General features: G+C 38.6%; 8 protein-coding genes and 1 non-coding gene across 14 annotated transcripts; 5 read left to right on the top strand and 4 right to left on the bottom strand.

Annotated features, from left to right (window-relative positions):
- The first annotated feature begins 7,358 nt into the window (after positions 1-7,358).
- Positions 7,359-15,125, top strand: kdm8 (lysine (K)-specific demethylase 8). The gene is given in 9 exon segments (XM_072443040.1): positions 7,359-7,436; positions 7,899-8,026; positions 8,029-8,375; positions 9,797-9,978; positions 11,774-11,906; positions 12,001-12,051; positions 13,570-13,719; positions 14,704-14,796; positions 14,907-15,125. Coding segments are annotated over 8 exon segments (1,227 nt in total). The 5' UTR covers positions 7,359-7,436; positions 7,899-7,920; the 3' UTR covers positions 15,072-15,125.
- An 8,258-nt stretch (positions 15,126-23,383) lies between these two features.
- Positions 23,384-40,322, bottom strand: LOC140358290 (UNC93-like protein MFSD11). Its single transcript, XM_072443039.1, has 13 exons — positions 40,159-40,322; positions 39,894-39,949; positions 38,863-38,970; positions 38,702-38,781; positions 37,445-37,541; positions 34,582-34,640; positions 34,102-34,246; positions 31,646-31,695; positions 27,663-27,728; positions 27,451-27,576; positions 27,205-27,379; positions 26,182-26,317; positions 23,384-23,693 (listed from the first exon to the last, which is right to left on the bottom strand). The coding sequence occupies exons 1-13, from the start codon at positions 40,246-40,248 to the stop codon at positions 23,541-23,543; spliced, it is 1,341 nt and encodes a 446-aa protein (XP_072299140.1). The 5' UTR covers positions 40,249-40,322; the 3' UTR covers positions 23,384-23,540.
- Positions 40,323-41,474: 1,152 nt separating this feature from the next.
- On the top strand, positions 41,475-47,468 carry ubfd1 (ubiquitin family domain containing 1). Its single transcript, XM_072443038.1, has 7 exons — positions 41,475-41,628; positions 43,032-43,289; positions 43,374-43,582; positions 43,644-43,709; positions 44,701-44,806; positions 44,907-44,989; positions 47,054-47,468. The coding sequence occupies exons 1-7, from the start codon at positions 41,613-41,615 to the stop codon at positions 47,162-47,164; spliced, it is 849 nt and encodes a 282-aa protein (XP_072299139.1). The 5' UTR covers positions 41,475-41,612; the 3' UTR covers positions 47,165-47,468.
- Positions 47,469-48,763: 1,295 nt separating this feature from the next.
- Positions 48,764-51,453, top strand: rmi2 (RecQ mediated genome instability 2). Its single transcript, XM_072443043.1, has 2 exons — positions 48,764-49,092; positions 50,275-51,453. Exons 1-2 carry the CDS (start codon positions 48,804-48,806, stop codon positions 50,424-50,426), a joined length of 441 nt encoding a protein of 146 aa, XP_072299144.1. The 5' UTR covers positions 48,764-48,803; the 3' UTR covers positions 50,427-51,453.
- Positions 51,454-51,675: 222 nt separating this feature from the next.
- zc3h7a (zinc finger CCCH-type containing 7A) lies at positions 51,676-64,921 on the bottom strand. Its single transcript, XM_072443045.1, has 23 exons — positions 64,763-64,921; positions 62,667-62,769; positions 59,017-59,056; positions 58,189-58,389; positions 57,094-57,252; positions 56,720-56,800; positions 56,485-56,538; positions 56,372-56,411; positions 55,933-56,270; positions 55,607-55,862; positions 55,496-55,524; positions 55,017-55,161; positions 54,330-54,488; positions 53,983-54,188; positions 53,610-53,710; positions 53,352-53,533; positions 53,198-53,271; positions 52,987-53,120; positions 52,810-52,915; positions 52,632-52,740; positions 52,430-52,563; positions 52,184-52,347; positions 51,676-51,878 (listed from the first exon to the last, which is right to left on the bottom strand). The coding sequence occupies exons 2-23, from the start codon at positions 62,732-62,734 to the stop codon at positions 51,689-51,691; spliced, it is 2,970 nt and encodes a 989-aa protein (XP_072299146.1). The 5' UTR covers positions 62,735-62,769; positions 64,763-64,921; the 3' UTR covers positions 51,676-51,688.
- Positions 64,922-66,388: 1,467 nt separating this feature from the next.
- Positions 66,389-74,917, top strand: pla2g10 (phospholipase A2 group X). 2 transcript variants are annotated; one of them, XM_072442168.1, is made up of 4 exons: positions 66,389-66,498; positions 67,547-67,715; positions 70,769-70,875; positions 74,693-74,917. In XM_072442168.1, exons 1-4 carry the CDS (start codon positions 66,462-66,464, stop codon positions 74,839-74,841), a joined length of 462 nt encoding a protein of 153 aa, XP_072298269.1. In that variant the 5' UTR covers positions 66,389-66,461; the 3' UTR covers positions 74,842-74,917. The 2 variants fall into 2 exon arrangements, with proteins under 2 accessions (XP_072298269.1, XP_072298268.1); XM_072442167.1 differs by having other exon boundaries at positions 66,390-66,501.
- Positions 74,918-78,134: 3,217 nt separating this feature from the next.
- trnat-cgu (transfer RNA threonine (anticodon CGU)) lies at positions 78,135-78,206 on the bottom strand. The gene has a single exon. It is a non-coding gene; the product is annotated as a tRNA-Thr (tRNA).
- A 4,651-nt stretch (positions 78,207-82,857) lies between these two features.
- axin1 (axin 1) lies at positions 82,858-114,962 on the top strand. Of its 4 annotated transcripts, none has more exons than XM_072443034.1 (12): positions 82,858-82,981; positions 91,879-92,709; positions 96,325-96,459; positions 98,726-98,822; positions 100,390-100,527; positions 105,738-106,019; positions 106,714-106,910; positions 107,335-107,496; positions 107,998-108,231; positions 108,997-109,104; positions 110,995-111,147; positions 112,097-114,962. In XM_072443034.1, exons 2-12 carry the CDS (start codon positions 91,970-91,972, stop codon positions 112,233-112,235), a joined length of 2,385 nt encoding a protein of 794 aa, XP_072299135.1. In that variant the 5' UTR covers positions 82,858-82,981; positions 91,879-91,969; the 3' UTR covers positions 112,236-114,962. The 4 variants fall into 4 exon arrangements, with proteins under 4 accessions (XP_072299135.1, XP_072299136.1, XP_072299137.1 ...); XM_072443035.1 differs by lacking the exon at positions 82,858-82,981 and adding an exon at positions 87,678-87,838 and having other exon boundaries at positions 105,741-106,019; XM_072443036.1 differs by lacking the exon at positions 82,858-82,981 and adding an exon at positions 87,678-87,838 and having other exon boundaries at positions 107,338-107,496.
- A 10,861-nt stretch (positions 114,963-125,823) lies between these two features.
- Positions 125,824-139,755, bottom strand: galr2b (galanin receptor 2b). 2 transcript variants are annotated; one of them, XM_072443032.1, is made up of 3 exons: positions 139,562-139,755; positions 132,239-132,619; positions 125,824-126,703 (listed from the first exon to the last, which is right to left on the bottom strand). In XM_072443032.1, exons 2-3 carry the CDS (start codon positions 132,610-132,612, stop codon positions 125,947-125,949), a joined length of 1,131 nt encoding a protein of 376 aa, XP_072299133.1. In that variant the 5' UTR covers positions 132,613-132,619; positions 139,562-139,755; the 3' UTR covers positions 125,824-125,946. The 2 variants fall into 2 exon arrangements, with proteins under 2 accessions (XP_072299133.1, XP_072299132.1); XM_072443031.1 differs by lacking the exon at positions 139,562-139,755 and having other exon boundaries at positions 132,239-132,624.
- Between the last annotated feature and the right edge of the window lie 4,424 nt (positions 139,756-144,179).

Raw genomic sequence — 144,179 nt, 5'->3', positions numbered from 1 at the left:
ACACTACCCTCTGCTGGTGACACAACGTGGGAATGACCCTTGTCGCAGAGATAATGCTTTTGATGCAAGCAAACATGAAAATGAAATATTTTGTAGTTGTATAAATACCTCCAACAAGGACATATTTACCAAGTCAATAATGCTTTAGCTGATTATTTAGAGAACATAATATACGTTGCATAAAATAATGAAATTGTCGGTTCATTATTTGAAGTGGATTTTGGAATAAGGGCAAGATTAATGATAATAACTACAAGTAGTCTGACCAATAAGGATTTGGGTCAAGAAAAATAAGTAAGTAAGAGGTGCTGATAGCCGATAAAAGTAAAAATTGTTTTTAAGTTTGAATTATTTAGGTTAGATTTTGCCTCTTAACAATCCATTTCAATTCAAACCAAAACAGTAATTTTAGACTATTCTTCTTTAGCAGTGAACAACACAATAAAAGTGAATAATTAATATGCATAAATGCCCACCATTAAGGACCAGTATGCACAAATTCGCCCTCCACCACCTGGCAAGGACGAAAAGCGACTGTTGCCTTCCTGCTGGAACCGGCTTCCAAACAAGCCTGAGCGCGATCACCTGCACGGCCAAGAGTAACATCAGAGGAAACGTCTGTGAGAGAAATGAATTCATCTGCTCTACGCTAAGCTAAACCCTCCACACCTCTGAATGATAGAGCAAATATTAAAGCCTAAATTGTGGAGATGTGAACAGAATGTCACTTTAGTAGGTTAATAGTAATACACTCTTTACTGCAGTGACATGAGTTTACTGGCTCAAAGCAGAGGTTTGAATAATTACTTCTCCAGGAGCTTGGGGCCCACTTTGAACATTTTTAGAGCAATAACAATAATGCCCTTCTTCTTCACTTACACTTTGTCACAAGTATTTCCCACAGCACCTCCCGGAGCTGACCACCCACTCAATTTTTTAACCTTGTTAATGAACCAAAGGGAAATCATATCTCAGGATGGATATTCTCTTCTCCTCAAGTGCAGTATATATACTTATAACTGCATCACAGACAGATCAAAGCTGGCTAACACGAGCCTGGGAGCTCACAGCCCCCTAAAGATTCTTCACAGGACTAGAATAACGAGGTGGAGACTGCCTTCACTTTTATCTTCACCTTGCTTTGTGACTGACTCATATTTGTCAGGAGTCTTTTGGGGAGAGCTGTACTTTTCACAAAAATGAAGCTGAAGATGAGGGATTATAGAGTTGGACAAAAAAAAAGGGGGGAAACTACATTTTTCTTTTGCGTGCAGTTTACTTTTCTAGTTTTTCTGTATTTGAACACACAAAAAGAGGCAATACATTTTCATGAACCGTCAAAATATTGAAATTTGACTATCCTATAAATGTGTAAAAATTGAAACCTGAGGTGTAACAATAGGACTTTTTAGAATCCTTGACACAAATCCATACTGCATCTCACACAGTAGGAGCAAATACAATGAGCATTTATATGCTGTAACACACTTCTCAGCATCCAACGCAAGCAACACTACTCCTCCATGTGTGAGATGGATTTGATTAAGTAATGTTTCGCCCAAACTGCAGAGAAACCCCTTGTGACCAGAACCTAGCGGGCGAACCGAGGAGCGTTCGGAAACAGCTGTTTGAGCCCTAATTAAAGGCAGGAGCAGGTGTCACCTGAACCCGGCTGTGGAGCACACCTGGCTGCATTCATTTGATCCAAAGTATTTTTGACGGACTGCCGTGTGCCTCTGTCTCACATTAAACCACTGCACTGGCACCTGCTGTGAGCGAGCCTGGCTTTGCACTAACACCATTTATGTGCAACAGGGCTCAAACTCAATACTGAATCCTCCCCGGCAGCACCCAAGGGACTGCTCTAGTATCCCCACCTCAACATGTGTAAAGTGCACCTCTCAGCACTGACCTCTGAGCTTTAAGGCTGCCCAGGATAATTGTCTGCAGAAGCTCCCACAGGCACTAACAGAAGCTTGTTCTGATCTCCTGATGATTTCACAGGACATTTAACTTTACACTCTCATTTGTTACCTCTTCAGGGTGTTTCCAAATATCCATTACCAAGGGTAGTAAGGAACAAAGCAACCCTTAACCTCCACTGGCTTTTATGTATGTGTAAATTACACAAGGATAATGTGACAGTGCATTTTGGGTGACAACACACCACAGGGGAAGGGAAAACTGCTAAAACTGAGATGACCTTCAAGTCCAAAATAAGCATAAATACGTTGGCGCTATAAAATCATGTTGCCAGTAATGAAGCTGCATTTGTAAGAGTCTTGCCCGGGTCATGTGCCACTCTCCACTGCCGCCAGTTCTGTAAGTTGGTGACGAAACCTTAATTAAATGAGTCAACAGGTGACGACTTCCACTTTGTCTTGAGCTAAACAGTGTTTAATTAGATTGTGATCCATGGCAACACCACTGGGGCACCACTGTTTCCAGCCTTTATTTCAGCTGCACCTGGACCTGAATGGCGGCTATTACAACCCTCCTGCAGTGTCTCATGCGGCGGTGCGTTTAAGCCCGCCTGCACTGCTCACTTGATTGTCGACCTGGAGCTGCTCTGTGACTGCTGCTGTGACGTGTTGTTACTGTCACAAAGACGAGTTCAGGTTCAAACTTAAACTGAGCAAATACACAACTTGCATTCAGGTCCAAGTAAGACAGAAAAAAATCTGATAATTGTGCGTTTAAATTATGTTTGCAACCTCTTTCAATTAAAAAATAGGTTTTCTTTTTCCTTCCAATAATTGCCAAAATATTATTAGTCGCTAATCATATTAAATCATATCATTTTGAGTCATCAATTTAATTGTTTTAGTTCCTTTTCAATAAAATGATTTTCCTCCAAAAGCTTGTTTTTCACACCACAGTAAAAACTAGAGTGACAGGAATAACATGTTGCAGATTGCCATCTTTCAAGGACAGTTTAAAAATATTCAGTAAAATTATGCTTTTGTTTTTGTTTTAATAGAACACATTTAAAATATAATAGAAACATAAGATAGATAAAAGTGAAATTGCATGTTACACAGAGAAGATGATCCATTCATAATTTATCAAAGTAAAACTTAAATAATTCCTGAATTACACAAACTAACAAGATCTTTAGAGATTCTCGACCCGGCGCCACAGAAGAGGCAGAGGTCTTGACCCCGGCCGATACACAGTGTTATGAGCCTCTGACCCTCAGTGTGGGCCAGTGCTGTCTTACAACCTCACAGTCAGAAACACAATACATAATACATCAGGCCTGTACAGCTGGGACCACGTCTCCATCACCAGCCTCACATACAAACAAAGCCCCTTCTCCCATCGATAATGAACACACCTCGCTTCACCATTCTGTTCTCCAGTACAGAGGTCAGAGGAGAAGCCCATATCCATATCAAATACAATATATCCCTGAACCAATGAACAGGGGAAGGGATATAATGTACATGGATACAACTGGAAGTACTATGGGCCACTGCAAGGCTCATTGTTCAATAAATGAACGCTGGGTTTATTTATGATAAGTGTTTCAGTTTGCCCTTTTTATTTATTGCATTTTATGTTTTTAATTATATTGTTCATTTAAAAAAGCTTTAATGGAATCATCCTGCTTTTGGATTATTGTGACAGTGGTATATTATTGTTTATCATGACATTTCCAGTAACAATATATCGCACACACGTATATATACTGTCAATAACAAAATATACCCGTCTCCTTGGAGTAATATGTAACCTTGTCACCTTGTAGTACTGTATATATGGACCTTAAAAAAACATGTACAGTGCATATGGATGTCAAGATTACCAGGTTAATTGATAATTGTTATTATTCAGGACACAATATAATCATGAGAACCAACATATAATAATTTTAGAAACAGAATTAAGTCTTTTTATGCCAATATACAGCCCAAAAAATAGACCTAACTGTAAATAACGTTATGTCGCTGTTTCTGTCACATTTAACTTTATTTTGTCTGTCAGAATGTTATATTTTGTAAGGCTGATCACAAAGTTGAGGAAAAGTAACATGTTTTTTTTCACAGTTGTTTTGTCACATCATTAAATTGTGATGTTTTTCCCACAATATTTGATATCGTGACATCCCCTAACAATGCATAATCCAGATTCATTCTTGCAAACGTTACCAGGAAATCGGTGTGTTTAAAATGCACCCAATGAATTGAATAATGATGTTAAACATAAATCACAACACAATCCCGGCTCAAATTAGTTTCTTCCTGTTTACAATAGGTGTATTATTCATTTAAGTTTGTTTATACAACACATAAGAGCTCATAACATTGAAGTATTACAATTCTAAGCCTTCTTTACATACTGTATGCTTTATGAGTTGATACAAATGATAATGACAAAGACTTACCATCACCAGGATTGTTTATTGGAGCTGATTGGACCAAAGCCCAGCCACAGGGAGAACCAGAAGGATGGCGATGAAAACACAAGGACAGGATCTCCAGAAGTCTGCAAATGGGTCGAAGTGAAAGATTTTTGCAGATTTTTAAGTCCGAGCCTTACAAATAATAATCAAGTTTCACTGAATTGCAGAATATATGAAAGAAAACCATAACTTAAAAATATTCCATAGCAAAAAATACCTATAAAACACATACTTTCCACAGTACACTATAGGTGAGTGAAAGAAGAGAATAGTCTGTCAAAACATCTTTCTTATAAGACTGGACTTTGCACACCGGGACCTAAATATCCACTCCAAACCCTAGCTTTTCCTTTCAGGTACTTTTGTTGTGTTCTGATCAATAAAGGTTTGTTTTATTAAGATCCTTACTGAATTGGGCTCTCTACGCTGGGAGATACTACACTTGTATTCTTCTCATTTCTTCCTTACTCCGCGTTCAGAAATGTAACAGTAGAAATACACAGAAATACCCATGAAACAAAAAAAGACTCCCTTGTGGTCTCTGGTTTACATATGGGAATGAGCTATTGAGGTTTTTGCTGACATTATTTGACTTTCATACCGTGTTTGCCATTTAATAATAGATTCTCTGCAGGTTTCCAATCATGTTTGTTCAGAATTGTAGTGTTAAAATAAAATCTATTTAATTAAAATGACTAAATAGAAAAATGCAATTATTGGTTTAGCTTTGCATGAGTTGGTTACATGTCAGTTTGTTTTTGGAATCAGATCTCCCATATTTGCATAAAATATTCAGATTGGAGAGCGATGACAAATCTCACTAGAAAGAGGCTTAACAGTAGGCATAATTACTGAAAATGCATCTCGTCTAGAATGAAAAACAGATGCTAAATGGCGACTAAACCTCTAAGTCGAAGATAATCATATGCAAGATGTTTTAAATTCTATATTCATTCTAAAATACTCTTAGCATTTGTGCATTAAGTACTTGCCTTTGAATAATGTTATACACGTTAAATCATCCAACGTGAGCCACTTGCCGACAACGTTTTCATCCATTGACGTTTAACCCAATGAGTTAAACGTTGGGAGAAGTTTAACTCATTTGTAGGAGACAAGGAACCCATTTCTTTTGTAGACGATGTTCCCACCCGGACTCTTATGGCGGGGACACGCGGCTAATATTTTTACCAACCATGCTAGCAATTTACAGCAAAACACTGGAGATATTTCATGTGTTGTCACTGTAAATGTTTGGTAAGTACTGCGATTTACATATTGCCTGTGTATCTCTGTATCACTGTGTTTTGTGCGTGTATACTTAGTAAAGCTGTAGGTGTTAGTTTGCTAAAGTAATTGTAAGAAATAAAAAAGTTTGAATGTACAGCAGTCAGCCTGTATCAGGCTGAATACTGTACATTCAAACTTTTGATCTAACTTTTACTTAGGTCGACCCCTGCAAACATAAGATGGATGGTTATGTTTGTATGGGTCGACCTTGTCATTTCTTTATATTAAAGATTACAGCTATTTCTACAATTTCTTAACCCTCAGCCTAAGCTAGTGAAACGTTTCATAGATATAATGTCAATGCCTGTGTTATTGTTCCTCACATGCATGAATGTGCCAACAGGAAAGTCTACAAGATGAGATTCCTTTGGTTCAATAGGTTACACACTATAGTTACCCAAAATGGAAATGCTAAATGACTACTGTCAAGGCTATTACAAGTTTCTTACAATGTTAAACTAATATTTTACTTTTACAAATACATATACTATAACTATAGTTATATTTGATATATAATATCAATATATATCATTACTTGAACTGATTTTCATAAATATTGCATTTAATCCTAAACATTCTCTATAGAGAAGCGTTCAGTCATCATATTTTAACCTTTATCTGGTTTATAATGTGTTTTTAAAAAGTCAGAATATACATTACAAATAATTGTTTGACGAGTACAAAAATAATTGTAATAAATTATTATGACGGATGTTTATGGTATGGTATATTTAATTTGAACAGAGACCTTGCACAATGAAGATTGACCCAGAGGAAAGATGCATTGCACCGGGTTATAGAAAAAAATGCTGATTTCCACCTGTATTCCCTGGGGAGTTTGAAGTTACACTCCAAAAAACTGAACCTAATAGTAGATGGATATCTGACCTTGTTGTTGCACAATGACATATATCAATTTCACATCCAATTCTACCACAAACAACCACACCCTAAACCAGTCCTTAGTAGAACTGCTAGACAGTCTCATCCTACTGTATATACACACTCTCCTTTTCTCAGACACGCACTTACATAAAGTACATGCATTCCTTAGTTTCTTATGGGCACAAACCTGTCTTACCAGAAGCCATTTTTTGTCAGACGTACAAAAGTTTTAAATACAGTACTTCTGATCATCTCTGTTGGCATTGTGTTCCTTTCCTTTGAAAAGGTAAATCGAGAAAGAGAGGTCCTGCAGTTTGGGACATAGCTATTTACCTTAATTGGCATGCTATAAAACAGTAGTCTAGCATGTAATTGTAATGCGCTACAGTCCCAATCCACCAATCGCACCTTTGTCTCCTTTCTTCACTTTCAAACACAAAGCGCTGCATCATGAATACCTCAAATCGGCCGGAGTTCAGAGAAAATGCAGATTGCAGTTTAGAATTACCTAATGCAGCTTTACACTGTTTAATTAGTTTTGTACAAAAGATTTATCTAAAATTATACTTTAACTAGTAACAATGTATGTATTTTTAATGCTTACTTTTTATTTTTACTTAAGTACACTTTTGGAAGAAGTATTTGTAATTTAGTACATTTCTTTCAACGTAACTATACTTTTACTCAAGTGCAATATTACTCGTTCCACCACTGATAATGTGATGTATGCAGTAGTTAAAATGTTCCCTCTGAGTCTAATTGCACTGCCTTGTTACAGATTCCGGCCCGAGCCTCTCACGTGTGCGCTGAATACTTCACAGCTCATAAGGTGTGTTTATGCGCCCAAATGTATCAGGTGGGTAAAGTTGGCCCGCTGCTCTGGCTGGCAGGCGCTGGTGGCAGATAGCTTCCAGAGCACGGATGGACTGAGTTACATTCAGAAACACTTTTGGCGCCTCCACCAACTCTGTGACAAAGTGCCGTCATTGTGCATGTGTCACGCTCGCTGCTTTGGCTCTCGTCGTCCTCACCTGCCTTCCGCTGCTGCCAATTTGGAAATTAGGTGCGTACATCTGTTTCACTCTGCTACGGTGAGCTTGTCTCTAGTGTGTAAAAAAAAAAAAGAAAAGACATGTCCTGTTTATGTCTTGCAAACGAGTGGCAGTTTTAGCAAATTATGACATTGGTGTCCTCGTAATCTATTTACCAGTGAGCTCCTAAACCATCTCGAAGTAAATTTAGCAGAAAATTGAAGCGCTTTATCATCGTGCCAGTGTGCTGAAGTGGTGTCCTCCTTCACCTTCACTCTGTCTTGCAGATTAATAGAGACCTTCTCGTCAATGACGGTGCTGTGGTCAAAACTCTCTGCCGTCCTGCCTCCTAATGAGGATGAGTTTTCCCTACAATTCTCTGACAAAGTGAACTCAAGTGTGATGGAATGCTCACGCGGTCCAGGCAGCAGCTGTACAATGACCCCACGAGTGACCGGCTCTTGCTCACAGCGCAGATTGTTTTGGACTTTTCCTGGGAGAAACTCAACACCGGGACCTGGAGAGATGTTGACAAAGAGTGGAGACGTGTCTATTCCTATGGCTGTCTGTTTAAAGTGGCCGCACTTTGCCGTAAGGATCCGACAGAGGACGAGCTGCAGCAGGCGATCAAGACTTGTGACATGGGTTTACTAATGGGAGCAGCCATAATTAATGATGTCCTTCAAAGTATTGTCAAAATACTGCAAAGTGAAGTGAGGAGAAACAACACAGATGAGAGTGAAGACAAACAGGCTACGGCCAAGGTTTGTGGTTCATTAAGAATTCTCGCCATTGTAGACAAATGTTTAATAGCTCATACGACGCACACACATACAGAAACCATTTATCACACCATAAAATATGTTAACTACAACTAAAATAACTAGACTACTTTCACAAGTACATTAGGGCACCGTACTTGCAGCACTAGGGACTAATTTTCAAATATTTCATTTATTTTCCCTTAATTATATTGGGTGCCGGATGGCCTATTTAGAACATTTTACAGAATGTTAAAATACAGACACAAAAGACATCACTGCCCTAGTGGGAATATGTGTTTCTTAGTCTCAAAATATCAAAAATAATTAGCATAACCTTGGATGTCACAGACTTGCAATTGTATCTACAGTACAGTATATCAATATAAGTTTGAAAGCATTATTTTAGCTTACCTGACATTATTGATTTATCTGGTAATGTTTGTATTTCTTAGAAGTAGGGCTGTAGCTAATGATTAATCTAGCAACTATTCTTTGGCCTAATCTGCTCTTTTTTTCCCTTTTTTTTTTAATGAAAAGCCCGAAAATATGTAAAATATTCTGCTTTCACAAACTTTCACCACCCTGAAGCTAAACTAAGGCGCTTGAAAACATCACTATAGAGTAGACTTACAGGCAAAAAGGGTTAATCGTCAAAAACATAAAGATTACATGTCTCTTGTGTCTTTTTAATGCAACTCTATAGAACATCTTCTCTGAGCACATGGCATGTTTTGGAGCCTGTGTAAAGACCAGATCATTATTATTTGATTACTTGTTTATTAGCTAACTTATTACTTAAGTTATTTCCATTAGTTTCAATTCATAAATTACCCTGTTTCAACCTTATTCAGATGATACATGAACTAATATTGTGAGTGTCAACACGCAAAGATAATGATAATGTACACAAATAAGACGTTAACTTTTTAGAGTAGGACCTTGCGTCTTGTAATTATCTACACATTAAATTGATATAAAAGGTAAAAAGTAGCAAATGAAACCAAATCTGTTCAATAGCCAACATAATAGTGACAATTTTGTCTATTCTTTACAAAAGCTTTTAGTGCGCAGTGCATGTCATGACCCATCAACCTGTTTTTTTTTCTCTCTTTTTTTGGCTCTAGTTTATCAGAGCGGCACTGTTGGCCACGGGCATTAGCGGCTATTTCAGTGATGGAGAGGCATGTCCTCTTCTGTCCCTTTATCTTGTCAGATTTAATCAAATATCCGGCCAAATGAAAACCACTCAAATGCCATTTGTGCCTTTTTTCCCATTGTCGCCAAAATTAAGGGCCTGGCTTTAGGAGTATCAAAAACAAACCTAGATATGAATCCCTTGTTGTGGTCCTCGCTTCAGCTTTAAAATGTGCCCAAGCTTTTACCAGTTCGAATAGCCTTCATTGTTTTGGCATCATTAACAGAGACTGAAGATCGAGTTGCCACAGCGCCCACTCGTTCCCGTGATCAAAGACGGCTTGGCGATTCCCCGGGTAAAGTGTCCCTCGCTGGAGAGCTTTAAGTCCGGCTACCTCCTCCCGCTAAAACCTGTTATTCTGGAGGGCACTGTTGACCACTGGCCCGCGCTTAATGATCATCCCTGGAGGTCTGTATCTTCTGTATGTTCTACTTTATGCTTTGCCAAATCCAAGCTGCATCTTCGCACCGTCTATTTCCAATCTTTTGTTCTACATCCTCTGCGTAATTATTCATACAAAAGTTATTTACTTTCTGTGGCCTAGCGGTATTGAAGGAGTGCCCTATTATGCCCAATTCAAGATTCATATTTTCATTCTGGCCCTCTTCCCGACTAGCAATGCGTGATTTACATTTCAAAAAGCTTGTTTATTTCATACTAGCCTGTTAAGCAGAGGCTCATTTTAGCTTTCCATTTGAAGCAGGCAGTTTGTGTGGCTGCCTTTCCCTCTATCTCGACCCGCTCCGGTCTGATTGTGCCACATTCAACCACACACTTTATGTCTTTAATGCAGGATACTGTATATTAGCCCATGGCATTGTTATAGCCTTTTTAGAAACTCCTGCATGCACAAGTTAATGTTGTGGTATAGTAGCCTTTTTTATTTAACTTTCTATTTAGGGATGTCAAAGTTTAGTGTCACGATTATTGTGAATAAAAACACATTCGAACGATTATTCACAATGACTGAGAGTGTGACCAAACAACAGTGAAATCTTTCTTTTTCTTCCATTTTTGTGACCAGATTTACGAAATAAAACTTTTCAGAAGTTAAAGAAGTTAATGTGACAAAAACAGCCAGATAAAAAAGTCCTTTATAGTTAGATGTATTTTTGGAGTATATAGATTAATTGAAAAGATGATTAAACTAATATTCTTGACATCCATATTTCTAATTAAAGGTGCACTAAGTAATTCTTCTAATAAGATATCCCCCACATGAGTGATTATAGCTTTGCCTGGAAATTGTCATTTATTTACTGGGTGTATTTAATTAAACATTACGATACGCCTCTCCACAGATCTGACCTGTTATCTCTTTGTAAACAGATACGTTTTACTTGGGAAAGCATTAACAACTCCATGGAGACGGGTGTCTATTGGGTTTGACACCTGACATAAGCTCCAGTGTCAGCTCAGCATCCCAAATGTACCTCGTTTATTCCACTGTATTTTTATGTAAATAGATTCAGTCGTCGTGGGATTCTTTGAGATTGAGTTTTTTTTTTTTTTAATATTACGCAATTACAAGAAACTGATTAAAATTTTTGGATCAATGCAAATGAGAAAGTTGCCAGTGGTGAATGTAATCTCCCATTTTAATTTCACTTCTGCTAACTGTTTTATTTGTTGAAATTGTGTGGCTGGTTTAATCATTTTGCATCAGAAATGTGTTCATCCTCTATTCTCATGATGCTAAATTTCTTTTGCACTGTTTTTTCATTTACCATTTTATGTTCCTGGTTTTGCCATCAAATCAATGATTGCACATGATTGCAGTCCGCCATGGTTTCCACACAGATATTTTTTTATAGTAATATTCATTATCTTGAGTAAACATCAAAATATCCTGTGTTATTATGTAAAAGAATTAAACCCTATACTTTAGACCTCGACAAACATGTTCTGAAATATGTTTCTTGTAATGTTTACAATCTTCTCTCTAATGTCAATGCCCCTGGATGTGTTTAAAATGTGAACTTTGAACAGAATCCTAATACTATAATACAAATACAATACAACTCTAATCGCAATTCTTATAAAAAAAAATCGCAATTAGATTGAAGGTCAAACCTGGAAAAGAGGATTATGTCAGAAACCATTATTCATATCTCACAATGTGGTTAACCTTGAAGCCCAAAGTACTTCAACAATACATCCCATGAAATATGGCTTTTGTTTTGTTTACTTCTTGTTTGTAAAGCATAGAGTACCTACGCAGTGTCGCTGGCTGCCGCACCGTTCCCGTCGAGGTCGGATCCCGTTACACGGACGAGGCGTGGTCCCAAACCCTCACCACAATCAACGACTTCATCGATAAGTTCATTTTAAGCAAAGTAAGTTCTCGTTTTTTTTGACTGATGTTTATTTTCACTTTAAAAGTCCTTAACTTGGGAGCATGTTTTAGACTGTTTACGGTTTCTCCTCCAGGATCAAGGGAAGGGCGTGGGTTATCTCGCTCAGCACCAGCTTTTTGATCAGGTAAAGTTCCCGTTCGTTTGATCCTGCTCCCTGTAAATAAATCTACGGAGCCCTCACATCCCCCCTTGTGCGACATATCCCATGCTTTTTAATCATTTTACTTTTGAAAAATCACCAAATAATCTGCATATTACTCGATTTTCCCAGTTGATATTTTCAGCCGCATGAAGAATGAGTTTCTCCCTCTGCAGCTGTCATCCTTACAATGCATTGCTCTCAACAACATTGACTTTTTGTCCTAATTTTACCCTCCCAGTCGATACATTGTCTGCGCTGAACTTTATGAGAAAGGGCACCTTGTCAAAGTAGAAAAGTTAGAGCAGCGTATTATAGACTACAGACTGCTTTATGTTTTCCACTACAAAAGATATATCAAGCAGAAAACCTAGAAGGGCTTTTCGAAGACAGGGGAGTCATATTTTACCCCTGATTTTGTAGAGAAACCTTCATGAAAGCATCAGGCCATGTTCAGGTTACATTGTGGAGTTTCATCTGCAGTTTAACAGATTTGTATATTTACAACAAGCCTCACTGTGCCCCCTATTGTATTAAAGAGACGTTAGCATATTTCATTAACATTTGTACTCATTAAAGTAACCGCTGGTGTCCTCATTCCCTTGTCTCATGTTTCACACAGTCAAATTGTATGACTGAATAGTTGTAAAAGGCCAATTTGAATGAAAGTATGTGAATAGATTGAGTAGAAACAGGTCACCAACCAGGCTACAAACCATAACGGATTATCGTGTTAAGGAAAACATTAAATTATAGCGCTGTGTACCCAATAGCTTTTCAATGTAGGGGTCATTTTGCAAAACCTGTGTCTTTTGTGTCCCAGTGTTTGATTCAGAACAAACTTTACCACAACCTGAGCAAAGGAAAGAGCTCTGTTTTGCCTCAATAGTTTACCTTTTAAATGCGTTGTCAACTTTATAAATCAAAATGCTTTGTCCTTTACTTATTGAATTGATTTAAATGAAGTACCTTAACTCTGTACAGGCCAGTATGAGCTTTAGGCAGATATGTCCCAAACTGCAGATGATTACATACAAAAAATTGATGGGCCTTAAACATTTTTGGTATATTTTGCTTATTTCGCATATGAAAAGAAAAATCAAATCCCAACAACTTTTTTGTCTACTCTTAACATTTGTTTTTTGTTTTTGAAAGACACCGATTGCCTAGCTTTTTACACCCATATTTTCCTTTTCCCAAGTAAATACATGTAAATTAAAAAAGGGAACCTCAACAACAACAACTTGTGAATGCATTTTAAAGAAGTTAATATGGTAAAAAAGAGAAGAAGCAGAAACAAAGCAGAAAAAGATATCAGTTGCATGCGGATGGATTTCAATTTCTTTTAACATCTTGCATATGTTCTACCTGTGCGCGTGATTATCCCAATTTACTGCTGTCAGTTACTCGCACGCCCCTGTGAAGCGGCGATTAATATAATGCCGTTATTGAAATGAGCGCTGTCTAAAATGGCCCCGTGACAGAGCCTTTATGTCTCCTCAGATACCGGAGCTGAAAGACGATATCCGCATCCCAGATTACTGTTGCCTAGGAAACACGGAGGAGGAGCACATCACGGTGAACGCCTGGTTCGGACCTGGAGGCACCGTGTCGCCCCTGCACCAGGACCCCCAGCAGAACTTCCTGACCCAGGTGACGTCGCGGTCTCCAGTCACCGACATCGCAAGATCTGAGGAAATACAGACAAATACACTCTCGCCATGAGTTTCTCCTGTCATCCATGCCATTTGTAGGCCCATTCAAGCTAATATTTTGTTTTGATTTGTTAATTACTATGGCAACGGTTATTTTTTATCACTCGGAACCCCACATATTAGTGACGTATCGAGCAAATTTAAAGGAGACAGATTATTGTTCAGGTGCTTGTATTGCACTATAACATAAGTAGCTCATTATTTTTAAACTGCAATATCAGTCTAAAACTGCTTAAAATTTACAGAACTGTTCATCATTGTGACATTTCATTGTAACAAGCAATAGATTTTCATTGAAAAGTGGCTGTGACATTTTAGAACCGAACATGCATCTCTGAATTTTTTATCTTTCCGTAAAGGAAGGTTAAGAGCTCATGGCTTGTTTATGCACAAAAATACACACATTTACTAAACCTCCCGCAAAATCCTAGATAAAGAATAAATGTACTTGCAATTGAGCTGAAAAAATGTCCACAATTTATCTCACAGTGATAAAGAACGGCTAACAAATATGACTGTTCAAAATGGAGCAGAATTCTCAGTAAATTGTGGCTTTCCTATTCATATTTGGGTGAAAATATGCAATTGTTTTCTATTAGTTATCACCAAACATCCATCTTTGGACATGCGATGCATTTAGTGTCAACATGGTATTGTTTTTTCATTGAAAATAGCTTGAAAATTAATGGTAGAAATGCTTATCTGTAACAATCAAACCAATATCAGTAAACAGCTGCTGTGTTAATACTCCAGCATCTGTGTGTGTGACTAATCAAAGGGAATTTGTCTTTGGAAAATGTGTTTAATCAAATTGTGTTTTTTGCTTTCTCTTGTAAAGCTGTCTGCACGCGACTGTATTCTCAAATCATGCTTCTCGTTCACGTCAGAGAGTCGTCATTTCATTGCATCTGTGCATCTGCAGGTTGTGGGGAGCAAATACATTCGCCTGTACTCCCCGGAGCACACAGACAAGCTCTACCCTCATCAATCATCGCTGCTCTACAACACCAGTCAGGTGGGATTGACACTGTTTAGAGATAATATGTGTCGAGCCACAGAAATAAATGCTGTATTTCCAATTTTGTGCCTGCTCTTTTTTCCTTTTCTTTTTTCCCCTCGCTGCAGGTGGATGTGGAAAAGCCTGATACGGAGCGGTTCCCAGAGTTTGCAGAGGCGCCGTATCTGGAATGTGTGCTCCGACCGGGAGACGTGCTGTACATCCCCGTTCGACACTGGCACTACGTCCGCTCGCTCGAACTCAGCTTCTCCGTCAGCTTCTGGTGGACATGAATGTGAAAGATGGAGTGGAAAATATGACGAAAATAATAAATATTTTCGCCCGGTGTACGCCAACAGCAATTTTATTTATTTAAATTGTTTTTTCTTAATAAAAATGTCATAAACAAACATACTTGTCATTTCTTCCTCCACAGTATGAACGCTGCGCCAAACCACATTCCTTTACAGACGGAGCACTGGCTGGCAAAAAAATCCCTGCTGAAGATTAGAAATTACTAAAAAAAACACCAAAATCAAAAGCAATCTGCATTCCTCGATATCCTTACATACTTACTTATATGAATCAGAATCAGAAAATGTTTGTTGTCATTGTCAATTAACAGAATTCACAAACATAGGAATATGCTTTGGTGATTTGGTGCAACATAAAACAATGATCAATGATAAAACAACCTAAATAAAGTCCACCTATATAAGTCAAGAATAAAAACAAACTATTAAAATTTGCTATAAGATAAAAAATAAGAATCAAAATAGACTGATATGAATAGATATAATCAGTATCCATATAGTACTTCTTAATCTTTGAAGATATACCGGTAATAATGTTGTAATTCACTGTACTAAGCAAGCAATAGCTGCTTCCGAAGAGTGCACACGCTTTTTGCCCGCTCCGCTTGCTATCGCTGCTTTCCTTATTTATTTTGCTATTTTGCTTTTTAATCAGTTTTTGTCCTCCAAACATTTTTGCTTTAGACTTTTTCAAGTAAACCAAGGATTTTAAGAACATTTTTCCAGTTTTAACAACATATCTGACGCCAGCGACATGTCCGGGAGAAGAAGGGAGAAAGACTGTGAACGCTGTCGGAAATATCAACAAGAAATTAATGAGCTGAAAACACGGATATTTGTTTTGGAATCTGAAAAAGTTCTTCACGATACCATTCCTGTGTCAACCGACGGTAAGAAGAGCACACTTTTTACAAGAAAAACTGCTACTTTCAACCTAAACCGCAGTGACTCTGTGTCGTTTCCAAAACTGTCTAAAAACCAGAAAGACCAGGCTGTTTCTTGGAACAAACTTGGAGCAAAGCCTAAACGATACAAAGATAACGTGAAGTCACCTAAAATACAGCTCACCAACAGATTTTTACCACTTTCAGAGATGGAATTAAATGAAAAAAGGAAAGATGACGTGGCCAAAATACAGCGAGGAGGATCTGTGCCAGAAGCCAAGGTCAAGATTGTTTTAGTTGGGGACGGCGCGATAAGTCACGTGACGCATGAAAAGATAAACGCACATTCTTTTCCAAGCGCCACTGTTTCTGAGATAACGTCACTCCTTCCAAATATTATGGCTAAGCATGGAGGAGCTAAACAGCTGATTGTGCACGTGGGTGCAGTGGACATGCGGCGGGAACAGACTGAAGTTTTGAAAAAAGACTTCTTGAAGTTATTCGACGTGCTTGATAAAATGGAAATCAAAACTTTCATAAGTGGACCTCTTCCAAACATCGACAGGAGGATAAACAAGTTTAGCCGGCTTCTTCAGCTGAACACATGGCTGTCCAAAGAGTGTTACCCGAGAGGACTACACTATATTGAGAACTTCTATCTATTCTGGAAACAAGAGAACCTGTTTAAGAGAAATGGCCCCCACCTATGCAGAGGTGGAGTGAGGGTGCTGACAGAGAACCTGCTCCACGCTCTGAGGCATTGGACTGGGCCTGGACAGGGTCCTGAGCAGATAGTTAGAGAAGAGAGGAATGAGAGAAGAATTCCTGCTCCATCAGCCAGAGACCGAGCCAATGTTTCAACATCAAAAGCACCACAACCTCAGCCTCCACCAAAGGATTCATCAGCAGCTGCTCCACCACCACCAGCAAAGGATTCAGCTCCAGCTGCTCCACATTCACCTCCACCGCCTCCAGCAAAGGAACAATCTTCAAAGGCCTTGGACCCATCTGTGACAAGCCCAACAACATCCCTGTCATCGCCCCTGCCTTCACACCAGCCCTGGGTTCCCCCTGCAACATCTACTCCCACTAAAGATTCATCATTCTCCTTCTCATCTCCACTCTCACCCATGGGCCTTCCCAGCCATTTTGAAAGTCTGATCAAATCAGGCATTAAAATGGCTCCACTCACGCCCAATATAGCAAGGGCTATGCCGACTACACCAACAAAAGCCCCACCACCCATCCCCCCTCGCCTCTCACCTGGTCCCAAACTCTCCTTGGCTACAAAAGCCCCACCACCCATCCAACCTGGCCTTTCACCTGGTATCTCCCATAGCTAGGATGCACTGGGTCTCAGCGTTGCCGGGACTTATTGTCACATTAAAAATCAAACCAACACGGGGCCCTATGTAAAAAGAGCCCCCCCCTAGTACTATTTCTGTAGTCACATCATCACACAGATGGAAAAACAAAATGCGAGTCAGGCCCAATCTGAGAAATGTGATTCATATTCCCTGTGAAAAGATAAAGCCCAGTCCCACTAAAACTAGTCTGAAACTTGCTGTGCTAAATGTCAGATCCTTATGTAACAAATCTCTCTTAATTAATAATTTTATTTCTTCTTATAATCTTGATTTTATGTTTTTAACTGAAACATGGCTTGACAAAAACACAGGAAATGTAGTTCTGATAGAATCTGCTCCACCCAACTTTAAATTTGAATCTGAAACACGAGAAAACAAAAAAAGGGGGTGGAGTCTGTGCTGTCTTTAGAGATGAAATAATTACCCGCAGGTTGTCTTTTGGGGTGTTTTCATCATTTGAGTATGTATCCTTTAAAATGGAGCTAAAACGGTCTCCATCCATTCTCTTCATTGTTTTATACAAGCCTCCCCAGCACTGCCAAAGTTTTATTGATGATTTTACTGAGATGCTTTCAGTCATATGCACAGACTTTGATGGTTTGGCCATTACAGGTGATTTCAACGTGCATGTTGATAATATTTGTGACAGAAACGCTAAAGAGCTTGATGCTGTCCTTGAAACCTTCAGTCTTACTCAGCATGTGAGAGGCCCCACCCACAGCAAAGGACACACTCTAGATCTCATAATTACAAAGGGGGTAAATATTTCAAATGTTAATGTGATCGATGTTGCTCTGTCTAATCATTTCTGTGTCTTCTTTGACCTGTCTGTTTCTCCCCAACCTCCGGTTGGTCCTGCAGTTGTTCAGAGGAGCCACATAAGTGATGGCACAGGTGCACTGTTTATGGAAATGATAAACTTTGAAAATGTCTCATGTTCTAATGTAAATGATTTGTTGAACTCTGTTACATCTAGTGTTTTGAATGTTCTGGACACCATCGCCCCTATATAGGCTAAAATGGTTAAAAATAAGCAGAAGGCGCCGTGGAGAAATGATGATTCAGTCAGGGCACAGAAAAGGGAGTGCCGCAGGGCCGAACGGAAATGGCGCAAGTCAAAGCTCCAGGTTCAAAAAGAGATTAACAAAGAAAAGCTGAACATGTACAACCTAATCTTATGTAGAACTAGGGAAAGATATTTTTCTGAAATTATTGGAAGCTGCAGTAACAACTCGCGTGTCCTGTTTGCCACAGTAAACAGATTAACAAACCCTCCAGCTCAGCTGCCGTTAGAACTCATTTCCACATCCAAGTGTAATGAGTTTGCATTATTCTTTAAGGACAAAGTTCAGGGCATTAAAAATGCTATAAATCCCACAATGCAAAAAATTACCCTAAAACCACCAAGACACTTAGAGCTAACTCACTTTGCACCAGTAACTGACAAAACTGTCCATGAGATCATCACCAGTCTGAGTTCATCTACATGCTGCCTTGATGTGTTACCCACCAGATTTCTAAAGTCTGTGCTGAACAGTTTGTTAGCACCATTCACTCACATAGTTAACATGTCGCTTCAATCTGGAACATTCCCAATGTCTTTGAAAACTGCGGTCATAAAGCCTCTCCTAAAGAAGAGCAGTCTTGATGCCGCAGTACTGAGTCATTACCGGCCCATCTCTAATCTGCCATTTTGGGGCAAAGTCCTTGAAAAGGTTGTTTACCAACAGCTCACAAACAACTCATTTGATGTTTTTCAGTCAGGTTTTAGACCTCATCACAGCACTGAGACTGCTCTTGTCAAGGTGACAAATGACATCCGCCTGAACACTGACACGGGCAAAGCCTCAGTCTTAATTCTGTTAGATCTGAGTGCTGCTTTTGACACTGTCGATCATGGGATCCTCTTACAGAGACTAGGGGACTGGGTGGGCATCACTGGCACTGCCCTAAACTGGTTAAGGTCTTATCTGGAAGACAGGAAGTACTTTGTTGAAATTGGTAGCTGTGTCTCAGACCACATGACCCTGACCTGTGGAGTGCCCCAAGGGTCAGTCCTGGGTCCCCTTCTGTTCAACCTCTACATGCTGCCGTTAGGTCAGTTGATACGCAGTGAAAATGTGTCCTATCACAATTATGCAGACGACACTCAGATCTATGTTTCACTATCGGCAGGTGACTATGGACCAGTAGATTCACTCTGTCACTGCATCCAACAGATCAGTTTGTGGATGCAAAACAACTTTCTCCAGCTGAACTCAGACAAGACTGAAATAATCGTTTTTGGCCCACAGAAACAAAGAGAAAGTGTTAGCGGTCACCTCCAGAGTCTCGCTCTAAAACCTACAAACCAAATTAGAAATCTGGGGGTAATAATGGACTCAGACTTGAACTTTAATAGCCACGTCAAATCAATAACATCAGCAGCTTTTTACCATCTAAAAAAACATTGCCAAAATCAAAAATATGGTGTCAAAACCAGATTTAGAGAGACTTATCCATGCGTTTGTCTCCAGTAGATTAGACTACTGTAACGGCCTGCTCACTGGTCTCTCCAAACGAGTTGTAAAACAGCTGCAGTACATCCAGAACGCTGCTGCTCGGGTCCTGACTAGAACCAGGAAGTATGATCACATTAGTCCTGTTCTCAGGTCTCTGCACTGGCTCCCTGTGGCTCAGAGAATAGACTTTAAAGCAGCTCTGCTTGTGTACAAGTCTCTCCATGGCCTAGCACCAAAGTACATCTTGGATATGTTAGTGCCATATGAACCATCTCGGACTCTGAGGACCTCAGGGACCGGCCTCCTGCTGGTGCCCAGAGTCAGGACAAAACATGGGGAATCTGCGTTTCAGTTTTATGCAGCTAAAATCTGGAACAGTCTTCCTGAAGATGTGAGACAGGCTTCTACTCTGACAATGTTCAAATCTAAGCTAAAAACAGTTTTGTTTAGCTGCGCATATGACTGAAAGGATTTTTTCTTTGCACTCTTCTCTTTTGTTTGTGATTTTATTAGTTTAGAAAATCAGTTGGATTGATAATTTTTAATTTAGTTAATTTTATTGTATTTCTGTTTCTGTCATTTCTTTGTGATTTGAATGCATTTTTCCTGCTGTGAAGCACTTTGAATTGCCTTGTGTATGAAATGTGCTCTACAAATAAACTTGCCTTGCCTTGCCTTGCCTATTTCTATGTTGTATTATGTTTTGATGACCACACAAACTTACCTCATAGGATCTGCAATGTATTTTTAGATGGAGCCCATCATTGTACTTTTTATTTATTTATTTTGTGCTTTCCGAGTCAAAAACTGAATAAATTTGTTCATTTTCTGTTCAAGTCTCCACAGACAATGAGCTCGGTAATTAGTTTAGTTGGTCTTTTCTTCTCTTCATCCGCGTTATTTAAAGAAAGTGAGCTCAAAAGTACTTAAAGTAAAAACTAGTCTGCATAAAATTGATTAAAAATAGTGCGACAAAACAAAAGCTTCTCTACTTTCTTGGGCATTTACGTACTTTATTGCCATAACTCCTTCGAAAGTGTCTTCATCTATGACAAATTAGCTAACAAACCAGCCTCAGTAACCATCAAAATATTAATTACAACGATTAATCTCTTGGTGATGGCAGATTTTTAAGCTCTTTGGCAGTTTCCACAATGCATCCTCCCGACTGACACTATTCAAACCCCCCTCCTTTTCCCCCTAGGTGTTTTTCAATCAAGTGCATCAATTAGCGACAGGTATTTTGGCGATGTGACACCATTAAGTAGACCGTTTACGCACGCCGTCGTATATTTGATCTGCTTTTCACTGCAAGTTTAAGTGGTGTTAAGGGAAATAAACGTGGCAAAAGGAGGTCTGGTGTTATTGTGTTAAACATCTAACAAGAACATAGAATTTCTCAGCTTCTCGGGCCCAAAAGAGAACTGTGAACATGATGCAGTTACTGTGGAAAAGGTTTTGCACGAAGAATCAGTCCTGGGAAATGTATTATTAGAAGAGGTACTACAAAAAAAAAAACTCAATTACCGTCACTTAAAAAAGGGCTGTCACTGAATATGTAAATGTAATCAAAAAATAATGTTTCAGCAATGTTCACTTGCAAGATGCTTTCGAAGTTGTTCTTTTGAAGCAATTTTAAATCTGACTGGTTGAATAAAACCAAAGATTAAGGAAAAAAATGATTTATTTCTATAATAACGATGTCAAAAAGCTGCAAAATAAGATGATAAAAAATAAAAACAAACAAAAAAGAAGGGTATTAGGTAATATTTCTGCACTTGTGTTTCCTTTTACAGTCTATTCCCTATTACAGTGATATTAAACCTCAACCAAGATATTTCCAGGCATACTTTTAACACATTTATTCTCATTTTCAAACAGATAAGAACATATTTATATAGCATTTTTTGTCAATGTTGTTATTTCCTACATTGTTACAATGACTAGCCCTACTTCTTTGACGACTACTACTGTTAAAGTTTAAGTCCTCAATACACAAGACTTAAAATGCAAAAAGTACAAGTACATATTGTCCTGGTAGATGAGAACAACGCGACCTTTTGCTTGCGTTTCCAAAAGTCTGATCCTTATGAAAGCTGCTGGACTATAATGCTGAGTTAACGCTGCGCTCTCCAATTTGCCGATCAGTGCCGTGTTTGTCATTTAAGTGGCACAATTGACTTAAGATCAGGCAAAAGTGCTTACTCTCATTATAATGTGATCAATATTCAATTACCAGCGAAGTAATGTGGTACCCCCAGGGCCTATAACCTTTTCTCTCCCAACTAGAGCTCCACTTTTGATTAATGGCAGACTGGCTTTTTTGCATAAATCTGGTGACGGCGCAGCAAGTACAGTCGCGGCACGCTGTTTTCAAAAAAAAAAATCAAGACTTGACATTTCTCTTGACTAGCATACAAAAGAAACAATCCAGGATATGCACACTGTAGTGATTGACACGTTTTTCATTTTACATAAGAAGTACTTTTTGACAATTCAAAAGAAACACAATACATTTTTTGCAGATTAAATGTTTTCTCCTTCAGCAACAGAACAATACATCGATTCAAAGCTAATTTTTAATAAAGAAGAGAAGATTGCGTCAAATTGTGCCTAAAAAAGTTGCAAGATTGTCAAGCTTACTTTAGTTTGAAGGTTAAAGACAGCAAAAACGTGCAATTATCTTGTATTAGTATTAGTAGCATCGTTATTATTATGTTCATTAAACCTTGAATGAGCAGATCTACAGTTATAGTGACAAAAGAACGAGTGTTATTTTGATAAGATTACACTTGGCAGTCTGTAGTAGTGCAATGCCTAGTGTCAGGGATAATTAACACAAAGAGAAATCACTACAATCAAAGTGTAAACTAGGCATGAGAACAAATCTTTACAGCAATCCAGCAAAATATATTGAGCAGACGCCTAATGAAGCTCAAAAATGGGTGGAATGTTTTGGCTCTGGAACTAAATTTCCATTTGTTTTACCCACAGACGTTTCAAAAATTGGAAAATAACCAGCAAAAGTAACCATAAAGCAATTATATCTGATCAAAATATACAGAACAGTTTAATATGGTGCCAGCTTTACATATTTAGGACAGACGACAGATTCCTATTTGCATTTCTTGTTCTATAAAAATACAATATATATTTTTTGTTAAAGAAAGAAGAGGCTGCTAGTTAATAGTTTCAGAAATGTATTTAAATATAAAAAAACACTATTAATTCATGGTCAGTAGTTACTTCAAGCCTCAATCAAAATTTTTTTTTTAATTGTTTCAAAAATGCTACGGGAAATGATAATTTTACTAATCAAAGCTATGAGTCTTTGTCCATTATTAAGCTCAGTCAGTCCCATAAGGCAGTGGTTCCCAAAATGACACTGTATTTTAAAAGAAAACAGCATATGTCAGTGATATTGGGCCAAATAACATAATAAGGCACTTACATAAACACAATAAAACCAGATTTTATATGTTTTGCAACTTGACATGATCAAAGACCTGAAATGTTTAGGAACCCCTGCCATTTATACACAGCACTACTTTTATTCTGCTACCTTTTCCCCACAATATTAAGCCATGATTGATATAAAACAACGCTCAAAGAAAATACACAAGTTTAAGTTACAAAAGGTACAGCATCAGTAGGTTTGAGATGTCGTATGGCGCTCTGACAAGTCCACGTTTGGTGTCAATACTCCTGTAAATCTGCGGTGAAGTTCTGCATCCTCTCCACCACAAAGAAACACAGAGTCCCAGAGAAGCCCATGGCCACCATGACGAGGAGCTGCCACATCAACAGGACGTGGCCGCTGTAGAAGAACGCCACGGCCGCGAAAACTGACTGAGGACACAAGAGTTGAGGCATAAAAATGATTATTTAAAGCGTTATCTTCAGTTCACAGTGTTACAAATCTAGTAGGAACATAGCTGTACATAACATTTACTTGTGATTTTCAAACTGCCTACTTTTACTCCTATTTGAATAATACATTGTTTGAAGTAACAGTTTTGTTCTAAGTGACAAAAGCTTTATGTTGACAATTTGAACATTTGTGTTTCTTGCACTTTTGATTTACTTTTTCTAATTCTTGTGCTCTGTCTTATGAAAATATCAAATGATTAATTATCAAACATTGTGTCTTTCCAGTTACATTAACTTCAAATTATGAATTAATTGTTCAACCAGACAGTCACGATAAGAATTACCATCCAAATACCGTATTTTCCGGACTAAAAGTCGCACCTTTTTTCATAGTTTTGGCCGGGGTGCGACTTATACTTATATTTATACTTATATACTTATACTCCGGAGCGACTTATATGTGATACTATTTGTTATTTTCACACTTGCAACCGCATTTCATACTCCAGTGCAATTTATATGTTTTTTTCTTCTCTATTATGCATTTTTTGGCTGGTGCAACTTATGCTCCGGTGCGACTTATAATCCGGAAAATACGGTACATTTTACGTAATTTCTTAGACCACTATCTTGTACTTTTGCTTGAGTAGTATTATTTTGCAGTAACAATCGCTTGTGCTTGAGGCTCTACACCAGCTTGTGTTTTTTTTGGCAAGATTATTAGGATTGCATTATATATTCTCGCTGTATACTATTGGTGGGTTTGAACTTCCTGTTTATGTGCGCTATTTTGACGACATTTGACCATTTAAAAGAAAAAAAAATATTTAGTTTTGAATTGCACCATTTCCACCACTCGGAAACGCAATAATAAAACAATAAACGAGACACAAAAAACGAGAAACAATACATCCTACAACTTTGAAAATGGGCTCTCTGCAAACCGCAAGAACGCACTTTAATCTCTTTTAACACCATCAAATGCCACTGCTAAAACAGGACAAATACACAAAGTAAAGTATATTTCATAGCCCCTGGGAAATATGTCGTTTGCATGTGAACCATCCATTAATCGGTCTGGTCAGGTGTACTTAGCGAGGAAATGTTGCCTTTTTCACATCCAAACGAAGTAATTACCCGCTGATTTGTGTGGATACATTTACAGTTCTTGACGCACAAGCTGTTCTCACAGTTGACAGGTTACTGAGCTGATTCACCGATAAAGAGAACCATTATGTATCTATTGATATTATCTGAGCGGGAGCCATAGTAACCATTATGCCTTTTCCAGGCTCTATCCTTGACCTCGAGTGCAGTCTCAAAGATGGCTGAGGTCAGGATGTGTTTTTTTCACGACTTTGTTGAATAGTTCTGCGTGTAGGTGCAGATTGAAGACATTTTGAAGACAACAATAAAAGCAATTGAATAGAATGTTGGGGTGAGTTGTGAAATTTAATATATGATCATTTTATAGCATTTTATAGCTTTTATTGGGTTGAATTTGCTCTATATTAAAGAACACATATTATGATGTTTTTTTCTTTTTTTAGTATAAAACTATAACAAATGTACATTATTATCTTACATTTTGTTCATTGTAAATATTTTTTTTTAATATATGATTACAAGTAGATAGCAGTGGGCAGACAAACACATTTAAAGGGCCTGTACCCGATTTTGTGAATGTAATTAAGATAAATGTTTTGCCCGGAGTAAAGATACAGTATATTGTAAAAGCAGCTCTTTGTTTGCATTTAATTATAGAGCATTTTATTCTCAGCAAAGCAGGAAGTAAGCTGTTATGTTTGTTGTGCAAATGTCTGTTAGCATGCTAATGTCTGTTAGCTTTACTGTGACGGGACAACAAGCTCTGGCCTCTGCAATGGTGGAGAGAACAAAAGTAAAACTGTACTGTACATGTTTAGCTGTTTACTTCTCTACATTTGAGGTTAAGCGTTTAATGTTATAACCCTTTGAATACTGTATGTGTTATAACTCATGACACACAAGGAGTACGCAAACAAATTATAATTATTTCACTTGTTTTATCTATTTATTTGAGATGAAAATCTGGGACGACAGTGAGAAAACGACTAAATATAGCATTTGTGGTGCTGATCCAAAGCCTACTGTGATTGTGTCCTTGGGCAAAACACTTCTACAATGTGAACTCTTTGAAATTGATTGTAGAAGGAAATATTATCAAAACTATATCCATAAAAGCTTAAGCTAAATGAGTGATTATGTATGAATTTAGCTGACAGTCTGGTTTTACTCTTTTGCATTTCAGTTTGTGGTATGTTAATAAGTTCAGCCTCGGAACATAGTCTGGAATCTGTAGCAGACGATGACCTTGTTTTGGTTTTAAACAGGGATTTCAATATTTATTTTTCACTGGACAAAACAAAGCTTTATCGCTGTGCCCGACGCCGCTAACAGCATCTTATATTGCCCTTTTGTGATTTACCTGAATGAATTTGAAGATGGCGAAGGCAGGCGTGCTCTGCTCGGCATAAACGCGTCCTAATATACTGTAGAGCTGCGTATTAAAGCAACTGTCGCCGAGTCCGAGGAGGAAACTACACAGCAGAGCAATGGATACGCTGGAAAACAAAAGTGTGAGCGCATTAATACCAAGCAAAGGCAGATGATTCAGACAGAACTTACATGACATTTTGACCATCAATTTATACATATCCACTTTTAAAATGTGGTTCCAAATGTGTTACTTCATCTAGAACAGGGGTGGGCCATTATTTTCCTCCGAGGGCCATATTCGAATCCAGGCAAGTAGCGGAGGGCCGGCCCGCGATCATTGGTGTGAAAAAAAAAAATCTAAAAAATTAAATATCAAATAAAATATCACTTTCTGTCAAATATAGACTATTGAATCTAATATTTAATTCATTTCACGTCATATTTATTAAGGATACAAGTGCAGTTTATTTTTTTTTTAAATATTACTTGGACAAGCTTGGCGGGCCGGATTGAAAGGCCCAGCGGGCCGGATGTGGCCCGCGGGCCGTAGTTTTCCCACCCCTGATCTAGAATAATATCCTGTTTTTTTTTTTAGAAACAAGACTCTTACAAAACCCCAATTTCTATTACCTATCCATGAATATGCATAGCCAATTGGATGTTTTCAGTCAAAAATGTGTATTTTTTCATCCGTTCGTAAAAAAATATTTATACATTTTCTGGAGAATATGGACAAATAATTCTTTTGGAAATGGATTAAAAAATATTGAAATAAATGGATAAATCTGACCGATATTGGACTAAATGGGACTTTGGTTGAACTTCTTTTAGTACACATTTAAGCGACTCTGCTTAACTCTGCCTGAATACGACTGGAAATAACATAAAGTAAAAGTTGCATTATATAAACTCTTTAAATATTCATTACGCTGACATCCCCGTATATGAACAGCGTCACAAACACCGTGAAGATAAAATGTATTCGGTACAAAACATGAAATCACCACTGCACCTGGGAGACAGATAGGGGCTCATTTGAGTGCTGGTTTTAAAGACAACAGGAGCGTCAGCCGGGATGTTCAGGAAGATCAAATAAAACGCAACAAAATGCACCACCATTCCCAGGAAGACCACCGAGGTGCGTCTGAAGCGATTGTTCTTGCACAGCAGCCCGAAAAATCCTCCTCCTAGAGCGTCAACGCACCACGTTACAAATTCACGACGGTAAATCAACTGCACGGAATCAAACAGGACTTACCCACGATTTCTCCAACGCCTATTACAATCCCCGAAATCCCAATCAAGCCCTTGGCAGCGTCTCCGAAGTGTGTAGTGGCGCCGATGCACGTCCCGTACACACCACTGTAAAAGGATAACTCCAGGCCTGAGGAGACGACGGGAGAATAAGAGTGTTCAGCGCTGACAAAACACTCATTATATTCAAATATACGGTACGGGCGCTGTACTTACCGCTGTACGCCATGCAGGGGATCAGGAGAACTATGGTTTTGGTCCTCAGAAGTTGGAAGATGGTTTCTGAGGGGCACATTTGACTTGCTAATGATCAAAAAATGTGTTCAAAATACAGCGGTTATGTATGTGGATGGAATAATGACTATGATAACCGGTAAAGGATGGGAAATTGGGGGAAATGTTCTGTTTCGAAACGCCCAAATAGAACATCTCAACGTTGAAATCTTTTATGAAACAGTGAGGTGATGTGATAAAATGTGAATATATGATTATATTTCTGTGATGTATTTTATCTACATAATAGTGATATATTATCTGCATCATTAGTCTGAGAGAAAAACGGGGGTGTGACAGCATTTGTTTGTGAAGGTGTCGTAAAGAATGTTACCCTGGGGGGGTGTGACAGCCCAAAGGAGTTTGGGTAATGTTTACCCAAGGCTTGATCTCTAGGAAAAATACCAGCTGTAAAACAAGTGCCTTGATGTGAAGCTGACCAATGAGAAATGTGACCCGCCTTTTCCAGAATATCTAATAAAACCAACCAGCATGGGAAAAAACGTGTGAGACGCAGGAGGGTCACGCCAGGCTGCTTACAACGGCCTGGCTGACGCAGTCCTGGCGTTTTCTCCCAAGCTTGCCATACACCGACACTGCCTCACCCTCCCCGCTGCTGAATCCCTCATCCATGCCTTCATCTCCTCCCGCCTCGACTACTGCAACTCCCTCCTCACTGGCATCTCCTCCCATTCCCTCCACAGACTCCAAATGGTCCAAAACTCCGCAGCCCGCCTCCTCACCCACACCCGGTCCCGTGATCACATCACTCCCGTTCTCCGCTCTCTCCACTGGCTCCCCATCAAGCAGCGCATAAACTTTAAAATACTTCTCCTCACCTTCAAAGCTCTTCACCACCTTGCCCCCCCCTACCTGTCTGACCTCCTCATCCCCCACCGCCCCACCCGAGCTCTCCGATCCTCCTCCTCTCTCACCCTGACTGCACCAACATCCCGACTCAAAACTTTTGGCGACAGAGCATTCTCCCGAACAGCACCCCGACTCTGGAACTCCCTCCCCCAACCTGTCCGCCACTCTCCCTCACTCACAACATTCAAATCCCGCCTAAAAACATACCTCTTCACCCAAGCTTATGACCTCCCCTACCCCTAGCCTCCTCTACCCCATTGCCTACTCTTCTACCCCCTGTTACATCCCCATCTTTTTCTCTCTACTTCTTCTGTCTTGTTCATTTTATCTGTATATTAATGTGTATTGTACGTGTTGTCCCCCCCTGTCTGTAAATACCCCCCCCTTTTTTATTATGTTCAGCGTCTTTGGGTCACTGAAAAGCGCTATATAAATAAAAGTTATTATTATTATTATTATTACAAATGTCTGATATTTCTGTGTCGTTTCATATTCTAAGTTGAATTGTGTTCTCTGTGTGTTAAGGAATAGCATCGGTGTAAGTCTAATTCCATGACAGGTGAAGACGCAGAGGAGAAACGGTTGTGGTAATTTGTCCTCATCGGTTTGTAAATGCCTTGTTGTTCTGTGTTTAAAAATGCGGTTTAAGCACAACATTATGTCAGACTTTCTGTCGTTGTTATGTTTTACTGTACATAGGCCTGTCAAGTGTGATATACTGTAGTCTACTCTTACAGGAGAAATAAAATGATAATATTGAAAGTGCTTTACGCCACTGACACAATAAACCAAAACGCAGGCGAATACCAATACTTTCTTTTTTTAAACATTTAGCTGCATAAAGAAACAGCGCAATGAAACATTTAAGGAGTTTGTCTCATTAATGAGTTGTAGAGGTCCATTATTTGACCCTCTACTGCGAATATTTTAATGAGCAACAAAAAAGTTTCACGCAAAGAGAAAGTACACGCGATAAATACTCTCAAAATATTCCTAAAAAATGTGTTCCAGCTTCCAATTATTGAATACTTCCTCCATGCCTATTCGGTGCATGTGATAATACAGCACCTCTTACTTCAAATATTTATTTTATTAACTTTTATTTTACCAGGTAAAGAACTCATTGAAATCGAAACCTCTTTTTCAGTGGTGACCTGGGCCAAACAAGAGATGAAATCCGGTCCATACTGTATATTTTGTATTTTTATTCAGTCAAAGTCTATTTTTATTTCATGTATGCTTTAGTCTATATTTCAGTAGTATTATTATTATTATTTTTATGTTGCACAATATCACCAAAACAAATTCCTAGTTTTTTGAACATCTTTTCTGATTCAAATTGTTTTTATTTTAATTTCAATCAGCTCTTTTTGCATATTTTTACTATAAGCAGTATACTTGAAATTTCGCACATCTTCAAAACAACATTCACAATATTATCTAAATTTGGATATATTGCCCTCCTCAAATTTACAAAGCTAAAAATATGTATTATCTTGGTAAAATCCTATCACAAAACCTAGTGTCTATTTCACCCAAATAACTCGTTAACCATTACAATCCCTAATACAACTTGCACATTACAGAATAAGGGATTTGACAAATAAACCGCAGGCTGGAAGCAGGTGCAGGAGCAGGAGCCTTTCTGCTTGACAAACACTGATGAAATCTCAAATAAACTCCGCGCAGACAGTTTCTGTGTGCTCTCTTGTAACGCCTGCAGATTTCATCCACATAAAAGCAATTTTGGAAAAACCAAAGAGTCTGGGAGTGCTCGGCAGTTTTAGAAATCTGGCAATGAAATGAGAGAGACCACAGGCTACAACTGAAGAGATGTATGCGATTTTTGAAAGGATTTAGTGAGAAATCCTGGGTGTATTTTAATTTAGAGCCAGCTGATTTAGCTTAGTAGTGTATTGAGCGACTGTAGATGATTTTGGACCACGGATTTGTCTTTGCTTAGACTAAAACAACACATTCACTCTGTTATTTTGGAACATGTTTGGACCTGGTTATAATCTGGTTCAACCTTAATTTCAGGTGCAATGACACGGGACTATATCTGGAACTAAATCAAGACTTGACAGGCTAAACCAGGACTAGAACATGACCAAAACCAAGTCTAAACTGGACTAAATTGCCTGACCCGCCAGCCCCGCCCACATTCTGTTCGAATGCGTAAGGGTCTGGAATCGGAGTCAGAGCCAATGAAATCGTCAGTAATCCATTTACCTATCCAATCCCAGTCGGAGGTTGTAACGCGTCACACTGAGATACGGAAGTAGCTCGTGACCCGGCTCGTGACCGAGTGTTTACTTCTGCTCTCGCTTCGGTTTGAACAATCAGGAAAGTCCGCTCTACTCGCCGTGATGAACGTGCGTTAGATACGGTTATACGAAGGGCGTCATCGAAATTCAGGAGACATTTTCTGCGTTCGGGGAGGGATAACGCAGAACACGCCTTGTTGACATGGGCTACGTAATATCCGGTTAAGCGTGTCGCGTTTTTTGCGTCACTTCTGGGTTTATGTAATTGGTTCTGTCTCTGCTCTAAACTCCGCCCTAGAAATTGAAACGCAGCGGTCGAGCCCCAGACCCACACACAGTTTTGATAAGTAGTTTGCCAAAACGTGTTGGGAATGGCTGGTCAGGCAACCCTTGAACTGTAAATATCTGCCTTGATTCGTGTTTAATTATTTATTGCGATCGGGGTGTGTCCTGGTGTAGCTGCATCCTGGTTTGAACCTTGGTTAACATCATTATCCGAGTTGCATTCTTGGGTTAGTCCTAATTTCGGCCGAGTTTAGTTCATTATAAAGTTATTTTCTGAGTGGGTTGGTGTGAAGTTTGCTGTACTGTGGCTCTGGGGGAGAGAAGGTCCCAGTCGGACTTAAGCTGCATACACTTCTGAGCACATCAAGAGTAATTACATGTGGATGCATAATTAATGTACTCAATGCATACTGATGTAGAGTTTAAATGAGACGGCCCCACGCAGACTAAACAACACAGAGATTAAACCTCGATGTGTAATATTCAGAGACAGGAGGGACTTACTGAACTCAGCCTTGGCGTCTTGCATTGCACTGTTGGCTCTGTGTTTGTACCTGAGAACAACAAATACGTTTAGTAGGTTTTGATAAATAGATTTGAAAGATTGATAAAACATACAGCTTTTGAAATGGTCTGATAAAAGTGGAGAAAATGTAGTTAGTTTATTGTATTTTCTCCCCAGAATGTGGCTTTGCGAGGGCGGTCCACCCTTTTTCACTTCTCAGGCTGTCAACAGTGCAAATACTAATCAATATGAAACTAAATAATAGAATGGTACTAAAAAGCAGATTCACAGGGAAAATTTAGCCTCTCATGAACAGTCTGAGAATTATTTTTGAATGTTTTGAATAAGAGAACATCTGTTAAATAAAGAAAGTACTATTACTTGTGTTGAGAATGTCAGTCTGTTTTCTGAAACCTTGAACTAAGAAAGAAATACGTTTTTTATTCTTAGTGTGATATCAAAATCTGTGTTGAGAATTGAGTATCCCTTAGATTCAGAATTAAATGTGAAATGTTAGTCTCGGGACAACACTTCTTCGTCTGAAAAAGCTGCTCTAAAGCTCTGCCAGTGGCCAAAAATGGACGTGCGATGTGCCAAGGGGCTTTTGTTTTTGAGAGCTTACAGATAGTTAGACAGATTGAAATACTTACTTCTTCCTTTCATGGTTTGAAGATGGTTTATGACACAAAAATGCAAGATGCTATAGTTTCAGGTGAATGTTTGAATTGTTGGTACTAGTGTACAAATGTTGTTTTTATTGTAAAATGCGCTTGTTATTTTTACCTTTTGTACAGAGTGACCACGGTATTACCAGTAGTAAGCGAACTATCTCCATGGAAACGCCTTCGAGCCAAGTTACAGGTCAGATCCAGGGATAGGGGACAATGCTCACAGTAAGAATGCACGTTTTCAAGTGTTTTTTGCAATAAAAACACCCGTAAATCAATGGCTAATAAAGTTTAATGCAATATTGTGGAAAATTCCAGGCAACGCAACTACATCTCCATGGAGACATAGAGTGCAAACACTCCCACAAGAAAAGTTTGCACCTTACAAATAACATCAAATATGAACAGGCCTATAAATTGAACAGCAGACGGGAGTTGGTTATGTTACAAGTTGCAAAAAGCTTAAATAAATCTAAAAAATGCAGCTTTGCCTTCTAAACCTATGGCCACATAATGATGAAAATTGCATGTGATTTTGACGTGATCTTTCCCTGTAAGCTGTCGTTATCGCGTACGTTCTGCCTCTGACATTGAGTGTTCTTTGATGACGGCGCTCTTCAGCCTCTCGCGAGTCAAAGTCATAAAAATGTAAATATTCCAGACGTAATGTGGAACGAGAATTTGAGGCTGAGGAGGTCCCAACAGCCTCGGTGGCTCTGATTGCAGACCACTTGCATGAAGTGCTATGATTAGACCTGACTCGCTTCAAATTGCAATGATCTGGAGAAAAACGCTCGTGTCATTTTCACAGAAGGACAAGAGTGATTTAAAACTCCTGCCTCTTTTGTGGTTGTCACCCCTCGTTCACCCCAAAATGTTTGACTTGTACCATAATAATGTTGAGGGCAGGACAAAGCGCAAGGTCAATAGTGTGTAACTTTTCTGGAGGCGGGTACATCGTGCCTGGAATGTTCCACAGTATTGCATTAAACACATCTATACATTGATTTAATTATGAATGTTGCTCCAGAACACCTTGAAAAACTTGCATTATTACTATGATCTGACCTGAACCATAATTTGACCTGGTGGTACTATCTGTCTCCATGGAGATTGATGTATTAATGCCATACCATGGAACAAGACAAAGCAATAACATATGCTAAGAGACAAGCAAATACTGTAAATAACCTTCCTCCAGTTTGCAGTGCACCTTTAACTATTTTAAGGATATATTTAGCAACGTTGGAAATTCATTTACAACTTAACACTATACTTATTTAAATGTGTTAAAAGCCACACATCTGACTCCTGTGACTCATTATTTTTGCTACCATGATTTCAATGTCAATGTGTTGTACTTTTAGTAAAAATATATTGGTTTGTCTCTGGAAGCAACATCATCACACATCAATATATGTGTTGTACTAATCCAAAATAAAACAGATATAAAACAATATGTCGGCATTTTAAAAGAAAGAATACACCAATATTTAAACAAAGATCTCATTTTCAAAAGTTTAAACAGGGATCCAAAAGTTTGATTTTTTAACTGTAAAATTGGGAAAATTATACTATCATAACCTAAATAAGAGACAATTTGATGTTATACGAATCTAAAATGAATATTCCAAAAGGTTAGTGGTTAGTGGCTCATTAAAACGACGTCAAATTTAATTGTAGAATAATTACTTTGTCTGTGGCGCTGGGTGAAAAAGGGCTAATTACTTGTGGTGTGCTACTACATAGACCCATAACAACACCATGAGATTTGACCATATTTGTACCTCATTCTTGTTGATAATAGTGACTGTCCTTCCTCCTCTGAAAGCAGCTCCTCGTCTGAGTGGCTTTGTCTCAGAATCAGGAAACTCAAGGTCCCCAAAACCGATGCCACCAGCAAACACAGGAACACGTTCTTTCTGCTGCTGCCTGTGAACATGGCGCTGCATTTATGTCATCTGGAGATTTATGTGCTACGAGTTCCAGCTTCCTGTTTGTTATCTGTACATTTTGTGTGTGTCTGAAAAGTGTGTATTAGAAAAGTTACAATATTTAGCTTTGAATTGTCATTTTCTATTGTAACGGTTCATCTCTGGAACAAATCGATTTCCTGTTCGTAAATAGGTTTGCTTCGCATTTTTTTTGAAATTCCAAACCAGTTTTTCTGCCTTTAATTAAGCTGCGTTTGAGATCATATTTTTGACATTTGCAACTACAATATTTAGAAGAAAATAGTCAAATTGCTTTAATGATTAATCCTGTACCTGTAATTTCCGTTGCTCCATTCCATTCAAAGTAAATGTAGAGGTTTCCGAAAATCATGCTGTAAATTAAACATAATAGCAACGGAATGAGACAAATGAACACAACATTTATGAATAAAAAAAACATGTAATGCAATACGTGTAAACAATGACAATGTATCAGTCATTTTATTCCTTGAAAGGGATGTTAAGATATGTAATTGTTTGATTAATCGTGATCATTCAGTTTATTCACATCATAATATTAGTGTAACAACTAAAAATAATAATTGTTAGAATGTTAGAAGCAAAAATAAGTAATTTTAATTCCATTTATGATACAAACAATGTAAATGTAAGTTGCATTTATATGGCGGTTTATGTCAAATTAACTTAACTTTATAATTCAGAAAGTTTGATTTCATAAAACTGATCACATACTTATTATTATTATTAGTATTATCTTGTCTTACGCTAGCTGTTTTTTATTTTATTTTATATACTATTTTTTATTTTTCATCTTGTATTTATTTATTTATTTATTTATTTTATCTTTATTTATTTTTCCTCTCCATCCCTTGTTGGGAAATGGGAGGTTTTGTCTATAGGAGTTTTTGTTTATAAGAGTTCTTCTATTGAGAGTGTTTTTCAAACTTCCTATAAGTGATCTGTTCTTTTCCTCTGTATCTAACTGCGTTGCAACAATGAAATTTCCCCATGTGTGGACAATAAAGGAATATCTTATCTTATCTTATACTTGAGGAATATGGTAATCTATGTGACTGAAAGTGACAGATTTTTGATTGGCCGTGTGTCAATAATAACGAATAATTGTAATATCGTGATGTTTCTTCTCACAATAATCATGTTACAACATCATTACGGGCTATTTAAGTATATTTATAAGGTGAGGAAATCGCACTCAATCGTTTACTCAACGCGCATTTCACCCCGAAACATGCGCAACCTTAAATTAAAACCGACAGAGCATAAATCACCGCCGCTACCCTCGCAATCCGTGACCATTCTCGCTGTCATGTTTCAACGTTTTCATCAGAGACGTACTGTTTGACATTTTAAACGTCGGCAAGAGACAATGAATTAAGATCTGCACATTGCAAGCTGCGACTAATGTGCTCTTTGTTGTAATAAATCTTGACCTTTTCCCCTTTATTAGAACTAACATTGTAGACTTTTTAGGATCACAGAGGGACATATGGACTATAGTGACTCCTTTCTCTGTTTGCCCGCTTCTATAACGTGATATAATCTAGCCCAGTTTTAATTAGAAACCTCTTCAACAAGAAAATGCTCTCTCCCCTAGAAATCAATACCAAATAGTGGAGCTTATTCATAAAGATAACTGGATTTAGAGCGCAAGAAAGCCTCATAAGTTTACCGTGGCAGGGCTCGCCGCTGCACACAGAGATTAGCGCTGGCCTTTTGTGAGGCTTGGCACAGGTGACAGAGAATGTAATTATTAAACTAATTCAATTTGCATTTTTTAACAAATACAAATAGTTGCCGGAGACAGGGCGGAAAACAGAGAGGCGAGATTGAAAAGGGACTAAAGCCAAAGACGCTTACCTGTGAAATTGTGCTTTTGGGACAAGTAAAGTTTGGCATGTTTTACTGCTGTTTATACCACTCCTACTCGCACATAACTGTGACTCGGAATATTGCAGAAACGTTGGCGGTAAGGTAAAGTAGAAGTTTCAATAATGTCATGAATGAGGTAATTGCAGTTTTTACAGCATTTGTCATAAAACGGTGGTTAATATAAAGCCATTTTCTGATATCATGACATTCTTTATTGGCTATTACATAAAATAATAAATGTCAGAGCTGAAATAAATTAAAATTATGGAAGAGGTGGTGAGTCCTCTATCTGCCAGGCACAGCATATCAATAATTATTATGCATTTACTTAATTTGCCAATAGGCTGTAATGAATTATATTAATGTATTGGGTTAGTATCTTTGTAATAAACTTGCACTTCTGTCTATAAAGCTCCTGCAGGTGTTGTCACGCTATCCCAGCATGCAACACCAAACACCACGCTGGCACCGATGGCGGCGGAGAATTCACATCGACACTTAACGGCGTCGGCAGCAATTATCAAACTTTATCGCAGTTTCAGAGATTGTGGATTATCTTTGCGCAGCGGGATTTACAAACGATCACGCAGAGAAGAAAGTCAAAGCGTTTTACCAGATTTACAAAGCTCCAGATCGACGAGAGAAGTGGATTTCTGCAACTAAACGGACTGTAGTGAGTCGAAACCTCACATTAGTTGAGCTGCAAATGTATTTCTGTCTTAATATTAGCATTATATGGCTTGAGTCGCTGGTTTACCTGTCCTTTTTTTAGTTTTATACTGTTAAAATGTTTTGTATTTTGGCTTTGTGGAGTGTCACCATAACACATCTTAAAGTGTAATGTATTTCAAAAGAAAATATCACAAATAAACAAAGGCTTTTATAACTATAACAGTCAGAAATCATACTGTAATTGTTGTGCCAGGTCTACTTTGTGGAGCTCTAACACATTGCCAGTTAGAGCAGTGCAATTTCTTGAATTTTAATCAAGCTCAAGAGTCAGTAAGTTCATAATTGTTAATGATATGCCAAGTTCAAACTATGGAGGAATGTTTTTTTTTTTAATTAAATGTCAATGATTAAAAGTCTGTATTGTTTAATGTTCAGAAAATGTAACTTGAAGGCCATTTTATTAGACAAAAATAAAACTGAATCAAAAATAGTGATGGATCAATATAGGAAAAACAAAAACATTCTTTTTCTTTTATTTTTCGTGTCATTTTATCGCCCGGTCACGCCTCGTATCCTTGGCACCTGTTGTTATTAATAATAAAGTGTTGGATACCTGCACTGCAGCAGAGCCCAGAACATCCCTGTGTTTCTGTTGATGGTCGAGGCCTCCGAGTTCTCCACCAGGAACTGTCCTTGAGCCGTCCACAGCACTGCGGGGAAGAGCGGACGCGCGGGTCACTCATGGGGAAAAAATAGCCGCGCTCATCCTTAATTGCCCGCACCAAGTGAAAAATTATCTTCCCGTGTTGGTAAATAATGCATCTAAACCGGAGCAGCCCCGGGACGTAATCAAAATTCATCACAGACAATGATTTTTCCAGCGCGTGCACAGCAGTGTGTCTTGTGCCAGGGTTTTCTGCAGGGAAAATGTGCACCAGCTTCTAATCCACTCAAGGTCTAATTTGAGATATGCGGATTTTACCCATCACATGTAAAACCACAGAGGAAATACTGCGTTTGCGCGATCAGAGCGTGGAATGAGTCTATATGGACAGACTAAGCGTGGGTATCTATTTGTATTAAGTATGTACAGCTTCAAGGGTATGATTAAGTATGTAAGAGAAGGTCAGGGTAATATGTTTTGTTTTATAATGTGAATACAACATTTTAATCCATTTGAAACATTAAAGTGAAACTGGCAACACTCCCATAATTAGTTTAAGTTGAAATTTGGCGTTAAACACTGGGAAATTACAATAAAGCTGCAATGCATTTCCAGTCACCTACTTGGATTTGTTCATGTGCATATAGCTGATGTAAATAAGAGTGTTTTCTTTACCATTATTTTTAGTATTATTTGTCTTATGCCAGCTATTTTTATTATCATTATTATTTTATCTTTATTTTTATTTTCTTCCCTCCCTCGTTTTGTTAATATAGTTTTTGTTCATAAGAGTTCTTCTATTAAGAGTGCTTTTTAAACTTCCTATAAGTTATCTGTCCTTTCCCCCTGTATCTACCTGCGTTGTAACACCAAAATTTCCCCATGTGTGGACAATAAAGGAATATCTTATCTTATCTTAAACGCTTTACCCGGAATGTTCCACAGCACGGCATTAAACACTCTCCAACATCTCTCTTGCGTTTATCAATTACAGGTGTTTTTATCGCAGGAAAATGTATTGAAATCATGCATTCTTACAGTCAGATGAACACGTTTAATGACACTACGGAACATTCGTGGATAAGCCATAACTAATCATGGAGAAAAGCAAAGTGACGCGCCCGTTACCTGGAAATGCACGCACCGCCCCTTTAAAATGAAATGACATCTAATAAACGTAACCCAGACAACGGTGTGGAGACTTACTGGCCGCTCCCATGCCAATCAGCACTGAGGTCAAGTAAAAGGACCACGTGAACGGGAGGATGAATACGGCAACATAACCGCTGCGCACAAAGAATGAACAATTACCGTCACTCATGCAGATACCATGATGTGTAATAACAGACGTGTAATAACAAACAAACCTGTAAAGAAGGCCACTCAAAAACATACTGTGTTTGGCGCCGATAACAGCCACGACAGTTGGTGCAAGCAGATTCGAGAAGGAGAAAATCCCGTAAATGATGCCAAGGCTGAAAAACAACGGCATATTAAACACTATAGGGACGTGGCTATATTTTGTGACTGCATATATTTATGAGGTATGGGGTGATATTAGCTTATTACTCTACGCTAGTGTATTTAAAGAAGACAGTATGCTATTTAGAGTGAAACGTTTCATTTCTTTTTATGTATTTCATTGTATTTATTATAATATTGAGCTGGAATTATTTAACAATAGAAACAAATGCATTGACTTCCAGTTCAAAACAGCAAAACTGAAAATCCATGTCCTAATAATAGCAGCTCATCATAGCAAGCAGCATATTTTAATTTATTTTAGTATATTATTAGTATTAGTATAATATTTTAGCTCCTGCTTTTGAAAAAATGTCTATGTGGCATTTTTTCCACATGTATGACTAAGAAATGTGTTTTTTTGGGATGTCACAATATCACATTTTAGTGTTATGATTATTGTGAGAAAAAACATCAAGATTTAACGATTATTCATGATTATTGAGACTGTGACCAAACAACAGTACAATCTTTCATTTTCTCACTTGTCTAACACGTTGCTCTTTACAAATTTGTGCCCGGCTTTACGAAATTTGTATTTGAATTTGACAAAATAGCCAGATAAGTTATTTAAATGTATTTTTTGGACTATAGCTTGAACTTAAAAGACTTAATTTTGCTTCTAAAATTGACACGATTATTATTATTTTTGCTCTTTTGATTATATTGTGACCTGAATAATCAATAATAAGTAAATACATAGTGGGCAGGGATAAGGGGTAAGTGAAATTCCAAAGATTTCAAATGCAAAACAATCCTCAAACATGCATCCATACAACATAAAGTATGATTATGATGAATAAATACAGTTGTAACGTGGTTAATGGCTCATAAAAGCTTATTTTCACACTATGAAGCATGTTTGGATCATTTGTACCTGTAGTATCCACTCCCTGAGAAAGATTCATTTCCCAGACTTTTCACCACCGTTTGCTGAAAAAGAGGAAGACAAAGAACGAAAGTGATAATAGGTCAGGAGTCATCCATCCGGTCAGGACAGTCTGGACCCACTGACCAACAATCTAAACGAGAAACACGAGACTGAGACCACTGACTGACCATCAGAGCGCGCCAACTTAACTTTGATATCACTTTTCACAACAGACTCAAAGCATGGGAAGAGTTGTTTGGCTGCTACTTACTTCTACGTTCCCACATGTCGTGAAAGCTGTGAAAATGAACAAAAAGCCAACACCTAAAATAGCCACATTAAACGTCCTTCTGTCCGCCATGGTCTGCACTACAGGCGCATGTTCTAATTCATTTGCCACTGACTTTTCTGCACTGAAGAAGCGCCAAAAAAAAGTGTGTCACAAAATACTCTATATACTATAAAAAGTTGCGTCTACTACTATTTAGTTACGGCCTAATGCGCAAATGGCAAGGCTAAGGCGCAGAGTGGAGCTGCAGCAGGCGCAAACAGTGCGCCTCTGTTATGGGCACTGTCTCTCTGTCATGCCCAGTACGCATGACGACTTGTGACTTTGATTAAAAGCAATTTCCCACTTCCTTTAGTATCTTTCTCTGCTTCTCATGTCTGTTCTGTCCTCGTCCTTCTTCTCGCTCTGGAACAGTTTGGGTCACTGACTTGGATTTGCTGCCTTCCAGAGGTGACCAAGAGCATTTCCCCCTTATTAGGACAACGATGATTAATATTGCTCTATAATAAGTCATGTGTTTTTTGTGCGATGTAGTGTTTATTTGCCATCATTGTGCTTAATTGAACACATTCGTCCAGGTTTTAAGTCCCACCACTGAAAAAGTGTGTGATGGGGACAACATCCTACAAAATAAATCATTTGGATAGCTCATGTGTTTACTGTATATTGTGGTAATCGTCTTCAAACAGAAAAAAATATGTGCGGTGAAGGCCATTCTGTGATCAAACTGAATGTTTATTTGGCCTATATGAATAACACTAAATAAATTGTATGGATAATATGAATGTATGGGGCTATTATTGTATATCCTACACTGTTGTATTGTTTGATTGTAAAAGATGATGTTTGTTTACATTACACAAACACGTGATGAATAAAAATGCACCATAAATCCTTTATATTTCCAGTAGTTTTATTGAGAAAGGCCGTCTCTTGGTGGACTGCTGATCTCAGCTTCCACCCCAAAGAGTTTTAAGAGCAAGAGCAACGTATTCCAACTTCCGTGTTTGTTCGGTTCCAGAAAGTACTGCTCATGTAACGTTTTATTTTCAAAAAAATATATAGCGTCTTTATTTATTTATCTTATGCATTTTTAGATTAAGTAGCCAAGTGCTACATGATTGAAAGATTCAGATCCGAGCCGTCCAAAACTAAATAGTAATTAGTAGAGCACAAGTAGCGTTAACTTTAGCTGTGATTGTTTCAGTTTCGTGTTTATGTTCAGTTAGTGAACGTTTGATTCAACGTCAGCTTCGGTACGCCTCATTTCAGTACAAAGGAAGAATAACTGTATGTCTTTTTTTTTACTGACATTTAATTGTACCCAGAGAAACGTCTTCAGGTAAGTTGTGGTAAAGTTTTGCTCCTAAATGTTGTGACTCATCCTGCGGCGGTTCATCTCTTTGGCTCAACCTAACAGATTGTACACAATCATCATGGCGACCCAGGATGGTGGGTACTGACAAAATACTGCTGTCTTTTTTCTTTATTCTTAAATGTAACACAACTCTTATAGTCAATTGTCTTGTGGACGTTTCTAATGTATTAACGCGGGATTTAATACACCAGATCGACTCTAAATGTACGCATCGTGTATCTATGTTTTGTTTCTCACAAATGTTGCTGCTAGCTCACGAGTGCTAACAGAGAATACCGACACTACTGAAAATTATTTAACGCGTATTTCTCTGCGTTTGTCAGTTTCAGTTTGTCGTTTGATCTGGTGGGAATTAATTCGCAAACAAATGCCATTTCAAAGCAGCCAGATGAAAGACCACTCAGTTTTGTACCAGACCATTGTATTTAAAATGAAACTAGGTTCTCCAAAACGCATTGTCAGTGTTTCCCAGTGGTTTGAACAGAGACTTTGCTCCATAAACGACACACATTTAATCAATTCTATACCGCTGGTGAAGTATAGATGTAAGTTATTGCCTCTACAGATAAAAAAGCACCCATTGCAGATTAAATATAGTTAATTCTCTATACATATGGCAATACTACAACCATAAAGTATCATCCATTTTTAGACTAAGCATTTGAACTATAAAATGCCACCCTTGGTCTCCTCTATCAATGGGAAACACTGCGAAATATGATTGAAATTCAATATTAGGACTTATAAATGTCTTTAATACAATAACTAAAACATCAAAGGGAAAATGTGGCTGTGTAAAGAGCTGGAAGCTAAATTAGATTGGGCAGAGATACTATAATGTAATATAATACATTCATTTTCATATTTTCAATACATTCAATTTTACTGTCTTGTCCTAACCTAACCTTAAGCTACAGCCGGGCTGTGCCAATAAAGAAGCAGGCGTTATGTTTGGATTTTAGTTACAACTGATGTTACTATTCTAACCAATAATTTGTCCTGTTAGTCGTATTATGACGATAAACACAATTTTAGTTGTTACCCAGAATTGATTTGATAGACTCCCTTCGTGGAATTGTTGGACTGACTTGCTAGTGATTAGTAATACTTAATTTCATTTAATAGCACCTTTCTTAACACTCAAGGACACTTTACAAAGGCAACAAATAACAGCAGAAGGAAATAGCAATTCTGAACACATGCGTTTCGAGCCTGGTTTTGAATATATATTTTCTAACAATACATTATGTTAGCCAAAGCCTTCAACAATACAGTCATTGCTCATAAAATGTAGATTAATATCATACTTAAGCTATGCAAGTGTCAAAGAGAGGGTTCAGAATAATGTCTGATGAGTTCTAAATCTTAGCGTACTCCTTATTTTGTCCTTGAGTAACACAGGTTTGTAACACAGGTTTTACATTAGTCGTTTACCGTGATTTCTTTCCCGTGCTCAAATATCTTCTTCTGTCTCCAGGAAGTGCAGAAGTCATAATGGAATCTGACACGAGGCCAAATGATGGTGAACCGCTTGAGGGCGACTCAGAAAGTTCGTCTCAAACGGATTCGGGAAACGCCACAACTCAGGACTCTAGTATTAGCAACGGGGACGACGCCGACGAGCAGCAGGAGATGGTCGACTTGAAGATTATCTGGAATAAGAATAAGTATGACCTGAAAATCGGTATTGACGCCACCGGAGCGATGCTAAAAGATAAAATACACTCACTCACTGGTAAAGATGTGTTTTTAATGATTCTAAATATGAAACGATGAACACATAATTTACCTCCGCTGTAATTTACTTGATGCCTTCCAGGTCTTCCACCTTCGATGCAGAAAGTGATGTACAAAGGTTTACTCCCTGAAGAAAAGACGCTCCGAGAGATAAAAGTTACAAACGGTGCAAAAATAATGGTAGTAGGATCTACGATGAATGATGTTTTAGCTGTGAACACGCCCAAAGAGGTCATTCAGCAGGAAGTCAAAGCCGAGGAAAACAAGAAAGAACCTTTATGTAGACAAAAGGTGAGTTAAAATGCACACATTTAAATAGCCGTGTGTGGTATTAATTGTTGTTATGTTTCAGCTACACAGAAAGGTCCTGGACAAAGGTAAACCAGAAGACATAATGCCAGCTGTCAAAGGAACCAAGGTACAATGTTACATTCATTTTTTATATGTTTGTTATCGAATAAGATTTTAGTAATATTCTGGCTTTAGTTAATTGCCATTAACCACTTTTTTATATTACTGAAGAAATATGTAACAGCATTTTTGAATAATCAATAAAACAAAAATATAATATGTTTACATGGATGTTTATTCTTGTAGTCGACTAGTTGGCGGTTATTTTTTCAATTAGTCGACTAGTCAAACGACTTATAATGTTTTAAATACATTACCAAATAAAGGTAAACAATGCTGACAGGGGGCTTCATTCATCTTTACGATTGAAGTGTTTTATTAATAAAAATCTGATCTTTTCACATTTTTTATTTGATAATGCAACTGTCTTTGTGTTGAAATTGTGATTGTCATTTTCTTTTACTCTATGTTTTAAGATGAGCGTAGTTTAAAGGTTTTAAAGTATGTAACTTTTCTGCCATCTGATCGTCTCCATGGAGATGTTGATGTTTTGCCTGGAATGTTCTACAGTATGGCATCAAACCTTTCTATAGAAATGGAGACAAGCAGGCGACGCCACCAGGCTAAGTTACAGGTCGGATCTGTGGAGAGGTGACCCCGATCCTTGCGATATTGAATGTTTTTCGTATAAAGTTATATTTGAGCAATAAAAATGCCAGTAATAGAATAAATGCAAGATGGATGAGTTTAATTCCATACTGTGGAACATTCTAGAAGGAGCCCTTCAGACATGCCCCTCAGAAAAGTTACACACCTTTTTAAAAATATTTTCTGTTGACGTCCCTGAAAGTTACCATTTCTAAAAGTGCTTTTTCTAATTAATCATTTTGAAAACATGTCCCTCAATAGACATTCCTCTCTCGCTCAAAACGTCAATATGTTGCTTATTAAAACTAGACAATCAGTGTGATTAATGCTTTATTAAGTTTGCTCTGAGTGACTGCTTTCTTTGAAAATCATGTGAGGGAAATTGATTGCTTGCCTTGTGCCCGTCACAGGAGCGATTACCCACAGTGCCTTTATCCGGGATGTTCAACAAATCCGGAGGAAAAGTTAGACTCACTTTCAAACTGGAGCAGGATCAGTTGTGGATTGGAACGAAGGGTGAGAACACAGTCAGGCTCATTATTCTCCTTTCAAAGCACGTTTACTGTGCCATTGTTAAATAAATGCTTTTCTGTTTTGTCTGTGTGTATTTCTGCAGAGAGAACGGAGAAAGTCCCAATGGGCTCCATTAAAAACGTAGTGACTGAGCCCATCGAAGGCCACGAGGACTATCACATGATGGTAACTGTTCATTTACAGTACTAATTCCTGTCTTTTGGAGATCATTTAAGTGCAATAGAGATTTCTGAAAACAGTGTTGCAGTTGTAGTAGTAAGGGTTGTACTACTGTGATGTCAGAGTGAATATGTAGCAAACGCGTGCAAGAAATTGACAACAAAGATTTGATCTCTGCCAGTGCTACTCCGACTTCTTCTGCCTGAATGTTACTTCTGTTATCTACTTTACTGCTAAGCTACAACAACAGGCATTTGACTATTGCTACTGTCGCTACTATTAAAATCACTCCACTAAATATTTGTTCATTTAGTAAAAAGGCACAGTTATCGGTAATTGCTTTATGATCAAATATCCTCAAACTCATCACTACAAGCAAAACATTTGATAAAGTGTTTTCAAGTTAAATACTGCGCAACTGAAGAAATCTGATCACTAGAATACAGTAATCAGAAAACACAATCATTTGATCTGATCTGAAGTCCAAGAGAAATCTGAATCAAAAACACCTGGTAACACACACCTGTTCATTAGTGGATTTTTAGAATAAGTGTCTATAATTACATGTGCACTCAGTGTCTGAATATGATCAGATTATCATTATTATAATTATTATGCTGTTAAAATATTATCAAAATGTTAATGCAAAATCTTCTGATTTTCTTCTGCTCATGATCATTCCGATTTCTCACACCAGATGCCAATAATCTTTTTACTCCAGAAATTAGAGAACAATCACAGTTTTGTTGTGCATGTCACATCTTTTTTAGGAATCGAAAGATGCCTATTAGTACCTTCAATCTGAAGGTACTTGAGAAGGTACTCTGAGAAGGAAGTTCGAACCCTATTGTCCACTACCTGCCACTCAAGAGCGAACAATAGGGTTCAAATGACCCCTAACAAGACTAACAGGAAAACAAAGGCTGAGCTATTTCAGGTTATAACTCCTACCTTCTATCAGTACCTTCAGATTGAAAATGACTTGGTGATGACAGTTGAAACATCTGGATTTAAAAAACAGTGCCCAGATGAATATCACTGAAACCTTTTCTACCATGGACCATTCCTGGACAAATGAGGGATTACATTGACTCTTGTCCACTATCTGGTTTCCATGGAGATGTAAATCCACAATATGGCATTAAATGACACCACCAGGCCGAGCTATGGGTCAGATCTGTGGAGAGATGAGCTTGTTCCCAGTACAAATACTTTTAGCAAACATTCTAGGCACCTACAGACTCTCCATTAGAAAAGTTACATAGTGCACCTTTAAGTGTCTGCCTGTCTATGAAGCTGGTTTCTGAAACTGAGTGGAGATTATTTTTGTTTAGTCTTCAGTAGAGCGGGAAATGTCAGTGACTTCTTTATATTTAACCTTTTAAAAGCTCTTGTGTTCTGCACTGTGAAATTGAAGGCTGTTTCAAATGGAGTACAGGAAACATTCAATAAGAAATATGGCTTTATGTTATGTATTTTATACACAAACTTTAAATTCAATAGCTCCGAGCTGCAAGTGGAAAGTTACCAGATTTAAAGTTTTGTTGTAAAATGCATTGAAATTCCTCGACTATAAAGCGTTTTTACCCTGGCTTTATCATCGTCTTTGCTTCACCCCAAATTTAACTAGAAATATTAACAGTGTATTTCAAAAAGGTATTCAAATTTGATAAACAAAGCGGGCTTCTTTGAGAAAGTTCAAGTATCACTTTGCATAAGAATCAGTATTTGATGCCCTAGTCAGTATTGATACATCCATCATTATGCAGTAGTAGTGGCAGTAGTCTTAACAAGGAATAACTTTAATTGTGTACTTTTTATTTACGTAATAGGATTTGAATGGGTATTGCTGAATGAAAGTATTGTCCGTTGTTTCTTCATTTTCTTTCTGCACCATTACAAAGGTAGAGAACTGGATGTTTGGCACTTGCTGTTTGTTCCTTGGTCCACAGTAAATATTGATGCCAGTTGATTTTTCAGATTCAATTGTGTTTTGGATGTTTATGAAATGATTTGTGAAATTGTTGGTGTTTGCTTTTTACTATGACCAGTTCTCTGTCGTCTCCACAGGCTTTTCAGCTCGGTCCAACAGAAGCCTCTCAATACTGGGTCTACTGGGTGCCTGCACAGTTTGTTGATGCAATCAAAGACACGGTCCTTGGAAAATGGCAGTATTTCTAATGTGCCTCTTTAATGACAGTTCTGAACTGGGAATAAATAAAACCCATAAAAATAAAACTGGAAACAGCAGTGAGGCTTCAAGAAAGACCATCGTGGATTTTAAAGAGGAAGTGACCTGATGCCGTGGACTAATCTTATCGTTTTTAGGGTCAAAGTGCGCTATGTGGCAGCAGAACATTTCTCAGCCCAAATGTTTATCAAGATTTTCATCAAATTCAAGGGAAAACAGTGAAACAAATGTACAGAAATTGCTAACACTTTTCTTCATTTATTCTTAAAGAAATAAAACTTATTTAATGAAATTGTTTCCTTTTGGTCATGTTTTTGTACTTGTACTACAGAAATATTAATTTATTCAATCATTATATAACCTGGGAAGTTTTGAGGATTGAGTTATGACAATAAAGAACCGGTATATTATGTTATCTGTAGGAAATAGACAAGCGAACTCAATAACTGCAAAAACTGTAAGATTTTCATTTTTATCAATCATAACAGACATTGGACATTGGAATAGCAACATGTAACCTCATATTACAACTTTTAAAGCCTGTACAGTGCACACACAAAAGTATAGATTATTTGTGAGATGAAAAAGAACATTTCTCTCTCTCTCACCTTCTTAATTCACGCGGCCTCAATGGAACCCTTTAAATAAGTGGGATGAGTATATAATTCTAGTTAAATAATTATGCATTTATTTAACTTCATTCGACTTGTTTTATTATGAAAAGTTTGAAACGGAAGTGTTGTTTCGAGGGGCGGAGCGTACTTTAATCGCAAATTCCGGTTTATGACTTGTTGGCGGGAGCTCGCGTTAGAGTTTTGCCGAAAACTAAGGTATTGTGTTTACAGATCAACACTCTAAACATAAAGACCATTCAAAAGTATATAAGCAGTTATATTCTATATTCCGGATTGGATAAAGCTGGAGGCAAATAGTGAAGTGTGATTTCGAAGTGTAATTTTGTAGTATTTCATAAAATGTGATAAATCAAATTGGTTTTGGCTAATTACTCTGCAACATATGAGTAACATCACAGCAAATCAAACGAATTTCACCATATATATTTATTTAATAGGCATTTATTGCTCACACTATGCAGTCTATAGTCCCTTGTAATGAAGAATAGGGCTGTGACTAATATTATTTTAGTAGTCGACTATATATAATTCTACTGATTGTATTTAAATACATTTTCAGCCGAATAAGGGTGTAAATATGCTGAATGAATGCTTCTAGATATTTATTATTTATAAATAAAGTGTATTCGAATTATCGAATTAATATATCGAATATATTAAGTATATTATGAAAATCAGAAATAGTTTATTTATTTATACATTTTGTAAGATAATATATTTTATCTTTTGTATTTAATAATGCCAATGTCCTTGTTATAAAAGGTCTTTTGGTATGTGTTTTAGAGTCTGCATAGTCAAGATTGTTATTGTTGATAAGTCACTAGTTGATTAATTGTTGCAGCCCTAATGAAGAAGCAAGCTAACTGACATTTCTACACTTGAAATTCAAAAATGTGCTTATAGTAGAAATACTTAATATGGCATTTAACTAGCTCTGTGTGGCACAGGATGTTCTTTATTCTTTCAGCTCTGTGTTCATGTGGTTGAGCTGGTGATGTACAAAGCGGAGAGGACCACAGTGGACAAGAAGCGCCCTCCTCCGGTGAAGGTGTTGTCGGGGCAGCTGAGGACGGCGGGCGCCAGAGGGCACATGGACCCCGCTGAAGGGGTCCAGATCAGGGTGGGCCCGGACCGATACCTCCTGGTGTCCCTGGTCTGGATGCAGGGGACGGTCCTGGAGGTGCAGCTGGACCGAAACATGGTGCTACTGATGGACGAGACTGGGACGTTCACTGTGCAGGGGGTCAACAGCATCCCCAAAGGAAAGCCCTGCTTGTTACAAGGTAATTATGATGTACGCACAACGTGTTTAAGGTGGACTGTGTCACTTTTGTGGTGGACCGTCCGCAACCTCTTTGTCTCCACGTATGTCATTGCTCTGCCTGGAATGTTCCCCAGTGTGGCATTTATCTCATGTATCCTTCATTTTGTTTCATCATTGAATAACAGGTGTTTTTGCTGCTAAAAATACCTGAAAACATCATGCATTCTTACTATGAGTGGGGTCGCCTCTACACAGATCTAACCTGTAACCAAGTTCAGTGTGATACTACAGCTCTATGGAGACAGAAAATGTACACGTTGCGCCTTTAAAACCAGGGCATGATTTATTTTAGTTTATCATTGAGTATTATTATCCCCATTAGCTGAGTTTAGCAGTTGGCTTCTCTTCCTCTGGATTATTATATATTATATTATATATTTTTGTTAATATACACAATGTTTATGGTTATTTGTGTGACGAACTCATATCAAACATTGCAATCAATATTTACCTATACCAACGTGTCCAAAGTGGAGGGCCCCATGTAGGTACACGAGGCAACATCATCTCAAAATATACTTATTCTGCTTTTTAATTTGGAAACCTGAAAATTAGGTCAAATAAACAACCTGAAATCTGATTTCACTATTTTTATTCATGCATAGTTATACTTGTGGTCCCAGCTTCAACAGTTTGGGAACCCCCCTGGCCTACAAATTCATCATAGGAATGTCATATAAAAGTATATTATTTACACACATACATACATTTCAGTTAGATGTATTTTGTTTTTATCACGATGGCAACATATTCCACTCTTTCATTGCTCTGTAAATAATAAGTATGTTTGTTCTGGGAATTAAAAACGCCATAGTCATAGTTTCAACCTGACAATGACTTGTATGTGGGGTTTTAAGTTTTTATTACCTATTAATTGGACGCTAGTACTTATTTATATCTAATTTATTGTAATATCAATACATAAAGGCCGTGAAGTATCTTCCAATACAATTTACAAAACCATTTCCAAGCCTGAAGTTAATTGCCGTGACAAAGTGTATTGACAAAATGCCCCATCAAATCCCCATTTCCTTACATCAAATCTCCATCTAATAAACCTTGAATCGCCTATAGGCCTGTAACTGCTGTGCCTCCGCTGCCACCAAACACTCCACCGGCCTCATGCTCGCTGTTTTCACAGGCAAATATGTCATGGTGATGGGTGTCATCCAGGCGGCCGCCCCGGAGCCAGTCATCCGCGCCGTGAAAGTGGCAGACCTCTCGGAGCAGGCGGCGCTTCACCGGCGGATGTGGAAGCTGGAGGTGGAGGACTTGCAGCGGGTGATGGCCTGAATGCAGAGCCGCTCGCAGGCGCCGATGATGGGGTCCCGTTACTTCTAGGGGGGGGGAGCTGTGTGATTGATGCAAAAGCCCACCTCAATGGACCGAACGGCAGAGTGGAGATGTTCCTGTTGAAAGTACTTGGGTCTAGTGCAAGTCATTACGCTTGAAAAATGAAGACAACCGCAGCAGATGCGACACAAGCACTTGACACAGGCCATCAGTCAAACGTGATGGTGGTTAACTTTTCTATATCAAACTGTAAATTTGGTGGCGCACAAACTTTGAGAAAGTTGTCTAAATACGTGTGACAAAACGACGAGATGCGTCCAATCGAGACCGGCGCGGGTGAAGACAGGAAAGCGGGTACACATAACGCAAAAGTTAATATTCCCAAGGACCCAATACAACCGCAAATTCACAGCAATATCAGGGTTCAAACCGTATAAATCACGAGAAAATATAAAACATTATCAGTGTTTTGATTAAAAGGTCAGTCTTGCATAGCTTCTTTCTACAATTTCATGCATTCTTTTTCCCCCCCTGGCATAGATTGATGGCATGTTTCTCATTGTGCATCTTGCCACTATTGGCCCTCTGATTCCAGCCCATTTATAAGTACCGTATTTTCCAGACTATAAGTAGCACCTTTTTTCATAGTTTTAGCCGGGGTGTGATTTATACTTATCTGTTATTTTCACACTTGCATTTTTAGGCTGGTGCGACAAACAGTATCCAAGGAGATAAGGGTCTCGCTCAAGGGCACAAACTCCATAGTAAAATTCCAGCAACTCACGACCCCCAAAGAAACTGGAATGAAATTACAAAAATAAAATATGGATCCAAACCAACTTTTTTTTTTTTCAAAAGTTTTATTTTTGTGCCCATTACAATGGTAACACTATTAGATAAAATTTGAAGTGAAAATGATGTATACTTACGGAATAAAATAATGTCAAATTACCTGTCAATTTTAATTACCCCGTACACATTTCTTTTCCAGGATAAGGTTAAAAAGCTAACAAACTTCAGAAATAAAAGGTACTTGAACACAACTCTGGTGTTTACATGCTTTTTTCACCACCGTTTCGAGTGTTTGTTGTTTTAATATGAACACACTTCAAACACCATTCGCCGGACCGCTCCCTGATGGTGCTTTAAAATCAGATCAGACTTTCCCCATGTGCCTCGGGGGCCCCTCAAGAATAGCCCGATGTATTAACTTGAATCCAAACATTTCTATTACCTTTGGACTTGAACATGAATCTTGTTAATTATTTAATGTCTTTTAGGAGAAAACTGTATTTTCCAAAATCGTTGTCATTCGGTGCTATAAGATGATCTTTTGTAGCTTTGGCAAGTTTCATCAAAAGGAATTCCCTGCGTTCCCTCCATTCCCTCAGCTCCTGCTCGCCGTGAGCCAGTTTACACAACTCGTCCTCTGTGCACGTGCCTTTGAGGAACCTGCGGACAGACGCCGTTCAAACAAAGAATAACGGTTAATACTGCATCAGCTGGGGGGGCTAAATATACACTTTAGCAATTCTATTACAATAGGCAAGGCAAGTTTATTTGTAGAGCACATTTCATACACAAGGCAACTCAATACTGCCATCCAAATTAAGTTTCCATTTCAGCTGTACAATCATGGCACAATCATTTTTGATAGTAAAGTATTTGTCTAAGAACATCCAAAGGTCATAGTTCAGATGTTGCTGCACATTGTTATATTGTTTGTTTTATTGACCAGCCATATTCCATGTGCTCACCTTTCACAAACTTTAAAAGTGCCTGTGGGAAATCGATACTGCCAGCAGTTCTGATCGTCCTCAGAGTTAAAGACACGATCTTTGTGTTTTTCTGAAGTGATGTGCTGCTGCCACTGCTTTTCACTGTTGCAGTTTTTACCACAAAGCCAGCAATGATTTCCAGCCTGAATTGAAACACAAGCATCAGTTATACAATGTCAAAAAGGTCAAAATAATGTTCTTTCTACTGTAAAGTCTCAAACTCACCACTTCTTCTGCATAGTCTGTTGGCATATGGATCTGTTTGCCATTTTCCCGGACAGAGTTGTTGGAGGAGTCGTCGCCCCAGCCGGGCTTCTGAGACAGCAGCCACTGCTCATAAAGCTGTTCCATGTCTCCAACTAGAGCGACACATTTGTTACCATGTGTCAGACTGAACCAGAAGTACAACTCTGGCCCCAAAACTTACTGTTATTTTCCTTCATGTAGGTCCATAGATCTCTCTCTTCTACACTATGAGCAAATGTGCAATTGCCAATGTACTGGCATTTCTTTCCAGCTGTTACGTGCATGCAAATCTGAGAACAAAAACAGGTTTAATTGGAGTTGTCTGAATAATGACATAGGAAAAGGTTATTCAGACACACCTCAAACTGGGCAGGTATTGGCTTTTTGGTTGGAAGTGAACGAACAGTTGTCCACTTTTTCCTTTCATTAGAGCTGACTAGTACCACCCTTCTGTCTTTGGCCCACCTGACACGTTACAGGACAAGATTAGACTTTTATTTACTGATTCTACTGTAACAAAGTGACCGAGTACTCACGTATGTCTGGCTTTAGCAGCACAATACTTTTTGTTTTTGTCAGCTTCACTTAACTGACCATTTCTCCAACATTGGCCACAAACAAACATCATCTTTAGATTTGGAGGCCCAAATCTGGGCTGTGTGCTGGGAAGCTGCAAAGACATTCTTTTTAGAACATAAATATCAAACAATAAGATGTGAGATACATTTGTTTGGAAGTTCCCGTTACCTGTACTCCCTGCAACGAAGCTGTCAAAGCCCAAAACTTTTTTGCTTCTTGGACAATACTTTCATGACTAAGACCTGTCACAGAGAAAAGCTTAAGTCACAGCCACAGGTCATCGAAACGGAGAAGAAGTTTGACCCGTTCTGAACATTCTTACCCAGGTCCCGCTGCATCATCCACACCTTGAGCTCGATGAGGCTGTGAGCGTAGAAGCACTCGTCCTCTCGGCTGCAGCCGTACCTCACTTCATGTCGACACAAATCCAACTGACACAGGGACGTTAAGGGCCGGATTTTGGAATAACGAACCATGTTCTCCTTCAAAATGTGAACCAGGCACCTGCAAGACAGGCATCCATGAACCTTCACCTGTTCATCTGCTGTTCATTTAACGAAAGGTCTGGAACTGAACTCACTTGTGAGACTCAAAATCATGTTTTGTCACCGGGTGAGAGCAAAGAAAAGGATCATCTTTATTGGTTTTACTTATTATTCGTGGTTTGTGGTCAAAACATACCTGTAAATAAAATAAAGTTGATTACAATAGGGCCACAAAATGTATCGTGAAATTACAACAATATTCAGTCTCTAATGTACCATATATTGCAAAAAATGTTTTAATTTGGATCCACACTACTCTAGGCTGTTTTTAATCTACTCTAGGCTCAGAGATTGAAAACAGTCCATGAAAATGTCAATACTGTTCAGTAAATGTTCAGGACTGAATGTGTTGCATGCGTCTCAGCTCAACCCTCTACCAAATCAAACTACAGTTTTAAAAATACTTACCCCACAAAGGAACATAAAAATACCGTGATGCTCCTGTAAGATTTTTGGGACAGTCAACCTGACATTGGAGTGAGGCCCGAAAGGATCAAAGAGCAGCTCCCTGGAGATAAACCCTTTTCGCTCCAGAGTCCAAACATCAATTTCTTCCTGACAGTATGCAAATGTGCAATGGCCCGGGTACAAGCAATCCTGTCCAACTGCTACCTCTGAAACAACACGGATGACATTTAAAACGCCGGCTCCTCAGTCACAAAATGGCAAAGCATGAAATGTGGCTGGTGGATAAAACAAAACGGGGATAAACAAAAACGGGCGCTTCACTGATAAGGCGACTAAGTGGAGCGAACCTTTGCAAATGTAATAGGGCCCCACGTATTGGGTTTTTGTGGGCCTCGGCCGTATTAACTTCCACGTTTTGTCTGTTGAATGCTTGAGTCGGCCGAGTAGTGCATCTTTTTTGCATTTATGTTCTTCCGTGTGAAGTGTGTAGTCCAATACACCGGCACCTGCAGACACAAAAGGTCAAACTGTGAAATACCACTGCGCACGCAAATTAACCATCAAGGCTGCAGCTGATCAGATTCAAGCGGTTTTAAATCATCGTCATCTGCAGAGACGACGACAACATCATCGCATAAGAGTAATGTACGTTTTGTGATTCATTTTGATCAATTATTGCGGTATATTGATTGAGCATTACATCTTTTGATACAAGGTTTGATTTGGAACAGCAACCGATTGTGGCAAAAGCAAAGACGCTACATTTATATCTGTGACGTTTAAAGTTGAATTTGTACGCTTGAAAACACAGACGGATTATAATACTTAACTATATAGCGTAAAACACATACTTTGAAGACGTACAACTACAGTAGGTGGCGGTAATGTGACACTTGGATACCCACTACCATAAAACACCAAAGAAGAAAAAGTAGAACCACCACATTGGCCTGCGGTTTATACAGGAAAAAAACATCTTAAAAAGGCAGAATAGACTTTTTCTTCCCCGACAAACGCTCATCATCAATACTTGCCTGTCTTAACGTAACAGACTGAACACGCTTGTCTGAATTCATGAGTTTCCGCTAAAGGGTTCTTGGCCAGGTCTACAGCTGCAGGGATCCCCTTGACCTCCGGCATCCCCACAGGCATTCCCATGGGAGCCTCGTGATTATTCATCTGAGAACACAAAACAGCCAGTCGGAAAGGTCAGTGATCCAGAGTGTTAATAAGCACTCCCACAATCATCGGTCCAGCTCTAAAATGTGCGTTTAAATGTTGGAGCGACTAAAACGAGTGGCGTTAGCGACGGAAACGAGGACTAAAACGGCGCAGTCGTTTTTTAAATTTGGTGCAGAACATCTTTTTTGCAAGCTTGATTATTTTCAAAATAAGACTAAAACCATAAACCACCACAGGCACTCCTAAGACTACTTAAAACTACTTAAGAAAACCCCAATAAATACACAGGAAAATATTGACTAAATAACACAAAAATGAAATGGAAAATTACCTGTGGAATAAATGGCCGAGGGGCAAATTCTGCAATCGTGAAAAAGTAACATGTGAATAAAAGTACGACAAGACACTAAAGCATCATCAGACAGAGTAACAATTGCCTCACCTGATTTATAATCTGATATAGAAAGGTTATCCAGCGCATCTAGTGGCTGAGGTAAAGTATCAAAAGTCGACAAACTGGACAAACCAAATAATGATCCAGACTGATGATACAAGGGGGGCAGAGTGACGGTGCAAGTTTGAGTACTAGTGGGCAGAAAGGGGTTAATATTTGACGGCATTAGGAAGGGACAAGACAACGAACTACTGGAGGAAATACTAGTTGGCAAAGGAAGAGCCCCCTTTACTATCGGTATACCCTGGAAAATAGAATAGAGAACGTGAGAAAATACATTCGCAGCAACAAAGAAAGCGTTTTGTTCCACTCACCATGTCGGACTCGGGGCCGGCTTGGTCTAAAAGATCGTCCAAATCATCACCGATAATGTCGGTGTCGAAATCGGAGCTAGAGTCCGGTAAGCCGGGTTTATTAGACCTGCAGCCGTTCACAAACGTGGGCACGGGGAGCGGGGAGGAGGAGGGCGTGGATGCGGGCAGGTGGACGGACTCGAAGCCCGGGGGTTTGGAGTCCGAGGGCGTCCCGCAGGAGAGGCTGGTGCTGGGGGGCCGCTCCTCCGACACCGCGTCTATCAGGGGCGAGTGCAGCGACACGGGGATTTGGATCTGAGCTGGAGCCGAAACACTATCTGGATTTAACTGAGGCACTTCTGTGAAAGGGGAAAGACGCATGAATCTACAGCGCAGCATCGTTCACAGTTTCGGATGCGACGGGCCGAAGCTTTTAAAGGATAATCTTATCTTATCTTACCCATTTCTATATCTTCAACTGAAGACGAACCATTACAAAACTGTATGTGAAAAAACAAAACTGTCAGTTCTAAGAAACACAAGCAGCGGTTTGTTACTTATTCCCATACACACCTTTTCAGACGATGAATCTTGACAAGATGATCCATGTAAAACATTCAAGGCGGGCTGTACAAACAGATATTACGTATTAAAAAAACAAACACCGACTTGGCATTTAGTTTTGCTGCAATGTTTAGAGTACCATTACACGGACACCCGTTCAACTGGTTAACGAAATAAAATGAAAGCAGGAAGTACTTTCCTTCGAATTATGACTAGTTGCTTGATAATAAAAAAAGGAGCTGACCTTCATCCTTACGTAAGCTTTTCGAATTTTCAATCCTAAACTTTTGGCAAGGTCCTGAGTCAACTGCATGACACTGGCGTCCTGTAGGGGGAAAAAACAGACTTATTGCAATGCAGAGGGCGGGAAACAAACAAACAAATATTAAAGAGCCAAATGCATCAGGAACAAAGACCATTCCAAATCTGAAGCTGTAGTTCTCATACAGTTTTCATTCATGTCTGGCATTATGTAGGAGAAAATACCAGAGCAAACCCAGCGCCTGCAGGCCAGCTCTGATGCTTTCATTTACTTCTATGTTTGTCACGTTTATAAAAACAAAAGGAGAAGAGATTTCCCGCGCGCGTGAATCAATTATGAAAAGATCTGCGTCTCACCTGAGGCACCACGAGGGAACATTTGGCAACCGCCTCGTAGGCCTCCTGATGTCTCCCCAGCTCCTTTAAGGACTTGGCTTTCCTGAACAGTGCTTTGTAGTTGCCGTCATTCAGCTGCAGAGCTTTTTCACAGTCGACAAGAGCAGCGTCATACAGTCCCTGGTTGGAATAGACAGAGTTAACGACGACACACACACGAATCGCACGGTTAAAGAGCCCTTTGATCAGACCTGTTTTATGGCTCTGTATTTTGTTTACTTGGGAATGCCCGGGATTTTCTGTTTAAATTCACTACTTTTAAAACAAACAAAAACATACATCAGCACTTGAGAATGAATAAAATGCAAAAAAAAAAATCCTCTACATCCTCTCCACACATCAGTTGGAATATGAAATCATTTGCAACAATTATTACAACTTCAAATGCACTGTGATGATATGAATGGCTTGAGAATCATTGGCTGGACTCACATTTATAGTCATTTCATTTCCAAGTGCAAGAAAACAAAAGCTTACCATTACTGAGAGCGGAGAGTGAATGAATGAAGCGTCTTTGAGCATTATCATCAACAACAATAGACTAAGACGGAGCTTTTTAAAAGGAGCTAAATGGCCGTGTGGGGGTCACGGATTGTGGCTTATGCAAACTCTTGATTCAAATGAGAGGTTTGAGAACAGAGGCACGGCACACCTCATGACACAGATCTGCTCGTCTGACTTTATTTACAAGCCTTTTTATGGCTCACTTGGAGTTCAGGACATGAAACAATGTAGACTATTGCGTAAAATGGGTTTTGTCTGAGTATCTTATCAAGCGATACTGCTCTTAAAAGATACAAAGAGTGGATAAAATGTACTAAAATGTATCTATTCTATTTCAAACTATATTTTATGCACCAGAACTGTGCTAAAACATGTCTGTAAATATCTTGTAAACATCACTGAATACCTTTGTTTTGTTTTACTTCTTTTGACTTTTAATCACCTTTTAAGTAGTTTTCTTCTTATTCATTTATTCTAATTTTGCATGAACATAGCCTTAGCACTAATCGTTTCATGCTCGTAAGTAAAATATCCAGTGGATTTATTACTCACTGTAATATTAAGGTAAGCAGCGGCCCGGTTTGCGTAGAGCTTCTCGATGAGCCCGGTGCAGACGCATACATCTTCAGAGTCGGCGTAGTCTGCTACACTCAGAGCTTCTGTGTACATCTCTATGGATTTGGCCCATTCTCCTTCTTTGTACACGTCATTTCCTTCACCAAAGAGGTTCCACACTAGCTCCTTGATAAAAACCTAGAAAGAAAGACTTGTTATTTATTTGATGTGTGATTTTTCTTATAAATGAATTAGTACATCAAAAACAAAACATAGAAACAATAAAGACAAAAAATCATTTGTTTTGCCTTTAGGATTTTAGTAACCTTGCTCACACCAGATTGATATGTGTATCACTCTGAGTTCTAAATATTATCGATCTGGCCAGGCTCTCGCTGAAAGCAGCCGGGAAAAGGCGTCTGATCAGTCGAAGCATCACAACAGGAAGAAGCCAAAAAAATCTGTTGTTGTTAAATCCAGTACAGAAAAGCACAGACTTCTATATCATCCTCGAATACACAAAGCGCTTCTATGTGACACCTTTTTTAAAACAAAAAAGTCCGTATGTTTCTTTAGGTTCGTCCTTTTGACTTCCGCCTAAACTACAATGCTGCTCTGTGATTGGTGCGCCACACAACGGCCGGGCTCAAACCGAACACTGAGAGCCCGGCCAGATTCTCAAGTGAAACAAATATTGAAAAATGCATCTGGCACGTTAGCAAAAAAGCCCATCCACGACAAGGATTAACTTTGTATTTTCTGTTTTTAAAGATTCATGCAAACGAGTGACAAATGGAGACCACATTCAAATGGTCTCTGAATTACCTCATACTGGTCTGGGCTTCCAGGAAACGGCAAAGTAGATCTAAAAGATAAAGAAGCAAATGATTACCAATTATTAGTACGTCAAAATACACACTGGCATCGTTTGGTTTCGAAGAATGGCATCTTATTTTTTTCCACAGTTTGGCTACACAGTGCTATTACTATTTTCAACAGCTGACAAACTAAAAACTGGTTTGTGTATATATGTCAGCTAAAGCGCCGCTCTGCAAATAACCTCGGTAAATGCTGCACTACACTGCTACATATTTATAAAGCAAGTCTCAAGGTCACTGTATTAGTGTTAATATGGGGAAACACAATTACGATGCGCCCTGGCCATTTTCTATTGCCCAATGTTATACTCTTAATACAAATATCACAGAGCAGGGCGATATGAGAAAGAAATGTAACAATAATTTTCTTTTACATTGATCGATCTTGATTTTGGATTTGATTTGAACAAATAAAAATGGCTTTCAATATGAATTTCCTGAGCGTAAGAACAACACACTGACATTGAAACTGTTAAGGGTATTGTTTTCGTTAATTTTATATTGTATAATCTTACAATATAAAATTGTCTGTACAAATAGCCATTTAATAGCCTCTAAAGTCTGAGCTCCAAACAACTTTTACTGGACATAAAATTTAAAAAATAAATGAACCGAGCAAACCTTTGACGATTAGAAATTACTGAATCGTGATCTCTATTCAAATGTGATTCATTGCACAGCCCTACAATAGTAGAAAAAGCTTCAGTTGTAGTCATCTGGACTCAGTTTGAAAAAATAGACGTTTCGACTCTCATCCAAGAGTCATTGTCAATAACAGAATTTAGGTCGAGAACTCCGATATTAATACTGTTCTGTGGTAAGACCCGCCCATTGGGAGGAGCCTTCCTGAAGTAGAAAGAGTTGTTTGTTTCAACAGAAACTCCCCCTTGTTTCTACCGAGCTAGCCTATTCAGAATCTTAATGGGCTATTAGAAACCTCTTTGTCTTTGTGAGACCCTGGCACAACCACCCTGAGTAGCATCTGAATGTCCTTTACCTTTCCAGGGGTTCAGAATCCCATTATAAATAACAGGAAGATGAAACCTAAGCCCTCCATTTCTGTTTAAAGAAGGTCTTTCTTTTTTAACAAAAATAGCTTCCTTGACTCCTCTTTCAAACCATCTTTTCTCCTGCTTAAAACCTTCACCTCACCGTCTTCAAACGAGTGATTAGAGGCTTCAAGATGGAGATGCACGGCGCTCTGAGGTCCTGAACTAGTATTTCTTCTGTGCTGATAAAGCCTCTTGTGTAGAGGCTGTTTCGTCTCACCTATGTAACGTTCTTTACAACTTTCTTCACTGCATTGGATCGAATAAACTACATTGCTCTGTTTTTGAGTCGGCAACTTGTCCTTTGGGTGAACCAGTTTTTGTCTTAAAGTGTTTCCTGGTTTAAAATAAACAGGGACTTCGTGTTGTCTAAAAATTCTCTGCAGTTTTTCCGACAGGCCAGACACATAAGGGATAGAAACACCCTTCCTTCTCTGTTCAGTTTCCCTTTTGTCCTGCTTCTTGGTTCTCTTCACTCTGTTGAGAGCCCAAGCGGGGTAACCACAGGCTGAGAGGGCATTTCGGACATGTTTTTCCTCTTTCTTCTTGCCCTCTGAGCTGGTGGGCACACCTTGAGCTCTGTGTTGTAAGGTTCTGATCACCCCCAGCTTGTGCTGTAGTGGGTGGTTGGAACCAAAGAGCAGATACTGGTCCGTGTGTGTAGGTTTCCTATATACTTCTATTTGGAGTTTCCCGTCCTCTCCTCTGATCGTGGAACAATCAAGAAAGGCCAAGCGATTCTCCTTAGCGTCTTCTCTTGTAAACCTAATATGTGGGTCCACCGCATTGATGTGATCAGAGAAGGTTTCCAGCTCTTGTTTCTTGATTGTTACAAAAGTATCATCGACATAGCGGAGCCACAGTTTTGGAGCTAAATTCTGTTATTGACAATGACTCTTGGATGAGAGTCGAAACGTCTATTTTTTCAAACTGAGTCCAGATGACTACAACTGAAGCTTTTTCTACTATGGAACACGCCTGGACGAATGAGGGATTACACCGACACAGCCCTACAATATTTAAAGCAACTTGACAGCACAGTTTTGCACAGAACAAGCAATCGTAATAAGATTAGATTAGATTGGAAAATTCAACTTGTGCTGCCAAATTTACCGTCTGCCGCCCTTTGCGTTTATAAATAGTTGCTGCCGAGTTCCAGTGCAAACCACAATCCAGGCATTATTTTATGAAAATGAGACGTGATGAATGATGGGCCAATTATGTACAACCGTCACCATTACAATGCTTTACGTAGCCGGCCGCCTTTGTCACAAACGGCTCTGGAAGAATGCGGGATAAAGGCATAACACTGAATCAGCTGTGGTATCCTGGTAACTGCGCTGTTACACACAAAAACATGATGCAAGTCAATCACATCATTGTTGCGTCATGCTTTTTGGCTAGCTTCTTTCCAAAAAAAAAAAAAAAAAAAAAAAAAAAAAAAAAAAAAAGAGAGTCCCTGCCCAAACAGACTCATCCACACTCGTCTCAAAAACCCCTGACAACTGTTCAAATGACTCGTTCTTGTTTAATTTTTGTCCGTCCTGATCCTTCAACCGTCTTTGGGTGTCATGGAAAGCGCTAAGCAAGTGTTATGAATATTTATGAAGTCTAAAATCTGCAGTTTTCACCTGCTGTTCCAAAAATTGGTAACTCAATCCCAAGAAAAGCAGTTGCCAGATTAGCCTACAGCGCCTTGAGTGCACCGATTAATCACTGTGTATTAGGGAGGCCAGAAGTATCAAAACTCGGATACAAATCGATACTAAAACTAGTAAACAAAACTACATACTCCTTTGAACATTTATCGATACAAAAAAAAAACAAAAAAAAAACCAGGACATTTGACCTTTTCCTGAACAGCTTTAGATGATCTTGAGATTTATAAGGACTATTATAACCACATGGTAGCATAAAGGAAGTCTTTTGATTTTATGTTGAGAACTAGTCTATCGTCAATAAAAATGACGCATTTTTGTCATTATCGTGGTATAGAAATTGGTTTATTATCAAAATCAAAATGATAGTATCGTGACAACAATAATGTGACAAGGCTGTCAAAACGATATATATATATATATATATATATATATATATATATATATATATATATATATATATATATATATATATATATATATATATATATATATATATATATATATATATATATATATATATATATATATATATATATATATATATATATATATATATATATATATATATATATATATATATATATATATATATATATATTCACTTAATACATTTTCAAAAATACAATTAAATCTCTAAAAATGGTAACGGTAAAGACACTAGAAATATTTGGTATAAAAAAATAATATAGAAATTATATACCATCAATACAGAATTGAAATTGTATCAAAATCAAGCTTGACCTTTTGGTATTGTGAGTACACCAATACAAGACGCACACTAAACAGTCCATAAAATACAATCTGGTGTCTGGTTAGTACGTGCGGTTCTCTTGCACCGTCGGGCCATAATAAACAAATCGCGCCCCATTGACATTTGTGTGACTTACTCTATAAACTGCAGGCCTTTTTGAATCTCCTGCCAGCGGCTCCTTCTGTCCTGACATGCTCCGGACATGCTTGCGTGCTTCAATGATCAACTCCAGTCAATACCTGCAATTATAACAAATATTGACACGATGCATTTAAATAGAACGTAAAGACGGGCTTACGACACAATACCACTGCCTTCTTATGCTTGTGAAGAAAATGAAGAACAATACAACAGACTTACAGACTAGAGTGCGAGTACTGCATTTGCATTAGCCCATTACATTTTCCATCCGTGTACAAGAGATGCAGTGACCATCCTCTTTTTCGTTGTCCTGCAGAGTCATTTATGCCTCTGCATCTCATCACGCTTTTTCATAGATGCCACTGAATTGTGAAAAAGTGAGACTTTCATTGGGAGAAAAAAAAAAAGAAAATATATTGTTTCCTTGCAAATAAATCAGGACACTTTGTGGTTTTTTTTTGTGTTTCAGGGTTGTAAATGTCGCAGTTATTGCTATTCCAATCTCTCCTTAAATGTCATGATGAATAAAAACTGAAACTCATGCGTTATTATAGTTATTTTGTCCCATCACATTCAACAACGTCCCCATTTCTCTACAATTTGATGTGGTCCCCTTAAGTTATCTGTTGGATATTGAAATGTGTCAGTAATAGCCACATTAGGTACACATTTATTAATTGATTTCAGCTTCCAGTTTATCCGTAAGTTTCAGAGTGATAAACAGATTAGAACTGCTGCCATAGCAATTCATAATTTACAACAAAATATTACATCTTTGAAGGGGGAAAAAATACCTCAAAATGTTGCACAGAACAACAAAAGGTGAAACTAGTTTAGTGTAATCTTTAATGTAAGGGACAATGAAGAGAGACATTAAACTCGTAAAAGACAAATATGTTCTGCACCAGATTGTAGCTCGTGTCCATTTGCAGACCTTGATGGACAGGAATAAATTATACAAAGCAAACAAAACACATTCACATTAAAGATCATTTAACAGAGTCCACTTTCAAACCCAAATACTCTCACACACAGCCACACATGTAGTTTAGTTTCATGTATATTTTGCCCATTAAAAAGAAAATACATTTAATTTAGAACTGTTAATTGCTATGACAACGGCGCTGCCGGATATTCATCACTCAGAAACCCATTCTTCTTCTTCTATGGTCCTAACTATTCTAGTTACAAAGACATATCATGACCTCATGGGCTTTGTAACGCCAAAGCAATGGAAGGAGTACTTTTACGGACTACGACAGTCTGAGGACTACGAAAAGTCTGAGGAATAAAGTCTGGCGGTAATGCAACAATTGGATGCCAACCGCCATAAAACAACAACAACAACAAAAACAACAATGTCCTCTTTATTACCGGCATCTGCGCTTTATAGTTCCCACAGTACGTATCGTAGCACGTCCATTCCCGGAAACGAAGTATTCCTTTAGAATTAACCCTTGGAGTTAAACATAAACATTGTCTAAACACGGACAAATAAGACATATCTGTTCGTCTCAAATTGTCAGAAACCATATACATCTCCTACAGCTCAAATGGAAAGCTTATTATATACGTGTGGCACTGATGTCATCACTAAAAAAGGTTGTCTTACGTGTGTATTGACAGTTACGTACATGGCCGTGCTTTCCGTGCTTGGTAAACGTGTAATTGTACGCTATAAATCACAAACAAAGCTGGTTTTACTAATTTTAATACGAGCGAATGAGCGCCTAAAGCGTGTCCGATAATGGCAGCAGGACAGTTAGCACACGTGTGTTCACCGCGGACCACCGACAGAGCTAGCCAACGGTGCTACATCTCACATAGCACAAAATAGCGGCGGCAAACGCGCACAAATTTATGAAATTGAACGGCAAATGCACGTAATGGTCCGGCGACAGCACGCGGACACATCCTTGGTCATGTCGTGACGCAAAGAAGTTCGTAGGAAGTGGAATGAGCCCGACAAAGCAGAGGTATGTACAAGTTGAAGTAGTTCCCCAACGCAAACAAAAGCGCACAGATGTATGGATCATTATGGCCCCGCGCGCTGCTCACAGCCCGGCTAACTGCGCGCCTGGTCGTACTTACATGAATGGATCTTTCCCCCAAACAAACCTCGTCTCGGTTTTTTATAAAAGGGGGGGAAATCTTTGTTTCTTTTAAGCTAAAATAACTTGCTAAATGCTGAAGGCCGCCCTTTGTGTCTTCTTCTGGTTCTGTTTCCCGGGAGATGCCGTGTAACTGACAGCAACGCAGTGCCCTCTGCTGACTGTGGGAAGACACTGCAACTCTTTTGTATAATATACTACACAATGACAACACCATAATATAAATATCCACTCTAATTATGTATTTTCATTTACAGGTTATTTTACGGTGTGCAAAATATGCTTGAAGTGATAAGCAAGTAACGACTTTACTTTACTCCTTTAAAGTACACTAACGCATAAATATTTTGCAATACATTTTGACCAATTTTACCCCTGGATCTGTACTTCTATGATTTCACACCAGTTGTGTCTTTTTTTTAATATATAAATTACTTCCTAATCCCTCTGTAATTCTATAACTGTTAACCTAGCAACAGTATTATACACTGGGGCAAAGCTGGTTTACTTTACAAAATAGCTATAATTAGTATTACTCGACAACTACAAATGTATGGCAACACCTTCATTTTGTTAAATAAAAGAGTCAGAAGAAATGTGTTCCTGGCATAAATGCTCTGAATTATATTGATGGGTCTCCCTGATAGATCCATGAGTGTGATTTTATCAACAAGTTTTGTATTTCCTGTAATTATTAACTTTTTATTTGACTTCCAGAATCAGAATCAGAAAGGGTTTATTGCCAAGGGTTTATTGTCAATGAACAGGATTCACAAACATAGGAACTTGTCTCTGTGATTCAGTGCAACATTAAACAACGAACAATGAATAAGTCAAAAGAGAAACTATTTAAATCTGCTATGGTAATAAATGGCCACTTGACTGGTGTAAAACTATGACAAATACTTAACACATGTTCTATACCACCAAATGAAGGCATAAATACGGTCATATGCACATATAATATTCTTACATGCATGTTTTGCATGTAAAAAGACATTTCTGAATGCTTTGGTAAGGTATAATTTTAGTGTAATGCAGTAACATTGCCACTAGGAGGCACCAACCAGTTACATTGTAATGCCAATCACCAATGCCTAGACTCAAGACATCTTTTATGCTTCAGTTGTTGTCATGACCGCCAAAATTAAGCAAGAGGGTTGGGATTGTCCATTACGAAACAAACAAAGAAAACAAAGTCATAGCACAAATAGTAGAAGATCTGGTCTACACTGCAGTCACTCAATCAACATGTCAGACACATGTGTATGAGCGTCATCTCTGTCTGTTTCCTCGAATTTTATAGGGCGAAAGTGGCCAGTTTGGTAAAAAATCATTAGGTTATTTTTATTGTTTGTCCATTTGTAATTTCGTTTGTTTCGTTTAAAGTTTGTCTAAAATTATGCTTCTCACACTTATCTAGGCTTGAACAAAACAGCTGTGTAATAGTCCTAATCATACTTACAATTGCGCATGTGCAACAAAAATTGCATTTGTATCTAGAAGTATTTGTGGCCATCGCCGCCAGGGGGCGCTTCCGTTTACAAACACTGGATTAGGCATCAGCCAGTAGTGGTGCAACAGTTTGTTGAGACAGCTCTCCTGTCTTTACGTCCCTCACTTTGTGTGTCCCTTTCTTTGGATGTGGTTCATTTCAGGTGGACTTCCCGTTGTATGTCATGACTTCATTTTATGGGATATTGTTGTTTTTGTTATGTGGTAAGTTACTTTATGTGACTTTGTTTATACTTTTATTATACTTTTCTTCTGTCTAAACTTTCCCAAGGACTACAGATGGATAAAAGCTTGATGCTAAATCTGGTGCTGAGCATCTTTTCCCTTTTGAGATGAATGTTATCTGTGCACTGCCCTTATTTTAAATTAATAAATAAAATCAATTATCACATAGTATTTTGTCTTGTAGCTGAATACTTTACCTTGAAGTACTTTTAAAGTGTGCATGAATAAAAATGCTACATTTTCTTGGTCCCATTTTGTTCTTGTGCTTTTGTATCAATAAAAACAGAGTATGTCACTGCTGGTGCTATAGTGTGTGAATGGTAAGCCTATGTTATTTTATCAGCCATCTACTAAGACAGGGATGTCCAAACGTTTTTCACTGAGAGCTGCATTTTGAAACTTATACGGAGCAGAGGGCCACAAACAACCAGACAATGTCCAATTACAAAGTGAATCATTCGAAATGTTGTATTTAAATTTTTTTCACTGGGCCTCCAAACCTTTTAATAAGACGTGAAACATAATATTAGGCTGGTATAATATCCAAAAGTTTGATTTGTTTTCGATTTTACAATAAAAAGTACTACTTTTTGTTATTTGGACCAACTTAGCAGGAAGCCGGAGGGCCAACAAAAATTGGTCGGAGGGCCACATTTGGCCCCCGGCCGTAGTTTGGACATGCCTGGACATGCTTGTACTAAGAGAACTATGCCACAACCAGAACCTGTGTGGGTGCACAGATGTACAGAACGTTTATCATTAGCTTTGACATTATTTAACTAACTTTGTACAACATGTATCTATGAAGATACTGGAAACATGACACTAACAGCACATATCACATTTGAACAAAATCTACAAACATTAAATCAGTTGTAAATGTTATTACAAGAGGGTCTAAATCTGCGAATTGATAAGACTTTTCAAGACCCAGTCTGTTTGGCTCTTGAAAAGCTCTTGAAACACAATCAGGAGTGAAAACTACACCAGGTCATGTGGTCTATATCTTGTTGTTGCTTTGCAGTTTCAGCCGGTTCTATGGCGACGCTCGAGTCCCACAGGGGTAAACGTGGGCTGATGGAGCTGGCGGGGGCCATCAAGTGCAGCACTGGGGGATCGGCCTTGTCCTACGTGGCCTACGGCTGCTACTGTGGCCTCGGGGGACAGGGCTGGCCCAGGGACAGAGCCGACTGGTAAAGCACTCATCACTTATGAATTTATCACAAAACAGTGGTTTTACAGGGAAAATTCCTCCTTCAATGCTTGTAAACACGGCTGGTATTTGCCACTGATCTAGGGCCGCAAATACTTATCTGTAAATCTCTGTCTCTTGACTAGCTGACTATGAAAAACTATGAAGAATAGTAGTACCGTATTTTCCGGAGTATAAGTCGCACCTGCCAAAAAATGCATAATAGAGACGAAAAAAACATATATAAGTTGCACTGGAGGATGAAATGTGGTTGCAAGTGTGAAAGTAACAAATTATATCACATATAAGTTGCTCCGGAGTATAAGTATATGTATAAGTGTAAATATAAGTATAAGTCGCACCCCGGCCAAAACTATGAAAAAAGGTGCGACTTATAGTCCGGAAAATACGGTAGTTGTATTTTGATATACATACAGACTCTAAAAAACATAGGAAAATACATTTTTATAACAACATAGCGACACCGACTTTATGATTTTCAGTAATGATACTCCTCTTTTCTAGGAGCTTTCAGCCTTCACAATGTTTAATCCAAAAGGCTTAATGTAATGTAGAAACAATATTTAGAATCATTTGACTAACTAATCTAAACTCGAACAAACTAGGGATGGGTGATATGTTTAAAAAAATAATAATAATCAAAACATTTCAGAATCTAGAACTTCACTGTGTTTGGTCAGATCCCCCTGTCAATCACTCAGAGCATGACGACTGACACAGCAATAAGAGAAGTGAGTGGGGGAAAGTTTGAGCATAGAACTGACTCACAATTAGGGATGTCACGATATCAAATGATTATTAACGATTATTGTGTGAAATCTTTAATTTTCTTTCATTACCCTCGGTGGCGGAACATGTTACTATTCTTTAAGTTTGTGAGCGGCTTTACAAAACAGAACTTTCTGAAAGGCAAAATAAAGTTAAATGAGACAAAAACAGACAAATAAAATAAAGTTCTTTACATTTAGGTCTAATTTTTGGACTTAATTTTGCTTCTAAAATTGTCCCGATTATTATTTTGTGGTTCTTGCGATTACATTGTGCCCTGAATAATCACGATCTTTGATAAACCAAATAATCTAATCACAATAGGATATCACCAACATGGCAAATTGTCAATGTTACGTTTTATTAGATGTTTTTGAACTGCACTTTGTACATTAGCATTGCAGTGTTCGTCTTGATCGCATAAGATAAGATAATCCTTTATTGTCCACACATGGGGAAATTTCATTGTTGCAACGCAGGTAGATACAGAGGAAAAGATAACTTATAGGAAGATTATAATGAGATTATAACTCATTATAAACAAAAACTCTTATAAACAAAAACTCCTATAAATAAAGATAAAATAAAAATAAAAAATGAAAATATAATACAAAATAAAATTAAAAAAAACAGCTGACGTAAGACAAGATAATACTAATAATAATAATAACGGAAAAATAAACACTCTATTCTCATCAGTTATATGCACATAAACTCTATATATTACTCTAACAGTAATCCATCCCAGATTCCTAGGCAACAAACAAACAAACAAGCTAAAACACCCTGATCATCACTGAGTGCGCTGAAACGATAGCTGCAATCTTCAGACCTTAAATACAGCCTGTGCGTGTATAATTCTACCGCTCAAATGATCAGAACGTTTCCAGAGACGGCGAATTTTATTTCAACACAGACCAGGACTTTCTGGATTACAGTCTGATGATGATGAGCGGATGAATGACTTTTGAGTTGCACACAGGACGACTTTAGACTTGAGAGTTTGAGCACCTCGTTCCGCTCTCCAGCCACAAATAACATGCCAGAATCATTAAAGCATAGGTAAGGGGGAGCCACACGTCTTAAATCTAGTTAAATAAACACTGCGCTGGCGTTTAAAGACCACTTTTACGGTCTAGTAAAGCATGTACGTTCACTATTTTGCAAACTCTTTTATGGGACCTGAGGATAAATCATAACATTTGACTCAAATTCATGTTTCAAATGGAGTAATGAGCATGTTTGACTTTGTGGGTGTTTGCAGTGGTTGTAGTATATGAGTTCAGTTCTTTATAGTAATCAAAATCATGATTAAAACGCAAACGTAGATTCATTCTTGAGAAGATTTTAACTTAAAATTACCATTAAAACACATGTAGATAACTTTCTGAGAATATTTTAACTTCAAATTATGATTAAAACACATGTAGATAACTTTCTGAGAATATTTGAATTCAAATTATGATTAAAACACATGTAGATAACTTTCTGAGAATATTTGAATTCAAATTATGATTAAAACACATGTAGATAACTTTCTGAGAATATTTAAATTCAAATTATGATTAAAACACATGTAGATAACTTTCTGAGAAGATTTTAGCTTCAAACCACAATTAAAACGCAAAGGTAGATTCATTTTTGCGAAGATTTTAACTTCAAACCACGATTAAAACACATGTAGATAACTTTCTGAGAATATCTGAGCTCCAATGCCGGTGTGAATGTTTCCTTCGCGCGTTGTTTGGGCGGGAATCACACCTCGTCACTGTAAACACGCCGTCGGCACGTCCAGGACCCACCTATCCATTATGAAGTAAAGCATGTCATTTCACGCGCTCGTAGTAAGAGCCTTTAGATACACACCATTTTCCTCCCCCCTTGTTTACTTACTTTCCATCGGGCCGTAAATGTCGAGCGGAAGTCTAAAATCGACGGGATATTTTTGAAACACTCCACGCCCCCAAACCTAATTCACATCTCTTTATTTCCCCACAAAACTGACACCAAACCCTTCCCAAAGCAACTGCTAAGTATGTGTTGCGTAAACCGCCGCTCGGAGACTCCCGCCCGGCCTTTAAAATAGCTGCGGTGTGATTTTGAGCGAGCCCATGTGACTATCCTCCTCCTTGACCCCGTCTGGAAAAGGGTTGCACTTCCAATCAATGTGAACTAATACGATGCATGTGTTGTGGTTGTTGTTGTTGTTGTTGTTGTTGTTGTTGTTGTTGTGGTGTTGCGTGTCCGCCTGGCGCTGGAACTCAGGTGTTGCCACAAACACGACTGCTGCTACGGCGAGGCTGACGCTCTCGGCTGCGGCACCAAAACGGGGGGCTACGGCTGGATCTGTGAGGACAAGGAACCTGAATGTGGTGAATAAATGACTTTGTTGCAATGTCTGCATCTGTGACATGTATTTCTCTGTAATTTAGGATGTTTTTATTTGTTTTACTCTTTACTTTGGTCAAATGCTGTGGTGGTAAAGCTAGAGGGGGAGGTACACTGGGGAAATTACCATCTAAAATAAGATAATATGTGTTTGAAATGAGAGGTATTTAGCATAAAATGAGAAATTAATTAAAAGTTTCTAACCTGAACAAGACAAAAAGAGAAAGATGGTCAATGGAACAAGCGTAAAATAAGAACATAATGAAAGTTTCTAACATGAACTAGAAAAAAATATAAATATTGTCAATGGAACAAAAAATAAGAACGTTTCTAACATGAAATGAGGAAATAAATTCTACTACACTACATATAACACAAATCTCATTCTAAAAAAAGTCAAAATATACTCAAATCAAGATAAATACTACTTGTATCAGTCACTTTTTCTTATTCAAACTTGTACATTTTTCCAGTTTAGTACAATTTGTGACAGCAGTAGGAGTTGATAAGGTTTATGATGAACATAATATATTAAAAAAGTTTGATAAGATTACATTTGTGACTAAATCAGACCGCTGTGCGCTTCCTGCATCTAATAATACTTTAGCAATCACAGACCTGGAAATAAGTGTCCAATTCTGATAGCACAATGACCGAAAGCTGTTCTCAAGCCGTTCTCAAGCGTGTGAATATTATCTGCCAGTGAATTTGAAACGGCCACACACCAAGCTGGATGGATTTAAGTACTTTCTTCATCTTTTCGTAGTTTGAAAATCGTGCGAGGCAGATTTACAATTCATTTGCAACTGGACACATTTGAGAGACTTTGAGAGACAAACTTGGACCGACACCCTTCATATCTAGGACAACGACAGGAGGTTTTGTTTGTGTTCTCTCGGTGTCGTCTTTCTTGTTTTGTTCCTGTTTGTCAAGAAAAAAACGACAGTGACAAAAACACACTCTAAATTATGAAAAACAGAAAATTGCGTGATGCAGCTTCGAAATATAAGTGTTCTCATCTCTATATTATGGTCATTTTTTATACAATATAATGTCATTTTCAACACAGAATCACATGTGTTTCTCTAAATATAGTTATGATTATGATCTGCCCATATGTTTTGGGCCCATATGCCAAGCCGATGCGAAAATTATGTTAAAGTGTTCAAATAAAGTCTTACGTGTGTTTTTTAGTAAACAGTTCACCAAATATCGGCCTTTGCTGGAGAATTAAAGCGCTACTACTTGTGCTTCAGCTTTTATTTTTGTGACTCTCTTACTTTACTCTGACATAAGTGTTGTGGACGTGTCGTTTAGTTTCAGGAATGAACGTCCTGTAGTTGTCGGTACACATTGCTGCATAAACCTGAAGGGCCATGGATGTAATGTGCACTTAAAGTATGTACACTGAAAACTGTTTGCTCAGACAAGGCGTGACGCATGTTCCCAGCTAATTTCTCCTGTGCATTCATCCAACGCCAAAGGTGTGTCACTGAGGATTAGGTGCTGAGAAGAACACTTAGAAAATGTATTTAGTTACAGAATAATTAAAATTAAAATGTATTTTGTAATGTGTTTTGTTACTTTGTTTAATCAGTACTCTATTCTGAACACTTAATACCTCATTGGTGATAATCGAGTTGCCTTTTATTATAAGAGTAAAACAGCTTTTGGTTTTCATTTCATTGTTTGATGAAACGAAAACGAAGATGAGACAACCTTTATCACAAATCAAACAAGGGGAAATCACACATGCACTCACTGTAAGAGCTGTGTGTTCTATTTTTATCACTCATTCACTGCAGTTCGAAGCCTTAATTCCATGATCAAATACTGCAATGACATTAGTATAGAGTTACTAGACAACACTGATGATGAGTGGTATATCCGCGTGAATAATCTAATCAATAATAGTCTAGTCGCGACACCTTCAGAGTCTTAACCATGGATTATTGTGAGAAGAAACAATTTGGCATGATTTCTGACACTGTGAACAAATAACATCATTCACATTTTCCAATACATTACAATTCCTCAAGCATGTGACCAGCTTCCAATGTGAGCCCTCTCTGTATGAATAAAGATAATAACAAAATATAGCCGCAAGCGGCAATGATCGGCCCTCGCCACGCCGCCGCCACGCCGCAAGAGGAGCCCCAATTGTCCTTTTATTACGCCTACTGCTGAATCTGTGACGCTGTCACATCTTCTCCCCTTTGTTTTACCATCAAAAAGCTATTTTATTTTGAATTCTTGGCAAAATGTGCGGCTTTGCCGCACAGACACCGTGACTCTTTGAATGAAAATGTGGATAACTTTTGATGGTCTTGAAGATGAGTCTCACCAAATTTCAGGTTAATAGGGCTGACGCCCTGGGAGGAGTTTGTGAAAGTCTAAAGTGTAAACATGAAAGGTTTCGGTCATCGTTACGGCAACGCCATAACAATTATGACATGAGTCATTGACTTTTTTGATGGGGATGCTAAAATTGAGTTGTGTGTCAAATTTCATATAATTTCGCAAAACTAAACATTTAACCTCCATATAAAATCTGTAGGGGGCGCTGTGGCGCCAAATGAATTTATTTCACTTCAAGTAGGTTTAGGGCAAAGAGTTTAACAACTGATTCTAATTTGACGCAATTCGGACTTTATCTGCGCAAACGGCAGAAATTTTAAATATGGGAGATTTCTGAAATTCTAGCTACAGTTTGCGGCTTCGCCGCTCAGAGACCGTGAGAGGTATCAATGTAATTTGGATAACTTTTGATGTCCCACTCCTCAGTAGCATTTTCACCAAATTTCAGCTTTTTAGGGCCAACGCCCTGGGAGGAGTTCGTAAAAGTACGACGTTTGGAAAAACTCCGAAGTCATGTTTAGCCATTTTTGAAGCAATATGGCCGACATTTGGTTGGGCGGACGGCATTGCCGTAATAATATTTTTTACTTCTCTTGTCACCATCTACCTCTGCGCCAAATTTCATGATTCTACGATCAGATTTTTTTTGGGTCATTTCCCATCTCTCAATGCATTTTTGGTACATTTTTGTGACTTTTCGTCAATGTTCACTGGGTGAAAAATAGGGGGGTTGGTCCCGAGAAGAAGAAAGAAAGAAAGAAAGAAAGAAAGAAAGAATAATATTCCGATGCGAAAACAATGTTTCCCATTTTTCAAATATCATAAACTATACATTTTCGGAAAGCGCTCGCGCTTTCCTACCTCATGGTGTGGGTCCCTGGTCACTGACGGGTACTTTCGATAATTTTGAGTGGGCTCCGCCCACTTTGTGTTTTTGGCCCTCTATACAGTAATAATGTTCAATTTTTGCATTACATGCTTATATGCACGGAACATGCAAGAGATGGGGAACGTATTCGTGAGCTACTTAGCGCAAATGAGTGCTTTATATGGGGATGACGACCGCTTCGCGGTCGTCATCCCAATGTAAAGTGCTCGTTTAGTGCGAACTTTTGCACGGGCTTCGCCCGTTTACAACGGTAATGTTCCATTTTCCTACAACTAATTAGTATGCACGGGGCGTGCATGAGTGGAGGAGTGCGTTAGTGAGTGTTTGGAAGTGGGCGAGCGCTTCGCGCTCGATTTCGTGCGCACTACGTGCGCACTTTCGCAGCCGTGCTTCGCACGGCCTTACGAGATTAATAGGCCTCTCGCCAGCTTGTGGCGCTCGGGCCTAATAATAGTCTTGACAATTTAGTATAGAATAGCAAAATGCTGTTTCTATTTTCTGCTCTTGCCTTTCATAAAAACATTATGCTAATTTGGTCTTTGTCTTTTTTGCAGTGGATCCAAAGGACAAATGTGAAAAACTGCTATGCAAGTGCGACAGAGAGTTGGCCAAATGTTTAGGAAAAGCTGATTACAGCAAAAAATATGTTCTTTGGCCGGACTTCATGTGTGGAGACAAACAACCCACGTGTAACATTTACTGATCCAACAAACCCGGACACTCGACCAACACCTGTGCCTTTGTAAATTAAACGGCAATAAATTCATACCTGCCATTGTTATGTGTTGCAATGTCATTATATAATTCTAATTCCCTTTGTCTCATGTGATTGTCTTGGATCATTGTTGTATTATTTTCTTATATAGAATAAAAGGAATAGAAATTTAACACGGAAACTGCAGAAGTAATAATGATTCACTTATGGCTGCAAAAATGAAAACACATGTAATCCTTCATCTAACCACAAGGTGTCGCACTCTAGACTCAGACTTTGGAGGACCAGCATCAATGTACTTTAGCTGCACAAGAAAGTAGGCAGAAAAACATATTAACCTGGTAATGTGTTGTATAAATGAAAATAAATTGTATATTGTGATTCATTCTTTGTAAATAGTTGCTTATTGTTCATTAAAAAGGCTTAAAATCTTTAGATATGACCTCGTTGAAAGTGTATTATTGTCCACTTCGCCTTCAGTCGCCTCCTTTCTGTGATTTAGAACATTTTGATGACATAACATAATGATAAACACTTCTATTTGGGACATTGCGTTTTGAGGCTACTAATCTTTACTTTCACGCACAGAGAGTTCTCACTGCTGTGATTCAACATATCTGCTTTTTATGAGTCACAACAACAATCCCAAGGACATGATTCTGCAGAGAACTGAAATAAGATTAATATTTAATTCCACTCTTCGCTGGAAAAGGACAAAGCTTGAATCTGCTGCTTCGTTCATACTCTTTAGGGGCCGTGGTTTAATCGTCTTACCGTCTCTGACAGAGGGGACCGTAATGGGAGACCAGTGCCCCGATGCAAAGTCCGTCAGCGGGAGTGAGAATCTGGGTCATGGCCCAAAGACACTCGTTCGATTGTGTTCAAATCTGAGGAGAGGTCATCGACTCTGCTCCGGGCTAAATGGACACTTGTACTGCGGCCACTGGTGTTTCATTACCTGTGGTGAAAGTAACAAAAACGCACATCACTCCATTCAATCGCTCTCAGATGCTTTGAGAAGGAGATCGAGACAAAAGCAGAGTCTGATTCACGGGAGAAATATGTCATGATGATGATTATATTCAGTGAACAAAAGGTTTAGGTGCGGAAGTTACTGGAAGTTGCCTTTAAAGTAAACGTACCGTATTTTCCAGAATATAAGTCGCACCTTTTTCATAGTTTTGGCTGGGGTGCATTTATACTCATATACTTATACTACTGGAGCGACTTATATGTGATATTATTTGTTATTTTCACACTTCACACATCGCATTTCATACTCCAGTGCAACTTATATATGTTTTTTCTTCTCTATTATGCATTTTTTGGCTGGTGCAACTTATAGTCCGGAAAATACTGTATATCAGAATCAGAAAAGGTTTGTTGCCATTGTCAATAAACAGAAATCACAAACACAGGAACTCGCTTTGGTGATTCTGTGCAACATAAAACGATGAACAATGATAAAACAACTTATATATAAGTCAAAAAAACAACAACAATTAAACACAATATTAAAGGGCCTATGACAGTTTGGACGACTCACTGAACTAAAATGCAGCTAAGCTTTATATTTATATATGTTGCTAAAAATTGTACCCATGATATTCCAGAGTAGCTAATTTTTTAGGTTTATAATTTCACTTCCTGTTTGTAATTGATGACATCACACTAGGAAATTATGGAAAAACTCATCTAATGGCTTTCTTCTTTTTCTTTTTTGATAAATGAAACATACGAGAACACGTTTATTTTGTTGAATTAATATTTGGAGGGTAAAAAAATTGAGTTGTGCATTTTGTGTAAATTATGTATAAACTTTGTCTGGAATAAGTGTGCCTAGCGTGATGTCACTTCCTGTCATTTTCTACAGATTTTTTGACTTTTCTCCACAAATACTTACTTGATTGGTGTAAAAAATATAATTTACATTTTGAACAGGTATATAAATACACCAAATAAAGTAAACATTTGAAAATTGTAAACACACAAATAAGGTATCATTTTAGGAAAGGATTTACTTTCAGCACCTGCTCTGCCATGTGTTCTGCAGTCTATAGATTTGCGGCACGTACAATAAATCTGGACGAAATGTTCAGTAAATGTTGTTTATTTCAGACGACCATTGAGTTAAGAGTATCCCACCTAACTCGTGCTTTAGATTGGTTGCGGTGTCCAGATAATTATTGTAATAAGCTCCTTTGAATTCAGAGCTGCTCTACCCACGCGAAAATCAATGTTCGCAGAGCCTGCAGCGCACGCCGCCCCTCTGCCGGTAAACAGTGTTACTCAGTGCACGTCACAATGTGGTGCTTCAACAGATGAATGAATATAGATATTTATATAGCTATATATATACGCCGAAGTAGTGTGTTTGAATACATTTGAAAGAGGCAAATTCAAGAAACCAATTTGCGGACATGTCAAATCAGGTGAGGCCTGTTCACAGCATCTGCCTCATTAGCCCTGAAGTCGGAGGCAAACCAAGAAAAATGCAGTTTAAGCAAAAAAAAGAAGTGAGAACTGCGGAAAGTGAGCAGAAGCTGTGAAAGTCTGAACTATGTTGAGGGAACCAGTTAGTTACTTTTGTTGAAAACTAGTAAATTGTGACTAATGGCCACATATGTGAGACTTGTGCTGTAAGTGAGGGAAATGTACAATTCTCACTAAAGTGCAACATCCCTCACGGTTTGATTATATACGCACAACTTCCCACTTTTAATCTATTTTAACAGCAGTATTTATTTGTTAAGCCTGCGAAAACTGAATATGAAAAATACACCCATGTCATTTAACCTGTCTGTTTTGCTTGATAAGCGACAAAATTGCAGCGCTGTCCCAAAATAATTGAGTAAAATATTTAATTTTTAAACAATTTATCGATACAGCTGCCCACAATATTGATGCGGATTCATCCAATTTTCTATCACAGTATATTGATTTGTCAGTATTTTAGCACATTCTTATTCCCACTGATTAAGAAAGATGATAAGGTAAGATAAGCCTTTATTTTTATTTATATGAAGTCGTTATAATAAAAATTAGCCTGGTAATTCATCATCTCATAGGATCTGAGCCTGACACTACGTCTCAGTCTCCTATGACACTACGTCTCAGTCATCACACATTTATAAAGGTGACACACTGAAAAGAGCAAAATTCTCCCTTTTATTACGTTTCTCTCATAATACTTCCCTCTGTCCTGAACACAGTGTTGCGTGTGACCTCTGACCTCAGTCCTCTACGCGGTGTACGTCTGACCTCTGACCCCGAGTCTCAAAAGGCACGGACGGGGTTCGAACCCGCGATCTTCGGTTTACGAGACCGACGCCTTACCACTTGGCCACCGCGCCTGCGCTGTACGACGAGTAAACAGCCTTTTTAAAGATCGTTTATGAACAGAAACAATGCTCTTAGACGATAGATATGTTGATACCATGTACATTAGAATCACGTGTTCTTGTTTCTGACACATTTATTACTGCAGCTTTAGAACAAAACTGACGTGACGCATGAACACGTGCAGCCACAATCCCGCCACAAGAGGATGCTCAAACGCTAACTATTCCACTACTTATTGCTTATGAGCCATCACTGCGCACAAACTATAATTTTTAAAGTACAAACCTTATTATACGTGCGCGGGATGGTAAGTGTCTTCTTTTTGCAGTCTAAAAGTTGCTTCCGTATTTAAGTTAAAATCACGTGGAAATCGCTGCATCGTTAAAGCCAGTCTGTTTTTTTTTTTTTACCATAAGGCCTATATATATTTGAGCATATATGTCTTTTATGAGAAAACTCGTAGTCTAACTCGCGCCTCCAGCAGAGCAGACAGATCACGTATAATATGCACGATGTTATCCAGACGTTCACTGTTTCACTGCAGAAAACATCAAAGGTGGAAAGTCGCCTGTGGGAGCTGTTTATGCCTTGTCTTTCTGAGAGATCATCCTGGAGGTTGTTTGAAAAATGAATAAGACCCATATCCAGAGGGAGCAAGTTAGCACAGAAAATCAAAGAAGTGGAGAATTCACCTTGACCTGCTTGTAACAACTCTACATTAGGCACTGGTGGATCATATGGAGTTTTTTCACTAAACACTGTGCTGTACTCAGATCAACGTGATCCTGCCTACTCTACACAGAAGAGCTTTGTAAAGTATTGAAGAAGTAGTATGTATTCTGGAAGTGTGCATTTTGCTCATTCATCTGATGTGATTTAATTATCAAGAGAATATAGTTACAAGAGCTATTTGAGTGGTATTTATATGTTTGAAACTTTGAGTACTCAGACTTGTATCACCTCGAATACACAGTAGTAAAAGCAGAAGTGCAAGTAAAAAGATGCAGCCATAGCAAATATTTTAGCATTATTAGTGATGTTTTAATTACAATTTGTTAAAAAAAAAACACATATACTTCCATATTTTTTGTTTTGTTTTGTACTAACATTTGCAGATTGAACATACTTTAAATGAACCACAAAAAGCAGAAATATCACTTTAAAAAAAAAAAAAAAAAAAAAATTGATTACACTGGCTGATTCTGTAATTTTACATTTTTTTGTTTTATTAGAACATATAAAGAACACAATACATAGAACATGACCTGTAGAGCAGTAAACAATACAAAAAAAAGAAACACAAGTAGCACAAAACAATCACAGAAAACTAAATCGCGAAACACTGAACTTAAGAAAAAGGTCCCATCTTGTTCAAAGTCTGGTAAATTTGTCAATTTCCAAATTAAGCCTGAATGTGATTTTTTGACAGTGGATGCAGATTGTGTCATCCACGTTTTTGTCAGGGCTTTTTTTTCCTGCCGCCAGGAGTATGCTCCAAATACATCCATTTATTGTGTCCATGGCAGGTGTTTTAAGGCCCGAGTACATAGTTCTGAAATCAAACTAAAGTAACTTGTTATAATTTTAATTACTGACAATACAGTACACCCGATATTACACTTTTGCATATCTCTAAAGTTATATAAAGTAAATTGTACATCTTTCGATACATCTCCCACCTCTATAAGACGCTTAAATGTTAAATGTACTTTTTCTAAATATGAATTTGTTGGTAGAGTGACTTCAGCAGATGTCTGTGCCAGCCGGTGGTTCTGTGTGAAGAGAACAGTGTTCATTGTGAGAGAGGTGCAGGATGTGACCCGAGCAGCACCAGGACATGAGAGTGTGAAATCTGTTTGAAAGGCAGGCGGCTGATAAAAACTCCTCCACAAAAGCAATATTCTGTCTCACACTTGGTCTGTCTGTCCATCTCGTCCTTTGCTTTCATTCATCTGTTCATCATGTTTGAATGTAGCTAGCCGAGTTTAAAATATGACACGAAACAGGTTATAAATGTATCTGACAATCTGAACTGCATCTTATCTTTCGATTTTCTGTGTATATTGAGTATATTTACCTCCCGCATGTCTTTAGGCTCGTTACCATAGCTACCCTGTGACAGCGCACAGTCATCTGGTCTCTTGTCTCGTCCAATAGGGTCGCACTTCTCGGGCTCTATGGCAAAGTAAAGATATTTGGGCAATCACTGAAAGCCCCCAGAACAGCTCTGTGGGGACCAGGGGAGGCTGATCCGGCGACACACAGCAGGAGCCGGAGGTGAGGGCGTGGACCATTTTGAAATACAGCTCCGGCTATTGTCCCAGTTCAGTTTGTACAGACATGTGACTGTAAACAAAGTATGTCTAGGGTGACTTTGTATTTCAATCAAAGAGTCAGAAGAACAAAAAGTGTGTCACTTTAAATGTAACACATTTGTTGTATTGTTACTATTCTGAAGATGTTTGGAAGCTGCTCAGGTCAAGTCTGGTTTAAAGTTTTTTTTGGAGTTCTGGATGATTTGTTTTGACTTAATGGTTATTAACTTTAATTGAATTGATGATTCATTTGAAGCAGCTTTAATTTTCAGGGCATATGATTTTAGCTTCAATGTTTCATGGTGTTGTTTTGAGCACAGGCTTCGAGACACGCAGGGCCTGAAGGAGAATGCTTGCAGACATCCCGTACCATTCTGGGATAAATAACAGTGGTCAGTTTGTGTGTGGTTGGATGAAGACGAGAGCCGTGCATCATGTCAAAGCTGCTCCCTACTGGGCGGCCCGTGAGCTGTCGATGTGCTGGTTTGATGTGGGATGGAATATAAGAACCCCCCACAATAAACAGAGGGCTGGAACAGAGACAGAGGCTCGAAAGGAAGAACCATCGACAGATGGACTCTGTAGTGATTAAAGATGGCGTCAGTCTTTACTGCAGACTACGAAGGACTACACTCAATCCACAGGAAAGACCTGGGAGTAGTCTGCTTTCAGCACAACCAAACCGACAAACAGAGAGTAAGGTAAATCATCAGTTACGATGCGATTGATGAGACTCTGGTGATGAAAAACGCTGTTTCCAGTAACTTTCTATTGTACTCGCGGTAGCGCTCCTTTATGTCTGTTATCGTTTTGTATCAGTGCCATTCGGGTTTGTTACGTCCTCCTTTCATCAAATCCAAACCACATCATTTGATTTGACCACTGGGTAAGCATCCCCAGACAAAACCTAAAAAACATTCCAGGAGAAATTATAAAATTAATTTAAAAAACTGCTAGTACCAGTCTATGCACTTCAACCCTCGGAACGTCGGTTGGGTCTTTTTTAGACTTGTATTGTTGTAGCTTCAAAAAACACTCATATTTCATTCTTTTGGAAATAATTAGCCATGAAATCTCAAGAAAATGAACTTTAATGTGCAAATTGTTAAATCCACTGTGCATAATCCTCCGAGGCTTGTTAGTCATGATATTATTGTGGACAAAGGACATCAGCAGGAGTCCAGAATACATTTACTAGCAATTCTTTTGTGAAATATCAAAAACACTCATTTTACACTGGCACCATGTTTTCATAAATAGTTTAATGTCTGTAAATCTTCCCCCCAACAAGATTTGTACTTTTAATTGTAAGCGGTGATTTATATTGCCAAAAGTGTACAATAGTATTTGTTACAAAAGCAAGTTTATATTGAGCTGTGAATCAGTGCTTTTATTCAAACAGCCTAATGGGCCATTGTTCATCAGAGGCTCTTTAGTGGAGATAAGCCTGCTTCAACAGAGGCCTACAAGAAACGTTAAATCCATCCTGACAGGTGGAACAAAGGACAGCTGAAGGCACCACTCCACAGCCATAAAGATGTGCTCTGAAAACACTTACTTCACTGAAATCAATATACACACATTTCATTGAAGAAATAAAAAACACATTTATTGTTATTTCTTGCGTTGCTTTTAGGGGTTTGCAGTCAATTGTATGGGGAATAAGTATAATAAGTATGTGTGAGTTTGTAAACTAGTCATTCTAATCTTCTTTATATTGTGCGTGTAGCTTCCTGTGTCACAGATTTAAGGGTATTGGACCTTGCTGTGAATATGTATTTTGAAAAATGCCATCTCGACTGCTAATTGTACGTTGTGGTTTTGTAAACACATGTTGTCATGTTCACAGTCGAAGCAACGTATAGATAAGTCCTCATTTTATTTTTAGTACATGTACCGGTACTAAAAACACTGTCTGGTGGTTTAAAGACTGTGGTTTTACCCTTTAATGTAGGGCTTGGACAGGAAAAGAAACATTACACAATATGTATGTCACATGTTGTGCTTCAACAATGTACATTTCCCAGTGAGCTTTACCAACCTAGTGTTTTTGACCACCAACAACCATAGTTCTGTCCTGAAGTCTGGATAGGCCGGTATATTTGCCCTGTTTTATATAAAGTTAAACCTCTTTTGGGATCAGCATGGCCGATGAGCTTAGGACTAGCAGTGACGTATGTGTACTTATTGTCCCATTGCTGTATAATAAAAATTGCATAATAATATATTGTACAAATAAAGCCATCACACTTTGGTCATTTTGCTAAATAGCCATTTATCTATTTCAGGATTGGGCGAGTCAACCTTTCCGCCCGGCTTTGGCCAAAATGAGCCTGGCAATGGGACTGAGAGCACCATTAGCATCATTAGCATCATTAGCAGCACAGCGGCCTGACATGCTGGGCAGACGGGTGGTCGTCCCGGTGAAGGGGGGCACAGCTGGAGGAGGCATGGGGACACAGCCAGACAAGGTAAGACGAGGAGATTTACATTTACATCAATTCACATAAACAATAATGCTAAGAGAAAAGGGGGGATAAAAGAAAGAAAGATAATCCTACTTCTAGTTTTAGGAATGATGCTGTAGTCTAGTGCAATACAGTGCTACATCCAATCATTGAAAAAAAAAATATAATAATAATAATAATATGGAGAATATACACAAATCCCAAACTGTGTGTAAAATGTTATACAAAAATAACCCCTTAATTATACTTATCTGTACTCTGTTCTATTACAAAAGAGTTAATAATGACATCACTCAAAATCTAGAGCAAAGCCACTTTTCTAAAATGTCACAAAACAATTAAATATATAAATTCTCTACCTGGTTTTATTTTGACAGCTTAGATGAAGATATATTTTGAAATAACCATGATTTTCGATTATAAACCAAATAACTGTGTAACTGCCACAAATGTGCAGCCCTTACAGGATGTTTCATGTTTTACCATTTAGTTTCTTGCATGCTAAACTGAAGTGCCAAAAATCCAAACTGAAAACAACTGCATGGAGTCAAAAGTCACAAACCCTTCTAAAGTTAAATTAAAAATGAGCAACTCCGGAATGTTAAGTTCATTTCATTTCGCTACCCAGATCCAATCAAACGTCTTGTCTGTAGCTGGAGGTGTTGTGGCTCTCGCTGACCCTGTCATTTCTCTGCTTTGGAATATCATAAAACACATGATATACCGGCGTTCACACATTCCCAGTTCTCTAGGTCCGTGTGCTGCGATTAAGATGACGTGATGTGACAGCGTGTGAAGTATACAGCCCCGGTAAATCTGGCAAATGTAATCGCCTCGTTACATAATTGAATTAGAGACTGCGCTGGGTATGAAGCTGGCACATGCTTTCTCGTGTTTGAACTGAGAGTGTTTGTTCATCTAAAATAGAGCATTACATTACAAGGCATCGTCTGATCAAATCTACTCTGTGCCCTTTATTACCCTTTATGTGGGTTTCCTGTTGATTTGCTGTAATCTCAGTGAATAAACTTACAAGGGTGACTTCAAACTTCCCCTTGATTTAGTTTGATGAAATACAACGATGGGCCGATATTAGCACATTTTGGTTCAAACACCTGACTAAACAAACTATATTCAGCTTTATTTGAACTCTTTAGTGTGAAGAGGGCTCTGCTGATGTGGCTGCGCTGCTCTTCCAATGTTTGCAGTGAAACAGGCTTGTCGATGTCTTAAGAAATGATGTTTTGCAAGAAAGCGATTCACCAATGTTGACTCATTGTCATTATTTGTTTGGCTCCACAAACTTTGCATATTAATCTTATCTCAACTGGCAACTCTCGAGTCTCTAGGGTTGATTAATGGCAGAAGACGTTGATATTTTGCCAGTTTTTGTTCAGTGGGGATAGGTCCAGTAATTACAAAGATATTAACCATGAATCAGGTCAATAAATCTACAATCTGACAGTAAAACACAGTCTTTAGCTCAGTTTTTAATTTGATTTGATGAAAAGTACAGAAATCAGCCTTGAATATTGACCTGACCTCTGACCAATATCAGGGAAAGTCATATACTGTATTTTCTGGACTATAAGTTGTTTTTTCATAGTTTTGACCGACTTATACTGCAGAGCGACTTATATGTGATATTATTTGTTATTTTCACACTGGCAACCGCATGTCACATGTTTTCACACTGACAGTCGTAAGAGGGCGCTCTAGGCTCTAAGCGATGCAGAAGAAGAATCTGCTCTTCCTCTACCTCTGGAGTTTGTGGAGTTGTTTATAAGTGACACAGAGGAAGAAGAATTCAATGGATTTAGTGATTTGGGGAAATACTGATGCTTTGGTAAACTTGTTAGCATGTTCTTTATGCTATAGATATCTGAATAACTGTTAATATGTTACGTTAACATACCAGACACTTACCACAGTTCGTTACAGTTCATTGTCTGTGCGTCATGTAGCTGAAGGTGTTACGTCAGCATACGTACACCTATTCATCGTGTTTTCTAATCTGTTATTATTATTTTGCATTTCAAGATTAAATATCTGATTTGGTCTTGGATTTTATTGAATAAATTTCCCCCAAAATGCGACTTTTACTCCAGTGCGACTCATTATGCATTTATTGGCTGGTGCGATTTATTCTCCGGTGCAACTTATAGTCAGAAAAATACGGTATATTTAAAAAAGGTCTCACAAACTTCTTAGTTTCACATTTTCTTTCAAATCATCTCACTTTTATGACCTTGTTATTCCTCAAGCGCCAGAAGATTCTGCCTTGAATTCGAAACCATTTAATTTGAATGAAAGTCAGATTGACACAATATTAATTCTTATCCTACATTTAGAAAAATAATTATCCTGAAAGAGACATTTTCATGTTACTCAACACAATCTTGCTAACGATATTAAAGGTCATGAAATTACCAGTTTCCTTCTGCCACCACGACTTTGTTGTTGAGGTTTTATCAGTGGCATAAAAACACAAGTGCGTGGGCCGAAATCGTGTTTCTAAAGATCAAACTCAGAGATTATCAGTGAAGCAATCGGTATTGTGCAGCTGGTATGAAACTGTTCTCAGTGAACCCGTAAACGACATCTTTAACATGTTTTACTTTTTAAATACAAACGGAATATGGACAATTCTTCTGCTGTAGATGATGTAAGAGAACAATTATTTCTTCCACAATTGGGAAATTCCAGTGTTGCAAGGTAGAATACAAGAAAAGATAGGAGAATTACAAAAACAATAATAAAGATAATTCAATAAAGTGTAAAAATGGACTTAAAGCTAACATTTTAAGTAGAATATTAGAACGCACTTTGAATAGAGTTTGATACAAAATGTGTAAAAGACCATCAAATCCAGCACTGTTCAAGTAGTAGAGTAAAACTATAAGGCTACGTTAGTGTCTAAAGTGTGCGCCTCCAGTGAGTCTGAGGAGCAGCACCACTTGGTTAAACCCAGTTCATTATTTAATAAAGAAATCAATAAAAATCGACACACACCGGTAGTGATGGACTGTCAGAGGATGTAAGACTGGAAGTAATTCAAAATGCATTGGTATTGATGTTTGGCCTCACCTAATATTATTTATAATATTTTTCTTATTAAACCAAATGGGAAGCAGCAGATAAAATATTGTTCTCTATTCTTATTTATATTTTCTAATAGAATGTTTGGGACCACTTTATAATAACAACGCCTAAATTAACCACTTAAAACAATGGCTTAATTCATAATGAAAAAAAATAGTTTATTAAGAATGATTCAGGCTTATAACTACTTAATTAAGAGGTATGGTAATGGTATGGTGTGTTAAGGTAATTGAGGAGTTACTAAGCATTGACCATGGACAAAAACTTTATTTATTATATTATTCATGATAAAGTGGGCCATTTCTTCCACATCCTGCTGCATCTATAGGTGCAAAAATACTTTCTGCCAATAAGATAGCTTTATGATGACTGAAAAGAGTTTCTTATCTTTACAAATTCTTGAAAAATGACTTAAGCAATTGTTATGAGGCTAGTAAAGTGTTGCCTGAAAAAAGTTGAGTCTGCATACTTGAGTTATTGTAGTTAAGCACAGAAGGATTCTCTTTAGCCAGGATGTACAAGAAACCCAAGAGACGTTATATTATTCAAAAATGTCAACATTTTGCGATTGTTGCTTTGGAGATATGCAAAATTAGAATTGAATAGCTAAAACTCTTACAAAATGACCTCAGAAAGAGACAAAACAAGCTATAAAGTTATATTCCTGCACATTTGTGGTTCATTTACGATGAGGTGGACCCATCTGTGTCTTCATTTATTCCTTTTTGTCCACATAGCTGTAACCTACTTATTTTCAGTCAAATCAGACATTTTGGGAGGGATCAGGCTCAGTCTGTACTCCAAAACAATAGCAAAATTAGACAAATAAATTGAAATACAGATCCCTAAAACATTTCATATTAAGTGTGATCAAGCAGAGCTTGATCACACTTAATATAAAAATAATCAGAGTAAATCAGACGTCAGAGACCAAAACTACAGAGTCTCGGCGTCACAAAGAGTCCAGCCATTTGCTTGTTCTCCAAACGGTTCAAGAACATCTTCAGTTTGAAATTGGGCTCATTTTACTCTGGCTTTTTGGGGAAAATGAGGGTTAATTTTAGTTCATTCTTCACTTTTTGAGCAATACTTAAACCTCAACCAAGACAGGGCCTTTTTATTTTCATTTGCACATTTCTGATGCATTGTTAAAATATTGTTAAATATTCCCAAAAATATTGAGATATACATTTTTGTCCATATCACTTTAGTTATAAACAGGGAGAACATGCAATCTATTCTAATCTATTCAGAGTATGTAGTCATTTGTCTCAAGAATGTTGTGGACTTTAAAATGCTCAGAATTTAACATTTTGAAGAAAACGTGTGCAAAAAATGCTGCAAAACAATGACGCCCTGTACAACATAATACCTTGAGTTAATTGTGTATTCCGTGCTGGCTTCTAGTATGAAAGAGGACGCAATCTTGCATTCATCTTTCAACATCACAAAGATGCTTTTTGATGGGTTGTGCAGAGGATCATTCCCTTTTAAAACGATAAGAGAGATAGCGCGTCACCGGTCAAACGCTCGGCAGCGCGCGTAGTGACCGGAGGGGGCGCTGTTCAGCCGCTCCTCCGGCTCTCGGCTCCACAGACAGTGAGAGACAGCAGACACAGCCATAGAGAGAGCTGGAGAGCGGTCTGATTTCTTTGTTATTTCTAAAGTGTCGCCGCACGGAACCATGTCGCCATTCGCCGCGACTCGTGCGCCTTCACGCGTGTGGCGCAGCGCGACGCATCCAGGACATTCCCACGGGTGAAGTATTTTGCACTTTTTCCCCCCGTGTCACACACAGATCGGGGGATTGCGGTAGTCGGGGGATACAGTAGCCTATGTGTGTGTGTGTGTGTGTGTGTGTGTGTGTGTGTGTGTGACTGTTTGTAATATGTGTTTCCACGGGATTCCCCAGCTCTTGTCATTGGATGGACGCGGGGCTGAAATGTGCGCTCTTTCTGTGTTGGGTGCGCGGATTGCCCGGTGCGCCGGTGAAGGACGCGCGGCGGCGGGCGGCGGGCGGCGGGTGTCGGGGGGTCGGAATAGAGTATGACAAAGTTGTGCACTTGCCGGTGGGCTGCTGAAGAGGCCCTGGTGCGCGGTGTAGTGTGTGAGTTTCTTTCCAGATCCCCTCCCCCATCCAGCGCCGCTGTTCTGTTCGGCTCGTTCTGCAAAAGAAAAAAGAAGGGCCAAAACATGAGCGTGATGATGAGAGGAATGGACACACCATGATCTGGCTGTGTGGTTGATTTAAATGTGTTTTCTTTTTTTTTTTTTATATAATTTTTGTGTGCGTGTGTGTGTGTGTGTGTGTGTGTGTGAGGCTCGTTACTACAATCACGACCCTCGCACCGCTGTAGCTGTCAGGGCGCACACCTGTGACCGTTCATTTTGGGCACATAAAGGCGGGACGAGCGTCTTTGGTGCAGACCGGGGGCCCCTGGACCTGCTGGAGCCGGTGTTGCACGCACTCTTCTGAGCCCCACTCACACACCGCAGGATGCGCCCGTGAGGATTGATTTTGTATTAGCCATGCTGTGCGTAAAGGAATAGGAGGGGGGGGGGGGACGTGTACCAGGATATCAGCTCTGCCAGAATCCAGAATGTATATTAAAGCTGGTAGAATTTAGACATGTAAGATGTAATATGTATTATGTGGATGCTATAGTTACGGCTGCACGATAGTGGAAATGATTGCGATATAGCTATACTGCAATGTCAATTTTATTATGGTGTATTTGAATAGCCTGTATAAACATTTGACATAACACAAATCTGTTTAGATTAAAGAAAATATGTTCATGCTTTAATGTAGATTATTAGTTAAACTGCACCAAAATAAAAACTCAACAGAGACACAACCAAGACTAAATCAAGGCCAAATTAGACCGAATACGGACAATTTTAAACACAATGAGCTCTTTTCAACATTTTCCCTTTAGAAACAGTACATTTCTGTCTACTGCAGAACCATGGTGTTATTCTGATACATTGTGCAGCTCTAGCTACAGTTATTGCCTTATTCGATCATCTAAATCACTATGACATGGGGGTTATAGTTTATTATTTTTCATTGTCTGTTTCAAAGGCTTATTTATCCCGGTAATGTATTTTTGTGTGTCATGGGGGTGTACATTCTTTCCAGAGATAGCCCCAGGTCATTCTCTGCATGGAGAGTTGATACCCGGAGCTGACAGCAAACAAAGCATATACAGCACACCACTGTCCAGAGAATGGGATGTGCGGATGTAATTGTTTGGCTTATCTGTTCAAATGTGATGTACAGCGCCATGTAATTATTTCACGGGAACAGATAACAGATCTTCAGGCACCAATACACCATAATACAATATGTTCATGCAGATACTGAGCAATTATATCCATATTAGTGTCTTGTAATTGTCTCCCAGGGCACAATCGTACACACATTGTCTTTGGCATGACTTGATTTTGAGAGGTCGTCGTTGTAATGATCACGTACGGCCCACATATTAACTAACTAACCACCTTTGCCACCGACTGCGTGCTGCTTATGCCCCGTGAATGTGCTTAAATTATGCCCAACACTAACAGTATTCCAATCACCTCATTAGTTTACCACCATATTGTTGATTAACTGCATTGGGTGATATGTGTGGGTGTACAGTCGTGCATCCTTAAACCTCCCCAGATTGACAGTTGCGCCGATAACGCTATTTACGAAAGACCGGAAATTACATTTAAAAATAGATAAATATGGAAATTAACCCAGGTATAATTTGCTCAGGTCAGAAATATACATTAAGGCAATAAATTATGTCGTGACCATGGTGCCCAGTAACCTTCCAGCTGTAATGAGACTTGCAGCTGCATAATGTTGGGTTTTTTCAATGAGTTAACGCTCTGTTATAATGGTAGATATAGAAACCCGCAGGTCTCAATATTCAGAATCAGAATCAGAAAAGGTAGGATAACATAGGAACTTAAGGTGCAACATTAATAATAAAATAATAATAATAGCAACGTCTATAGAGTCAAATATTGCATGTATAAACTAAGAATCTACTAATAAAATAAGGTAAAGAATAAAAAATAATTGTCTTGGTCTGTATATTGATATTTACAGATGGTCGGAAATGTTGAATGTTGAATGAATCTCAAGTGGAGCACGTTTGTCCTTGAACAAGACATCTAACCCGGAAAATGGAGGTTCAGGCTTAGTGTAATAGGAGGAGAGAAGTGGAGATCAATGCAATACATGCTTCATTATTTAAAAAAAAAAAAAAAACACAAAAACACAATAGACTTCTTTTGTGTGAACTCAAAGTAGGATAAAATATAGAGCAGCAAATATGGTTCAGATATATTGGTACCAAATCTAATCCTATTTTTCATGGGCGTTATTTGCAAACGCTTCAATGACTGTATTTAGGGAATTGTCCTCTGCAAATGACAAAATATCCTGTCTCCGTAGTGTCTTAATATGTCTAAAACCTGTAGTTTAGACCTATACAAGCACATTAAGTCCATGCCCGAATGTTACTGCTGATTGACTTGTTTAACATGTGACTGTGAACTGAATTTTGAGTTTAAAACGTATATTTCTAATCACAATCGGAACACTCAGTTCTTAGTCATGTAAGCTGGCCACATTTCATGAAGCATTAACATTGACAGCTTTGCAGCTCTGACTCTTGACCTGGATTACTCTAAAAGAAATCTGGGACATTGATGCAGAAATCAGGAGTGACGGCCTTATTACTAACTCAAACTGAATTATACATGAACAACCATTACATTATGGCCTTCCATGCAGCCTTTCTGCATAATGTGGTGTTGCCATTGAGATGGAAAGATTTGACAAATGCTAATAGAGTGAGTCAGTATGGTCAGGCCATTTGGATTATTAAAGCCCAGGCATGTCACTGCTTTTTCTATTCAAATGTCATGTTATTGAAAACTTGGGGAAGCAATAGCTCAGATGCTAGATATGTTTCAAATGTTGATACTTCAATAACTGGTATTGGCTCTGCATACGGTTCTGGATATTTTAGGGGATTATAGAAAGAAGGAATTTGTGATGTGATTTATGGTGTAATAAATATTGAACCTGATTTTTAGTATCAAAATCAAGAATCATATTTTCAACACGTTCATGTAGCGATAACGACAGTATGAACTCGTAATACATCACATGCATTGCAGAACATTATTCTGGTCAGGTTCTCATTACACCTTATGGAGGACAAAGGGACGTCCGCTGCAGAAGATCATGTTACATTATATCAGATTCACTGCCTTTGGGTTTGAAAAATGACCATGTGACTGAAAGGATCTTATCTCCACTCTTCTCTTTTGAATTCATTTATTTTGATCTGTTTGGACTATGATTTTAATGCATCCTCTTCTGTTTATGTGAAGCACTTTGAATTACTTTGTGTACTAATCCTGCTCTACAAATGCAAACTTGCCTTGCCTTGAACAGCAATTTGTATTACATTTATCTTGTAACTTGTAATAGTTTTCTTGTGTTTTTAAAGATACTTGTATTTTGGTTGGGCTGGGCGATATCGTTCTATTTTCAGTGCAATTTTTTAATATTAATCTCCTGAACATAAATAATACTAGCTGATAAAAATTGCTTTTACCACACAAAAAAGTCTGATTTCTTCCTCCAAAGTCTAAAATAAGCTCCAAACCACGTGCTTGACTGAATCCTGATTAAAATTCAATCCATAGCACAGCCCTATATGTGTGTGAACAGAGGGCTATATAAGATTTTAAATATAATTGCTAACATCATTGTCTTTTCTGTTTTGCAGGTGTGTTTTTGCTGTGGCCTAAGCGGCAGCGAGCATCAGATCTTAGTGCTGGGGCGGCGCAGTGGGGACGTGGCTTTTGGATGCTGTGACTATGAGCATCAGCGAATCGCGGGACTTCTCAGTGGACCTCGGAGGCAGCTTCACTGAGGACGCCCCCAGACCCCCCGTCCCAGGAGAGGAGGGGCAGCTGGTGTGGAGCGATGGCCGACAGCAGATCAGCCCCGCTTTCTCCTCCAAGAACGAGAGCCTTAAATGCGACGCCTCTGTGGCCACGCCCCGCCGCCCGGACCTGGACTTGGGCTACGAACCGGAGGGCAGTGCCTCGCCGACGCCGCCTTACCTGAAATGGGCGGAGTCTTTGCACTCCCTCCTGGACGACGAAGATGGGATCAATCTGTTCCGGACGTTTCTGCGGCAGGAGGAGTGCGCCGACATGTTGGATTTTTGGTTCGCGTGCAGCGGCTTCCGTAAACTCGAAACCAGCGAGGACTATGAGGAAAAGAAGGTGAAAACGGCAAAAGTAATTTATAAGAAGTACATATTAGACAACAATGGGATTGTTTCGAGGCAGATTAAACCAGCCACAAAGTCCTTCATCAAAGACTGCGTGCTGAAGCATCACATTGACCCTGCCATGTTTGACCAGGCCCAAACGGAGATCCAGGCAATGATCGAGGAGAACACATACCCCTTATTCCTTAAATCGGACTTATACTTAGAGTACACACAAACCGGCGGAGAGAGTCCAAAGCCAACCAGTGACCAAAACCCACTAATAGAGGTGAAAGAGACGCCGCATGCTTCCAGACTGCAGGGTGGAACGGAGTGCAGGTACATTTTTCTTTCAGTCGTATCTCCTCGCAGCGTATTCCTGTGAACTGCTGAATTAGAAATGACCCGGAGAGCCCCTGACCAGCGTGAGTGAAAAGTTTGAAATGAAACGGGAGTGAATGCATGACTCCGGAGACCGCGCTGATAAAAGGGATGGGCTTGTGTGAAGTGCTTCTCTGTTTACTCCTGTGTTGTCGAGAGCAGCTTTACTTGCCGTTTGAAGGGTGAGTTAAAGGGCTTTTGTGCTGCGGGTTCTGTGCTAAACGACTTTTGTCTGGCAGAGTGTTGCAGAATAGGAGTGTAACATGGGAGACCTTAGATGCAAGTTGAAATGTATTTTATCTTTTATTTGTAATCAACCTCATTTGAAATCGAGTGTAATGAATTGCTTGTGCTGTGTTTGTGCTCGTAGGCAATAGCGGGAATGTATTGGATGTGGATAGAGAGGCTGATTTAAGCAGTTACTTTGCTGCAGGTATCACTGTTTTTGTGTTCGTCTTGTTGCCTTCCTTCGCTTTGATTTTATTGGGTTAAGAAAGGTTGGAATGAAGTGTATTGATCCCACGCAGCAGGAGATTCTTTTGTAAAGGATTCTCACAAGCAACGCACAATGAACTGTAGATGCAAAAGCAAAAAGCTCATAAATTGAACGGCCAACAATGTAATCGCAGCAAAGATAGAACGATGATTAAGTACAATACAACTATATATCAACTAGTGAGGGTTGTCAAACGTATCAAAGATCAGACTAATCAGTACTAAAACTATTGTCAAAACTAGTAGACATTCATTTGAGCAAATATCAATACTAAAAATCACATTAACAGGGCTTTTTTTCGACTGACCTTGAGCGTTTATCAGAACTAGTATAAAATAACAGGGTTTATTAAAGAAAGTAACATTATTTTGTGTTGAAATTGTCAGTCGTTGTTTAAAATCTGGACCTTGACCTTAAAAAACAAAACACTTTTAAATGATTATTGTGGTATAGCTAATCAAGTATATTCATCTAGTAAATCTCGTTTGAAATGTTAGTTTTCAGTTCTCTTTTTCTTAGAATGTGCATCGCTTTAAAAGTCAAGGCAACAGCAGTGGATTTAACGCTGGCTATTGATTGAAACAAAGCCTCCTCATACACGAAATGTATCAAGGGTGCAGATCCAGATATGGCTGAGTAGTGGTCCTTCATCTGAGAGATTTAATGAATCACAAACGCTTTGAGCTTGCATCATAATTTCAGTAATCAAGTCTTTGTTTTTTAAAGAGAGATTTCCCCCTTTGGGTTTGTTAGACTGAAGCTACATGTTTCAACTGTATAGAGACATCTTTAGAGACATGCAAGAAAGCGCTGTAATTATTCTTTAGATCAGTGCTTCTCAAACATTTCACAGTGCCCTTTTATTCTATTTAGTAATTTATTTAAAAAATCATCAGAAGTAGACAAGACTAAAACAGATTGAACCAGATCTAAAAGTGATCTTGGCTTATCTGGCCTAAATTGGATCTTAAACAAAGTCCTTGTCCCTGAAAGATAAAAGTAATCTACTTTAAAGCAGCACTGGGCTAAGAAAGGGCATCTGCATTTCTCCATGGAGCAAACCAAACTATAGAACAGTCTCCATATTACAAGTCAGGTCTGTGGAGAGACAAGCCGCTTCAGAGCAAGAATAAATGTTTAAAGTGCAATAAAACACCAGTAGTGAAGTAAATACTTTAATTTCAGTCAGTTTTTTTGGCTGTAATCTTCTACAATGACGGTGATTAGAGGTGAGCAGTATGTCACAATTTCGATAATATTGTGGCTGTTGTTTTAAAGAAGCACCATTTGGATATAGAGTTTATAGTTTCTAGAATGAGAAAACAGCTGATTGAAAAGAAAATCTAAACTTTAAGAAAATAAACGGGATATTTCTGCATTTTTGTGATTCACTTTACAGATTTGTCTTACAAGTAAGCCAAAAATAATACATTTAAGACATGTTTTACACATTTCTTTAGTATTGCAGTGATATTAATATCGATACTCCCAAAAAATATCTAGACTTTTGTAAAACTCGCCCAGCCCCACCGGTGAAACCTTAATATTCACAAGGACCAAGATAGAAGTGTCAGCATTATTGTAAGTTAAATAAAACAAATATTTTTTTCCCTTTTGCTTTTCATTTGGTAAATAAGCTCAGAAATACTGTATTTTTTAAACATAACCAGTCTCCATCCCGTTCCTGGCATGTTTCCTTCTTCATTATCCGACAGGAGGGCAGAGCAGCAGTGACACTAAAGACCCCCATAGTGAAGGCTTAAACTGTAGACGATGCAGTTATTGTGGCATTTTGTCTCCTTCAGCTCGCAGAGCGCTGTCACTTTCCTCTCGCTGCAGATTATGCACCGCTGTTGAATTTAGATGCTAATGAAAATGTGTCAGCCACAAAGGTTGTAGGCTGAACTTAACTGCTTTCCGCTCCTTCTTTAAAAGTGAAGAATGCCTCAGGGAATTCTAATTTGGATTAAAAAGTTGATGCCTTTGCTTACATCTATAATTCATGTGGACAATGGCTTGTAATTTGTTCAGCTAAGTCTTTGAATGAGAATGTAAATGGTGTCAAATGAAGCCTGTTGCCAGTCGGACGCCGCTCTCTGAAGGATGTGTAATGTAAGGACACGCATTTCACTGCAGCAAAGTCTTATTTTGGATCACAACAGTATATGTAGATACATATTTGGTCATTAACTAATGTCAATCAATCAATAGGGATGTCACAATATCAAATGTTAGTGTCAGGATTATTGTGAGACATGAAATAGGGACAAAATGGGACAAAAACAGCCAATTAAAAAGTCCTTTCCATGTAGATTGAATTAAAAATATCTAATTTTACCTAATTTTCCTTACTATCCTTTCCTAAAATAGTCAAATTCAGTATTCTCTAACTCTATATTGTAACCTGAATCGTGATTATCATTATTATAACTAAACGAATAATTTTGACATCCTTATTCATCATTTATACCCACCATTCAAAAGCAAAAATTCAAATCTGAGTATGAAAGTCTGTGTCATTAATTATTCGTCAAGATCATAGCCTACTAGTAAATTAAATGTTGAATAGAGGCTAAAGGTGTTTGAGAACAGTTAAAGCTTTCAACCACTTTGTAACGGAGTTCCCTCATCATTATCTTACTGAAAGTTCTATTTTGCTTGATTCTGTTATGTTTGAGGGATCACATGTTGTCCTGCGTTTGAGGCTTGAGTGCTCAGAGCTTTGCTGTTTTCACCTACCCCCCATGTACGGTTCAAAAATGTCATGTAGCAAAATTAAAAACACGAAAATGAAAACGAGAATACGCTTGCTTGTTATGGTGAAATGCCCCAATGATGGGGGCAGGGCAACTTTGAACAGGAAGTCAATGGAGCCATTTGTATTATTGAGCCGTTTTAGATCAATATCATGTTGTTTTTTTCTGTTAACAAGATGTAAAATAATGATCTATATTTGTTACAGTGAATTGCCAAGTACCAGAAATGCATAATATGTCTTCACTGTAACAATAATGACAGTGCTGCAGCGTCCAACTGATATTTGGGTTAGTCTCAGGGCTGTTGGTCTTCTGTCACAGGCCTCCCTCGTGCCAAGAGCCAGTGAACCTGTGCTACGTGAACCCTGGTCACGCTCCTGCCACCAGCGCCAACGACAGCGAGCAGCAGAGCGTGTCCAGCGACGCAGACACTCTCTCGCTCACCGACAGCAGCCTGTGAGTGTGCACGTCATTCCATGTGTAACAGAAAGAAAATGTACTTTATTTCAATGGTGCGTAATGTATTGTGTGTATGACTGAAGCTAGTCGCTATGGAAGTGAATGCTTTGTTAGGGCTGTGCGATGTGGCAAAGCAAGAATCATATATTGCAGACAAATCAGACCAACGATCAACATTGTAGCATACGTCAGACTTAATTGTTCTGTGTTTGTTTATATTTCAAAAATCATTAAAAAAAAATTAAAATAAAATACAAATAATTAAAAAAAGAAAGAAAAAGGCCTCGATCTTAATTGGTTCTTGCCAGGTCAAATAAATATTGATAGAATATGTCAGAACACAGTGTTTGATTTGATCAGTAGTGTTAAGAGCCATGAACACAAATAGACAAACATTTCAGGGCCATTTCACACAGAAATACCAAATTCAAAATAGAACTCTGATGCTAACCACATGGATTTATTTTCATCTGTTCATTAAAAAGCCCCAAACTTATAATTTTCATTTGCACATCATTAGATCCTGATTTAATTAAAATGTGCTTAGCTGCACAGTTATGGATGAATAGTCGTTCAGTCAGATTTAAATGACATTAAGGACATCAGGACTGGTCTGTTTTTGTCTGTGTACTCAAAACAGGCTTGAATATTGTTTAGATTTGACTAAAGGTCAGTTGAATGTCAAGGAACAGATTATTAGATTTTCAATTTCAACCTGGTAATTGGCTTATTAATGGTGATATTCCTTTAACCGCAAAAATGGATGGTGAGAAAACGAGTAAAAGACAGCATTGTCCATGTGCTTCTAATACATCTAAGTAAATCTGTTTATTAAGTTATTTCTATAAACAATGTCTAGTGCCCTGGATTGTTTTCTAGATCTATAGAAAACACTGGGAATTGAGCCAGTGCAGTTCCCAAAGTTCCACAACTGGACTGAAATGTGTTTTAGCGGGGAGTGGATTAGAAGCGGTTATTAGCTAATTAGTCCAGAGCTGCTTGCATAGACGACTGTGAAACTCTGCATGACCAGCGCCACATTGGAATGAAAGCCTCGGCGATGCAGTAGCATGTAATGGTAATCGTACAGACGCCTTTGAGAGACGCAGTGAGACTTTGTCAATATCCGTCTTACTCTTGAATATTCCCCGGAGGCAGCGGGCAAGTCTATCCCAGTTAGAGGATAACCAACAAAACCATGGACTACATTCACTCACAAGAGGCAATTAATACTCATCAGTTCACTTCAATGAATTATGCATGTGTCTAAAAAGAAGTGTACGCAGAGAAAAGTCAGGACTAAACCAGGATTGAACTGGGGATAAACCGTGCGCAGGACAAAAGAAGGTTTAAACCCGGAATGAAACATCAGGACTGAATTAAAGTTAAACCATCTCGATCCGATTTCTATCCGAACCAGGACTAAACCAGGATCCAAACTAATATCAGGTTTCAACCAGGTAATAATTATTGCTGAACTATACATGTTATCATCTTATTCTAAAGCAAGGACTAAACCAGGTCTAAAACAGGACTAAACATGGCTGAAAACAGGTCTTAACATGAGCTAAGTCGGGTCTAAACCAGCAGTAAACAAGGGCTAAACCAATCGTAAACCAGATTTTCTTGACAAAGACAAGTCTAAACCAGGATGAAAAAAAGGACACAAACCTGTCTAATCCAGGACTAAAAAAAAGACAAAAACATGTCAAACCAGAACTGAAATAGGTAATAAACCACTGAACCCACCATCCCCTTTTTGAAAAGCAGAAAACTAGGAGTTATCTAAGGTTCTGGGTGTTAATTATTGCTGAAACTAATCTTAGTCTTAAATTAGATTCAAACAAAGTCTAAGGCAGCTCTAAACCAGAACTCAGCAAGGACTAAACCAAATCTAAATCAGGACTAAACATGGCTGAAAACAGGTCTTAACATGAGATAAGTCGGGTCTAAACCGGCAGTAAACAAGGGCTAAGCCGGGACTGAACAGGACTAAACAAGGTCTAAACCAGCAGTAAACCAGATCTAAAAAAGAGACAAAAACAAGTCTAAACCAGGATGAAAAAAGGACAAAAACGTGTCTAAACCAGAACTGAAATAGGTAATAAACCACTGAACCCACCACCCCCTTTCTGAAAAGCAGAGGGCTCCATTTGAATAATCACATGGAATGGCTAAATATCGCGGAGAGGCTCACAAATTCACCGCAATGTTTATTTATGAGGATTTCTTGGTTAAAAGGCTCTTTCGTATTTGCTTTCAGAGATGGAGTCCCGCCCTACAGACAGAGGAAGCAGCATCGGCGAGAGATGCAGGACAGCGTCAAAGCCAATGGTCGCGTGCCACTACCTCATATCCCAGTAAGCCATTCCTGACCACGTTTATTCCTTTCCCTCCCCGTTTTCCCTTCCTGCCCCGCACATCCTGGCGCTGTTCAAGATGTGCATATTTAATCCGTGTTGTGTCATTGGCTCTATGATGGAGTATAAGAATAGGCTTGTCTAAATGCAGCCCGATGTTCTGCTATACGCTGCGTACAGCCCTCTCCTGTGACAGCCTCCCTCTGCAGCTCAGCCCTGTCTCGCGGTGAGAAAAAGCCCAGTCCTAATTAGGCCTCGCAGTTTAAAAAAGAGGGGGAAAAAATCAATTTAAAAAATCCACACGTAGCGTTTTATTAGAATAGAATGCATTGGACTGTGTGGTGAAGATGTATGTGCGTGCGGTCCAGCAACACATTAATCATGACGTGTTGACAGGGCTGCAAGGTCGCTATTTTTAGACAGGGGCATTAGAATTGTTACCGATGTTCTGCCGATCCTTTGCCGCTTCGCATATGTTCTATTTTTGATTTCAGATGCCCCTAATGATGTGAGGTTTTGGCCTAAAACATGCGCTCAAGACGTGAGTCAAATGCAGAGGCCACATTTCCCTTCAGGGACAATGACGTTTACCTTAACTACGCAAAGAGGATAAGGCTGCAACAGATCATTATTTTTCAAAATGATAAAACTAGCGATTCGTCTTTCAATTAATGGATTGGTTGTTTGGATTGTGAAAGGCCATGAAGAAGAGATTAAACTAAAGTTTGAAGTCATCTTGTCCAGACAGCACTGCTTTTTTTCAACGGAATTCGACAAAACTTGACTGTTTCCTGTGTAATTTTGACGTAAATACTGCTTTGTCTGACAGTTTGCGTCATAAAACCTCTTCTCTCAGCACATGGCATATTTAGAGTCTGTCTATAGTTCACATAGCAATTATTTGATTAGTAAATTAGCTGCGGTGAATCAATGAAAGAGGAACAACACATTTCTGGTTGTTGTAGAATTGTTGTAATTTGGCATAAGTTTACACGTATTGACACGTTTAAAACATCTCTAGGTAAAGCGTTATTTGGATTATCAGGTTTCGTGTCATGGTTTTCACATTTTCATACCATTCGAACTCGGCAGAACTCGACCGAGACATAATCTGGACCCGATCAGATCTAAAACAGGATTCAAATGTGTATAAATCATGACTAAACTATACTATAACTGAACTGAAGCACAAATCAAATTGTATAAACCGCTAAATTGAGACTAAACTGAGACCAAACCTGAACACGACCAGGACTGAACCTTGACTAAACCAGGATCAAACCTCGTCTGCACCAGGACTAAACTGAGCTCAAGCGAGGACCAGATGAGGACAAGTGTGAACGTACGCTAATGGTATAATAATTTCCGGTGCATTACTTTGTCGCCATGACTCATTTGTATTCAGGAGACAAAACCTACCGTAGTAGCCGGGCTCATTTAAATTCATTAAATTCACTCATGTTTAATTCCCTTCATATCATCACCGAAGGGGCCCGGGTCAAAAGGTGTCAGAGCACAAAAACAACAGACATTTACCGCCGCGACTCTTTTCTCTATTCTCCTTCAGCGCCCGAATCGTGTTCTGAAGGATATCCACGTGGAGCCGGAGCGCTTCGCGGCCGAGCTCATCAGCAAACTGGAGGGAGTCGTGAAGGAGCGCGAGGCGGAGGAGAAGCTGGACGAGTGGCTCCAGAGAGTTGGATTGGTATGTGCAGTACAGTATGTGCGCGCGTGCGGGGCGGGGCCGGGCCGGGGGGGGCGCTTGGATGTGCATTTAAATGAGCTTCACTCTGCGGGGTTAACGCGCGAGCGCCGGAACATAACAATTAGATGGTTAAAAAGGTTAGAAAGTTGGTATTGCTGGAGTTGTTGCCCTTCATAAGATATTTAAAAAGGCTTTACCAGCAAATAGAAATAGTGCTGTGTGTGTGAAGTACTGTTTCTGAGTATTCGCGTGAGGGAAAATGCCTTGATATGATATGTGAATATATTAATACAAAAATACACACATATGCACTTGATTCTATAGCTATCTCTGTGTCGAAATGAACTGGAAAAAATATGTTTTAATGACCAGTTAATGAAGCAGGGTGTATAATTGGTATAATTACTATTTTGACTTGGACTTTATCGAGAGCAACAACAATCGTTTTTTGGGATCAGTGTTTATCGTGTGTCTTGTTTTTTGTCACAGTTGTGGGGATATTTTTTTTCAAGATTTGTTGAATTATAAACAGCATGACTCGTTTGCCTACTTCAGTCGGCTAAGTATTTGTTTTTGATGATATTGTACATTAATAAACCTTTTTTGGAGAGTTTATCGTACTTCAGAGCTAGTGTGTCAATGGCATGAAGTAGTTTCAATATGATCGTGATATTTTCAGGAGTATTTCATCCATATATCGTGACAGACCTAGTGTACAAGATATTATAACTATAGTATTGACCAATAAGGACTTGCACAATATATAACATATGACAACATTATATGACGGGGGCAATCAATCAACGCCTATTTGATTTAATTGACGATTCTCTAGTTTAATTGTGTTACTTTTGTCATTAATGATTGAATCTTGAACGTTGAGCAATGAGCCATGAGGTTGTGGTTTCTTTTTAGACCTTTCCTAGTAGACTGCACATGTTCTCATACTGTTGTTCGGAATATTACGCAAATTAAGTGTCAATATTAGAAAAAAATCACATAAATGCGACAAATTTTGACCTTTCTTGAATGTTCTTTATCTACATTAAAACTAGTATAAGACAACATGGGGTAACGTTAAAGAATCTACTATTATATCGTGTTAAAAATGACATTCTACTGTAAAAAGAGCATGTTTTATTATGATTGTGATATTGAGATTGGTGTCGAGTGTTGAGCCTTTTCTTTAGTATCTTTTATTTATTCATTTTTATTCACATTAGGTATTACTACAGCAATAACTGTTCTTCTAAATCAACATATAGTCAATTACATATGAAAAAAGGAGTGTTGAAATCGAGTTTGAATGTTTTTCAGGGCATAAGCAGGTTTTTGTTTGTGGTTTTTTTAAAGTCATCTGTGCCACTATTATGAAAACGGCGGCTGAGGAAGTAACGTGGCTCTTATCACTCGTATCATGAAAGTAAGCCCTGTTTTAAGTGGTAAGTAGTACAAATTCCCCAAAACGAGGAACATTCCACAGTAACAAGCGCCGAACACAGAGCGGTTTTTGTGGAGCAGCATTTGAACCGAAATAGGGCTGTGTTTTTGGCCGTCGGGCTGAAAGTTTCCTCTGACAAAAGGTACTTGAATCCATTTGGCCCGTGTGAAAATAATGAGGCCAGCCTTTAAGTGTGTGATTAAAACCAGGAGTGACTTGGCCTGTGCGCGATCTGGCTTCGCCCATGAATGGGATGGCGCACCTGCTCACTCTCCACTCTGAGGCTGGATCAGTGGGCCGCCCGGCTTGATGTCCCTTTAGCGGTGATTAAAAGCTTTCTGAAATATCCCTCTGCTCCGCGGCCCGAGTCTGTGGTCCCCGAGCAGACGAGCCGTGTGTTCGGCCACATGAAGGGGGCTGCGGGCCCCTTTAAACCTGCAGGAGAAGAGCTCATTCAAATGTGAGATGTTTGGTGTTTATTTAAGATAAGATAAGATAATCGTTTATTGTCCACACATGGGAAAATGTTGGTGTTACAACGCAGTAGATACAGAGGGAAAGGAAGTTTGAAAAAAACACTCTTAATAGAAGAACTCTTATAAACAAAACAAAAAACTCTTATTAACAAAACTCCTCTCATATCTTAATAGGGAATGGAGGAAAACAAATAAATAAAAATAAAATAATAATAAAATAAAATAAAATAATAATAATAAAATAAAGTAAAGTAAAAACAGCTAGCATAAGACTAAATAATACTAATACTAATTGTAAGTAAACAAAACATTCTTATTTACATTAGTTGTATGCACATGAATATTGTTGTGTGTAAAAATGTATCTAAATTTGCATTCTGACTTTGACTGCAGCTAACATTTACTGTAGAAGGCATTGATATATATGTTTCTTTAATTGGGCGATTAGTCAAACAAATATTGAGTTTGAACATAGAGATTTGTTAAATAAAGGTTGGAATGCGGGGATTGAAGGCTTCTACATCAATAATAGTTATGAGTAAAGTGTGTCATTAATTAATTTTTGGAAATTTTCATTTAATATCATTGCTGTCTTTGTCATGAATCATCTTTTGTGTGTGTTTTAGAGGCTCCGTGGTCCAGTTAGTGATTAGAATGATGAAAAGATGGTTAGGATTATTTTAATAGTCGACTAGTCGTGATTATTCTGATTGTTGCAGCCGTAGACACAAGACTATGAACAAAGAGGTTAATACAATGGGGTAAAAGTACACAGAAATATACTGAAATACATGATTAAGTGGATGAACTTCTGATATTGTATTGATCCTATTTGACACTAACAAAGACATGGTTCCCTGACTGAACTCTGATCTTGATTTCTTAGTCTACAAATTAAAATTGAAGCTGTTGTGTCACTTGAGAATTGTTTATGTTTTTAGAGAGTTGATTTTATAGTGACATATTTAGTGATTTGCTGTACTGTTGTACTGTGTAGCTTTGGTTGCCTTCTACCTTGACCAGGTCTCACTTCCTGCTTAAATAATGGTATAAATGAATGTTCTAGTTCAGGGGTAAATGTTCTGTCTCCACATTACCCTGTATTGGATAATGGCATTGAATATGGGTTAAACTGGGGCTGTAGTCCTTTAGTCATTTAGTCACGTTATTGGTTAATCTGCATCTTAATAGTCGACTGATTATTTATTTGATTATTGGCATTGTACAGGATTTATATGCACCACAGTAAAAAGGAGAAGTCAGGGAGTGAGTTAGCTGGAGATTTGTGAATGAATTGTGCATTTTTTTCTGCATTTTTACATACAGATATGCAATGTACTACTTTTTGGGTCAAATATGGTTGGAAAGATGGTCATAGAGATAGTTTTGCAACATTTTGCTTATTCCATGCTCCTTTTTAGTCAACTATTCATATCTTCCTTAATCAACCAACATTTCTATCGTTGATTTCAGCTCTAGTTTAAACCGTGTGCGATTTTAGTGGGTGTAGAAATACCATCATGTCAAAATGGTAGAAAATATTGATGACTTAACTAACAATAATCCTTTCCTTATAAAACACACAATGCAGAGCTTATATTCAGCATCGTATATTTGCAACAGCCCAGTTTCTGCCTCTTAAACAAAATGCGCTCGTAATTCCCTGTTGAAATGCCTGTCTCATTAAGGTGCGCATTGTTTCCCTGAATTGAATCTAAGTGCATAATGGAGTCTTGTGACAATACAAACACGTGCACCATTGTGACTGGAAGATGCTGGCTGTTGTGTCAATGAGACCCTTAACCATTTAGATAAAACCTCCATTGACGCAGCAGCCATCTTGTGGAGCAAAATATGTGTGTATGTTCGTAAAAGAAGGGAAATACGTCTGCAAAATAGTGTTCCCAAATCATATCAATTATTAATGTCTTGTATTTCAAATGCAGTGTGTGAATGTACCGGCAGAATTGTCAGATTGTAAAGGCAGGAGTTATTGTCATGTTATCTACAGACAACATAACAACCAGTAGGACCAGTTTACGGCTGCAACAAATTAATTGATTAATCCCAACTAATCGATTACTGGAATAATCGTCAACTAATTTAGTAATAGAATAATCCTTAGCTGGTCTAAACATGGCATGAGCTGAGAAAAGACATTTTACGACTCAAAAATGAGCTGCAATGGCATGAAAACGGCGCAAAAAATGTGTAAAAGCCGTGTATTTGATGAAAACACTCTTTTATCCATAAATGTGCTGCGCCGGAAATCTCAGATAGCTTCACTTCAGCTTCATCTGGGTCAACTTTAGTAAAAATGTGACTTTTGCGTGCTATATAACTAATTGATTAATTGAAAGACTAATCGCGAGACTTATCGATTAGCAAAATGATCATTAGCTTGTGTTGTGTGAAGAAACTGCCATGTCACATAAACACTTGTCTTCAACACCTCGCTCAACCATTCCCCCTGAAGATTCTCCTGTCAGAAAATGATTGATTTTCCACTCTTTTTGAGGTTCAACTCGTCAATATTAGAAACAACATACATTTATGGATGCGCCCAATCCCCATCAGAATTTATCTGCAAAACCTCTGCAGTGAGATTAAAGACAGGACCAGCACATACAAAGCAGGATCAGGGGTAATGCAAGGGCTGTAATGCGCCCTCTGCTGGTCAAAAGAGAACAAGCATCTTCTAAACAGCGTGGAAATTAAACAAAAGAAGTGAATCTAGTTTAATGAAATCTTATGTTTTGATGATGTTATTTATTTAAAAAAAAAATCGTTCAGATATTCAGATCAGAAGTGTCAAGTTTATATTAGTCACCAATAAGAATAACAAACGTTCCAATGTTTTTAATAATAACAGAACTTGATAAAATAAATGCATGATTGATTACTATTAAGGACAGGGAATATTGACTAAATTGATATATTGATATTTTTGTGAAGTAGCCCGATAACGATATTATGTCACTCCAACAGAAATATATAAGTTGAGGTTTAATCATGTGAAATGTCTGTACAATTATGCAGACATATCATTCTATACCTTTATTTGATCTGTTACAATATACATTTTCAATTTTTTATTTTAAAATTAGCTCTTTAAGTAACACTTTTTATTAACAATTTACTCAATTTTCAAATTTTGCATATCTTCAAAACAGGCTTTTAAATATAAAATCACATACCACGTTATATAAAGGAAACTATTGAACAAAGAATATGTCATTTCAGTAGAAGTTTTTAACCATTTCTTGTTTTGTTTGTTTGTTTCACTGTTGCAGGAGGAAGATGGACACGATGCAAACACATCCATGCCTGGTTATAGGCCTCCCCCTGGTGGTCACCTCCCTAGCTACAACCCCCGCTACACAGACGTCTACAGCCCTTTCATGAGAGATGCCCATGAGGAGAACCCAGAGTCGATCCTGGATGACCATGTGCAGCGCGTCATGAAGAGCCCCGGCGGACAGTCTCCAGGGACCAGGCACTCGCCCAAATCCCGCTCCCCAGACGGCCTCCCCTCATCGGGCCGACACACGGGCTTGCCTGGGTGCACTGTGCAGGTAGGATCGGTCAGTTAATCACTACTCATCACTCTCTGGTCACAACATATCACTGGCTGGTCACAACACCCGTCACAAGAAGTAGAACATAATAATCGTGAGGATTGTAGAAATAAAAACAAGACATTTAAATGAAGGTTGTCAAAGATATCGGAAATCATATACTAATAAAACAATAATTGAGACTAGTTACTCATTTGAACAAGTATCAATGCTAAAAAAGAAATAAAACAAAATCACATAAACAGGATAACAGGATTGTTTTTTTTTATCCGGGTGTTTATTATTATTTTGTTTTACATTTTAATAAAAATCTGTAGCAATTACAGCGTAAATGTGCCAAATGCTAGTTTCCACCTGCAACACAGAAAAACAAATACAACAGGATAGAAAAAGGTGCTATTTAAAAGTTATCTTTCTGTCAGAGGAAGACTTTTCCAATAATTAGTTCCCTTGACAGCGCGCACAGTCTGTCTAGCTGTGGTGCGTCTGTGTGGAACCTCACCCTCCCCTCGAGCCGTGACCCTAGTTATGTCACATCAACTTTACTTTATTCACTTTGAAAGAAGCTGGAAGGAACTGATCTAATTAGCAATTGAATATAGTGGATGGGCTACTGGTAAAATGATGATGTTTCTCCTCACAATAGTCGCAATACTAACGTTTTACATCGTGTTGACATCTCCTCGGGCAGAGTAAACATCCGCAGAGACACACGGGCAAACATCACATCCATCACTGCTCAAGTGGGAAGCCTCGGGAGCAGCTGGAGGCGGAGGCAGCCATGCGGGTGAACCTCCACTGGGGCGCGGACGGCCATTATGGATCCAAACCTCGCACCTATGCAGACAGCACGGGATACGGCGCTAACCAGGAGAATGCCACCTACAGGTATGAGGCAAACAGCTCAAAGTGATTATGTAATACAGCAATAATAACAAATGTGAGATAGTGATTTTTATACACTGGTGTATTGATGTTTTTCGTTTGAGATTAGGGTTCATACACAGATTGGTTTAAGGAAAAAAAGCAGCACTTGAGATTGATTGTTCAGTAAATCTACAAATAAGAGGTCATAAGTAGTGCTGCAATGATTAATTGATTTGTCATGAAATCAAAGTGTACAATGATTTGTTGTAGCGACACTAGATCCAATCCAAAACAAAAGGAAATAAAAAGATAATTTACGATTACAGCCATAATAGAATAAAGCACTTTTCTCACGCTAAACTGATGTAAAAGTAGTGGTTACTTGAGAAAGGGATCAACTAGTTCTAAGCTGTTTAGTGCTAGTAAGACAATATTTTTTTCACAGTAGCAGAGGAGGCCCTTGTAAAAGAGGATGCAGGAAGAGTGAGGAAGTGCGTCCGTACGACACTCCAGGCCTTGGCGAGGACGTGGAGAAGAACCAGAAGATCCTGTTGTGGTTGATGGACGGACAGAAGGAGGTGGTGCGACACAAGAGGAGTCCGTACGGGTGAGTCCAGGAGCCCCGGGGACACAAGTTTCAGGAGATAGATTGGTCTTATTTGATTTTATAACACTGTAAAACCATGGTAATGTTATGGTTTTGCCAAGAAATGAATAGACATGTTTTCTTGTCATTTTGTACTGTATAAAGTATCTGCATTTGACTCTTCCTTCACCCAGACACGAGGGAGACATACAGTACTACCATCAAAGTAGAATCAGAGATGTGTCCTGAGTTATAATTTTATATTTATAATGGCGACATTTTAATTATCATGCTATTTCATCCTATTTCTATGCTATTACTCTGTTGTGAATTGTTCTGCTTAGATTGATGTCCTTTTAAATTGCATTTCTTGTCATCTTGATTTTTGCTTTGGCATTTTCTAATCTAATCAAGCTTGTGTCTTATACATTGCAGTTGAAATTCGATTGCTGATGCTCTTACAATACAGACTGTTCAATTGTATGATATGATTAAATGTTCATTGTTCTTTGTTTTTGGCAGGAGCATGACAGGTTGCAAAAAAGCCACGGGACATGAAGGACTGCATATGTGCTCCAAGGATCGCTCCGGCTCAGGACATCCAACCCGAAACAACATCCAACCGTCTCACCCGTTCATCCAGGACCCCACTATGCCCCCCAACCCGGCCCCCAACCCCCTCACCCAGCTGGAGGAGGTGTGCCGGCGCCTGGAGGAGGAGAACATCAAGTCTGGAGCAGTGCAGCCCAAGCAGAGGTCATCTTTTATTTATTTACTTTAAGCCCAGTTGTATTGTATGATTTTAATTAAAAGTGCACTGTACAATGTGCAATATCACTTTTTCTGGAATGTTCGATAGAATGACATCATCTGTCTCCATGGATACAAGCATGATACGGTTCCAGGCCAACTTACAGTTAACTGCTCACAGTAAGAATGTGAAAGAAAGGAAACACTTAATTTAATAAGTGCAAGATGGATAAGTTTAATGCTATACTGTGGAACAACAGCAAAGTAATTTCATCTCCATGGACACAAGCAGACCCTCCTACAGAAAAGCCTTACGTAATGCACCTTTAACCAGGCTTCAATTTACAAAAACAGATATAAAAGCTTGTTTTCGAACTGGCATTTAAAGTTGTATTTTATTTATTTGTTTTTTTCATTTTTGCCTATACATTCACCTCAAGATGAAAAAAGCATAAACAATTATGAATCAAAATGTACTAAAGTTAATAATAATCAATACTGTTTTTAAGTGAGACATGTTTGTCCTTGGTGTGAGTGTTCCAATGCAGTAGGAAAAAAGCTCAAATTAAATAAAAAAAATAATTTAAAACTTGGGCATTAGACATTTGAAAAACTAAAATGTCCATAGGGAAACTTGAGGATTAAGGATTCATTTAATAGTTTATTTTAATCAATACCTGGTCTAGATAAAACATATTTCCATAGTCTTATTTTGTGCTGATAATGACCCACGTTGGTCTTTGTAAATGACTTTGTGGATGTTGGTCTCAGGTACGTGATGGAGGTGATCCAAAGGGGGCGCTCTGCTGTCAGGCCGACACAGTGTCCTCCTGTCACTGTGGTACCAGCCGTATCCGACAGCGAGCTCTCTGAGCCGGAGTAAGTCCACTGCACACATCCTCTCTGAGCAAATATTTACTTAGACCTGTGTGCTTTAAATGTGCTCACATTCATCTTATGTTCAGACTCAGTATAATGTTGAATAAATATAACACAGCCAACTCATCTATCACATTCTATTTTTAAAAGAATGTATTCCTTTTTTACTTTATAAGTTGGTTTTATGTACATCGTTTTGACACTCACAGGACGATTTTTCAATGTCCACATGTCGCTGTTATTGTTTTGCCTGGAATGTTAGAGAATATGGCATTGAACTTATCTTTCTCCAAGAAAAGTTGCACAGAGCACCTTAAGGATGCGGTTTACCAAGTCTGTCTACCGTGTATTACTATAATAATTTGGTAAAATTGTAATATTATGGCAGAGTTTAGTTTAGTTGAATATACAGGTAATTGGTATAATCCCCTTTATATATTTGACAACATTTATTTTTTGTCTAAATCAATTATTATGTGACTCAAAATAAACAACAAGTAGCTCGTTTTTTCATCATGTTTTCAATGCAAAACATGTTTTTATAATTGTTGAAAAGCTGTGCCCTATTTACAAGAAGATGGAACAAAATAAAATGTCTGCAGGAATATTTTTAGCAAGAAAATTGAAGCTTGTTATTTACTTATTTATTTACAGGATGGAGTTGTTGACATGAATATAAAAGCTTTTCTGTTTTGTCAAAGCAGATTGTGCTTGATGTTGTCATTAGAGCAGGGTTACGTGAACTCTAGAGCTCAGGTGAAGAGCTCAAGAGGTTGATGAAAGGCAAGTTACTCGGTCAACAGTGATTCTGCCTTTGAAATGTTAATGACTCGTGCTTTGGACTTAACAACCTGCAATTATTACCGATTGCCATTTTGATGAAGGTAAATAACTAAATACTAAAATTAAGACTTAATGATGCAAAGCTAGAAACATTAAGGAGCTGCATGTTGAATTCTATTGAACTAAAACCACACATTTGTTAGTGATTTTAGTTGCCAGGTTCAAAATAAGCCAAAAGGGGGTTACAGGTGTACACTTTACGCCAGTTCGAAGCCTGTATAAATGTGTCAGGGAAATGTAAGTTTGTGTTTTGTATATCGCTGGTAGTTTATAACTTGCCTGGGGACTGCAGTTGGAAACAAGCTGTATATATCTGCACATTTACAGCCGTGTTTTTATGCGCAGTGTCCCCGTTCAAATAAACTAATAAATATAACATTATGACAGTCAATCACAAATGTGCAAAACTGTGTGTGTAAATATTAGGGTTGAGGTTGAACAAAACAGAGGAAGCAAACAAAGCACAGAAAGATGATTTTCAGCAAGATGGCTTATTTTTTTCAACAATATAATACAATATATGTGAAGTTACCAATGTTTCTTAAACACTTTGCTGAATCGATGTGTGGTTGTCATACGTAGGACACTGCTGGCTTTTAAGCTAATGATTTGTGGAGTTGATCTTGTGAAGAGAAAAGAGAAATGGATGACGATTTGCCATGTTTGAAATTAAAAAGGTCTTTTGACGGATGAAATTATTATTATTATGAGTTTACTGTGTCATGGTTTATTTGCTCTTAATACCTGCTGGTGAGAAACCAAATCACTGAGATTAAAAGTAGTAGAGTACTTTTTTTTTTTTTTTTTACCATTTCTACAATTATTATTATCATTATTATATATTGCCACTAGAAAAGTTGGTAATGCACTTTTTGATATTGCAATATGACATTTATTTCAACATTTTATTTGACTGCTTACGTTCTAAAACTTCAAACGAGCACCATAGCTAGTTTACTATTTAATTTCCTAAGCAGGTAATAAAAGACTGGTTCATCTCTCTTGCTTTGATGAACGTTTGATGTTGTGTTTTGCTTTCTCCCTCAGACATAAAAGCAGCAAAAAGCAGCCGGGTGACAAAATGACTGTCGCGTATTACTTGTGTGAGGAGCCGATCCCGTACACGACGAGTGTGGAGCGAGGAAGAGTCGTGACGCTGGGCCAGTTCAAGGAGCTGCTCACAAAGAAAGGAAACTACAGGCGAGTTACGATCTGTTACTCATGATAACGTACAGCATTTGTTTCAATCACCAAGAAATAAAGTCTATTTTGGAGTTATAAGACTCTTACTTAAGGCACAGTATATGTAATGTGTAACCAATTAGACTAAAACAAAAGCATTTTTTTTCCTTTTGGATGGTTTTATTGTTCTAAAAATGTATAAAACCTGTGTCTGACTGTGAGCGGGCTTGCCACGCCACAAAATTGACTCTTACCTGGCTTCCACCTGTTTGTTTCCATGGAAATGACTTTCCTTTACCTAAAATGCTCCACAGAATGGTATAACACTGATCAAGCTCCGTGGAGATTGTTTTGAAGTGTAGTTTTAACATTATTATTTTTATATGCAACTGACTTTTCACCTTCATAAAGTTACATTCTGTGTCTTTAAAGGCGCACTATGGTGGGTTCTGCTTATTTCCATGGAGATGCTATTGCTTCGCTTGGAATATTCCACAGTATGGAATCAAAATGTATATGTTTTGGAGTTTGTTGCTCAAAAAACCCTTGAACAATTGTAACTTGTCTCCATGGAAATAGGTAAATTGCCATACTCTGGAACATTCTAGGCAAATCATTATTACATCCAGACACGCAAGTGGCAGGCCTTCCAATATAAAGTTACACAATGCACTTTTTAGTGTTTTTCTTGTACTTTTCTTTGTTAAAATGTCATTCATGTTTACATTTTATATCAATACCAAAACATTACTACAATAGATTAGACATGTATTTGTCATTGTCTTGTTCGCCTACAACATCAGTTATCAACATTTGCTGATAGGTTGTTTTATAGATGTGATGAAGTGATGGTTTCACATTTTTTTATTTTCATTCAATCAGACATTAATATTTTGAGTAATTGCATATGTGGCTTTCCTCTCTTTTGACATCCACAATCTGAGAATAATTGTGTGTGTTATTTTAGGTATTATTTCAAGAAGGTCAGTGACGAGTTTGACTGTGGCGTGGTGTTTGAAGAAGTGCGTGAAGATGATGCGGTTTTACCCATTTTTGAAGAAAAGATCATTGGGAAAGTGGAGAAGATTTACTCAAGTGTAAGTTGATAAGAAGGGGATTGTTTGTGGCGCTTTGGTGAGCAGGAACAGGAAGTGCTGAGATGAAGGAGACTGCTGCAGGTGAAGTATGAAGTGCTCAAAACGGCACTGCATCAACAGACTGGACTTTTTATCTTACGTGCAAAATAAGTGTACAGTTTAGTAGTCAAACAAAAAGAGCTACATATTTTTATATAAAGCACCAGATGGTGTTCTTTCTAAGACTCTCTTTGTATGTGAATTGTTACCAGGTGTGTACAGCTTGTGTTAAAACAAGCACATTTTATATCTATTTAAGTATTTCAATGTTTTTTTTTTATTATTATTCTTATTATTTTTTGAAAGCTCTTGCTGAAGTTGATCTCTAGGGCTGTTTATGGCTGTCTAGTGTCCTAACAGCCTCATGAACTGTAGCTTTCAAAACTACACTTACCACTGCTTGCATTGCTGCACTTAATGTCATATACCACTATATACTTTTTGTTTTTGTTGTCTAATGTAGAGATAGACTGATAGGTTGGCCAATAAACTGGGCTGATATTTGCACCAGGATATCGGCCTTAAACTTCTATCACTGGCCGATGTTTTGGGTGGGAAACCACCAAACTGAATGAAAAAGCTTTGTTTGAGCAGCATCAGTTTTAGTCTGTCAGAAGCAGGTGCTGCATTGAATGTGAGAAACTTTAGTGTTGTGTTTTGTAGTGACAAGGATGTAGTAGAGACTAATTTCTTTCAATTTGGTGAAAATAATTCTTAATGGCCCCAATTTTCTCAACAGGGCTTATGTACAAAAATAGATATTTGTATCAGGGAAAAAAAAAACACATCATATCACTTCACTTTACTTCTAATTGGATTTTGTATCAATATTCCCCTGAGATTTTGCCCACCTTAGACACTGTGGTACTGTAACTACAGCGTTAATCCTTGAATTTGCAACTAAAATCATAAACATTTAAATGTGGTAACACTTTCTGATGTACATTTCTGGTGTAGATTTAACATTTTGCCTTTAACACTTAGGAGCACTGAAAATGCTAATACTTGAATAGAAGTGCTTAGTTTCTGCATCTATGAGATGTAATGAGGGCTTAACTGAAATGTGACAATCATGTTTACAGTACTGTAAGATTCTCAAGTGTGTTACTGGCCCTTGTTGATCTAGTATGACGTGGGATGGCCAACATACTGTGTGCTGTAGCCTAGTACAGACTCCTGTATCACTGAGTATCACCGATTATCACTGAGTACTCTAGTACTTTGTGTCAAACCCAGTTTCTATGCACTGGCCAAACAAAACAGTGCACTAAGTAATTTATTCTGGGTTTCTGATAAAAAACATTACGTTAATCTGACTTTATTGAACTCATTTGGGAGCAAAAGTAAACAAACTCACAGTAGCTCGGTGCACTGCACCATCTTGATTGTTTTGAATAGGGCCCTTGCACACAAACCATGAGTCATCACAGCTACGGTACATGGATATGATTGGTCGGTCATGTCTAATGTCCAATTATGAGTCGCAAACTGCTGTGCACAGCTGAGAGACTTCTGTGTAGAGTAGGATATACAAAGAACTCATATCTAACCACGTAATGTGTGTCCAGCTCGTTTCTAGTTGTAGATCTTTTACACCAAAGATATGAAAGAAGGCACTGTTTGAAAGTATTATTACTATCATGAAAGAATACAATCTTATTTTTAACAAATAAGCAATCAACCTTTTATTTTAGGGCCACACAGCATGTATTTTGTGCAAACCTTTTCAAAAGATGAAACGTTAAAAACATATATTTTAAACCAGGATTTTTAGCCTAAGACGAAATCATAATTTGACCCGACATAATTTTCTCTTAGCACAAGGATTCTGGCCGTGTAAATCTTATTTTCGGTACCATTATATTATTATTTTATTTGCCGATATTGCAATAATGTTTCCATATATTATGAATTACCATCCATCCATTTTTTACCGCTTGTTCCCTTTCGGGGTCGCGGGTGACTGGAGCCTATCCCAGTGACTTTGGGCCTTAGGCGGGGTACATTATGACATACCATGAGTGAAATTTCAATATAAATTGATATTACATTTTGTGAGGCCTACAGCTCAGTAATACAGCTGCAGTATGGAAGAATGCTATGTTTCATCATGAAATAGACAACATTTTATTGGTCCAATCGGTGTAAAAGTGTAAACAGCCCATACTGAAGACATTTAATGATTGCAGTCATTTCTTTGTGGTACACTGTGGCTCTATAGCCCTCAGTGGTGGCCTGTCACACAACTGGACCTTGGACAATTTCTGTGAATTCTTCATTCAGACTGAGCACCTTCTTAAAGATATATTTATTTGCAGCATTTAATATATTGTAATGTTATTTAGTTTATTTATGTTGTATTATTGTTGAAGCAAAGTACTTAGTTTGTCAAATATGAATGTGTTTCCTCATTGTTTCTGTGAAAGCCCTCAATTTTTATGCTCATCATTGTGTTGCATAGAAAACAAGAGTGCCTTTATTATTGTGTTCATGACACACATTGAACATATTAACAAAGTCTAGCCTTACATTGCTATTCTGTTCATGTATTTTGTTCTTCCTTGTTTTGTAAATGTAAATATGTAAAACTTGAATTGTCATCAACTAGCACATTCAAAAACTGGACCTGATTCAGCCAACAAACTAGCGTGGCTACCATCGAAAGGTACTGGACAATAAATACATGCAATAAACCAATCAATGCGCTTGTTTATTTGATTCATTTTGGAGTTGCAGTGTTTTGCTCAGGTCTGATGATGACGCTGTAGTCAGGCCAACGCTACACAATGCAAAACACTTAACACAGTACAACTCTATCAAGGGTTTCTCCTTGAAAATCCTGTTTACACGTTTTTATTTGAATAGTTTATTGTGATATTTGTTCCAATATATCCTTAATATATAATTTCCAACTTAAAAATGGATTGGATATAGTGTCATAACGTATAAATTGATATCCTGAAATTATCTTGTGACGTGAAGACGTAATTGCTTTGCCTGGGATGATCCACAGTGTGGCATTAAACGTGTCTATCTCCATGGAGACGAGCAAGTGAGCATCAGGTCAAGTTACAGTTCAGATATGTTGAGAGACGAGCCTTTTCATAGTAACAATACATGTTATTCAAGGTATTTCTTTATCAATAAAAAATGTGATTGAATAAATTATTAAGATACCTGGAACATTTCAGGTAAAGCAATAACATCTCCATGGAGACGAGCACGTACACAACCCTCCTCTGGTAAATTGACTACAAATGTATTGATACAGAAGCCTACGGTGCATATATAACTTAATATAAATCAATACAGATTATTAAAAGCGCTGAAGTGTCATGAGAATAATGTGATGCAGTAGACTTATTTATTGTGCTACTATAAAATGGTCTACAAAACAGTTACTCAGGATTTTCAGTAAAAGAGAAAAATATATTGATTACTGGTTGCTCATTTTAATTTGCACATAAGCTTTGAGGACAAAATCTATGGCTGGCTTCAATACTGCACTCACTAATAAAATAAAGAATACATTTTGTGAATTATCTTGATAATAAGCCAACTTTGACTCTATTGGGGCTGTAAACGTGATATTTTTACTTGATAGTCCTGTGAGTTCCTCTTGTGATATAGAAAATTGCTTTCTAAATCTAAAATCCCCTCAGGGTGAGCTTGTACTCGGTCAAACAATTCTCAAAAGCTTTTATAACTAACAAAACCCCTGGAAAAATTGCGAGCAAGATTTTGTAGTCATGAAAGCAATTACACTTTTGCTGTTATGATATCCCAGTACTTTCACAAAGATGTCCTTCTTGTGTATTAATACTTTCTGTCCCATGAAAAAGCCTTGGTACATCTTGGTACAGAGATATCCACTCACCTTGACTCTTGTTTCTGTCAAGTGTTATCTTGCCCATTGAACTCTTATGTAACACCCTTGAGTTCTCCTTTTGTTCAGGGGAAGATTGAATCCTATTTCTTTGACAGCCATCAGACGCAGGCTGAACATCTTACACCTGACACTTTAATCCAGCAGCAGTACATCCAGAATGCTGCTGCTCAGAGTCCAGGGCTCAGGTTGGACTCTGAGGAGCTCAGAGACCAGCCTTCTACTGCCAGAGTCAGGTCTAAACATGGAGCTCAGAGTCAGGTCTAAACATGGAGCTCAGGGACCGGCCTCCTGCTGGTGCCAGATTCAGGTCTAAACATGGAGCTCAGGGACCGGCCTCCTGCTGGTGCCAGATTCAGGTCTAAACATGGAGCTCAGGGACCGACCTCCTGCTGGTGTCAGAGTCAGGTCTAAACATGGAGCTCAGGGACCGGCCTCCTGCTGGTGCCAGATTCAGGTCTAAACATGGAGCTCAGGGACCGGCCTCCTGCTGGTGCCAGATTCAGGTCTAAACATGGAGCTCAGGGACCGACCTCCTGCTGGTGTCAGAGTCGGGTCTAAACATGGAGCTCAGGGACCGACCTCCTGCTGGTGTCAGAGTCAGGTCTAAACATGGAGCTCAGGGACCGACCTCCTGCTGGTGCCAGATTCAGGTCTAAACATGGAGCTCAGGGACCGACCTCCTGCTGGTGTCAGAGTCAGGTCTAAACATGGAGCTCAGGGACCGACCTCCTGCTGGTGTCAGAGTCAGGTCTAAACATGGAGCTCAGGGACCGACCTCCTGCTGGTGTCAGAGTCAGGTCTAAACATGGAGCTCAGGGACCGACCTCCTGCTGGTGTCAGAGTCAGGTCTAAACATGGAGCTCAGGGACCGACCTCCTGCTGGTGTCAGAGTCAGGTCTAAACATGGAGCTCAGGGACCGACCTCCTGCTGGTGTCAGAGTCAGGTCTAAACATGGAGCTCAGGGACCGACCTCCTGCTGGTGTCAGAGTCAGGTCTAAACATGGAGCTCAGGGACCGACCTCCTGCTAGTGTCAGAGTCAGGTCTAAACATGGAGCTCAGGGACCGACCTCCTGCTGGTGCCAGAGTCAGGTCTAAACATGGCGCTCAGGGACCGACCTCCTGCTGGTGTCAGAGTCAGGTCTAAACATGGAGCTCAGGGACCGACCTCCTGCTGGTGCCAGATTCAGGTCCAAACATGGAGCTCAGGGACCGACCTCCTGCTGGTGCCAGATTCAGGTCCAAACATGGAGCTCAGGGACCGACCTCCTGCTGGTGTCAGAGTCTGGACTAAACATGGGGAATCTGCGTTTCTGGAACAGTCTTGATGAAGATGTGAGACAGGCCTCTACTCAATGTTGCTCAAACAGTAATTGTAGAAACCTGCAGAAACATCTATGTTAACATGCAAAAGCTTTGCTCTTTCTTTACATTTTCCTCTGTGATGACATTTTTGTCTGATTGTCTGGTATTGGCAAAAATATTTGGATGGAATCAAATACCATTCATTTCATTTCATTTTGTTTTGATCAAAGTCTGAACTCGACTCTCCTGACAGACATCTTGATTAAAAAGCCCCAAGCATATCATTGACTATTAGAAATTACTGAATCTCAATTAAAATGTTATTCACTAAATTGTGCACTGAATGTTTTTCTGGTGCAGATCAAACCTTTGGAGCAAAGGTGCAGATGAAGATGTTTGTCTCTTATTCATAGATTTGCAGACAGTTTTCATCTAAACTGTTCAAATGGCCACTATGTATAGTTCAAAATTAGGTTTCAACAAAATAAGAAATTCGACATAAGAGTTATTAAACCAAATGACAGGGAGACAATCATGGAAACATATAATTCATTTGTGTATTAATAAAACAGCACTTAATTTTTTTAATCAGAGGTATTCTGTTCTAAATGATGCAAGGTATTTTTGAAGATGTCGTCTGCAGTTAAGAAACAACTGCTACAAATTAGCGGCTGTGTTGGAACGTCCCAAAATTGGATGGTTGTGTGATGTACTTCATGGTCCACTCCAGACCCTCCTGCGTCCGACCAAAAAGCATGAGGAACTGGCTCGCCTGGCCGGGAAGGCAGTGAGGGGTTAAAAACAACATGTTATGTGAACACGAGCATGAAAGGCCTTCACACTCCCTGTGCACGCCATTTGTCCCTCCGACCTCCAGATTAACCAGGATAAGGCATAAGGCATGGGGGCGGTGAGGGGTCATCAGCCAGGTGAAGGTAGTAAGTGGCTTCTTCAGGTCCTCAAGTGGATCAGGGCACTGAAGGTTTCATAAGGTTTCATAAAGATGCTTTTAGTGACTATACAGTAATGCCAGTGTTGGGGAAAGCAACAAACCTTGTGAAACATTCATCACAAAACATCATAACTTTTCATCAAGAAATACAAGAGTGTGTATGTTGAACTCCAAAGGGAAAGAGAAAGCTTTTGCTCACAACAGACTTTGTCGAAAACAACTCGCACTCTGTGACAAGGCCAGTCTGACATTTTCAGTTAAATAAACAAACAAACAAACAAACCTGTTCCTGCCTCTGCATCGCACAAAGATTTGACCTTCAATATATTTTGATGTTGAGTTGTTTCCTGACCAGCCCGTTCCTTCTACATTATGTTCAAATCCAAAAGGAACTGGAATCAGACAGGGGGCATCAAAAAACTCCACCAACTTGGGACGGTCCAACTATAGCCGCTAATTTGGAACATGTGTCTATGAAATAAATAAGGCCTCCTCTCAAATATTCTTAAAACATTCAGAACACAAGATATAACTTCAGTTGCCATGTTCGTTTGTACACAAATGGACTGTGCACTTCTCTGATTGGTTAATCCGTCTGTCAATCCCGGCCTTTGGAAATTGGGGAGACAGGATATGGTTCCAGACCAAAACGTCTCTCTAAAGCGTGTGGACTTGGCTCGTCAGGCAAGGACACGGGGGGATTCAAAGGAAAGTAGATTTTATGTCATTGCATTTGATCTTCAATTATAAAGAAATAACGTATAGACATTTAAAGTGATCATTACAGTCTCAAGCCTGGATAAAGGAAGATGATTTGAGTTAAGGACTTTTTGATATTTGTCACAACTCAATACAATACAATACAATACAAAACAATACACCCGGAATAAAATTGAAAGAAGTAATGACCCAAGAATGGAGAAGAAAAGAGGAAGATTGATATAATTATGCACAAGTGGATAATGATGTGCATTAATCCATACTATGGTTATTCATGATGAGTTTGTTTGAGATTGCGTTTTAGATTGCATGCATTTGGGAATTATCAATTAAGTTTTTCATGCTTGCTCCTTTCTCTAACTAGAAGATAAATTAGAAAGGCCTTTGCATACTCCAACAGCTTGTGTCAAATTTTGGATCATTTTTGTCCCAGAGATGCAAATTAATTAATTCATGTGGACCAAAGTGCTCTAAAACCTCATTTGCATCCATCCATCCATCCATTTTCTACCGCTTGTTCCCTTTTGGGGTCGCGGGTGACTGGAGCCTATCCCAGTGACTTCGGGCCTTAGGCGGGGTACACCCTGGACAGTGGCCAGCTTGTCACAGGGCCAACACAGAGACATTGACATTACAGACAGTTCACTCTCACATTCATTCACTAGGGCCAATTTAGAGTTACCAATTTTTACCTAACACATGCATGTCTTTGGACGGTGGGAGGAGCCGGAGAACCCGGAGAGAACCCACAGTAACACGGGGAGAACATGCAAACTCCACCCAGAGAGATCATGTGATGTTGGTCTGGTCCGGGAATCGAACCCATGATCTAACCGCCTTTGCCACCGTGCACCCTCATTTGCATGTTTGATTATTATTATTTTATATATTTTTACTTATTTGTGTGCAATGCTTTGAACTTTGATGGATATTTAGTATCCCTTTGTATCATAGTGTTGGAATAAGAGGGAGGAGGCAACCAGAGCTGTCACAATGCAGTAGGCAACCCTGGCAACTGGCTCGGACCCCTGAGCTAATGGGCCCCCTGCGGACAGCACAGTTGTTTAAGAAGAACCGCTTGGCCTTTTTGAGAGGAGAAGATAAAAGTACCGGTATATAGGAAACAACACACAGACCCCGCTCTTTGACGCTAAATGAAAATAAGTTTCTTATCTTAAGTCCAGGAGGACCACACCCCTTTCATGCCTATTCCGGGGTGAAGATACTAACAGGATGAAGAGGTTTGAATGGTTTGCAAGAGGAGTTAAGGATGCGATTTCGGATAAAAGAGAGAACTCCATATAACAGAAATGGGGGTTTAAGGTTCAATTTACCTGTAGTGTACGGCAGCATTTTGAAACCATGAGGCGGACTCAGCTTGTGATGCAATCCAAACAAGACCAAATTCAATCATCATTTCAATCCTTCTATGAATTACTTTTTTTCTAAAATCTCAGGAGATAAAGGAGATGAAATAAATTCCTTTCTGGATATCGTCAATTTTGACAGAATAAAGAATTAGGAGGCAAAATAACAAGGTACAATGCACAGTGCAATCAAGAGACTAAAGAATAATAAAGGTGCCAGGTTCACTTCAGAATTGTATACATGGAATAAATGGCATGAAATATTTTCATCACCGTTTTTCCTTTTCTGCAGCACTTCAACTGCATTGACAATCATGTATGCAAATCCACTCATCTTCATGTCATATCTGTTGACGTCAGTGGATCCAGGTATAACGGCTCATCCTTGCCACCGATGCTTGCTGTCTTTGTCTCCCTGTGTGGACTTTTTTATTTGCAAAACAGCACCTGGCAAATGTACGCTTGGCATTGTTTTACAGTGTGTTTTGTGTTCCAAATCTTTCACAGTCATTTTGTTTCTCTTTAAAATCTCTGAAATGTCTAAGAAATGTTTTTTTGTTGTTGTCTTTTTGTCACCTTTCTTACTGTTGCTGGTTTACCGTCATTGTCAAAAGATAAGATGTTGTCTTATATACAATAAAACAACATACATACAGCTACAGTATAACCACTTCATAGTTCAGCTAAACCACGGGTTAAACTTAAAACTACCTCACTCACGCCCTGGTTTGAGCCCAGGTCCTGAACCTGGACTAGCCTTGTTTGGTCCAGGTATAGTCTTGGTCTAGTCCAGGTTCAGTTTCAAGTTTAGTCCAAATAATAATGTGGTGTATTGTAAGTGCAAGTGTTAACGAATCCTCGAACAACAATACTATGGAGACAGATTGGAATGTCTAATGTAGGATTAAAATAAATAAATAAAAAGATTTAGCAGAAATTCAATTCTCAAAGCTTAGGTTGAAATTATTGCACAACCTCCTTGACTCTACAAGGTAATACCAAGCCCCATCCATCAAATATGGCCACCGTTTTAAGCCAATGGGATTGCTCATTGATGCATGTTACCAATTAAGTCCACCGACCAAACAGTAGTGTTCTTCACCCACACGAGCATGTGCGAGGAGCACGGGCTTAGGTACAATGTGACCTCTTTGGCCAATTAGGCCGAGAGAGTTACAGCAGAGCAGAGCGAGCCAAAGCTAAAGGTTTTTAGGATTTTCAACAGAGAAAAAGAAGTTGCCACAAAATCCGGCAAAGTTAAAGTTGTAGGTGGCCTGTCAGCTAAACACGAGAAGTTTGTTTTAGCATTGCACTCAGTGGGAAAAATGTTTTATGGACTGTGGAGGATTTTTTTGCTGCAGTTCCAATGGACTGGCCACTTGTCCAACTCACGGTGGCTTTAAGATGGCAATACCCTATCCAGATTTTTTAATAGAGCAATGGGTAATAACCATTCCCTTTACTCTGACTCACCGTGGATCAGCACAATTGTACATGCACTTCCGGTGGAGCCGTAATAAGCTATAAATTAGAATTATTTGTATAAAATGTCCAATGTTCATGTGCACCAACAGTCATTGCACCAATTCTCTGTGCAGCCCGATAACAGTTTTGTGTCTGTGTAGAACTTATTTTCTCTCAAAGTCGGTAGCCCTATGTTTATGAATACAACCGGTATGAGGATTGCATCAGATGGCAGAGCTCAGGGCAACTTCCTGAAAGGTGAATAGTCTGCAGTCCAGCTCTCTGGCTCAACTCATACAATATTAATATGCTAAGCAGCTAGGAACTTGCAACAAATGTAATGGGAAGCTTTTTACACTTTAGTAAGTTAAAGGTTTGCTGCTGACAAAAATATGAAGCCAAAATAAGTTTTTTTTTGTTTTAGTAGAACAAAAGCTGCAAAGGAAAGGCCAAATCAATATAGTTTAGTTCTCATTCAACAATGGATTGGCTGCCTCCACCTGGAAAGAACAAAAAAGGATCCAAACAGTTTTCATCAACAACAGCCAGTGTCCCCAACTTCAAAGTCCTCAGTGTTTTGTTTTCCCTCTGCGATATTTCTCCAAATGTCAAACTGGTGCATGACTCTGTAAACTCCAGCCTGTAAACTGACTATTCTGAGATGATGATAAAAGCTTTTCCTTTGTTCGAGAACATGTAATACCTGTGATTATAGTTGTTATTGAGTGCATAGATGTATGTGATTTCACATGGGCCTAATGGCTGCTGATGTAACCAAAGGACAACTCTACTCCTATAACACATTTAAATAACAACATCATTATGTCGTGATATGCCACTTTGAAACCCTTTTTTGACCTTCAATCATTCACTCACACATTATACAAGGTGGGAGAATTGTCATGCCCAAGGACAACAACAGTATGCTCTGGTGACTAGTCAGAGCTAAAGCGTCTAAAAACTCGACATGTTTGTTGTGTAATGCTATAGGACAGAATATTGTTCTGTATGTAAGTGTAAATGAATGACGGCCTTGCAGTTGGATATCTTCCATCTTTGATTCTCATTGATGTATGACTAGTCTTTGTGTTAGGCTTTGGCGTTCGCACAGAGGCTGGTCTTGTGGGATCAACTGCTGCAGTGCCACGCTTCTCATGATAATTCAGTTTGCGCTACACAAAGACACAGGCAGACACACTTAAAGATTTGCTCACCAACATAACAGCAGATATAACGGAAACCAGAACAGCAGATATAACGGAAACCAGAACAATCTGTAGGATGTTCAATTATATATTGCTTTGGGACTATGTGATTCCAACAACAACACAGCTATAGCCTATTTTGCAGTTGTAGGAAGTGATCAGTCTCTCTGTAAGGGTGAAATAAAAATAAAAGCATGCCCTGTGATGAGGAGCGCTAAATAGAGGTAAAGAGACTACACCAGGTATTTCCAAACCTTTTAGACCAGGTCCCCCAAGATGATGATGCAACTGACTTGTGACCCCCACACTGCAAAATGAAATTAACAGTGAAATCAAGTTTATTTTTAGATTGTATTGTGTTATTGGACATATTTCCCAATTGTACAACAATTTAAAAACATTTTTAATTTTATTTAATGCTGTGTGAGTTCACAAGATGCTTTTTGGATAGGCGTTCTTTTTCAAATTCATGAAACTTTAGAAGTAAAATCTCATAGAAAGACAACATAAAATCAAGGCGCTCCATCAGTTTTAGTCCGAAGTCCTTATTTAAATCTTGTTTTATACATAATTTGGTCCTGGTTTAGACCTGGTTTGATTCTAGGTTAGTCTTGGTTCAAACCTGGTTAGTTGCCTATTTCGTCTTGCCCTAGATTAGTTCTGCTTCAGTATTGGAATGGAATGTTGTTTTTAATCCTTTTATATATTTTTCAAAAAAATCTAATATTGCAGTAGATATTTTTTTCATTATCAACTCTAGTGTTGAGGACATTTTGTGCGACCCCAAATTGTGTTAATAGTGGTGACATGTCTTATCATCATTCCTGACAAATCTGGCCTTATAAAAAAAAGATATAAAAAGATATAAAACACTCTAAAGAAACACTCTCAAAAACGTTCTAATACTAATAGTTACCCTGTCCCTTTCCAAATCAATGCAATAGTTTATATTCTTGCTATTATATTTGTGCTATTATTTCACACGTCACACAAATAAGTGTTAATTACGCATGTTACTTTCTCAGTGCTTGTACCTTAAACAGGAATTCAATGATCTCACAGCAAAAATATTTTATTTAGTTATTAGAATGCACTTTTATGAATATATCTGTAAACACATGTAATAGCTCTGATATTGTACTGTATATATGTTAAAATGTGTTCACTTGGCAATGATAGAAACATCCAAATAAGCAAAACAGTAGATTAATAGCAACACAATAGACCCATTGCAACAGGGAATGTTTTCTTTTAGCTCTTAGAGGACAGCTGCACCTTACACAACACAAAAAGCTTTAGATCTTGTTTTCCATTATTTTGAGGTAGACACAAGCTCACAGTCAAAAACATGAACACATTATAGTCTAAGGTCCAACCAGAGAAAGAGAGACGGCAGGTCTTACAAACGTCCACAGCTTTGAAATATACAGAATACGCACCATTTCCGTTATGTTTAAAAGTAAGTGTTACAGCAAATAAGATAAACATGCTTTAAATGCAATCAGTGCTAATTATATTCTAATTTATTGAATATACTGTTCGTGATGCTATGTATGGGTCAAATATCTGAATGTATCCTGAAACAGAGCTAGCTTCTGCATGCAATACAACTTTACTGAGCTAGTAATTCTTGTATTAAGAAGAAAAGTTGTCAAAAGAAAACACTAATGTAGTAGATGTACAATAGTCCAAAAGATAATCCACAGTAAAGTTGAAAAAAACACATTGCTGGCTCTTTTTTTTCTTTCTTTTTTTCAAAAGTGGTGGAGAAAAACACTGTGGAATGACCTTCAACTGAGAAAGTATTACCCGTATACATGTGATGCCTCGGTGTAAACCCACTTTCTACTAAAGAAAAGCAGGTAGCTATTTATAAGATCAAATTATTTATAATGACGGTTGATTGCACCTGACGCATTATAATAGAAATACCCCGGTACAAGCTGTGAGAGAGGGATAATGTTGGGATTGTCTGGTTAGAACAATTTCCACAGTATCTTTTTCTGACTTTAGAATCCTCTTTGGATGTGTTTATGATACAAATGTGTAGAGTGTATTGTAAGATATTTATCTATTTTGCTCTATTTTGTTGATAGATTTGTTAAATGATGTATTAGTCTGTAAGGTTAAATATTAATGTAAATACCCAAAACAAGATCAGGGTCAGAACAAATGGTCATATCTATCTACAATGACCACACGTCTGGAAACAGAGCATTAAGTGATGGCACACAAAATGTCATGTAAAGGCAGGTTTTTGACAACAACCAATTGTGCTGATGCTTTGATTAGAGAATAAATACACTTTCCAGCATCAAATTTCTGTCATCTTCTCCTTAACATTGGAATTATGAACTACTAGATGCCTAAACACCATCACAGAACACAACCACAGAACAGTAGATTGGCTCACAGGAGCATCTCCAAGCTCCGCCTTCAGAGGTCATTCTTTCACGCTTTCACCACGCTCTGGAATAATGTCTCCTCTCTTCAAAGACAAACTGCTCCGATGACAGATAGATAGATAAATAAATAGATGAATAAATAAATAGATGAATAGATAAATAAATAAATAGATAAATAGATGAATAAATACAAAAATAAATATAAAAAATAAAAAATAAAAAATAAATGAAGCTTCACAATAACATTGACAACATGAGGAATTTCTCACTACATCAAATAAAAACGCACAATGTGAACAGCACACTTTTAAAACCATTTATAAACTGCTGAGTCATCCCAGAAGGCATAATGTCAGAGGCATTCTCTGTCATTGATCAGGTTGCCCTTTGAAACGGCAGATTGAGTGTCATTGTGGGCTCTCTGGGCTCGGGCCGCGGCCTGTTCATCATCTCACACTCGTTCTGCCGTTCCTCGTGCATGTGGGACACTTCTGTGGACCCCGCCTCAAATCCTGGAACCGTGTTGGCCACGTGAACAACATGGACCTTATTCCTGCCATTCTTACTCAAGATGCAGCTGAAGACTTTCTTGAATCCTTTGCGGAAATGTTTGGAGACGAGAGCGTACACGATAGGGTTGACGCAGGAGTTAGCGTAAGCCATGCAATGAGACAGGAGCCTGAATGCGTACGTAATCTGGTTGAAGGGGAAATCTCCGTAAAGATAGCACAAGATGACAACGTGATACGGCAACCAGCAAATACAGAAAAGAACCGTCACAATAATGATCATTTTAGTCACTTTGCGTTTTGCTCTTTTGGACTCGGACATCCCATCTAGAGGGTCCACTGCGGTCCAAAGGTACTTGATGGTTCTTGTGTAGGACATGCTCACAATAAGAACAGGGATCACGTAACCAAATACAAAAGTGCAGGTGTCCAGAACTTTTCGGTTCTGCTCCTCCCAGCCCGGGATGCACACTGTGCTGTTGTCGAAGTCGATGAGGTCGTAGTAGCTCAGATAGGGACCAGCAAACACCAGGGACAGACCCCAGATGATCACCATGGCAACAACAGCATTACGGGGAGTGCGGAGTTCCCGTGATCGCAGCGGGTAACGGATGGCCAGGTATCTGCAACAACACAACAAAATTAAGTGTTTAACATAATCTATTATTCTATATTCAATGAAACTGTCCTGATGCAAATAATAGTAATTTTATTGCTTGGAAACCGGAAAAAAAACTGGAAAATGACAAACTTTAATACTCAAAGTGGATAATAGCACCATCAAGGACTCTTCTTGGTGAGTGCCCGAGAATAGGAACAAAGAGAAAGACTTTTTGCCTTCATGTTAAAATCTACATTCAAGATTAAGCATGAGTAATCTTTAAAAAATGTGTTTTCATTTTCATCCATTATTAATCCAAGAAAGTTGTCAGTTTAGAACAAGCTGCAAAGCAAGTATTTTTAAAAGAGTTCCCCAGAAGAATCCCCACAAGACTTGATGATGCATTTGTGATGTACTTTCTGAACCATAATTACAAGTCATTTTCCTTGCTTACAACACATACACTTGTACTTTCAGTTGCTCATTGGATAAACATACAGTTATTGTAAATTAAATTGCATGTGATGACAGTGTAATTTTTGTATTTATTATTTATTGTTTTTATTGGAAACAGATTGCATTCAACTTCAACTAGAGTTTTTTTATGTGCTATTGAAATCAAATATATGTATTTCAGCTTATCTTACAATATATTGATTATTGCATGTGTTATTTTGTTTTTCGTCAGCGATGTATAATGCACTATGTATTTTGAACTGAGAAGCCTGTATGACTCTGAGCCACAGATCACAAACTCATAAACAGATGCTGTGATAACTGTATTATTCATCACCTCCTGCCTGCGCTCTTAACGTCCTGTGTGACAAAGCTGCTCCTGCCACAAACCAGAGGGATTTTCAGGTCTACAATCGAAACACAGGGCTGCACAGAGGGCTTTGTGGTCTCAGAGTGGGATTTTGGTCCCATTTGCATCAAAAGGTTATAGCATAACAACAAAAAAGCCTGGATCACTGCATTTCTTTTCTACAATAGAGATTTTATTCATACAGTAATATTCAACTTTCTTCTCATTTTTTACATTGTAATGCCGAGGTTAGTACTGTTAATACTTGGATGCGAGACCGCTGGGAATTCATGGGTTTCATTCACGTGACTTATTTGTTGTCACGTGTCATTTTGAAGACGATGCATGCTGTTGCCTCGCTGCGGTTGGATTACTATGAAAAACAAAGAATACAATTTAAAATGAAAAGGGTTGATGCTTCAGGAGACAGAATGGGTTTTGATCCTTATGTACAGCAAAGAGTCGCTGACAACACTTTTACTTTTACTTTTTATCTGAAAGCTTTCAAGAGCACGGACATTGTGTGAGACCCAGACAGTTGAAAATTAGGCTTGTTAAGACTGTCAGCAAGTAACGTTTATTACATGTTGTTGTGTGCTTCCTTTGGGGTGGAATCTACCTGTTGTTTAACTTATTTATCTTTATACGACCAAACTCCTCATTAAACAACCCTAACTATTGATTATTATAGCCAGCTGCTAACTACCTGAAACAAACAGCTCAGCGCTCAGTCTGGAGTGATTCCTGTAAATCCACTGGTCCCTCCTGACCGCAGTAAACCATCCACGCAGTTTTTGTCCTCAAGATGCAGAAGCAGCGAGTGTTTTAGAGTGTATCTTTTCTATGAAACATCAACATTCTGACTACAGCTTAACTGACAAAATGTGTCATCAATGTTTGTCTTAGAGAATGTCAGGCTCTAGTCTCTGTGTGATAACGAGTTTTACCGGTTAGCTGAGGCTATAGCGTGACGTGCTAGCTGGGTTTTTGCACTGTAAAAATGATCAAATGAACAAGAAATAAGGAGCTCCTCCGCTGCACTTTGAGGTGCGCTTGTGTTTACATTGACCAAGATTGTAAAATATCAGACAGATTTGATATAAATCATGGCTTGTCTTTGGTCGTAGAACAGTTTTAAGTTTAACCTTTCATTGCAGACCCCCAAAAGTGTGCCCCCAGCTTAGGAAAGACATTTGGTTATCTGAAAGATAAGATAAGATAAGATATTCCTTTATTGTCCCACATGGGGAAATTTCATTGGTGCAACGCAGGAAGATACAGAGGTAGATACAGAAGAACAGATCACTTATAGGAAGTCTGAAAAACACTTTCAGTAGAAGATCTCCTATAAACAAAAACTCCCATAGACAAATAAATAAATACATAAATACCATTGCATGTGATCACGACAGTAATTGCACATGAATATGTGTCACGACAGCACATAGATTGCACATGAATTTCACAGTAATTGCACATATGACGGAATTGCACATGGTTAGGTCAGTATTCTTTTCATGTCTGGTGATTCAGTTTTTTATAACATGTATGGACTTCAACTTCTCCTGTTTTTCTACATTTTTTACCTGTCACTTCAGCAAAGACACTTGAACAAAGGATAAAATACCCTCATCTGTGGAACCTTGATGAAATGGGACCAAAGCCTCTCAGTGTTGCAGTAAAACGGTGTCTTTGCTGCATTCTGCACATCAAATAACACTGGACTGTGATGTGACTCACACTCAGGTTTTCTGCAATGTATGAAAGGAAGATGAATTGTGCTTTGTGCAAGCGAAGGACAAATATATTTATTGGAGTGTGTACATTGTACTTTCTGCAAAATATGGGCTTACAGGAAAGGTTAGCAAAACAGTGTAAGATATGTCGCTCTAGGCATGCAAGATAATGTATTCCAATATTTGAATAGAGTTTAAATAACAACTGATTTCTTCATTGTGGCTGCACTACAGTGTAACGACAATGGTTGAATTACAGTCATTATTTCTTCACTTTTCGATGCTGTACTGATTTAAAAGTGGGCTTGTCAGCAAACCCCTGCCTTCAGCGGGAACCAGAGAAGCCTCAGAGTCCAGATCATTTTGCTATCGAGGTTACAGTGAGATATTGTAACTATTTTTATGTCTATGTCATTATTTTAGCGTGTCTAGACTTTGCTTTATCGGTGCTGAATCCCGAAAAATCTGTCAGAAATTTTTCATAATAATTGGAAAAAAACACTTTTTGTTCTACTTTAAAATCCTTCTACTCCACTTCACCCCACATTGGTACTTTTGTGATTAGTTAAGTAGCGTGCTGGGTATTCAGGAAGCACAATCATTAAATGTCAACTCATTTTGTGAAGCAGAAATGAACCTTGGTGGATTGTAAACAGAGCATTTCCTTTGTGCGGATGTTTGCGATGAGGGGGCTTTCACTGTCTGTATTGACCTGCTCATAATGTCGACAAACAGCAGTAATGACGGCGCTGGATTCTGAGGCAGCTGCTATAATCTGCTGGGGTGATATTCAATTACTAATGCCGAGATTTACCGTTGAGTTCGCAGGGCCTGACTAAAGCCATTAATAAGCACCACTGGGCACTTGGCTATATATTGCAGTTTTGTGTTCATAATAATTTCTGATGAGATCACATTAGTTTCTCTTGCCACTGTGAAATTGCCTTGTGAACATAATCAAGTGAGTTGTAAATTAGATAATTAGATGCAAGATTGTGAATTGTGATTTTCATTAGATTAGATCATTTATTTAGAGCATCTGGGATCAACTAAAATACGAACTGCTAAACTAAAACAACAGACAAAAAAAAAGTCAGAACTTATTTAGCAGGTTTAGCACCTAATCAAACACATTTAGAGACAGGATAATATCTTGTTTGTAACAGGATATAGTAACAATATATATATATATATATATATATATATATATATATATATATATATATATATATATATATATATATATATATATATATATATTGTTGTTTAATATACTATTTCCACATTTCACAGTTTGAAAATCGAGAAGGGTCTGGCTGCAGCCAATGGGGACTGGCCCTAACCTTAACCTACTTAACCATGTAGTTATTGTTGTAGAATTTTTCCTTTCATTCATTGAGCGCTTAGTCTTAAAAAGAACGCATTGTATTTCCATGTGGTTAGTTCTATCTATGAGGGACTTCATTCAACTATTACAGAATGTGTCCTTCTAACATAATCAGTTTCCTTGGTCATGACGTCTCACAGAAGATGCTATGCACTTACCATTGTATCTCGTTAGCAACTATTTAAACCTCTATGTGAAAATATAGGGAGGCTTGAAAAGCAAATACTAACACAATGTGTTGAGTATTCAAGTCTCAGGGTCCCATGACTGACGATAGAGAAACATGTCCTGCCTCAGTTTGCCTCTCCTTACAACTCTAAGACTCGTCAGGACAACCCTTATATTTGTCAATCAGATGCTTCCAATCAAACTAACTTCAGGTCCTTCACAACATCCACAAATACCTAGCACATGTTTCAGTCTCTCTTTGACTTCAATGCAGCTCTATGCTCAAAGACACATGCCGTCACTGACTACTGTTGTTCACCATTTATGACTGGAGGAGTTTTAGAAATATATCTTCAATATCTTCATACAAAGCTAAACTAAACTAAACTAAACTAAGTAAATGTGCATAATGAATAGCAATATGAATTTATAGTCACCAACATTGACTGTCCCTCTGACGTACTCGTTTCTAAACACATCAATTCTCATCACTCCCCAAATTTATTTCAACAACCCCAGCAAATTAAATCCTTTCTTCAAATCTGAGTATAAAATATGCTACGCTGTGTTCTATTGGTCAACTGGGAATTCAAGCTAGTCTTTCATTCTCTTGATGAAGGAATTTCCCTTGTAGATGATGCTTGCTAGTTACTTTAATTAAAATGCTTCAGAGAAATAAATTTGGCAGATATTACAGAAAGTGCAACATAGCGCTGCTGGTCAGATTGCTTTGCCTCATCAAAGAGCGGCTGCACCATGACAAAATGTGTTATGTAAGAACCAACACAAATGCATAATGTAGTTTTGCCATTTTTCTTATGTATTTCACATAGACGTTTCATGGAAAATGTTGTGTGACTTGTTGCTACTGAGAGACTGATGCCAGATGGTTTATCAATTCCCAAAAAGATTAAAATGTACCATGTAGTTTTTCTTTTCTGAACTGAGACATCTGATATTTTTGGATCTGCTGATGACCACGGGCACCACCTCTTCAAACAAGTCGGTGTAATCCCTCACAAAGGTCTTCAAACAAGGCTCTGATATCACTTATCTGTATCTGAGCGTTTATAATTGGTCAAACCCACCTTCATTTTTCATATTTTGTCATATTCTGTGGTATTATACCGGACTATAAGTTGCACCAATAGAAAAAAAACAACATATATAAGTTGCACTGGAGGATGAAATAAGGTTACAAGTGTGAAAATAACAAATAATATTACATATGAGTCGCTCCGGAGTATAAGTATATAGTATAAATATAAGTATATGTCGCACCCCGGCCAAAAATATGAAAAAAGGTGCGAAAATACAGTAATTGCATTATATCTTCCACTTCACTTTGATCCCCAGTTGCCTCTATTCAAGGCCTATTCTTTAATCACAAAGGCCAATGTTATTACAGCCAGAAGATGTTGCCTATGAATGGTAGTGACTAATTGCTTAACGATTCCATACCTGTCGACAGAGACCGCTGCCAGTGTGAAGCTGCTTGCGTACATGGTGAGGTTGATGAAGAAATGCACCACTTTGCACATGAAGGACCCGAACACCCAGCCCTCCAGGGAGTAAATGGTGGCTTGAAACGGCACGCAGAAAATAATGAAGAAGAAATCGGCCACGCTCAGGTTCAGGATGAAAAGGTTTGTGGTGTTGTATCCCACTTGGCCACTCCGCAGCAGCACGGCCAAAACCAGACTGTTCCCGATGGTGCCCAGCAGGAAAATGAGTGAGAAGACCACAGACACGATAACGCTGGTCGGGTTGAGCTGGTAACTGTCGGACACGTTGGTTCGGCTCTCAGGCTTGATGAAATCCTCGAAGTCGGACATTTTGCAGCTGCAGGAAAAAATATCAGAAAATAAGTGTATTGGTAAAACTGATGGACAAGGGCTTATTGGTAGCGACGTTCTAATAGTATTTTTGTCTGCAGTTGAAGTAGCATATAAAAATGATGCAGATTTAAATCACAATTTGATTAAAAGGTTTATTATGTAACTTTTCAGGTGTGGGCAGCTTGAGGAGGTTTCATTGTTTTGCCTGGAATGTTATTACACTAATTTCTCTTTGGCTTTTTGGGAGAGCTGAAAACTACCTTGAAATTCAATTAAATTGAAATCACAACAGCAGTTGCCTCGATGGACGACAAGGTAATAACAGAGAAGCAGATTAAAAAGTGTTGACAGGGATTTAGCAGATGGATAACTGTTCCAGCGTCCCCTGTCTCTAGATCCTCCTTCTCAATGAGGAAAAACTGCAGAAAACCCTGTGGGAAAAAAAGAGAAAAACATTGGGGAAAACCACAGGGAAGGAGAGATCTTACTCCCACGAACACGCTTGCTTTTACAGATAATACGTGAATTCTTGGCGTGAGCAGGTTTGCACAGATCCGGCCTGTAACAGTATCATACCTAGTTCTATTAGCTAGATATTTTTCACAGTCATGTGGCGTGAGTGGTGCAGGTGTTCAGCTGTTGGCTCGGGTCCAGTTTCCCTATAGCCATTTTGTCCCTTGTCCTTGTTACATCTGAAAATCACAACCAATTCAAATCTACCTTTGAAAATGTAAAACATGTACTTTAAGAAAAATAAAACTTAATTCAAGAGCTTCCAGCATAAAACATGCCAAATCACTATGCAAATTTACCCGCAGTGCAGACGGATGATTACTGGTGACCTCAGAAGCTGAAAGCAAAAAGAGAGCCGTAGAGTGTCTAGAGACTGGTGTGTGTATGCATGTAGGTTATATAGTATGTATTCTGACTTTTTAAACTACTGAACACAGTAACCTTTATATTTCCTGTTGTATAGTTAATTACATTTTTTAAAATTATCTCGAAGCCTTTGTTCTCATTGAATTTATGGCCACAGACGGCACAAGGATGTGAAGTCATGAAAGCGAAATACAATAGTTTTGTCATTTTTCAAATCGCCTCAATTGTTCAAGCTTTTAGTCTGGGAATGTCGGTGGACTTTAATTGAGATCATAGATTACTTGTGCTGATGCAATGGGCCATGCAATTTGAGGTCCGAGAGAGAAATGATGATTAATTATGCAAGACGGACAATAAAGGAATATCTTAAGACTATCGAAACATGTGTCAGGTATGGTAAGGTTTCTCATTTACACTTTTTTGTTACCATAACAGAAGAATAAAATGAATGTATTTATATGTACTGTATACATATATGTATATGTATATGTATAATTGACAACTTCTTCTTACCATTACCATAACCACAAAGCTGCAGATTTATATTGAGCCTTCTGACCAGGCCCCTTGTTTTGTAATTAATCAGGCTTGTGGCATTTTGTCAGGAGTTCACTGAGGATATATTTAGTCTCTGCTTCAAGTAACAAACCAATACAGAGCCAAGGCAAAGCTTTACAGTAAGCCGGCTTGTTTGAATGCAACGTTTGGTGGACGTCATTGTCGATGTGACCCATTTCCTTAACACATCTAAAAGCATACCAATTTTACCACATCAAAAAACTGTGAAATGGCCTCATGCAAAAACAAAAGCAGCGGTGTGACTCGGTTAAGTACCATTTTCCATGGAGAGCAGATAATAGAGTTCCTCCGCTTTTAGAAACACAGTGATGGTTTTATTCCCAGCATAGCGGCGCAACTTAATTTCCGACAACATTGAGCACCGGTTGACGATTTGGTTTGGAGATTCAGCAGTGACGTATGCTGGCTTTGAAAACTGTCAATCAAAAGAGAGTGCTCTCATGTAAATGTGAAAACACCAAATGAGCGAATATTGATGTGGAGTTAGTGACTCACAAAATATGCACTTTACACATCGTTGTGAGCTCTTTGAAAAATCTAATTGACTTCCATTTGTGTATCTCGCTTTTATATTGCAGTGATCTTTTTACGTTCTACATTTGAAATCGCAGAGGTGATGTAGCTCTGACGTGAACGTGAACATCCAAATGAAAAACTGTATTGATTAAACTGATATTCGAGTGGTTATTGGTATTGTACTGACGGTATATAGTATTTATGATCGCAGTATAAGAGCAGCAGTAAGTTGGTGACAGTCTGCTGTGAATTTAAAGGTGAAGGCTCTGCCACTATCTTGTGTTTATTCAATTAAAAAGTGTTATAAAAGAAATAAAAGCACTTGCAAATTGAATGGAGACAAAGGAGCTTTCCAACTGCCGATGGAACACACTTCTCCAACAACCAGCGGCGGGCGGGGGTCAGTCTGATAGACCCGACAGGTGAGTCAGGTTGACCACGCCTACGAACAACAGCTCTTGACGAAGGCAGAAGTTACCATCGAATCACGTCAATTACATCATCTCTATTGTCAGATATGAGTGGATTTGTTTACCGATATTGTCACGGCCGTCATGACAGTACAAAAACACGCCAACTGTATCTCTCTAATTAATGTCAGAGTTGCACAAAGTTCCCTTTTGTTTTCAAAGCCTTGCATGTACTGCTGGAGGCTCAAATATAATCCTAATTGCCTTATACGACCTTAAAAATGTCCAATTACTGCCAATTACTGTACCCTGAGATTTATATTTCATAGTTCCATTTGTCAAAGGTAGAATTTCAAACATGGAACATTTTATGAATGCTGTAAATAAATAAGCGCAACAATATGAAGGAAGACTTAAAGGCGTAATGGACGATATTTTGGCGCCAAATTTGAGTCTCATTTCCTCCTGGCGTGGACTGCTGATTAGTCCTGCCACGTGTCAATCATAGAACGCTGGTGTGGACTGCTGATTAGTCCTGCCACGTGTCAATCATAGAACTCACCTACCGCTCACCTGCAGCCTCGTTCTGGCTCGTCCCCAGGAGAGCTGCACGTTTCCCTGTGTCTAAGCACATTGATCTATCAAAATATAGTTCCCTCAGTGTACAGGACAAAATTAAGACAGAGAAAGACAGTCTGAGTTGGCTCAGAAGAGACGGAAATCTACGGGAGATGAGAGATGCGATGCGATCCGTCGCGCTAATAAACAAACGCACGTGTAGTATCGAGGGTTTTTTCGTGCGTCGTTGTGCACGGGAGGAGTGCGCATGCCCACTTCCACTTGAGTTCTCAAATCGGCGAAAAATCCTCCATTATTCCTTTAATTTGAGACTTTTGTAATACTTATCTCACATAACAACTTGTAACTACAATGTTATGTTTTTACAGGTTTCTACATTTTAAAGCGTAATTACTATAAACTGTGACCCAAAAAGGTTGGTTTAGTTAGTTTATTTCTTTGTTTTTTTCATCTTTTCATCACCAGTGACACTAATGGCAACTTAGCTGCAGGGGATCTGTGTTCATTGGCAGATTCTGTTGTGGAAGTTGAACAAACTGTTGTCATTAAGAGTCACAATAATGGCAAAACATTTGAATAATGCTTGTTTCAGAAATCTCTCTGGTAAAAGCTTCTCTTTTGTAAAGAAATGTTCTGGTCGGCTTTCAGCAATGGAGAAATGGGTATGAATGCTACCTCTTCAAAGCTTGTATGAAATAGCACTCCAGATGTTAAGTAAGAAACCCATGTCACGTAATTATTGCATTAATGTCAAGAAATATAAAATGGTAACTTTTAAAAATGTCACCCTTTTAGCAAATATTAGTCTAATGTATACGATTTTTCACAACCTAGTTTTGTTTCTCACATTTGAAGACAGGTACAATGCCTTTAATGCAGACCCTGCGTGAATAGGAAAAAAAATAATCTAAATTTAAATAGGATAGTACAATCACATTAGTCCTGTTCTCTGCACTGGCTCCTGTGGCTCAGAGAATAGACTTTGTAACAGCTCTGATTGTGTACAAGTCTCTCCATGGCCTAGCACCAAAGTACATCTCGGACTCATTAGTGCCATATGAACCATATCGGACTCTGAGGACCTCAGGGACCGACCTCCTGCTGGTGCCCAGAGTCAGGACAAAACATGGGCCGGCCTCCTGCTGGTACCAGAGTCAGGACTAAACATGGACCGGCCTCCTGCTGGAGCCAGAGTCAGGACTAAACATGGGCCGGCCTCCTGCTGGTGCCAGAGTCAGGACTAAACCTGGACCGGCCTCCTGCTGGTGCCCAGAGTCAGGACTAAACATGGACTGGCCTCCTGCTGGTGCCAGAGTCAGGACTAAACATGGACCGGCCTCCTGCTGGTGCCAGAGTCAGGACTAAACATGGACCGGCCTCCTGCTGGTGCCAGAGTCAGGACTAAACATGGACCGGCCTCCTGCTGGTGCCAGAGTCAGGACTAAACATGTACCGGCCTCCTGCTGGTGCCAGAATCAGGACTAAACATGGACCGGCCTCCTGCTAGTGCCTAGAGTCAGGACTAAACATGGACCGGCCTCCTGCTGGTGCCAGAGTCAGGACTAAACATGAACCGGCCTCCTGCTGGTGCCAGAGTCAGGACTAAACATGGACCGGCCTCCTGCTGGTGCCAGAGTCAGGACTAAACATGTACCGGCCTCCTGCTGGTGCCAGAGTCAGGACTAAACATGGACCGGCCTCCTGCTGGTGCCAGAGTCAGGACTAAACATGTACCGGCCTCCTGCTGGTGCCAGAGTCAGGACTAAACATGGACCGGCCTCCTGCTGGTGCCAGAGTCAGGACTAAACATGGACCGGCCTCCTGCTGGTGCCAGAGTCAGGACTAAACATGGACCGGCCTCCTGCTGGTGCCAGAGTCAGGACTAAACATGGACCCGCCTCCTGCTGGTGCCAGAGTCAGGACTAAACATGGACCGGCCTCCTGCTGGTGCCAGAGTCAGGACTGAACATGGACCGGCCTCCTGCTGGTGCCCAGAGTCAGGACTAAACATGGACCGGCCTCCTGCTGGTGCCAGAGTCAGGACTAAACATGGGGAATCTACGTTTCAGTTTCATGCAGCTAAAATCTGGAACAGTCTTCCTGAAGATGTGAGACAGGCTTCTACTCTGACAATGTTCAAATCCAAGATAAAAACGGTTTTGTTTAGCTGTGCATCTGACTGAAAGGACTTTCTTTGCACTCCTCGCTTTTATGTCTCAGACAGTTTTGTGATTTCTGTCATGTCTGTGATTTTAATGCATTGTTTTCCTGTTGTTTGAAGCACTTTGAATTGCCTTGTGTATGAAATGTGCTCTACAAATAAACTTGCCTTGCCTTAGGATGAAATCTAAATTCTTATCTTGGCTGAACAATTCACCCAGCATACTGCAGCTTTAGCATTTCATGCAGTATAACTAAAATCGATGTGTATGAAACAATGAAGGTCACTCAGTTCATATTGTTTTACTTGCAGAAACATAAGCAACAACTTCACCTGCTGGCAGACAATGAAGCAAAGCGGTTTACAATTGCTTAAAACAATAGCTGCATGCCTTAAAGCTGGTTAATTGCAAAGATTTTATTATTTTGCTTGGAATGTAGTATCCATCTTGACTTTTGCGCAACACAATTCTAGCTGTAAATTGTCCAACACACTTTAATGAAATTGCCAGAAATGCTAATTGCTGTAATTTATTCACACCCATGTTAAATACTGAACATTCTCTCAACAAATTGACAGCGGTTTACAATGGAATTTTACTCCACATTTATGCAAATTTTATTCCAAGTGCAAATGTCATTTTATGCTTGGAATAAGAGATCTGCTGATAAAGACTGTCAGACTCATTTTAAAATTTCCCCAGTTGCGCCTCAAAGGAAAAAGCAGCTGTGTTTACTCTGATGATCCCCACATTGAGAAACAGGATTAAGGCGCATTGTTTATTCAATCTCCCTGTTTTGATCACAGATAACAATATAGCTGAACAATATGACACAAAAAAACTGTCCTCATGTTGATCGATCATTGTCTTATTGAAAATGAATAAAAATGGCTTTCAATATTAATGTCCTGAACATAAACAAGATAGCTCAATTTAATTCCTCCAAAGTCTGAACTCATTGATGGTAAAAAAGGACACAGCCCCCAATGGCATTTTATATTAGATTTTCATTCAGGTGACACCTTCATCCACAACAACAAATTGAACATTGCTTTCTTAACAACCTGTAGTGTATTCAAATGAAAAGGTCCTTTCAATATGTATACACTTATAAGACTATTCATCATCTGCTCAATCATCATGGACTTTTTTACAAACACTCACTTCAATGTCAGATTTGAACATTGCATTTTATTTTTCTTAAATGTCAACGCAGCATGCAGGTATTGGTACATTTTAAATTTGTTTCAGATTTAAAACCAGACTCCCCTCAATTTAGCCTTCACTTTTATTGTTATTCAGGCTAGGGACAATTCAATTTTTTTGTATTGTTGAAACAAAATGGATTTCAAATTGTGTTTACAGGTTCAAACGCTCTGTTTTGCAGCACAGCCTAGTTTCACTTGTGTTTGACTATTTTTATTTTTACCTGAGATTTTTTCTCTCTCTTAAGTCGAGTTGAGTCTATTTGAGGTTTTCCAAAAGGGTGAAATCACTTTTTCGTTGTGTGTAACAGTCTCAGCAGGGAATTGAAAAAAGAAAAAAAAAGGGATTACCTGTAACTTGAGAGCTCATCAGACTTTAGATGAGCTCTCTATTAAAATTCAAAATCATGGCTGTCTTTCTTGCTTTAATCCATACAATTATATAACCAAGTTCTGCATCAAGATGGTCCGATATACCCTAACTTTGCCTGTCCACTACTAATCTCATTGTCTTGAACCAAATAAGCCACTACATTGTTGCATAGCTCTACCCCAATGCAGCAGTCAGTCCCTTTATCATGCAGATAAAGCAGCGATAAAAAAAAAAAAACCTTACCGGGACGAAAACGGGGTTACTGATGGAGGATGCGTGGGTGGTATTCAAAAAAATCTCAAGTCAGGGCTACCCAAAAGCTGACACGCTTTGTTAAAGACTCATCCTGTCAACAGCGGCTATAGTGTCGGTGTTCATCGCAATCTGAGCGCGTTGTCTTCATCATATGCTGCTCTCGTCTGGCTCTTCTTCTCTCTTCTCGCTTGTCCTCCCCTCTCCCCCTCCCTCTCCCCCTCTTTCTCTCTCTCTCTCTCTCTCTCTCTCTCTCTCTCTCTCTCTCCCTCTCTCTCCTCCCTCTCTCCAGAAAAGACCCCACCTCCTCCTCCATTCACTTTAATCTTCACTCTGCAGGAAAGGATTGCGGTGCAAAAGATATAGGGAGCTTGGTATCCTCGGCAACACTTGTCCGCGGTCCAATGGTACTAATAACTGAGACCTTGGCAAATATCAATTTCCAAAACACACGCCTCTTGAAAGGGAGCCTCAAATTAGTCTTAATTTAAAGAATGACCACTATAGGAAGCAGCTGGGGGGAAGGAAGTAATTGAATTTACAATCAATCAACCCCGGCAAGCAGTAATGGTGTTTGTGAGCCCAGTGCAATGGCTTGAATTAGTGACTGATGTGAGTTCAGGGAGCCTAATAAAGAAGACTTCACCTTATGGAACAGTGCTCCGATCTTTTAACACTGTATTGGATGCACAAGATTAACAATGTATTCATTGTGGTAAATAGAGCTGTATGAGGCGTTTACTTTGTCAGTTGTCAGCTAGGATGGGCAACAAAATGTAAATATATATTGTTACTTCCTGGTTGGACATGAGCAGCAGATGTGTCAGATGTGTATAGGTAATGCAACAGCTGTAACCTAGCAACCATACTGTAAACAAGGGCCAAAATCTATATAAATGACACAATAGTAATTATTTGACAAATAATCATACCTTATAACGCCTTTAAATTATTGTTTGAACTGTCAGTTACATGCAATGGATGAAATGTTGATTTTAGACAGAGGAATTATACTTTGGAACCCAGCACTACTTCTTGTAATTTTGTGTTAAAATTTTCTTGACAAACTGCAACTTGACAGATGTAAAACAATGATAAATATTTACCACATGTTCTATCCCACCAAACTAAGTAATGGGTAGAAAAACATGAGAACCTGTCTAAAAACCCTTTTTTCCAATATCCATACATATACCTGTATAATCTAATATATACCATGGTTTTTGGGTAATATAGAACAGGGTTTTGTCTCAGGGAGCTATTCACAAAGAAAATTAAAACAAATTAATGGCTCCAATGCGCAGGGGAAATTAGACCAAGTGGTTATTCTTCAAACGTTTGCTGATATGGAAGTTGTTTAGTAAAATATGTACAGTAGCTTTCTGTTGCCTTAGAGTTTGTAAGAAATTGAAATTTAAAAATAAGAAGACGTTTAAAGCCTTTTTGATTGTTGACAGTTGCGTGTTTCTGTTAAATGAAATACTCGATGAGCTCAAATACCTGTGACAGGGATTTTGAATCTAAATAATGAATTGTGACAGCAGCCAAATCACTGCTGTACTTTAGACTTAAGTCATACTTTTAGCATTTTAAAACAAGAGAGAGACACTACTGAGCAGAAAGCTTTGCATATTGTGTGAGATGTAAAATTAAATGTTGATTTAAATTGATCAATCCAGTGGAACCCTGCTCTCACCCAGTCGAGAATACATTGCACATGCCCAGTAGGGAATAAATAGTATTAGTAAGACTCAAAGATATTAAAACATGTCAGACTACTTGGATTTGTCAGGTAAAGCAAACAGATGTTGGAATGAAGGACAATTTAAATGTGTTTAGGTGCTTGATAAGATAACAGATCATATTCACAGTGAAGCAAGTGGGAAGGTTCTTTTATGATTCATTTTGGCCTGTGTTAGGACAGAGGCTTGAAACTGTGGCTGCAGTTACATTAGAATCAGATTTTTGGAGTTAAAAGCTTATTCAAATGATAAGAACACAGCAAAATCATTCTTTCTTCAATAATTTCTTTCTGATCATTGTTCCTCTGATTATCAAATCCTATTTTGCGGGTTGCATGTTATTTAAATGTCCAGAAATCAGATAATAATCAGATTTTGGTGTGTGTGTGTGTGTGTATATATATAGCAGTATTAGGGAGGGATACTCATTCCTGCCTATGATTTTTATTTGCTGTTTGATTTTTAAAACGTTCTGGTCCTTAGGCTTTATTGGACAGGAAAGTAGCGTGAAATGGGACTGGGGAATTACATGCAGCATATACTGTATACATAAATATATATATATATATATATATATATATATATATATATATATATATATATATATATATATATATATATATATATATATATATATATATATATATATTCTGGCAGGCCTGTGTGTGTGATCCCTTGACCACAAACGACACATTTCCTATGATTTTCATGGGATTCTTGACAAGCCTCTCAATGTTAGTTCGGCACAGAGCAGTGAATGAGCCAAAAGAGATATCTGGATGACCCACCTGTTCTATCTCTCTGCCTCTAATTATTGCCAGGTCATAGGGCAACAGAGTTTTGGAGGCGACGATGATCTCTTTAGCACTACACTTAAAGGTCCCATAACATGCAAAATCGACGTTTCAGAGCTTTAACGTTCTTACATTGCTATTTGTGCTTCATATATGTACCCAGAGTGTTTTTTTGATTGATTCCCGCAGTTTTTAGCTATAGTACAGACTATCTCCTTTCCGCAAATCTCCAAACTGACGGGCGGTGGGTGCAAGACCGTGTCATAACCCCAAGCACGCGTCACCACACTCTGTGTGGATAGATGAGGATGAACTGTATCAAAAGCTAATGGGAACTAAGTAAATTAAACACAAGTCCCTGCTGTTGACCATTTGCAGAGACACTTCTGACTCAAGCAATGCCAATCAAGTTACAGGGGGATGTTTCATACAAGTTCAGTGAAGCCAGACTTTCTGCCCGATTTCTCTCTTGAGTGAGCATAAACCCAGGAGTTCAATCTCTGTCTGTTTCACCAGCCTCACTCAGGGCTTTCCCAGCCCAGTCTCAATAGGCTTGTCTAAGCATCAGAAATCTCCGCCTGGCTTGTCGGCATGAGCAGGTGGCTGAAGTAGAGGGGCGAAGAAACATTCTGGAATCAACAACACTCAGCGAGCCAGAGGACAGAGAGGCAGCTCCAGATCATGAAGCGTCACGAGAAAGGATTATATATTTTTTGTGTGGCATTGAATACATCATAATATATATTATAGCAAAAACAATTAACTCACGATCAAATTTAAGCTATGGTGCAAATGTATCTTATCACTTAGGTATGGTTTATTACTTATGCTGTCTATATTGTACAACAGCCTGGGCCTTTATTGTTTCATTTGGCCCATCTGTCATCATATAAAGGATAAATGAGGAGAGAGGGGGAGGAACGGTGCAGAACTGCAGCACGTAAAGTTTGTCATCATAACAGATCCGACCCAATAAACTGTCTCCCCTGACTTCCCATTACTTCAGCATTTGTATTGTACCTCGTCAATCTAAAGCTATGATAGCAGTTCCCATTTATGGATGTTGGAACACTGAGCTACTAGTTTCGCTGTTAGCTTTGAGTATGGGTTTCAAAGTAACCATTCATCCTACATTCTTTGCATGTAGCCCCTCTGATTAGGGTTTATTGGAGTAGTAGCATTCCAGCAGAGCCTTATTCTCACATCTCAACCATTTCCATCTTGTTCCAATTGCCCATTTGTCATCAAGGTGCTCTTCTTCCCTAGCACATGACGCAGACCTTTTTTGGCCGAGTGACATCTGAGCCAGCATCTCATGTGTTTCATTGTCAATGAGGTAGGAAGCCTTGCCAACGGACCCACACTAAATGATGGTCATTGCTCATTCTTCCCCAAGGGGTATTCCATGTTGAATCTTACCCACACATGTTCCTGTATTTCATTTGGCTGTAGTCATTTATCGATCTCCTCCCAATATCCTTGGTGCGTTGAGGTCATCACTGCCCTGTGGACTTACACTGGCACCTCTAATGAAGGCGCTGTTTGCTCAGATTTGGAAGCGTCATACTTGCCTAACAAGGGCTGGCCATCCGTGACCAGCAGACTTCATCTCATTTATCTCCCTGTATGAGTCATTTGGGCTCAAGGGCTTTACTGTGAGAGCTATGCTGTTTGGATCTGAGCTGTAAAATATAAACCTAATATGGAGGGATTGATTATGTTACGATTCATGTCGAATTTTTGTGTGTGATTTTTTGGCAACTTCAAAAGCAAAATTGATCAAAACAATTGGCTTATTTGCATGTATAGTAGAGGCGAGTTGAAGTACCAGACTAATGTAGTGTTTTTTTTTTTATTTGAACTCCCCCCCACAAAGGTCTAACCCTTATTTTGAGTTACTTGCGTATTCCTCCACACTTGAATTCAGAGCACAGAGCCAGATGTGGCCTCTCGTTTACCAGACACATATTTGACACATGGCCTCACGATGTCAGCCCAATCCATCAACTGGTAATGCAGCAGAGCTCAGTCTAGCTACAGATTGTTTAAAAACACTAAATACTTTTATGTAAC

This window comes from Eucyclogobius newberryi, unplaced genomic scaffold (assembly GCF_026437365.1).
Source record: "Eucyclogobius newberryi isolate DKJ021-1_F unplaced genomic scaffold, fEucNew1.0.hap1 SCAF_13, whole genome shotgun sequence".
NCBI classification, from domain to species: Eukaryota; Metazoa; Chordata; class Actinopteri; order Gobiiformes; family Gobiidae; genus Eucyclogobius; species Eucyclogobius newberryi.
The sequence above is the reverse complement of the archived record's forward strand: the minus strand, read 5'-3'. Positions and strand labels throughout refer to the sequence as shown.

Bases quoted from the DNA above. Each gene is read 5' to 3' on its own strand.
- galr2b (XM_072443032.1), bottom strand. From the start codon at position 132,612: ATGTCCGACTTCGAGGATTTCATCAAGCCTGAGAGCCGAACCAACGTG. The intron at 126,704-132,238 runs GTATGGAATCGT...GTGTTGTTGCAG, and splicing joins GCAGCGGTCTCTGTCGACAG to ATACCTGGCCATCCGTTACC.
- rmi2 (XM_072443043.1), top strand. From the start codon at position 48,804: ATGTACAAAGCGGAGAGGACCACAGTGGACAAGAAGCGCCCTCCTCCG. The intron at 49,093-50,274 runs GTAATTATGATG...CTGTTTTCACAG, and splicing joins AAAGCCCTGCTTGTTACAAG to GCAAATATGTCATGGTGATG.
- zc3h7a (XM_072443045.1), bottom strand. From the start codon at position 62,734: ATGTCCGGAGCATGTCAGGACAGAAGGAGCCGCTGGCAGGAGATTCAA. The intron at 56,801-57,093 runs GTGAGACGCAGA...TTCCCCCTACAG, and splicing joins GTTCCCTCGTGGTGCCTCAG to GACGCCAGTGTCATGCAGTT. The intron at 56,539-56,719 runs GTCAGCTCCTTT...CTGTTTGTACAG, and splicing joins AAGCTTACGTAAGGATGAAG to CCCGCCTTGAATGTTTTACA.
- ubfd1 (XM_072443038.1), top strand. The intron at 43,583-43,643 runs GTGAGTTAAAAT...GTTATGTTTCAG, and splicing joins AACCTTTATGTAGACAAAAG to CTACACAGAAAGGTCCTGGA. The intron at 44,990-47,053 runs GTAACTGTTCAT...TCGTCTCCACAG, and splicing joins ACGAGGACTATCACATGATG to GCTTTTCAGCTCGGTCCAAC.
- pla2g10 (XM_072442167.1), top strand. From the start codon at position 66,462: ATGACTTCATTTTATGGGATATTGTTGTTTTTGTTATGTG. The intron at 67,716-70,768 runs GTAAAGCACTCA...GCTGGAACTCAG, and splicing joins CCCAGGGACAGAGCCGACTG to GTGTTGCCACAAACACGACT. The intron at 70,876-74,692 runs GTGAATAAATGA...TCTTTTTTGCAG, and splicing joins GGACAAGGAACCTGAATGTG to TGGATCCAAAGGACAAATGT.
- LOC140358290 (XM_072443039.1), bottom strand. From the start codon at position 40,248: ATGGCGGACAGAAGGACGTTTAATGTGGCTATTTTAGGTGTTGGCTTT. The intron at 34,247-34,581 runs GTACAGGATTAA...CCATGTTCACAG, and splicing joins TGGAGCAACGGAAATTACAG to GCAGCAGCAGAAAGAACGTG. The intron at 26,318-27,204 runs GTGCAGTGGTGA...TTTGTTTTCCAG, and splicing joins AGCCCCTATCTGTCTCCCAG to CGTATCCATTGCTCTGCTGT.
- axin1 (XM_072443034.1), top strand. From the start codon at position 91,970: ATGAGCATCAGCGAATCGCGGGACTTCTCAGTGGACCTCGGAGGCAGC. The intron at 92,710-96,324 runs GTACATTTTTCT...CTTCTGTCACAG, and splicing joins CAGGGTGGAACGGAGTGCAG to GCCTCCCTCGTGCCAAGAGC. The intron at 111,148-112,096 runs GCGAGTTACGAT...GTGTTATTTTAG, and splicing joins ACAAAGAAAGGAAACTACAG to GTATTATTTCAAGAAGGTCA.